Raw genomic sequence first — 142228 nt, 5'->3', positions numbered from 1 at the left:
TGCAAAGATCCTGATACATGAAGGCGTAGCATTAGAGCAAAAGGAATAAGGACAGCTTCACTCAAACTGTTAACTCATAATCCTTCCAAATGTAGGTTTCCCAGTATTTAACACTCTGATAAACAGCAAATTCATCAAATTCGGGTCAGGTCACTATTTTTCAAGTCATTGTAGCTGTCTATTCTGTCAAAACGTTCATTTCTTATGGAAGCAGGCATGGTTTCACCTCAGCTAGGTTGAAAAAACAGTAGACATGGGATTTTCTTTTCTCTGAACAGTGCCAGCTCCTTGCTCTACTGGTCCAAATCAGTTTTACTCCACAGTTCACTGAGATATGTAGTGCAAAAGTGAGAAAAACACAGAACTTGTCACATACTGATATAGGGTGTGCAAATTGTGTCCTTGACCTCACGTTTTGAGATACCGGTACGTGAATGTGTTTTGCACCATATTCCCTGCAGCAACTGTAGCAAAAAATGTGAGTATGTTTCTTAATTTGTGATTCATATAATAGAATCTATGCACCTGCAATGAAGACTTTGAGATGATGTAACCGTTGTGTATGTAGAGTATATTTATAAGTGTGACTTCAAGTTTACTGGCTATTTACTCCAATTACAAATTCCACTAATTTTTTTGAAGTACATATTTTTAAAACATAAAATTCATATATATTTTATAAATTTTTACAGAGGTCCTTTTAGATTTGTGACCTCATAGATGGCTACTGCCATGGCTGCACTGCCTATAATTCCACCACTGGGCTGGTGCCTATGTATTGGAGGAGACGTATGACTGTCCACATTTTCCTCAAATAAACAGTGATGATGTTTTTTAAATTATGTAAAAGTATACTAGTTGATACTACTACCACCACTACTTCCCTGTAATGTGGTAAGTGGTTAGATCAGTGGTTCTCAACCTTTTTTGGGCCAGTGTCCCCTATCCATTATCCAGGTCCCTTACCGCCCCCCATCAAAAAAGATGTTGGCTATTTGCCCTGAATGTTGTTGATTTTTTGTTGTTGTTGTTGTTACTAGTGTTATTAAAGGAAAAAGAACATTATTGAATGACAAAAAACATATTAATTATTTTCCCAGGTAACAAAAAAGCCATGTGAATAGTAATTATATTTAACTAATAAGTGAATGTTCCTCCCAAAAACTGTGTGTGAAGCCAGAGACTGTTTTCTTGGATGGGCACCTAATAAGTGGGGGGTATAATTTCCTGCATTCTGGTGAAGATTTCTGCTCCAATTTCTGCCTTTTCTGCACCAATTTATGGTGGAAATGTCTTATTATATAAAGGGAAACACAAAATTCAAGTGGTAGGTGTCAAAATAAAATATGGAATATAATGTCTCTCAGGCATTCTTCATTGCTTTTAAATATTTTTCTCCTGTAGATCAACTTAATTAATATCATCCCTGCTGAGTCAACACACAACTAAATCTACTCTTTTGTGGGAAAGTAACCTATTTAAATATGTTTGTGGCCCCTTTTCATCTCAGTGATAAATTAATCCGTTTTAATTCAGTTATTGACTGGACTTTATTAGCTCACCTGTTAATAACTTATATCATAACTTGGTGTTTCCCACTGAATGACCGTGTAACTGTGGCGCAGCTATATACAGCGTGCTAGCCTTGAAAACCCAGCTGTATTCTAACGTTAACTTAGCTCTCCTTATTAGCTAGGCTCCTTAAATGCTTGCTAATAACTTTTTTTTAAAGCTGGGTCTCCGACATTGAAAGCGTTGTGTTGGACTGATTTGTGCAGCGGTGTTCATGAGGGAGAGAGAGTGTGGGGCAGATGAACGAGAGAGAATGTGCTGCGCGAATACACTATGGTGCTCTGCAATCAATTCCTATTTTAATCAATAAAATCAATATGTGGCAGTCAGCGTTGATATTACGGCGTGCCGCCACAAATAAATGAACGTTTGGGAAACACTGTAACTTATCTGCTCATGATCAAAACTTTCTGCACATTCAGAATCTCTCCCATGTAGCCTGTCTGTGTTCTCTGACATGTAAAGCAAAAAAATAATATTATAATATAATATTATAATATCGTAATATTAGGAAACTAACGTTATTAGCCTATTTAAAGAGAATTCATAATATTGTACTAAATGCCCTATACTGCATTACGTTAGTGATTCGCTGGATCCCCAGTGTATCCCCTCGACCGTCTGACAGACACAGAACTAGATGAGACAAGGAGGTGCTCATACCGGGGGAAAATGAAACTAACCGACAACACCTGCGATCAGGCAGAAATCTCACGAACAAAAACACAACATGTTAACTGCAGCACCTCTGATAATGTGCCGCTTACAATCCCCATTAAATTGAATGATCTAAAGATCTCAATTGAATTAATAAAAACAAAATCATAAGCATTGTTGTGTTAACATCCTTATTAATTTCTGGTTGTTCTGCAGTGCAAATAAGTGCTGACAATCAGCCGAGCTTTTCATGGAATAAGCACTTATTCCCATCAAAATCCAGTATAATCTGGATGTCATTAATTCCCATTAAGACACATCTCCTGTTTAGACTCTCCCTGTCGCTTTGTGGCATTAATCACCTCTCATACATACATACTTCGCACGATGACTCCATGTCTGTGTATGAGGGAGGATGCTCAGAGTGAACCCAACCTTCCCAGACACCAGTAAGAAGTGATCAGTCTGTGCGTTGTTCTCCTCTGCTCTGGATGGTGGGCTACTGGGATGTATTTTGGAAGGGGGGTCGGGCAGCAGCGACCCACCAGCATCACCGCCACTGAGCCTGACATGAATGACAAGTAAAAGAGGTCTTTCACGCGAGCAAATAGCACAGGAATGTGCACAAGTCTGCTGGGCTCCACTCGGGCTTCTCTAATCGACATTTTGGACCTTTTGGACCTACCCCGGTTTGTTTGTAAACACCACGCTGAGAATTAAGAGAGCCCTTGATTTGTATTTTGTTGCACAGATTTTTAATTGCATTCTTTGTTTATTTTTTCTTTTCTTTTTAATTTCTGAGGGGCGAGTGGGTTTGTTGGGAGGTTTTTTTTTTTCTTTTGTCAAGCCTGAACAAGACAAACTTCTCCCATGGCACTGGTTATGGAGCCCGTGAGCAAGTGGAGCTCCAGTCAAGTGGTTGACTGGATGAAAGGTAAGGCTGAATTCAGGCACGATGATAGCCAAACCGAAACTGGTATCACCAAACTGCTATGTTGCAATGAACATAGTGTCGCGCTGCGAGTCGAAATGCAACAAAGATTCACTCGAGATGCCAAAAGAGAACAAAAACACCTGCTGAGCCTCGAGATTTTTGACTCATCTGGTTCTAAAGGCTTTTAATTACCTCCTTACATCATTTGATCGATTTTTTCCCGGCACTTAATGTGGAGACTACTTGCCCCTTCAGATCAAGATGTTCCCCAGAGCCTAACGTATTCAAACAGCACAAAACGCTTTAAAAGCTCCATTGTGTCCCGAGATGGTTATTGTTAACGTGGGGCTGCCTTGCAGGAAGCTGGGAAACACAGCGGAGATCCTGGAAATAACACACGATTAATTACCCTTCTCAGTGGATCTGGGGTCAGAATTTAAGAGATAAAAAGCTCCAAGCTATCGACCAAGGTTTATATGTGCAATTTTTAAAATAAGAGGCAGGCTACAGCTCTATAGCAGAGCTTGTGCAGCCATCTGTGCGAAATGTTGATCCACAGATGTTTTAAGTCATTAAGAAGTCACAGCTGACTTGGAAGAGCATCGTGTAACTAGCTTAAACACTTTAAAAACCTCATAGTGTACTGAAACCTAAGGTGATGCTCATCCGTTAGCATTTAAGAGCTATCAGCTCTCACTTCAAGTTGGACATGTATTCAGGCGAAGAGCATTTTAGTGTAAAATACAACATCTCTTTAAATTTGGGAAACATCCAGCAGTGAAATGAGTTTCAAGTAGGCTACACCTGCACAGATAGGATCCAGTTTGGTGATGAAGCACTCTTAAGGCCAGCTGCCATCTAAGAGAGAAAGTGTTGTTTTGACTAAACTGGAGAGATTAATATACAGTTAAAATGTTTTTATCATTTATGAGATTTGGGAGCAGTGTTGGAGGAGAGGCTCCTCAGAGGAGAATTGTTTGTCTCCAAAGACCTAAGAATGGCCCACACAAGCCTATCAGGAGATTCTCACACATTACTCATTAGATTTGCTCCCTTTTGTCTGTTTGCATTACAAAGTGTTTACCACTGGTGGTCTGTTACTATCAAATATGTACCCAGAGATATATGTGTATGTGTCTGTTAGTACAGTAATTGTTTCGCTTTTGTGTATTGTTTTGCAGAGCCACGTGCTCACGTGTAAGGCCTTCAGAGACGCTCCAGATGAAACATACACATACATCTTTACTGCCTCAACACACCACACACACACACACACACACACACACACACACACACACACACACAAACACACATGGCCTGAGTCATAATTCTAGGCCTGAAGGCCTTTCTCTGCTGGCTCAGACATATATGATTGCAAAGATCAGACCTCTCTTTTTATGAGGTGTGTGTTACAAATTGTACCTGGATCTGATGCTGCCTTTTAAGCGGGGTGTTTTTGTTTGCTGGCCCAGTAAAGACACAAAATGCAACTGTATAGGGTTTAAAGGGGACACAGGGATGAGACAGAAGAGTTCACATGAGATCTAAGATGATCTGCAAATAAGCAGGTAGCACAAGTGAGAAATAGGGAGCGAGAAGCGTGGCTTCTATATAAGAGAGGGTTCTTCAGTGTCCCACATCTGACAAGTGGAGCAGAGACGATTCAGTGCCCAGAGCCCGGTAATGGTAATTTAAAGTGAGGGACAGAGTGGCACAGAGAGACACTGAGGGAGAGAGGGGGTTTCATTCTTGTCTCACATCCATTCTCGGCTCCTGAGGACTGGCAGGATTTTGTCGTTAGCATTCACAGGTTCCATTATTAGCATACCACTCCGTGATGTCACTGGGGGCCAAATAGGGGCACCCTGTGACCTTCCCACAATCCCACTCTCCACCCCCCAGTTAGTGTTTTGTGTGAGCAAGACGCTCTATTCCCAGCTGTGACAAAGCCGCTTTGAAGAAGAGATTCTCATCACAAAAGGGAAAAGAATTCCAGCTTTGACTGAAAATTTGTTCTTGACAAGTGCATGGCAGCGGTGCAAACACATATGATATGTGCATTTTGCACGTGTGTGTTTGAGGCACAGACCTAATGCAGGCTCAGTATAATCTCTTTACTCTTCCTGACAGTGTGCATTAACATAATTAGGTTTTGTAAAGTAAATCAGTTTTATTTTTCTTCTCTGTCTGTCTTTCTTGCTTCTTCACTCTCTCCTCACACTGGCGGTGGTCAATGACAAGTCAGATTAACATAAATCCATTATAACAACACACTAACAGCCTTAAATGTCTCTCTTACCTCACATTACTAGTGGATTATCTAGAATGGAGATAAGTATGTGTCAGTGCTGTGTTTTTAATTTCTCCTCAGCGTGCTTGATAATCTGACCCGGATGGGATATTGAGAGTAAAATTGATGTAGTGGAGATTACATAGCGCAATCAGCGAAGTGTACTCCATCTAGAAGAGAGCTTTCTATTACATGATGACAGCTAGAAAAGGAGTCATTAAGATATGGCATTTTATTTCCAAAGGGGAAAACAACCAAACTTTCGCATTCATGAACAGCATGTTAGTCTTAACTCTCCAATTTCAATTATGGTAATAACTTTTTATTTATACAGCACCCATCAACAGATAGTGCTATACACACTTGCTTTCCAATAGCATTTAAAAATGTAAAATCCTATGAGAGGTTTTTATTATTATTATAATTATTGCTAATGAAATCAGCAGATGCTACCACGTAGTCACTTTTTGGAAAGCATCATGTCTTCTCTTCACTTATTTCTTTATTGGTTCTGCGGTCAGGGAGAATCCCTGCCAAAACCCTGCTTTGTGGTATCTATGGCAACATGGGGAATACTTCACTGACATAATGAGTCTCAATTAACTTGGTAAAGAGGCTGATTAGTTGAGCCTTTAAATTTTATGCAAAACCATGAAACTCCCTATGTTTCCTCTCCACCGTTTAGCTGCCAGCTAAACCCGATGTGAATGCTTGATCAGATTTAGGCACAGCACTGAGTCACATGTACATGATTGGTCCGCAGCGATGAAAAGACGAGATGAGCAAAGAGTTGTCAGTGTGTGTGTATGTAACTCTCTCACTGAGAAGATGGAAACAGACCGAGTGTATAGAAAAAGCCTTTCAAAGGCTTCTCTCTCTGTCTCCAGTGGTAAAGGGATAGCCATTTAGCATGCAGGGCACCATCTAGTGACATTCAGCTATGAAAAATATACATATATAAATGAGTTAGAGCTGAAATGATTAGACAATTAATTGATTAGTCGATTGATAGAAAATTAATCTGCAACTATTTTAATAATCGTTTAAGTGATTCTTAGCAAAAAATGCCGAGAATTTACTGCTTCCAGCCTCTCATACGGCAGTATTTGCTGGATTTCATCGCCTTCTATGATAGTAAAATGAAAACATTCAGGTTTTTGGACTGTTTGTTGGATAAAACAAGTAATTTGAAGACATACCTTGGGCTCTACAAAATTAAAATGGACATTTTTCTAATCTTGACATTTTGTAGACCAAATGATTGATTGATAAATCGAGAATCTTTTTTATTGACAACGAAAAAAATGGTTAGCAGCCTTAAAATGAGTAATGAGGCTTTGAGCTAAATAGTGTGATAGCTTGATATGAAAGTAAATAAAACTGCAAATAAAATTGTAGAGTCTAGAAACCCTCATTCAGAAACTTCAACTAACAAATCAAAATGTATGTATTTATATTTCAAATTTCTTTAATTTGAGTAATTTTTTTTGTAACAGCACACAATGTTGACGGTTTCAACATAATTTTACATCATTAGGGCAGTAAAGAGTACTGAGGGTGGACACTATATCATTAACCTGACATATGTATAACGTATGTAGAAATGTGCAGTCCAATACAATTCCTCTGAAATAATTCTTTCATAAGAGTTCCTGATTTTATGTCTGCCTCCCCCTGTATATACTGTACTGATGCATGCGTTAGCGCAGTTTCCAGTTTTAAACCTCAGCTGATAAAATGAAAACCTTTGATGAAGGCAGGAGTGGCAGAATCAGTCAGTTTGTTTTAGTCTGCTGCATTTCATCGACTGCTTCAACAAAAGACTTCACACCTGCTGCAGCAGTGAAAGATCTAAAACAAGCTGAGCACAGACACATAGCCCTTATTAGTTGAAAGCTTTTTCTAGTTTAAAGCTGAAAATGCAGCTCAGGACTGTTGACGAGGAGGAATCTGTCAGATTTCTTGCCTGACAAGGACTGTTTCACACTTAAGACACAACAAAATACAACCTGTGCTCACACATTACAGATTTACAGCACAAATTCTGGCAAGGAAAGCGATAGCAAGCCCTATTAGAACACATTATGCAAATACAGGTTTCATAAGAAATCAGAAAGTCTGAAATCACCAGCATACAAAATTTTCACTTTGTTGTGCTGAACTGAAAGTTTGCCTGTCGTCATGTGTGGGTCTCTCAGGCCTGGACGACTGCCTGCAGCAGTACATCAAGACCTTCGAGAGGGAGAAAGTAGGGGGGGACCAGCTGCTGCGTATCACCCACCAAGAGCTGGAGGATTTGGGAGTGTCCAGAATCGGCCACCAGGAGCTCATACTGGAGGCTGTGGACTTACTCTGTGCTCTGGTGAGTCCAAGCTTCCCACGCTGTCTTCCCACTGTACTGTCACGTCAAAGAGTCCTAGTCCACTGCTGTTGGATAAAGTTTCAGTAGCACATTAAGTGATTTCTCAGTTTATTAAGTACTTCCAAAACTCACTGGATTAACCCCAAAAATGTGGCATCATTAAGCCAGAAAAAAGGGTTGTTTTTTAGTCTTGAAAATCTTTGAAAATGTAACATTTCAACCAGTAGTGATCATGTGTTGGCATACATGAAGTCTGCTAATCAGTTTACAATGTCAATCATGAATATTCAGGAATAAGTTAATTTTTATTGTTTTGTCAAAAGTCAACAAATTTTACTCTTACAAATTTCACTGAGGCTTTAAAACTTCAAACATCATAGCAAATAATAATAATAATAATAATAATATATAATAATAATAATAATAATAATAATAATAATAATAATAATAATAATAAATAATAATAAATAATAAATAATAATAAATAATAAATAATAATAAAATATCTGGACAAAATGTCCTCTACAGGCAAATCTTACTGCTACCATCCGTACTGACATGAATTTACAGCCTGCTATTCAAGTGATTTCTGCTGTTAGTCCCAGAAACACAAGCTATTTGTGTCAGCACAAAAGACTGCTGCTCTGCTGATTGGGCTAATATGCTGCTGAAACAATGAAAGCCTAATTTTTATATGACAAGTAACACTCTACATGCCACTGCCGCAACATTAGACGGTGTAACTTCCTGAGCATCTCTTTTTCCAGTTTGAAACCCAATAGTTTTTGATGATGTAAATGTATTCACTTTTACAAACTCTACTACGTCTATGAATATGCACTTTCCAAACCTTAAATTAAATAAATCAGTATCAGTATAATTTGCAGTCTCAGGTGAGAGATCTTAACTGTGTGTAATGTTTCTTTGTTTGTTTATAGTTTGGGATCTTTGTTAGATGATTTAGGCTAGGTCTGTTAACTCACAGAAGCTCATGAAGTTTACGTCATCTAATTAGGCCTGCAACCAACAATTAATTTTGTTACGGACTTATTTTGTCAATTAATGTTTTGTTACATAAAATGTCAGAAAAGAAAGATTTTCAGATGCTTATTTCTTGTTATTTATTCCCACTGGGGGAATAGCCAGGCAATCAGAATGTATACCCTGATGGTTTCTCTCAGAGTCTTAATATTGCTGCTGATTTACTGCTCTTATACCAAAATACACATGTATTGTGGTGTTAAGGGTGAACAGCTACACTGAGGAAATGTAAAAGTAGAAGGTGGTAAAGGATGAAAGAGAAGATGTTTCCCAAAGAGACACATAGATAGACTGGATGGAGATTTGGTGGACTGAGGTCACAGATGCAATCTGAATCTAAAGTCCTCTCATCGCTGCATGGGAGGCCTTGCTTCAGCCCCAAAGCTCCTTACGTAACTGGGATTTAGTTTTAAGTCTCTAAGGCACTGCTGTATTAAATATGATTAGTGGCCCTCCTGCCGCTCTCTCCCCTCCCAAGAAACTCTGACGTGACAGACGCCCACAGGCCTGCACGTGCAGTTCGCCGTTCAGGGTAATGAGAGTTCTGCTATCCCTAGACATGCAAAGTGACAGCTGGAGTGGAGCGGGGCTGGGTGGAGGGGTCAGTGGTTTCTCATGTTTGTCATATGTGCAGCATCTTCTGTGGTGCGACAAGTTGGGCTTGTTTGCCAGTGGTCATTTTATTCACACAGCGTCTCATGACAACAATTGGTTTCAGTATCCACACAGGAGAAATTCTTGGAAGGCATCACAATACAAACACTCGACAAACTAGTCAAACAGAGTGAATTTACTTTCCTCTCTCCTCCAGAATTACGGGCTGGAGACTGAGAATCTGAAGACTCTTTCTCATAAGCTCAATGCATCTGCCAAGAACCTACAGAACTTCATCACAGGCAGGCGGCGCAGCGGCCATTACGATGGCCGAGCCACCCGCAAGCTGCCCAATGATTTTCTTACCTCTGTGGTGGACCTGATCGCTGCTGCCAAAAGCCTTCTGGCGTGGCTGGACAGGTGAGATTTGCAAAAAGGTGCACCTGTAACACATTTAAACATGTTAAAAGGCATGTGTGAACACTTTGATACACACATAAATACACACTCATGTACGATGTTTGCCCTTTAGTTTTTTAAGTTTGGTGCTACAGGAGCAGCACTGGTTTTGACTAATATAGTCTCACCCACTTTCATTGAAACTTTGGTCCATTTTGGCAAGCCCTGAAGTTAATCTTAGATACTTATGAGTGTTAATTGTAGTTTCCAGCAAAAATTGATTAGACTGGATTTCATATGATGGATTATTTGAATTTGACATTTTCTTTACATTGGTCGAAAAATAACCTGCAGTAGATTAAATAGTAGGGCTGTCCCTGACTAAGGATTTACATGGTATCATAAATGTAAAAACTAGCCTATAGTCGACTGATAGTCGAATCATATGCTTGTGCGGCAGCCGTGGCCGGGATTACGCACAGCTTTAATCTTGAGAAGCTGCAGTCTCTGTTCTCACTTACTTCCTGTAACTTACACTGTACATTTCAGGCTAAATTGAGGCTTGTGCCCATTTTCTCTCTGCTTGCCAGTCTTGTGCAGAGCTGCCGTGCGGCCGACAACTGCATGCATTTTTGCGGTTCCTCGTGGGTCTGTTCCATGTAACTATTGAAAAACGATATAATATTCTTCATGTGGTTCATCAATGGCGATAAATGATCCGAACGTCCCGCGAGGTGCGGACGACACAGCAGAACACCGGCACAGCTGATGGTCTCTCTTTCTCGTCCGTCACACATACACACAAACGCTGAAGCGCACTGATGCCCCCTACCTTAAGGGTTAGTGTTACAATTTGAGTTTTTGGCACTTCAAAAAGATTAAAAGCTTCTTTCTTTTCACATTTTAATTTACAGCATTATATGTTGAAATTTATATCACAATAGGCTGTATATGAACTTAGTGGGAGAAAACCGGTAGTTCTATGTAAATTGAGACTTTGAGCACCCCCATATAGCCAAAATGGTATGATGCTACTTTCAAAACGGAGTTGCTATGATTTGACAGTGAGATTGGCAGTCAAATCAGGGTCTGCACATTGAAACATTGAATCTTCGACTTCGTCAGCCCTATTAAATATATAAGATAAAATATATAAAGTGGCTTCGAAAAGGAATGAAACAACCTTGTTTATCTGGCATCATTGATTGCTGCATGTAATGTTTTTGGGGGGTTCTGGTGTGTTTTTACCACATACAGACCAGTTTTGTTTTTTTATGTTATGTCCATGACCAATCAGCTGACAAGAAAAGATGAGTAAAGGCCTTATATAAGTAGACTTTGACAGAGTGGCCAAAAAGGCACTGAGCAAGTCTATTTATATGTGGCTTCATCCCTTCCTTCTCTGAGGGATTGTGCCAATGTGTTTGCCTCTGTTTGTGTGTGTGTGTGTGTGAGTGTGTGTGTGTGTGTGTGTGTGTGTGTGTGTGTTTGATGAATTTGGAAGTTCGAAGCACACAGCATTCAGCCGAAATAACAAAGTGAATTGCTTTTTCTTTTCCCATATAATCCTCTACAGCATCTTTAAAAAAAAATTCAACATTCAATGTTTGATTTTTAATGTCTGAATGCATCATTGTTGACAAAATTACACTTTGTAGTTTAAATATAACTCTGACGTCATGTTTAATGTGCTCAGAAGTACAGAGAATAAATGAGCATTAATATTGTTTCCTTTAAAACATGGATAGAACTAAGGGAATCCTAGTGTGTGTGGACGTGTATGCGCGCGGATGTACTCCATTGTGTGTTGGAAATGTTCCCACAGATTTACCAATGATTTAGTCTCAAAGGAAGAATGATCTAATGGTTCATTCCAGGTGCTCTTTCTTTTTCAGGTCTCCATTTGCTGCAGTGGCAGATTACTCCGTGACGAGAAACAGCGTGATCCAGCTGTGTCTGGAGCTCACTACAATTGTACAGCAGGTAAGTAAATTGTATAATATGATATCATAATATACAGCTGAAGCCCAGGTAACCTGTTTTTGTGTATAAAAGTTTTTACATATTTAATAGTTTTAAATAATTTAACATCTGTACGTTATACATATACATTATATGCATATGTTTTTTGAAAAGCTGGAGTTAGTTATTTAATTTGTGTTATGCTTGATACGTATAAAACTGAAGCAGCACATAACTCCTTGTATAAACAATAAACATCCAACCTAGAGCCTCTAATACAGTGGTTCTCAACCTTTTTTGGGCCAGCACCCCCTATCCATTATCCAGGTCCCTTACTGCCCCCCATCAAAAAATATATATGAATATTGTTGATTATTATTATTATTGTTGTTGTTGTTACTATTGTTACTAAAACATTTTTAAAAAGCACATTATTAAATGACAAACATCCATTTTATTGCTTTTCCAGGGAACAAAAAACCATGTGAATAGTAATTATATTTAACAATTGAATGTTCCTCCGAGAAACAGTGTGTGAACCCAGAGTTTTCTTGGATGGAGCATTTAATAAGTAGGGGGTCTGGGGGTCCACCCCAGAAGATTTTGAACATTAAAAACTTAATTTCCTGTATTCTGGTGAAAATTTCTGCCTTTTCTGCACCAATTTATGGTGAAAATGTTTTAATTTATATAAAGGAAAACACATAATTTAGAGGGCAGGTGACAATTCAAATAGAATAAAATGTAGCTAGGTATTCTTTTTTGCTGTAAAATTTGTTTCTCCTGTATATCAACTTATTTAAAATCATCCCTGCTGAATTCAACACACATGATTTAGTCTTTCCTCCTCTTTTGTGTCTTATGTTTGGGGAAGTAATCTCTTTAAATGTGATTGTGGCACCTTTTAATCAAAACAGATCTAACCAACAACATCTCAGGCAGAAATCTCACCACAATTCCACATACGTTAACTTCAGCACCTCTGATAAAATGCTACTCACAGTCCCAAACAGAGCAAGTTTGCGCATCAGTTTTTAATGTTACATTTTTATATTGAAACTCTACATGTCACACATAGTTGCTTTCAGGGGAAGTCCGACAGCGGAATATCCCCCTTGTAAATGTTTAAACACTTTGATAACAAAGCGTTACGGTGTATTCCTCAGAGAAAATATGCCTTTTAAAAAAATATGTTTTGTTACGGTAATACCAAGAAAGAGAGTGTCCTTTACACAGTAAGCGCCATGTGGGTGAAATTTAACAGATAATACTCTGACTTCCCACTCCCATGAAGGCATCACGGATCTGCGCCACAAGAAGCTGACAGACACACAGAAGAGAAGAAAAGTTACGATACACACCGTCTCGTCCAGTGGCAGTGGAGTAGACAGATTTTAATGTTGCACAGTTTTTTGCAAGTAGTTGAAAGTTTAATCTCATATTGTTGTGAATCTTTGGTGTAAACTCACCTTAAAACTTTCACCTCGACAAACGTGCCCCAAGAGTAGATCAGGGCCCCCTTTTCCAAAATATTGCTTCCACCACCCCCTGTTGTACTCACGTAACACTAGCTCTAATACCCTAACACAGCTCTTGTTTTCTGCATGCATTGCATTTACATATTCAAATATTCTAACATGAGTAAAAACAAAAGGTTTATAAACAAGCTACAACAAAGTTCTGCTGTCTAATCAGTGTCATTACCTTATACTCCAGGTTTACTGACATGCGAATGAATAAACTTCATTCTGTTTATGAACAAATGTTTGTAGTTTGTCTGTCACTGCTTACAAGACAGAAGTGTTTTAGTTGGACTAGGCTGTCAGATACACTGTCATATAAAGCATCACCTCTTTCAGCTACAGTTGAAATACATGTAAAGATATTTCAAAAAGACACTGCAGATCAGATGTGATGATGATCAAATGGGAGAAACTCATCACAGATTAGATTTTAATATGTATATACTGTATAAATGCTGACATTCAAAATCAGCCCTGTGCGACCCTGAAAGATCAGTAAATGATGAGAGAAGTGATGCTTAATAGATTTTAGGACGGTCTCTCAGGAGAATAATGTTGATATGGTGTTTAGAGAAACATGTAAGTAGGAAAAATTAAAGGTGGGCGTGAAAGAGGGTGATAGGTAGAGAGTTGAAGGCCGAGAGAGGAAGACTGGCAGAGATAGAGAGAGAGAGAGAGAGACATGCCTCCGCATTGGTGATTCATTTGTTTTGTGTTTGTGCATGCCTGTGTGGGAGTGTTGGGGGTTATAGGTGCCAAGCTGCTCGGTTTTTGCTTATATCCACCTACAGCAGAAATGCCAATAATAACTCCATTTTGACACATTCTCTTGAGGTAACAGTGCTCTCTGAATGTTCCCCAGGACTGCTCTGTGTACGAAACAGAAAACAAAATCCTGCATGTGGTGAGTTACAGACTTTATTACACTGGAGCGAATGTAAGTGAAGCTATAATGCACAGACTTTAAGATTGTATTCATCCATGTATGTCCTTCCCAGTGTAAAACTCTCTCTGGAGTGTGTGACCACATTATCTCTCTGTCCTCGGATCCCATGGTGTCCCAGGCTGCACATTTGGAGGTTGTGCAACTAGCCAACATAAAATCCACTGAAGGACTGGTAAGACCATCTCTCAGTCAGACTTAAAGGATCACACTCATTGGTCATTCTACGTGGTATGCCATTGGAGAATGCTCGGTGTGTTTCTGTGGTGTTACTGAAGCAGTAACCTTTTAAATAACAGGCTGCTTAATTTCAAGAAATAACTAAACAATTACCTGGTGATATTGACGTAATGGATGGAAATGGTTGTAGCTCAACCAAGCTTTACTGTAGTGTTTGTATGAAATGTACTGCATAACCTTTTACTGTACACGGCTTGAAAAATGTAGAGGGCCCTGTTTCATATTTCATAAATATACTGGTAGGTCCAATATAAAACAAATTAAGACATCAATTCTGCGTAATTTCATTTCAGATGCCCTCTTACGGAATGTAGCAGCGAAATTTAGCAGCCTGTAAATTAAAAGGTTACCCAAAGTAAGCTGCATAGCTAATTAACTGATTATAATGATGAAGACTGACATTTTGAGGGGCAATAGATAAAGAGGAGTCAGTCATCCAGTCACAAGCTGATTAGCTACTGTGGACCAAACTTTCAAAATGTTGGTGCTGTTTTTTTCTTTACTCAACAGCATCACAATGCGCAAACTCTCTTTCAAAATATTTTTCATCACACTTGAGTACGGTGTAATATACTTAAAAAAAAAATAAAAATAAAGTTATAGAAGAACATAGGCTGTGAATGACGACTCAGCACACCCAAATATCATGTTAAATTTTTTTTCAGGTTTGATGAAATGAAAACAGGAAAAAGCTACGAACAAACGTAAAGTACAAACTACTAATAATGCTGAATGATGGTGAAACTTACTAATTACAGAAAGTGCAACAGCATGAGTTTGGACAGCATATTTACTTCTGTTTGAATCAAATATGGCATGTGCAAATCTTGCAGCATGTATCTCACTCACTGCAAAAAAAGTTTATTCAGTTTCTCAATCACTAATACTAACTGCCTGATATATTTCTTCCAGTTATATGTCAGTTTGTTAACTTTTTCTTCTCTGATATAACACCACACACATAGGTGTTTAGGAATGACAGAAAGGCCAATACACAGGCTATTTACTTAAAGGCCTTGTTGACCCAAATATAAAAAAGTTGCTCATTTACCTGTATGGCCGTGCAGCTACTTTTGGTTTAGAAGACTTCAGTCAATGTATGAAACAAATTTTATTTGTGGTGCTCACAGCATTGAAAAATTACATTGTAAAATCAGAAAAATCTCTTGGCCCCTTCCCCTGTTACTGGGGGTTTATACAAACACCTTGCTGTAAACAGTTTTCATCAGAGTACCTAGGACATTTGAGTTGTGGTATCATTTCACATTTCAAAATAATATGAATATTGAATTAAAAGACTGTGTGCTGCTGTACTGTCCTGTATCTAATGGAGTTTGCTGCAGCTGTCCCAAAACTGGGTTTTGCTGAGCTTGTGGGCATATGATTCAGCTGACACAAAGCAACACGAAAAGAACGTGTTGCCCATGTTGAAATGAGAAAAATACAAAATGCTTGATTTTGCAGATTGCAATGCAACAGATTACTGTTAAAGCACTGTTAAAGACAAACTGTACATACTCTGGTTAGTAGCAGTTTGTCTTTAACAGTGCTTTAACAGTAATCTGTTCAATCATATGCCCACAAGCAAGACACTTATTCTTGTCGCCGCTGTATAACCATCTGTACTTTGTTGGACTTAAATCTTCGCACTGACCTACACATAGGCACGAGTGCCCTGCTTGGGGCTACAGTAAAAGCCCCACCCCCACACACAAATGCTAGCAGGGGGCATGGATGTTCTCTCATCTGTTCAGAGAAACCTGAACACAACAGTGGGCCAAGTGGCCTAAAAATAAACCTCTTACACTCATCTTGAAGACTGGCATGCTGCTGTGTATCTGTGTGAGTGTGAACATGTATTACTCATGTTGTGGAGACATAAATGTGTATACACAGTCAATTTGTGCAGAGATGACAGAACGCGAGTTCCCCTTATGTAAAACATAACATTTTAAGACAGGTTAGGGTAAATAAAAAAGGGTCTCCAGGAAATGAATGTAGGTCAGTGTAATGTCCGCTGAGGTGATGGAAATGCCACTGTGTGTGTGTGTGTGTGTGTGTGTGTGTGTGTGTGTGTGTGTGTGTGTGTGTGTACGTGTGTGTGTCCGAGTGAGTGTACATGTGTGCTGGGTTGTGTGTTTGTGTGTATGCGTCTGCACTTCAGAACCATTTAGTGAAACTTTGAGTTATAGCTTTTCTGCAACAGTTAAAAGGTATTTGCAGATAAATCCTCCATGTTTGATTCAATCTCCTTAAAGGAGCATTTGAGTGTGACTCAGTTCATGATAAAAAATAAATAAAGATAATGATAGAAATAATACATCTAAAGTTCAACTCATTTTGCGCTGTAAGCAGATTAAAACAAATGCTAAGATTTGCAAGTATGCATTGACCCTGGTCTGTTGTGCGAACGGCTGTGTGGCTAAGCCGAGATGCATTGTGTTAAATTTGCCTTATGTTAGAGTTTGCATTCAGATGTAATCATTTATACTCCCGCTATCTTCCCACAGGGCATGTATATCAAATCAACATATGACGGTTTGCATGTAATCACCGGGACAACAGAAGGAGTAAGTACAAGCCTCTTTATGTTCACCTATATAGATTTTTCACATTCACATTTAGTGTAATATAGTGTATCAAGTATAATATAGTGAGTGAAGTGGCTGTATCACAGTAAGCTCTGTCCTGACAGTGAAATGGAGCAGAAATTAATGACTCTGCCTTTCTGTCCATCCATCAGTCCCTGGCTGACCGCTGTAAGAAAATCCATGCTGGAGACGAAGTCATTCAGGTCAATCTTCAGACAGTGGTAAGACCACATTGGCTTATTTAATGTGTTTTTCATATTTGCTCAGTTTGCACGTGATCTTTATTTTGCATTTTCAGATTGTTTATGTAACTGTCTGTTTAATTAATTCATGCTTGTTTGTATGCAGTTCCTTTATAGTTGCAATTCATTTCCTTTATATACATTTGTGTTGCACTGTCTTGCAGTTCATCCACAGTGGGCCACCGCAGCACTACTTGTTATTGTATAAGTGGCCGGCTGTAGTGCCTCTTATAGGTAGTTGGGCTGGATGGATATGTTACTTTGCTCGTCACAGGGTCAGTCGGATGGTCAGCTTAAATCACTGAAATCATGCTCACAAGAGCACTTCAGTCGATCAGGAGGTACCTGCTTAGGGCCCTTAACAGTCTGAATAAAAAACACCACTTTCAATGTGATTTCTGCTAGTAGCATTTAAACTCTGAGACACCCATGATGCACCCACACAGGTGTTTTTCCTTATTAGATAGACCTCTCCTGTGGACTGTGTGGCCATCAATGAACTGTGCTTGATTGATATCTCCCTCATATTCAAGTTGTGTTGAACCTGTTAGAGCGAGACCACTTACAAACGGAGTGTTTTTGGGCCACTTTTTATGCATTTATTAAAGATACACAATAGAGAGATAACAGGAAACAAAGAAAAGAGAGATGGGGAATGACATGCAGGCCCTTGGCTGGACCCAGCCACCAGGGCACTCCAAGTTTATCTTTCATATTTTGATGAAGGGGTTTGTTCACCAGCGGCGCAGTAGCCCAGTGGATAGCACTGTGGCCTCACAGCTAGAAGGTCCTTGGTTGTCCCAGGCCTTTCTGTGTGGAGTTTGCATTTTCTCCCTATGTGATCTCTCCGGATCTCTCCTCCAACCATAAAAAGACATGCAGGTACATTAATTGATGACTCTCACTGAGGTGTGAATGTGAGTGTGTATGGTTGTTTGTCTCTATGTGGCAGCCCTGTGATGAACTGGCTGCCTGTCTAGGGTCCACCACGTCCCCTCCCAGTGTCAGCTGGGATTAGCTCCAGCCCCACTGTGGTTTTAGATAATGGATGGTTTGGTGACCTCACATTATCCTCGTTTCTGCCCATCTTCAACCTGAGCAGAGCACAAATCAGAAAAAATAAACTGGCCTTTCACAGGTTTTTGCCGAGAGACAAAACCGCACAAATGGCCTGTTGCATGTACAGTGTACAAAACATAGTATAAATTCAGTGGAAATGAAAGCAAAAACTTCCAGTGGTGCACAATTTAAATATAGCACCCTTTTGTCTAAAATAATTGCTACTTGTGTGTGCAACAGCAAGACGTATGATAATTACACAGCTCAAGTCAGGTTCATTTCAGTCAGTCAACTCACCCGCTGAATGTAGCCATTTTTTCTGGAGAATAAGCACAAATACAGAGTTGATTTTGTTGTCAAGACTCTTTCATCTCACTGTGACGAGTAGTTTAAAGGCTGAGCAGGGAGGTGTCAGTGCATGCTCCTCATGGGGAACCAAAAGAAAAATACACTGCATCCCAACAGACATTTTGTTTGTGGCAGATGTTTTAACCTGTCATAGCAGGAATAGCACTGGTGTATTTAATTACATTAATGATGGCTCAGTAAGCCATGCATGCACAACATCAGGGTCCTGGAACTGAAACACCATGATATATGTTATTAATTACACCTATGCATTTCATAAAGCATTTTGCTTTCTTTTATAGTTTGACTGGTGCCCTCTTTTCAAAGTTGCAGCTTGATTGATGTCTGTCGGAACATGTCTTGTATCATCAAATGTTAGTACAAAACAGTAATGGGCATTAAACTCTTGTATACTAGTTGGATAAACTGTATAAAGTGAAGAGTATTGTGTTGTTACAAAGTTCACAAGTGGATGCTGGGGAAGTGGTGGTGAAGGAAAGATGCCAAAATGAGCAGCAGCTGAATGACAGCTTAAGTGGGTGATGGCAATATGTAAAGTCACTTGTCATGTCTGCTGAGCCAAAACTGCACTGTCACTCATAATGACTGCCAAGGCAAGGTTAAATACTGTTAATACATTTAATTTAGTTTATCAAAGAACAAATTTGTGGTGGTTGGTTGTTCGTGAACATCCTGAGCATCCTGTGTGTGTGTGAGGTGGGGGGGTACTGCAGTGAAACTGAACTACATGTGTCTGTGGTGACCCAGGATTTCTTTCACCATCTCTTCTCACAAGAAGATAAGCAACCAGAGGGGAAAGGTAATGAAAGGGTCTTAACAGAAAAGTAAGGGGAAAAAAATTCGGCCCTAAAGGCAATAGAACAAATGACAAAGCTTTAAAAAAACAAGACTAAGGAAAGAAGAGACGCTTGAAACATTTCACGGATTTATAATTAAGGCAGCTGTGAGAGGTCCAGCAGTATCACACAGACCAAAGTTCACTGGATTTGAGCGTCCTTTTCCATGAAAGCAGATGTAAGAATGGCTGCTTAGGCAAATGAGTTACATCAACCAAAGTAAATGAATGAAGGAAATATCCACAGCAAAATCTGCCTTGTGATTAACTTTGACACACACATGTAGAATAAGCAAAAGAAATCTCATATAATGTGGTGCTATTGAGCACAAGATTGAAAGGCTATAAAAACAACAGCATGCAGAAATAAATAACTCCAGGGACCAGTGATAGATTCAATTTCAGGTGCAGGAATGGTCAATAAATAGGGAAGCCTTCAAACACATAAACAAGGTGCATGCAGGACAGTAAATTTTTACACTGGAGAGTTACAAGAATCCCCTAAAGGAAACAAAACAAAAAGAAGAAACCGGTGGCAAGATATTTTTTAAGAAACACCTTGAAGCAGAAAGGCAGAGCAGTAGATATTTAAAAAAAAGCTAAAAATGTGGGGTTTCACTGCTTTAAATGAACAATTCTTTTGGCCAGACACAGCAAAACAATCTTTTTTATCATGGAATAAAGCAGGTTTGAATGATAAAAGTTTCTGTTTCAGCCTGTCTGTCTCTTTAATGTACTTTCTGTGTGAAGAATGTCTGTGTAGTGGCAGTCAATGTGAAAAAATGGGTTGGAAAGGAACAAAGTGATTGCTAGGTCAGTGCTTGAAAAATGCACGGTTTCTCAGGCTGCTTGGAATACGCACAATGTACTGAAATTCTGTGCAGCCAGCCAAGCAAGCGGGGATATTTTCTCCCCAAACTGGACCTGGCATATTTGGTTCAGCTGCAGACAGTGTTTCTCTGGGCAGGATGTTCTTTGTGCCAAATGTCATCAAAACTGGGTTAAAGTATTTACGAGGCATGCAGCTGTTTGCAGCACAAAACATCGGGGCTCACCACATCATGACAGCGTCCGCAGATTGATATCACGGGAGGAGTACAAGATGTCCTTTGACATCCAACTTTGCGTTAACATTCTCATCAACTTGAACCTCATAGGCTGCAGGCTGTGCTGCAGTTTCCAACCATCAGGATGCACGTGTATAATTAAAAAAATGACCATAACATCACCTTGAATAGCATGCTTGCGTGGCAAGCTGAACTTTGTCATAAAGGAAACACATAACCTGGATGTACGTTGAGTCATGTGACTACCTGTGTGTTGAGGAAACGCATATCATGCTGTTGTTTGCTAGGTGGGCTGGCAACTGAAGAACTTGGTGAACTTGCTGCGGGGGGACCCTGCTGGTGTCACCCTGACTCTGAAGAAACGCCCACAGAGTACGCTCACCTCCACCCCTGCACTGCTCAAGAACATGCGATGGAAACCGTTGGCTCTGCAAGTACGATGACTGCTTTCATCCTCCACAGATATGTTTGTGCATGGCCGTTTGTGCGTAGATATCTATTTGTTTGTGTATATCTCTGTGCTTCTGTCTGCACTGACTGCACAGACTCCGGACACTAAAACGAACACCAAAATCCCTGTATCAGCCCATAAATAACCAAGTGAGGTTGAATTAAAGTATCACTTTTACAGCAGGATGTAGTTTAATACAAGAGCAATGAAAGAAACAACAGCTTTGAATGACTTCTAATGTTTAAGCTTTACCAAATGTATTGTGCAAGTATTGCTTTTATTGCATCCACCTTCTTTCTGTACCACAACTTGCTACAAATTTGTCGAAGGTTCCAGCATCATTCATTCACAAGTTAATATTTCAGCCCTTAGTGGCATCTGTTGTCCTAGTTCGGCCAAACCATTATTAGGATTGTGTGCCTGAGCCAGAATGGGTGGAAATAAGAGGGATGCTTATTAATGTAGCCCAGCCTTTCTTTGAGTACCAGGCCAGAGAAAAGAATGCCCCCCCCCCTCCCCCGAGGCCCTGAAGCGCAGTCCTGCTCAGCCTCCTCCCTCTTCACATTGCATCCTCATACTTCTTCTTCTCCTCCTAAATCGAATTTTCTCTCCTGCTGGCATTTTTAAGGAAAGAAAAAGGAACATGTTACGTTAAAAGGAAACTGTTATGTTTTCTACTAAAATTAAGAGTGTCAAGGTAGTCAGCTAAGTTATTGAAGAGCACATTGTGCTGTGGAAGCCCTGCAGTAGTTCTGACACACATAATGGTTTTGGACACATCTCCCGATAATACATCTCTGATATTAGTCAGCTGCGAGTTATGCAACATATTAGCATAGTTTGAGCAGTGACAAATTAGTATTCTGTTGTTGAAAGGATTTCAGTTCAGCACTCCGAAGAGTTTTTTGGAAGTCTGTTTTATCACTGCAAAACAGGACTCAACTGTGATTGGATTGCATGATGTTGATGATGTCATGTTGATGATTTTGCAGCCTCTTATTTTTTAGACAGTAAATGTGACAAGTGGGTAATTAAAATGATACTACACACATCTTGTTATAAAGTTAATAGATAAACAAGGAGCAATCTAGCTCCCATGTACTTACTGTGTTTAACAGACTATGTAGGCTATGACCAGAATTTCCTTGACCTGAATGAGAGAGATGACTAGACTGCACACCGACCCGTCTTCCTCTGTGCGCCACTTAGAACTGGAGCATCAGAGACATAACAGTATAGCTGCTCATTTCACGGTTGAGATGCTCAGCAGCGTAGTCTGAACCGAACAAATGGTCCCTGACTGACTAACTGACTGAACTGCTGCAAACTCCAAATTTTCAATGTGTCAATCCCTGTAACTGTTCCTCTCTCTCTCTTGCTCTCTGTCCACCTGTCTCTCTCTCTCTCTTTCACACACGCCACATTACACACACGCTCACTCACACACAGCCAATCTTCCCTCAGAGCCCCACCAGCAGTGTCGCCACGCCCACCAGCACTTTAAGTACGCCATCTAGGAGGAGTAGCTGTGCCCTGCAGGACCTCTACATCCCCCCTCCTCCACCAGAACCCTACACCCCCAGGTGAACACACACATGAAAACACATAGAAGTTTACACATAGTGCTTGCTTTACCAAATATTTTTTTATTTAAACTTATAAAAGAAACATACAAGGTTGATGTGATAGTAAGAAAATAAATGCATATATATAAATAAATAATATGATAATCCAAATATATATAAAAGCAAATATTATATATATATATATATATATATATATATATATATATATATATATATATATATATATGGCTTTTCAAGTGTTTTATGAGGAGGGAAGCCCATTCAGCACATTTGTTACGCATGGCTGTAGAGTCTTAGTCACCGTAAAGTAAAAGACTAAAACTATAACTTCCAGTCTTGTAATATTCTGTATTTTTCTTATTTATAAGACTTACTAATATATTTACCAACTGGCAATAAGTATTTTCTAAGTAGCCAGGGCCTGATATAGCTTATTCCTCTGTGCCATAGAGCTCCATTATTGTCGAAATACATCAGTGAGTCACAGACTGGCTGAAGTGAGAGAGTATTGAGAGACGGACTTATGCATTGTTGGTCTTTTCATGGAACAAATTTTTTTTTCCTTCTCGTTTTTGACAGTTTACATGCTGATGAAGTTTTCACTCTACAATACACTCTGATGGTGGCAACTCTTCTTCTTTTCTCTCATACTAGTCCAGTTCTTAACTGGCATTAAAATTACTACCTGCTTTCCGTTACTGCAGAGATGACAAGGGAAGTCTGCCGGGTGACGATCCTCAAGCGGACGTCCATGTTGCCGAGGGATCCGAGTCACCAAACTCCTACCTGGACCAGGAGTGTCGGGGGCGATTTCCTCTGGTGGAGGAAGATTCTATACTATACTGTTACGAGTATGACCAGAACCAAGAGGTGTCCTCAGTCCGCAGGGGGAGCACTCCCACCTATGGTAAGACCTTGGCCTCCTCTGAAGACTTGCTGCTGCAGTCGTGAGAGCCAGGAGCTCAAAGCCCTGCGAGTGTGACGTATGTGTGGTCTTGAATTGTTTTTGTGATGTCTGTAGCTGTTTGATGTACGCTCGTGTGTATGTTTGGAGGGGGGCGGGGGGCTGTGTAATATTGACGTTCCCCGTGCCTCCTCGCTTCAGGCAGGCTCAGGCCCATCTCAATGCCGGTGGAATACAACTGGGTGGGAGACAACGAAGACCTGGCCAAGCTGAAGAGAGAGAGCAGGAGAGGTGAGTGGGAGGCAGTGGGAGAGAGAAAAAGAAAGGGAGGCAGAGAAAGGAGGGAGACAGAGAGGGACAGAGGGAGCTGAGGTGAGTGGGCGGATATCTCATAATATCCTCACCCTCTCAGATCTCCGAGCCAAGAAATAGAAGGATGAGCTGGCCTGTCAAAACTGATAACATGCTCGATATCAGTTTATGCCTCTATCTCCTCCATATGTTCATAATATATCACTGCTCCTTTTTTCCCCTCCATTCCGCTCTCCCTGTTCCTCTCTTCCTCTCTCTGTGCTTGCTCTGTCTGGATATAAACAGTGCTCTGTTGCTTTGGCAACTGTAGAAATATATCCAGAGATTTTCACATTTTGTTGGTGACTGTTGAGCTAGGTGGCAAATGGAGTGGGAGGAGACTGAATTACTTTATTTCAGTCTCAAAGAAAGATTTGAGTGATGTGTTTGTTTCCTCTGGGGATGGTGGTGATATGTTGCTCCTTTGGGCTTATCATAAAAAAAAGTGATGGTGCTATATTTATCTACAAGAGACAGTATTTGGAGAAGTATTTGGAGTTTTGATCGCTTCCTGCCTGACAACAGCCCTCCTCTGTAGATTTTTAATGCCTTTAAAATAGGTAGTCTTTTGAAATGCCAGCATTCACTGATTACAGAGAAAGAGATAGCTAAATCACAGGCAACTGGCTGGTCTTACAGTAGAATACAAAAAAGTTTGATCAGTGTTGAGACATTAACTGTTAGCAACTAATATGTGGTCCATAGTCTTACTTGACTAAGTTAAATGAGCTTACTGAAATTGTGCAGAATCTTAATATTCAGAACTGTACAGAGCATTGGGATGTAAATTATAGATTTTTAAAGTTTAATTTCGTAAAGTATGTGCAGTACTGAATTTGCCTCTGTTGTGTCCCGGCAGAGAATTCCCTGCTGCGCTTTGCGAGTGAAGATAAAGCCCCGGGGGAGGACTTCCTGCTAGGACGCAGCCTGAGTCAGAACAGGAGGAAAACTGAGCGAGGAGGCAGCCCCACTCATTACACACTCGTCCCCGCCCTCCAGATGGAAGTCTCCCTGTCCACATCCAGCTCTGACTCTGCCTCCCTGTACCATGTTAGTCCTTTGTGTCTGTGTAAATTCAAATATTATACACTGTAGAAGCAGGAGCATTTAGCTGCACTGGAATCCTCTGCATGTTGTCATTCTTTTTTACTTTGTAGGTGTTTGAACGATCCTCACTGCTGTCAAGGTCAAAGAAGAAGAGCAAAGGTAAGAGCATTTGTTTTTGGCGTTTACTTAAGCGCACACATGTACTCAAACCCAAACATGAGCAGGTGTTTCACCAGGAGTGTTTCTGACCCCCCCTGGTCTCTTCTGCTCCCCTGCTGGTGCCTGTAGCTGGAAGTCCCATGTCTTCAATCAGCAAGCGGCGGATTTCCTGCAGGGACTTGGGTCAGGGGGACTGTGAGGGCTGGCTGTGGAAAAAGAAGGATGCTAAAACCTATTTCTCACAGAAGTGGAAGAAGTACTGGTTCATCCTGAAAGACACGTGCCTCTATTGGTACATGAATGAGGAGGTGAATTTGGTGATTTTTACAGCATTAAGCCTCTATTTATTATGTGCCACTTTGATTTAAATCTCCTTTGGCTTCTTTACAGGATGAGAAGGCTGAGGGCTTTGTCAGCCTCCCAGAGTTCAAGATTGATCGTGCCACTGAATGCAGAAGGAAGTTGTGAGTATTGATTTTCACCTGAACACCAAGGATCAAGCTTCTTATTGCAGATTTGCATTACTTCCATAAAATCTGACAAAACAATATAGACATTTGTTGAATACAATCCACAAAGCCAACAGCAGAGACTTCATGTTGCATATTAAGATACAATCCTACAAATGTATTATCATGCAAAGGTTATCTTGAGCAAACTGATTCTTGGCAGAAAAAGAGGCATATATATTGAATAACAATTTACAGAGGATGCCTGACTTAAGAACAATATGCACTTCCAATTTCAACCAACAACATTTTAGTATGCTGTCAGGAGGACAGCGGATGCATACATGTATGGCTTAGTGTGTAGATCACATTTTATCAGTGCTATTTGAGCAGTATCTAGAGGGAGGGCAGATCATTTGTTGTGTATGAGGATGGAGAAGGTGTAGTAGGATGGTTGTAATTACCATAGATGAAAGAGTGAGACACTTCACTTGTGCTACATTTTAGGAAAAAGGTCTAAGATAAAGAGAGTGAAAGAACTTTTAAACAGGAGTAGTACATAACTACTTTCCCTGGCTGTATAGTTGTGGCCTGAAGGAGTTAATGGTGCCCTGTGGAGTTTTCTTCTAAACAAACTAAAGTTAGACATTTCCTTCCTTGTAAAACATTTGCAAAGCTGATTTTAAAAAAGTATTTTAAATCCAGCTTTGTTTACATCCTCTAGTCTTCTTTTTTTCTTGTTTTGCTGGTGCATTGCTGCATATCACGGCTTGTGGTGGTGTATCTTGCACGATACAAACAAACGCTACTAGAGGTAAAAAAAAAGTTAGAACATGGAAGGATGGTTAAAGGAAGCCTAATCTTTATGCTTTTAAACATTCAGTTTCAAGGAACCAGAGAACCTTCTTGCAAGTCCCACATAGGCAGTTCAATACAGTTCAAATAATGAATGTGCTACTTTATACTTTACGAATGTGTACTTTGTGGCAAATAGCTGTTAGCATTTGTGACAAGTCTGTTGTTCACTAATGATGCCAGCAAATTAGGACGTTTTGAAAAGTAATATGAGTTCACTGTGTTTCCTACTTATGGCTTACCTTCATATATGTTCCTTACTCATGTTAATCAACTTCTGGAGGCAGGATTGTGTTTGCACACACGCTTAATGAAACAGACTCAGACTTTTGTACAGCTCCCAAAAATTAGCAGAACAGTTTATCTTGTGATGAAAAGTCATGCTGTTTTTGTGTCATTCTGAATTACTGTATCTCTGCCAGTTTATCTCAGCAGTCTTCAGCATTCATATGTTTAGGTGTGCTATATGTCCCCTTTCCCGTGCTTACATGTGATTAGATATACTCTCGGCTCCCTTTCAGTGCTTTCAAGGCTTGCCATCCGAAGATAAAGACCTTCTACTTTGCCGCGGAAAATGTAGACGACATGTCCCGGTGAGTTAATGATGCTGTGATAGTCATGCTGTAAACTCCCTAAATCCCCCCCGCTGGCCGGAAATTGAATCCCCTATACTGGACTGCCCACTCTCCTTGAAACAGAGCAGTTTTTTAAGGGAAAAGCACAAGGTGTTTTACTGGATGTCAAGCTGCTGTGCGTCATGACTGTTATTCTCCCCCACAGGTGGCTGAGTCGTCTCAGCATGGCAGTGGCAGGCTACTCTGAGCAAGAGAAAATTCGCCGTGACCAAGGTGTGATTAGTCACAGACTCTGTTCATGGTGCTGAAAAGGATTCTTCATCTGTTGTTATAGGTCACTGGGCAGTTACATAAAACTGTTGACATTAAGCAGTAGCACATCACCTTACTTTTACACTGACAAATCATGTAGCAATGACCAATGCAGGGATAATTATTTTCCCTTGTGGTCACTAGTTTCAAAGCAGTCATTTTCCATCACAGTGTTATTTAGGGATAGGAAATAAATATGCAATTGAATTGCTTAAATTATATCCTTGGATCATCTTGTGTGATTTGATGCAATAACCTGGAAAAACCTGATGGAGAGAATTTTATAAATGGATCTTATTTCTAGATCAGTGGCAGAGGCTTTTTTAACACCTCTTCCCGGTTTCACTTCACATCTGATTCAAGCATCTCTGCTTTGGCAGAAATGCTAATTTTAGGGGCTGAAGGCGTGCTTGTTATTTTCATATTCTGGTATTCTTTGGCTTCTTAAAAATGGACAGGAAATAATGTAACTAACCTTTGTGCTATTTAGAGGAGCCTATGTAGAAGCCTTGCAAAGGTGGGTGGGTGAGATTAAGTTTGTCCTTGGTTTTATGAAGAGGGGGCTTCAGCCGTCACAGACAAGTTGCTAAATCAGATCCTTAACACCTCCAGAAGACTTAACAGGAAGCTCTCACATCTTAGATGCATACTTCTGCACACTCAACAGTAGTCAGACCTGGACTTGCATCGCACCTACACCACGCAGACACTGCAGCTACACCTTTCAAAACACTCATCCAAAGGCATAGATCTTTCTGACCTGATGCAGTTCTGAAGATAAATCTATTTTAAACTGTACATGTTGATGACCAGGTTTAAAGTCTCATAAACAATGGTGAGCCTCAATTTAAACTGGTCTAAATGCTTTTTTTCTCTTAAATATAAATATATGACAGATTACTGGAGTGAGAGCGATCATGAGGACATGGAAATGCCCCCGAGGCCCAAACAAGACAGTCCACCACCACCTTATGACACCTTTCCCAGAGCGTCCTCCGTGAGTCTGTCAGCCTGTAGTTTAATAGAAAGACACCACTCCAAGTAGAAAACGTTTTTACTCGCTAACTATCTGTTTTTGTTTAGGTGAGTCCCTACCTGGAACCGAAACGTGGCCATCTCTCCTCCTCCGACACATTCCAGTCCCGCTCCTCTCATGAGGAGTTCCACTCTGAGCCTCAGGACGGCAGCAGCAGCAACAACGGCGTCTCCTCCGGAAAGACGACCAGCCACCGAAATTCATGGCATGATCAGATGGAGAGCAGCACGAGGATGCACTATCTCCAGACATTTCCCGTGGAGGAGACCCTGCTGTCTGCGGACAGAGACCACCTGGCGATGGAGTACCGGAGGCAGTCTACCCTGCCTGCACAGCGCAGCCTGCTGCAAGAACAGTACAGAGCCCTGCCTCTGCCCCTCAGGGCCAGTATTGAGTCAGAAGGGGGAGGGAAACCACGCAGCTTCACGCTACCCAGAGACAGCGGGCTACATGCTATCCTGGCCGCCACCGCTGCTGATCAGAGAGAGCCCCAGCACTACCAGCTGGACCGGGCCGGAGACACTGGTCAGATACACAGAATCTGTGTTTTGCATCTTTTCACATCTACCACAAGTATAGCCATTTCAGGCATACAGTGCAATACATTGGATCACACTAGAACTTAAACAATCAGTTAACTAATCAAATAGTAACTATTTGATTAGTTAACTGATTGTTTAAGCTGATAGTAAATTAATTGACAACAATTTTGATGATAAATTATACATTTTAGTTGTTTACCCAAAAAATCTGGTCATGGGGATTTTTTCTGACTATAGGAGACATTGATAACCATCAGAAAATGTATACAAATGATTTGCAACACACATAATGATGGGAGCTTTTATTTCTATTTTAGGCCAGAAATACGCTCACACTGCAAATTTTTGGGAGCTGTACGAAAGTTTCTGAGAAAACAAAGTCTAAACTTGGACAACTCTACTATCACTATGCCTTGTATTGAAACATAAGTGTGTAATATCCACTTTTATATAATCAACCTTGTTAAATAACATCTAGTTAAAAATCTATTCAGATGAACACATTTGAAACGCGATGTGTGGTGTCGGCGAAGGGGTGCTTGAGCTAATCTGACAGGGTTGTGAGGGAACCACTGCAGCAGCACATTAGAGATCACAGGTATCACACACTCAGCAATATAACTGAGGTCATCCTGGAGTCACCAAATGTAGGCACCTCTCCTATTACATGCAGGTCAGTCTTTTCATCTGCATAGCATTGAGCAAGTGTGCTTACTTGTCGCCAGTTATTATTAAAGCTGTTAACAGGCAGTCAGAGCCAGCAAATGTCAGAGGTAGAATACTCTCTATTATTGCTTTATTGGACTGGATTTGAAGCCAGCCCATTTGCCGTCCCTCAAAGACCTCCAGGGCAATTGTCTAAGTGAGATGAAATTTAGTGTCTTATTTGATAGTGATTTATCTTGGCAGTCCATTCTCTCTCACACACACTCACACTCACGCTCACTCTTTCTCTTTTCTTTTCTCTCTTTGGCCCGATCGAGATGTCATTTTACCTCTCGGCAGTGTTTGAACGATGAAGCGAGGAGGAATCCTTTCAGCCCATGTTAATGTTGAATTCTGAAGAGGATAAAGAAACACGCCTAAGGGTCGCCTTCTTGTCCTCATTTATCTATCGCTGTACTGTTCACTCTCTCCACCACTGCCCGGAAAGACAAGAAAGAAACACAAAACAGGCGGCAAATAAAGCACGATACATTTCAAAGCACAGCCCCAAAGCTTCAGAAAGCACCACCCCACTTTCAAAACACAAAATAGAGTGATGACTAACAGATTCAGAGCTCTAATGTAGTGTTAGCATCATGCCAACAGAGGGCAGTGTATGTAAACAGTAGACATGGAGGTCCTGGTAGTTTATTAGAATGATTTGTTAGCTGTGCACCCAGCAGTGCAGGGCTGAGGCCAATTTACCTTAAAGACAATATCATAAAGAAGAGATATACCACAGAATGATGTATTAAAAAGAAGAACCAGCAACATGCTGTCTGGTAGTCTGTGAATAAAACCATATAAACATTATCTGAGTAAACAGGAGAGCACACAGATTACTTTCGTATACTGCAAAAAATGTGTTATAACAACACAAATAGTAGAAGGAAATATAGGGAAATGGGAATTATACTTCAGGCGCAAATTGAGCTTCCATGACTAAAACATGGGGAACTTTAATATAATGTTTATGTATAATTTAACCTTACCGAGGAACCTAAAATTCATCTTCTTTTAATTTTCTAACTAAAGGGTAACATAAATTACAAAAACACTTCCATTTGCAGTTAGTTTTGATTTTATTTGCTGAGGCTTTGAGATATCTTCAAGCTTTTGCAATAAGACTTGTATATAACTAAATATTTCATTCCCATCTGTGTCACCTTAGCAAGCAGTGATATGCCACCAGTTGTAGAAGGTATATTTACTCAAGTACCGTACTTGTACATTGTACAAATGTACAAAAAATTTACAAATGTTTACAAAAGATTGTTTTTAACAGTTAAGATTTTGCACACAAAACATAAGAGCTTAAAAAACATGATCCATTGTTATAGATGAAACTACCAAACAGTGTATGAAATTAGAGTTTAAATGATTAAAATTGATTATTGTTTGACAGAAATGTTCGACTATTTCAATAACTGGGTAATCAAATTAAGCTAAGAATTTCATGGTTCCAGCTTCTCAAAAGGGAGGATTATCTAAATTTGTGGTTTGACTGTTGGTCAGACGGAACAAGCAATTTGAAGGTGTCACTTTGGTTCTTGGTAGCTGTGATGGCATTTCTCATTATTTTTTGTTAAATTTTAAAAACCAAACAATTAATCGATATGTAGAGAAATTAAACAGAATAATCCATGTAATCATATCAACCATATAATAATAATCTAATGATTTATGCCATTGCCATTTTTTGGCATTGATTATACTTTTATACAATAAACTAACCATTTCCTGGTTATAGTTACATACTTCTACTTAAGTAACGTTTGTCAGTGCTGGACTTTTACTTTTACTTGAGTATTTTTACAGTGCGTTAGACAATCTGGATACTCCATCCACAACAGTATGAAACACACGGACTTCATCTCAGTCTTTGCATGTGGCCCTGAAATCACTAAAACTGGGGCCCCAGGGGTAAATGCATTTGTCTTTGTGGTGCTCATAGCATGAGCAGCGACATTTCTTTCCAGAAAAAATGTCTGACCTCGCTGTCAACTTGCTATATTTTTAAGTCCCTTTAGCTTCAGCTCTGTGCCATTTCATGCTGGGCAGGTAGCATTCAATCGGCTTGTGTGAATGCATGTGGGCGGAGAGAGGCTGCCTGCAGTTTCATATGGTAGAGTGGCGAAAGATTCACTGCTAAAATGATTTAGCTAAAGTTTATATCTCTGAAGGGTGTTCAGTAAAAAAAAAAGAGAGAATATAGAAGAATTCCCTGTATGCTATGTTTACACCTTAAATCTCAGTTCAATTTAATGTAAAATCTTTCTTGATGATTGCTTGTCCTTCTTGCCAGGCCATGGACGGGACTGCAGGATGCAGGCAGACTCTCTGGGAGATTTGTACCGGGCTCTGGAGCAGACCAGTCTGTCCACCTCAGCTGATCACAGATCAGCCAGCCGCCTGGAGTACAAGCGCTCATTTGTCCGCCGAGTGAATGACCCGCTGCTCAATGACAAGCTTCATCGTCTCCGGATCCTCCATAGTTCACTTAAGGTATAACAACATGTTTTGAGCATGCATGTCTTTCTAACAATGTGTGGTTTATTGGCTAACTACTAATCCATACCTTCCCCTCCTTACAGAATGTCCCTTTTCAAGACACAAACCGGTCATTGGGTTTTTTAGGGTGAAGATTGGTGTGTTGATTAAATCTCAAATGTATTGCCTATGCCTGTGCTTCACACAGCCGGCATCCCTCTGCTAGAGATAAAAGGCACCAAAAACCTTCTTTTACCTGCTCAGCTCTACACCTTCTTCCCTGCTGCTGCTCCTTCAACCTCGCTCACCGTCCAGGAGCACAAAGACTTGGTGTCCGTTCCCGTCCAGTCTCTCTCTTTACAAGATGAGGGTTGTTTCAAATGGTGAATAAAGATGCTTGGCTTGATATAATAACTCGTAGACTCACAGGGTTTACGACATGTAAGCACTTTGCATCTGTGTCCAAAACTTGTCAGAGAGCTTTGTAGTTCATCGCTCACATGCATGGCCACCTCCCCTTGCTTCTGTTTAATCGTTTTGAACATTACCACTGGAGTTGTGTACAGCCGCTCAGTAAGGATGACTGAGGCATTAAAAGCAAAGCTATTTTGGATGTACACAACATTTTATTATGCATGTGTGTATGATTAAAGGGTATGTTTGTTCTACGAGTGTACAGGGTGTTAAGTATATATACATATATATATTTAATATTACGTTACTTCAATAACAGTGACTACACAATGTTTTGGGGTACTTATACAAATTGTAAATCAAGTGCTGTGCCTCAGTGATTGTGAATGTACATTGTACTTTTCCAAGAGAGACGAGAGAAGATATAGAAAGCTATTCCTCAAAACAGGGGCACAAGAATTTAACGCTTGGCAATAATGAACTAGTATTGTAAATTACAAAGGAATGATCAGAGTAGTTGTCTATTTTTGTATGCATGCTGTCAACCTAATTGTTTGTAAAACAGTTTTGTATTTCTAAGTGCGTTTGACAGAGTCCCGGTGTCGACCCTCCCACCGCTAAGTTGTGTTTTTAAGACTTATTTTTTGCCCCAGAATACTGCAGACATTGCAGGTGTTACCACAAAAAGAGGAATAACTGTATTTATTAAGTGTTTAATGTACAAGCATGCTTTGCATCACTAAAACACATTACCATGCCATTGGAAATTGACTGACATTGCACAAGTGTGCCACATTGTAGCTAAAGTACTTTTTTATTGAATAAAGGATGGCATGGGAACATGTAAAAGCCATTGTTATATGTTTTATTCTCATTATCACATTTTAGATGTCTATCTGATGTTGACACTCATACCAGGGAGCCCAACACAGGTTGACTCAGAGGATGATAATAATATGCAAATAAAACACACATATACACACAGTGTATATGCAGCCTCACATTTTTATTATGTAGGATATGGTAAAATAAATAATTAACAAAGAATAACACAGAAGATACAGTGTATACACATATTTAATATGTCCAAAAACACAGAGTAAACCTGTCAGGGTGAAAAAGGAATAACTCCATACTGGTTTAAGCTACTGACAGCTGTAGATAACTTTCTGCAGTCCTGTAAGGTAAGGTTCACTCCAGATACAAAAAGGCAAAGGTCTGAAGAGTATAAACTGAAGAAAGTTATGTGACCAGGAAGGAAGGCATTTCAAAGCTGGAGAAACCTCCGATATTTGAAATTTGGGGGGCAGAGTTTCTGAGGGACCACTGGAAGGGGGGGAGCTGCTATATGTTTTAGCAGTTTAGCACACAATCTGTGTGCAGAATCAATTACTTTCCCTCTGATTTCAAACTTTCAATAGACCAAGAGGAGGCAAAACGAAGAATGGAATAATGAGTGTAAAATCTCAAGCAGTGACTGGAATGTTTATTCTTTGTTAATTGAAGCGAATGATACAAAAAACTTCTGCATACAATTATATTGTAATTGTTATACCTTATATTGGATTACGTATGAATGGTTCATTTGCAAAGATAGACAGCTCAGTTTTTAGTGTGCACACAAACTGTTGTTGGGATATCAAAAACACATTACTTATTACAATACGTTATTTCATGTAGAGTGTATGTCAAAAGTCAAGGAGGATAACATACACTGTATTACAAATGTATTATTCATGATCTAAAGTTTAAACATAAACATTGCCATAACCAAAACAACTGCATTAATCATTTTTGAATTTATTTGAAACAGAAAACATTGGATGAACCATTACAAAATAATGGTCACATTAGAGTTTGCACAGCAGGTGACATGTGAAACAAATGTGTGTTTTAAAGCTCCAATGAATTTTCTTCAAACCAAAAAGAAAAAAAAATAGTAAACACTCTAAAATGTCTTTACATTCCTGTGTTATAATCCGACTGAATCTGATTGGAATTCACTACATTATGTGCAGAAAGCCTGAGCATTAGCCTGCTAATGCTTCAGAAATTCAACACTGCAATGTCACTTTGAATGTGCAATAAAAACAGCCCTCTTGGCTACATTATTTGTTACTTGCCTGCTTTTTCTGTTGAAAAGCCTAAACAGTTGTACCCTTATGACTTTAATGCTCAAACCATAGACTGCTGGATTAAGAATGGGTGGGAAAATCAAAAAGTATAGAGATAAAAACAACTTGGTTGGGTAGGGCAAGTGACTAATGTTGAATCGACTTTGTGCTATTTCAAAAAAGCACCCGATGGAGTAGTTTATTACTGCTAGTAGGTGAGGGGTGCAGGTCCGGAGGGCTTTGGCCTTGGATTTGCTGAATGACCTTACACATATCCTCAGGATATGTGCGTATGAATAACAGATCATGGCCAGCTGTGGAAGTGTATATATAGCTACAGATAGTAGGCCAACTATGTTAACAATAGATGTATCTGTACAGGCAAGTTTCACCAGAATGTAACTGAAACAGTATACCTTTTCAATAGTTCTTTCGCAAAACTGAAGCTGAAGAGTGAAAATGAAAACAATGAGAAATGCCAGCATGGGGTAAAGCCACGTAAAGACAATAAGTTTTACAACTTTCTGTGACATGATTTCATAATAAAGCAGTGGATGACAAATGGCTACATACCTATCATAACTCATCGCTGCTAGAATTGTGAATTCAATGAAGGCATATGTGTGTAAAGCATAGATCTGTGTCTGACAAAACGGTAGAGATATCTCAAATGATTGTGACAGCAGGTTGCTCAGTACTGCTGGCATTAAAGCAGTGCTTCCATACAGACCATTCACAGCCAGGTTACATAGTAACAAATACATGGGCTCATGCAGAGTTTTTTCACAATATACCACTCCTATTAACAGAACATTTTCAGCAACAATGGTTATATAAATAATCAGGAAGATGCAAAAATAAATTGGCTTCAGGTCTTTCATTCCATAGTAATCAGATAGATAAAAAGATGTCACATAAGAGAAATTTGTCATGCTGACAAATGAATCATAAAGCATCTAAATACTCCAGAACATACATTACAATATTGCACTCAACAATCTGAGATGAAAAGTTTTACCTTAGCTTGCAGTCCCCCTCCTCCACCCGCACTTAACTGCACTGAATCGCTTTTATACTCTTTATATTTCTTCTCCTGTGAAATGAAGTCATGTGGTCTTACCTATGTGCCAATGATTTCTTTTGTTAAATCCTGTAATTCAAACACATGGGGTGAGGGCGTGGTAGCATGAATTGGTTTAGTTTATGCATATAAACAAATAAAAATAATTGATAAACTAAAAGCATAGGTTTTCTATTCTCCTGTATTTTTTCAGGTATGTACTACAGGTCAATTGAACTTGACAGTGTATGGAAATATTAACGTATCAACACGAACACTTCCAACTGACAGGAAATCTCAGTGTTCATTAAGGCATATATCCAGAGGTACCCTGACATTGCTATTTAACAGTGGTAAAGTTCGATGATAATTTATATAGTCGTTTCCTCATCACTCATTAACAGTTGATGTTACCTAATCCACAGGAGAGCTGAGAGTGTTGCCATGGGCGCCGTATAGGGGGGAAAAGTTAGGACAATTCCTATTATAATTCCTTATATTATACATTATATAAACCATCATCATTGAGCATAAATATATTTCAAATATAATAATAAAATTAATGACCTCAAATCTGGTTTTCAAAAAAGGAAAGGATGTCAATCTGTGACCCAGTTTTTCACCTAGAAAGGTGGGCGGCCTTTAGTCTGTGAGTGGTGTTAACCTGTTGGCTTAATGTCCACAGTGAAATAAGCTAGCTAGCTACAGACTAGTGTTAGCCTACATTTTAATATTGATATTCATATTAAATCATTGTCCCTGCCCCTGTTAGCAGACTAACAACAGATGAGTCAGCAGCAGCCCAGTCTCCCCATAACTGTAGCCTCTTTGTCCCAGTGAAGAAGGTGAGCAGCACTGTGTTAATGAGTTAGCATCATTCCAGGGAGGCTGTGGGGATTTCTCTGACTCTCTTGCTCTTTTTACCATAACAAAAAAAGACAATGAAATATTTCTTAAAGACAGAAATTCAAACGCAAATTATTTTCTCACATAATGATCATTATGAAATAAATACAACTTAAAAAAAATCTTCCTGTCTGTACTGGATGCTGGACAGCAGCTTACCTCAGCCTGCATTGTAGTTATAGACTATATAAAATATATAAAATAATCCAGTTTGATATGTTCATTTAGATTGAGTTATGGCCACTAATGATACCTATAGAAACAGACTTTATTATCCCATCATGAAGGGCAGTTTATTTGAGAAGCAAATAGTGAACTGCATCCTGTATGCACACTTGCATGTACAAATCACCAGCAGTAAATATTGTGCTAGTACTAATATTGAACTACAAGAAGCCAGACACTTGTAAGCCTATAATTAGAGTTATGTAAAGCTTTTGATGGGACAGTTAAGTAAAGGAGAAGTGTTGATAACAGCTGGGCAGAGGGGGTCCAATTAGATTTGTTTTGTCATGGGGCCCAAATTTCCTGGCGGCCCCCCTGCACACAATGATCAGTTAACATGGCCTTATCTGGGACTTGGTATTTGCCCTCTGCTACCATCAGAAAATAGTTACAGACCCCAGTAATGGCTGTGACTGAAATTCAGCCCGGGACTTTGAGACAGAGAAGCCTTTTATGTGAGTGGTGCAGAGAAAGATTTTTTGCAGTTATTTTAATACATATAGTGTTATTTACAGTGAATCAGATTATGCTGAAGACTTTCAAGAAACTTTAGGATGACACAGGTCTGAGTAGGCCTATCCCTGGCTCAGCTTCCCCTGTGCTGGACCCCCTGCTTGTATTGATTGTACTGCTACATATGCATGAGAAGAACATCAGTAATAAATTTGACTAACAATAATCCATTTTCTAATTCTATTTATGCATAATTTGATTACCTAACCAGCCCTGCACAATAAAAATAATCTCAGTTCATCTAAACACCCATGTTACCCAGAAAATCAAAGGAAGCTTTTTTTACATTTATTTTGCAGGCTGTCTTCAAGAACCCCTTTAGCTGCTTCTTAAAACCAGTGGTATCAAGGCCTAAACCTCTGTACCTTTGCTGTACTTTGGGAGAAGCCAGGAATAAATACTTGCTCATGGTGATAATTTCAAATAATATTAAAAAGAGTTCTTCTGGACCTGCTCTGTATGAAAAGTGCAATGAGATAACTTCTGTTATGAATTGGTGCTATATAAATAACTGGCACCATGATAATCATACAATAAGAAGAGGAATGCACACAGAAAAAAATTGGCAAATATCTAATAATATATATATATATGAAGCCTAAGCCCAGGTGAGTAACTATGTATAGCACTTTAAATTGTGACAAAGTACACAACGCCAGACCCAATAATGGTTAAATAGAGGCTTGGTTTAATTTATTGTTAGTTTAATTTAGTTTGTCTCATCTTATCATAACTAATCTTGTAATTTTTTTGTTTAGTTGATGTAAATCAATTCCACGCATCATATTGTGCTCAGTTTAAATTAAAACATTGTTTTAACACAGTCTATCACGAATTAGCAAAGGAAACCGGGAGGCAGCTGAATGGATCAACATGCTCATTAGCTGTCAGAGTTTTGCATCCCCTTGGAAGCAATTAGAAACTGCTACATAATGAGAATGAGACCATACCTGACATTTGAACATTAGCCTACCTGGAGAAAATGTGACCTTGGTGTAACTGTGATGAAATGAGTTTAACCACAGTTTGTTATCAATATTGTTGACCGATATCATTGATCAAAAAAAGGATCTATTAAAAAAAGGTACTCATTTTCAATAGGAGTGATCAACACAGGATTTTATTCTGCTAATCAGATATTATAACATTAAAATAATAGAACTTTTAATCAATTTACAGACAAACCTTCAATGTCAAACTCATTTTGATATATGGTCCTTTAGAGGGGTTCAGGTGTGTATCGGAAGTAGACAAGGGACTCAGGAAATACAAACATTAACAGTAGATATGTGAGCAAAACATGGTTAAATACTAAAACAGTCTATCTTTGTACAGATACAAAGAGATCTAAAAATCCTTTAAAATGATACCAAGACCATGTTTATAGGTTCAATTGTCACAAAACGCCGGTCATTTGAAAGCCATCACTTTATTTTGTCCTCTGTTTTCCATTGAAATCAAAGCAAATGTGTCCCCCACAGCTATAACACACTCTGCTGGCTGCTTCTTACGTTCTTGGTCAATGGAAGCAGATTTTGGGGGCAATAAAACTCCCTAGGTCGTCATTCAAATTCATTGAAATTTCATTCACTTGTAGTTTAGCAGTTTGATTTTTTCCCCTTAATAATAAAAACCTTCATTTAAAAACTGCATTTTGTGTTTACTTGTGTTATCTTCAGAATCAGAATCAGTTTTAATGCCAGGTATGTGTACACATACGAGGAATTTGACTCAGAATTGTACATTGCTCACGATGTGCTTACTCATACAATAATACCATAACACAATAATAAAATAATAATAAAATAAAATCAGACACAAACTACAGAATAGACAACACTAATATACACACTATGAACAAAACAATGTGTAGAGTGCAAAGGATGCAAGAGTAAACTATTCTCATTATGCACATGTTGAAGGTGGATATGATATACAGGTACACGTACACATACATGCATACATGTACACAGTGTGATGGAGCATAGTGCAAAGGATGCTGGAAAAAATAATTAAGACCTATGACTTTATGACCTGAGGTAGGTGTATTGGTATACAGTATATACAATATGACATAGTATGAACAGCACTGAAATAGAGAATGGTGAATAAATAAATAATAAGTGGAAACCAGTAAACAGGTGGCTGATTACTGTGTTATTGCACAGGAATTGTTCCTGACACCGTGAGTCAGAAATCAGCTGTTCATCAGAGTGATGGTTTGTGGGTAGAAACTGCTTCTGTGTCTGTTGGTTTTGGCATACAGTGCTCTGTAGCACCTACCAGAGGGGAGTAGCTGGAACAGGTTGTGTCCGGGGTGAGATGGATCTGCAGTGATGTTTCCTGCCCGCTTCCTGACTCTGGAAATGTGTAAGTCCTGAATGGAGGGCAGGTTGGCACCAATTATTTTTTCTGCAGTCCTGACTGTACGTTGTAGTCTGTCCCTGTCCTTTTTGGTGGCATATCCAAACCAGACAGTGATGGAGGTGCAGAGAACAGACTGGATGATGGCTGTGTAGAACTGGATCAGCAGCTCCTTAGGCAGCTTGAGCTTCCTGAGCTGACGCAGGAAGTACATCCTCTGCTGGGCCTTCTTGATGATCGTGTCAGTGTTGGGCTCCCACTTCAGGTCCTGGGAAATAGTGGGACCCAGAAACCTGAAGGATTCCACAGCAGACAAAGGGCTGTTGAGTATGGTTATAAGGGCAGAGTGGGGGGGCTCCTCCTGAAGTCCACGGTCATCTCCACAGTTTTGAGCATGTTAAACTCCAGGTTGTTCTGACCGCACGAGAGAGCCAGCTGATCAACTTCCCCTACTGTAGGCTGACTCGTCACCGTCCCGGATCGTTAGCGAACTTCAGGAGTTTGACAGATGGGTCCCCTGAGGTGCAGTCGTTGGTGTAGAGGGAGAAGAGCAGTGGGGAGAGCACACACCCCTGGGGGGCGCCAGTGCTAATAGTCTGGGTGCTAGATATGATGTTCCCCAGTCTCACCTGCTGACTCCTGTCAGTCAGGAAGTTTATGATCCACTGACAGGTGGAGGCTGGCACTGTGAGCTGGGTGAGTTTGGTGCTGAGGATGTCTGGGATGATGGTGTTGAACGCCGAGCTGAAGTCCACAAACAGGATGTCCCTGGAGAGTCGAGGTGTTGCAGGATGTGATGCAGACCCAAGTTGACTGCATCATCCACTGACCTGTTAGCCCTGTAGGCAAACTGCATGGGTTCCACCTGTAATGTCCTTCAGGTGGGCCAACACCAGTCTTTCAAAGGACTTCATGACTACAGATGTCAGGGCGACGGGCCTGTAGCCATTTAGTCCAGAGATGGAGGGTTTTTTGGGACCGGGATGACTGTGGAGCATTTGAAGCAGGAGGGAACTTCACACAGCTCCAGTGATTTGTTGAAGATCTGAGTGAAGATGGGGGCCAGCTGGTCCGCACAGATTTTCAGGCACGATGGTGAGGCACCGTCAGGTCCAGGAGCCTTCCTGATCTTCTGCCTTTGGAAGAGGTGGCTCACGTCCTCTTCACAGATCTTGAGTGCAGGTGAGAGGTCAGAGGGGAAAGGTGACTGTTTGAAGATGGTGTTGGAGTGAGGGAGAGGTGTGACTCTGGGCTTTTCAAACCTACAGTAGAAACCATTCAGCTCGTCTGCCAGTCGTTGAGTACCAGCAGTGTTCGGGGATGGTCTAAATGGTATAAAGCAAACCTGTACACACTCATCATTAGCTTTTTTCTATTCAGCAGGCGCTCTGTATGTTGTTTGAAGAAAGCTCCAGTCCTACAAGCAGTAAGTCTTACCCGAAGAAGAAGTCTACCAGCATGTCCGGCAACCAGATGTACAGAAGGTGTGTTTTTTCTTGCCCTCGGTACATCACGGTTGGAGATTCTCATGAGATGTGTGTCTCATGTTTGGAGATGGAGCACACCTGGGCAGCTCTCGAGGGGGCTGCCTGCGCCCGTTGCGAAGCCCTTTCTGTGCGGGTACTGAGGTACAGCATGGCTCTCTTTTCTTCTCCCCGTGGCTTGGGCCCTGTGGCCGCTGAGGAGGCCCGGTGGCTTCACTCATGGGGTTTACAGCGTGATCTGTCGGAGGATTTCGGCACGGCTGAGGCTATTTCCCGACCTTCATCCGCTGGCTCCGACGCTTCCTTTCTTTGTTCGGGAGCCCGTTCTCAGCTTCTCCCGCTCGCGGTTTGGATCCGGAGACGCTGCAGCAATCCCACTCCGAGGAGGACGTGCTCAGCGTAGTGGACGATGACTTCCGGGTGTTGGGGCAGCGTCATCAGGCGGCGCCCGACTATGACGTGCTGCTGGAGGTGGTGACTAGAGCCATGGCTAAGCTCAACATCAACTGGCCACAGGAGGAGCAGACACCACAGGCTAGTGGTAAGCTTGATGAAAGGTTTCTTAAGCACCACGCGCCACCTCCACGCCGGTCTCTGCCATTCTTTCCTGATTTACATGATGAACTGAGTAATCATGGGGCAGACCCTTCTCTACACGTCTTTCCACACCCCTATCACTGAACTACAGTAATGTGATGGGGGTTAGGGACCGTGGTTATGGCAGGATGCCTCGGGTGGAGGATGCGCTTGCGAGCTATCTCTCCCCTCGACTTGCGTCCTCCCTGGAGAAGCCGGCGTTACCCTCCAAGCCATGTCGCACCACATCTATGCTCGTGGGGAAGGCGTACATGGCAGGGCTGGTGCCGCTGGCAGACTTTGCAGAGGCTTGGTGGAGCCTGACGAACATTTCTCCGTGGGTCCTGCGCACTGCCATAGATGGGTTTCGACTACAGTTCAAAACCCGCCCTCCAAAATTCAACGGGGTGGTTTGGACTGTGGTCCACCCAGAGCAAGGTCCGGTGTTGGGACAGGAAGTTCTTACTCTGCTGAGGAAAAGGGCCGTGGAATGTGTCTCCCCCCCAGACAGAGATGCCGGTTCTACAGCCGGTACTTCATAGTCCCCAAGCGCCCTATTTTGGATCTGCGGGTTCTAACCAGTCTCTGAGGAGATTCAGGTTCAAGATGCTCATCATCCCCGCCATCGTGACGCACATCCAATCCGAGGATTGGTTTGTCACGATAGATCTAAAGGACGCCTATTTCCACGTCTCCATCTGTCCTTCTCACAGGAAGTTCCTGAGGTTCGCCTTCGGGGGTGTGCCTTACCAGTATCGGGTTCTTCCATTCGGCCTGGCACTGTCCCCTCGCACATTCACCAAGTGTATGGATGCAGCATTGACGACTGGCTCATCCTAGCCTAGTCTCGAGAGTTGGCGGTTTGGCATGGAGATGTCATTCTGGCTCATCTGCTGCGTTTAGGGCTGAGGCTCAACGCAAAGAAGAGTGTGCGTGCGCCCACCCAACGGACTACGTTCCTAGGGGTAGTATGGGATTCGACAACGATGTGGGCACAATTGTCTCCAGCACGTGTCGACACCATATTGGCTGCCGTGAAAGGGTTAGGCCACGGCATCACTATAAAACACTTTCAATGGGTGTTGGGTCTCCTGGCGGCTGCATCCAGCGTAATACCATCAGGACTGCTGCACATGAGACCCCTGCAGTGGTGGCTAAGGACCAAGGGTATTTCCCCGAAGGGAAATCCTTTCCAACTGATTTGGGTTACGCGCAAGTGTCTTCGTTCCCTATCAGTTTGGTAGGAAACTTGGTTCCTGTCCCAGGGGCCCGTGCTGGGAGGGTCTTGTCGCCGGCTGGACATTTCGACAGACGCCTCCCTCACGGGCTGGGACGCGGTCATGGGCGGCCGCTTTGCAAGGGGATCCTGGCAGGTGCATCAGTCCGAGTGGCATATCAACTGTCTCGAGATGTTGGCGGTGTTCCAGGCTCTAAGGAGTTTCCTGCCCGAACTCCAAGGCCACCACGTCTTGGTTCGTTCCGACAACACAGCGGTGGTGGCCGAATCACCAGGGCGGTCTGCATTCGCGCCCTCTGTACAGACTGGCACGTCAGATCCTCTTGTGGACCCAGCAGAGGTTACTATCGCTCAGGGAGATGTATCTCCCGGGGACGCAGAATCAGGGAGCAGACCTGCTGTCGAGGCAGGGGCTGAGGCGCGGGGAATGGAGACTTCACCCCGAAGTGGTGGAGCTCTTGTGCGGAGAGCTCGGCCCCATAGACGTGGATCTGTTTGCGTCTCAAGAGACTACGCACCACCCGCTATGGTTTTCTCTCATTCCTCCAGCCCCGTTGGGTCTGGACGCCATGGTACATTCGTGGCCGAGGCTACGTCTGTATGCTTTTCTGGAGCGGGTCCGCCAGGACAATGTCGGCCTACTGCTCGTAGCCCCGTTCTGGCCAACCCAGTTGTGGTTCTCGGACATCATGTCGCTCCTGGATGGCCCGCCGTGGCAGGTCCCTCTGAGGAGAGACCTGCTGTTCCAGGCACAGGGCCGGGTTCTTCACCCTTGCCCCGCCATATGGTGGCTGTGGGTCAGGCCTCTGAGGGAGCACAGTACCTAGAGGCGGGTCTAACAGCCGGAGCAGTCGAGACCCTCCTCAGCTCCAGGGCCCCGTCCACACGGATCCTACGTGGTGCCCGGAGGATGAGACCTGCAACTCGGTCCAAGGTTCCCACTTGGGATCTGGCGGTGGTTCTTGGGGCGTTGGCTGAGGCACCCTTCGAACCCCTGGAGTCAGCTGAGGCTAAGCACTTGACCCTTAAGATGGCCTTTCTCCTTGCTATCACCTCTCTGAGGAGGATGGGGGATCTCCAAGCGCTTTCGGTTTCCCCACAAAGCCTGGAGTTTGCCCCGGGGAATATTAGGGCTATCCTGCACCCTCGTCCAGGATACATCCCTAAAGTGCCTTCTTGTGCGGCAGGGTCCACAGTGCTGCAGGCATTTCATCCTCCACCTGATGTGCTTTTGTCAGAGCACTGAGTATTTACACTCTGAAGTCCTCCCCTTGGAGGAAGGCTGACCAGCTGCTAGTGTGTTTTGGGTCCCCCAGGACTGGGCTCCCTGCATCCAAACATAATATTAGCAACTGGATTGTTTAGACTATTTCCCTGGCCTATCAGGTGCGCGGTTTGCCTTCACCTGTGGCTGTGAGGGCTCATTGTACCAGAGGCCTCTCGAGCCCTCCTTTCCCGGGCCTCTTTGTAGGATGTTTGTTTAGCGGCTGGCTGGGCAACTCCGCACAAATTCATTCGGTTTTACAGTCTTGACCTTCCTTCGGCACCTGGCACTCGTGCACTCTCCTCTTAGTCGTGCCACTTTATTGCACACTGGGGCAGGCGGGTTTTCGGCACGGTTTAGTGGGTATCTCGTTCCCATAGTGTCGTAACCGACGCAGTTCGAGTTCCCTCGAAGGGGAACGTCTCGGGTTACGTATGTAACCCTGGTTCCCCGAGAAGGGGAACGAGACACTGCGTCGGCCCGCCGCACCTCTCTCCCCGCCTGAAGCGTCCGCTTCATAGTTTAAGCTAATGATGAGTGTGTACAGGTGTGCTTTATACTTCTCCGGTTATTCCGTCACACCTTACCGTTCTAGCAACAAACCAATAGGATTGGAGTGATTTCATTCACGTTCAGACCTGCTACACCTAGAGGCATTCCCATAGTGTCGTAACCGACGCAGTGTCTCGTTCCCCTTCTTGGGGAACCAGGGTTACATATGTAACCCGAGACGTTCATCCAGGTCAGTGGCTGCAGCCTCAAAAACACTCCAGTCAGTACAGTCAAAGCAGGCCTGTAACTCCAGCTTTGACTCGTTGGTCCATCTTTTCACAGTCTTTACAACATGTTTATCTCATCTAATATTTCAATTTGTTTGATGATCTGAAACATTTCAGTGTGACAAACGTGCATAAAAATTAATAAAGAAAGAAAGAAATCAGGAAGGGGCGCAAACTCTTTTTCATACCACTGTAAAAACCACTGTGACAAACCAGCCGCTCCTCCTTCTACAAAGTAACATTACTTGCAGGCAGTGAATAACAGCAGAGAGAGGAGGAGGAGGCGGCTTACTGATGTCGGAGTTCTTCATTCTTTCTGAACGTCACTCAGTATTGTCATGTCCCATATTGGCTTTATATAGTGACATTGCTGTTGTAAACATTACTGGTGCTGCCCTAGAAACATTCAGTTGTATTTAATACATTAAATTATATCCCTATTATTAATTTTAAAAACAACGAGGCAACTAATATGCACACTATTTGTTTATGCATATATACATGTTGCAAGTGATATGTCATCTCAAAATAAATATTTTCCTCATACCGTGCAGGCCTACCTCATGTCCGCTGGGTCTCGTCTTACCAAATAATAGTAAAGTATCGATAGTGGTATGCATAAAACTCATTAAGCAGTCTCAATAATAGTATCAATATCAATAAAAACTGGAAAAGCAAATCCTGAAGAAATTGCGGTGTGGAAGGTTTTAATGATTGTAGAAAAGCTGACACTAAACTGCATTGCAGGCTTTAATTTGCAGTAAGTAGCTGAAGGACAATGAAAACTTGGAAACATGGGAAATGTTCTATAGAAAATGAATAAGATTTTAAAATTGAATAAACTTGAAATTGCACTGAGAAATGTAGAACATTTTAAGGTTTGAATATAGTTTTTATCTGTAGCTGAAAGACTAGAAGAAGTTGAAGAAATGTGAAAAAGTCCCTAGTGTTGTGAAGACATGACCTGAAATATTTAGAAAGGAGTATGAAGACTTGGAAAAGGTTAAAATGGTGTAATTAGTATGAAGGTCACATAACTCCCACTGGAGGTCCTGGGTGAGTGTTGAGTTTAGAGTTGCACAGATTGATGGGGGTGGGTGGGGCAGGACTCTTCCTGGAATCTCCACTGTCTTCAGATCATTGAGGTCCAGATTGTTCTGGCTGCTACTGGACCCCAGATGGGGCAGACGTTGTTCCCGCAAGAGATGAGCCCAGTCAGGGTGGTGTCATCTGCACACTTGAGGAGCTTGGTGTTCTGATGACTGGAGGTGCAGTTGTTGGTGTTTAAGGAGAAGAGCAGAGGGGAAAGAACACAGCCTTGAGGGGAACCAGTGCTGACGGTCCTGGAGTCAGAAACATGTTTTCCCAGCTTCACGTGCCGCTTGCTGTTGGATAGTCTTGCAGGCATGCTCAGCTGGGAGAACTTGTCCTGCAACAGAGCTGCAATAATGTTGTTGAGGGCATAGTCCACAAACGGTTTTCAAAGAGTGTTTTTAAATAGCTGGTTACTTGAAATAGACATGCAGTTGTCAGCAGCAAGGCATGCACGCAAAACTCTGCACAAGACCTGTGAAGAGAGGGAGTGAGGGAGGGGGAGAGAGAGAGACACACACACACACACATACGCTTACTGTTTTATTTATTTATTTATTTTATTTTATTTTATTTTATTTTTTTAACACAAACACACATTCGCTTTGATTACTTTACGCTTTAATTACTTGTTTAATGAAATGTATGGGGTCGTTTGTTCGTATGTAGTATGTATGATGCTTTGGCAACATTGTTGTTAAGCATTCATACCAATAAAGCTAAGAGAGAGAGAGAGAGAGAGAGAGAGATAAGCTCTGCAGCTTCTCAAGATTAAAGTGGAACGACTTTAGTCCCCTAAATCTGCATTCGAATGAATGCAGCAGGGGGCGACTCTTCTGGTTGCAAAAAGAAGTCCAGTTCCATTAGAAATAATGGTAAAATTACCCTACTTCTCACCTGAATAATTACTTAAGAAAACACTTTCCTAATGAGTTTATGGTCTCAATGTGTCTTCTTTAATACAACATGATGTTGATTTAGTAACTTATAGTCCCATTTAGAGGAAAATAGACCATAAAGCAGAGTCAAGACAGTTGTTCGCTAGACAAAATTGTCAACCCTGTTAAAACGACAGTTAACATGAATTACAGATGTTACAGATGTACTTGCTAGATAGTAATGTTATCAGATTCATAAGGCCCATTCAAACTGACTACCCCAGAGTTTTAATACATTTTCAAATGTAAATTATTTATTGTTTATAGGATAAAACGAAGTAAATTAAACTTCTCTTATCAGAACTGCCACCCCATTTGGAAATGAAAGTCTATGAGCTAGAGTCCAGGTCAAGTCTCAAGTCTCTGAGCAAGAGTCCAAGTCAAGTCTCTCGTGGTTATTACCAATGTTGTATCACCTGCTGCATTCAATCCAGGTTGCTAATAAAACTGCATAGCTATAAGGAATACTGTTAACCTGTTTTTCATTTAGCCTTTTCAAATGTTACCGACCGAATGGATCACATTCTGATAGCGAAACGAGTCATTTCACTCGGGTTGCGACGGTCAAATATATTGATTCACTGTGTTACAGCCGCCGTTTTGGCCGCTAGTAAATGTTACTTGAAAGCGCAGGGTACTTCCGGTTGGCTCGGAGGCATTGCGAGGCTACCCATCCGACCAATCACAGAGCTTACGGTCCGCGTCGACTCGATGTGTAGTTACATTTTTGAGGAGGTGCACGTCAGGCACTTTGACACATACCACCTGCCTAATGGTGCTTTCAGACCAAAAGCGGAGCGAGCGTTTGGGGCGGTGAGTTTATATACAGAGTCAATGCAAAGAACAATGCAACGAAGGGGGCGGTGCCACACAAGCGAAGATAAAGTGAAGGAATTCGAATGAGTTGAATATTTTCAACTCAAGCGAGAAAGTCGCATGATGCTGAATCGCGACTGCCTATCAGCGTTGAGATTGTCCGTACATCATCGACGGCTTCAGAGCGTTGTGTGGAGAGGGCCAGGCAGAGAGCTTCTAAACTTGGGGGAGAGGACCAGGGAGCAGCACTCCAGCTTTTGGACAAATAAACACCCGTAGTTTGACTGGATTATGTTCTGACAACTATGCTATTTGCTCGCGGGAGGAGCTCGGAGTAAACTACTTTTATTAAATTAGCTTTTTACTTTAGTTTTTGGGATTACAACGTTGATTTATCTTCACTCGAGCTTCTCAGCAGCTAGCTTCCGTGCACATCCGGTTCCAGTGTTGTTAGCGTCGTTTGGCACGCAGAGTACTGTTGTACTACTACTTCATATAAAAAACGGACAAAACTGGACATTGCTGGGAGAAAAGAAAGCGAGGAGGTTGAACTACCTGGTGAGTTCAGAAAACATGTGTCTGGAACTTTATTCCAGCTATCGTTGTACTTTACAGTGACCAAGTTAGCATAGCATAGCCCTGATCGATCTGAACTCCATTCAGAAAACAATCATTTTAGAAGTTGTTGTCCTGCTGTCTTTCTGACAGACCTGACAAAGTATGAATTCATATGTTTAACAAATCTGCATTCAGAGGTCTAGTGGAGTCCATGCCTCGATGGGTCAGGGCTGGTTTAGTGGCAGAAGGGCAACCAACACAATATTAGGCAAGTGGTCATAATGTTACATCTGATCAGTGTATATCTGAGAATTACGAATATTTAAGTAAACTAGAAGGCCCCACTATGTGGAAGAGATTCAGCCTCTCAGACTTAAAGGACAAAGGTCTCGTGCCACACTCAGGGGGGGCCGCCAGGAATTTTGTGCCCCATGACAAAAAAATCTAATTGGACCCCCTCTGCACAGCTGTTGTCACCACTTTTCTATGACTTAACTGGCCCATCAAAAGCTTTAGAATTAGGTCTACTTACATCTGAAGGACAGAGGACACTCGTTTGAGGACCACCAGGTGCACATTTTAGACAGAGAAGATGGATGGTTTGAAAGAGGTGTCAAGGAAGCCATCTACACCAGGGTTGAGAAGCCGTCATTGAACAGGGGAGGGGGTCTACGCCACCACTTATCCCCCACTTACAATGCTGTCCTTTCATCACTTCCCAGGAAACTCAACAAACGTAACCTATTGGCCTCAGGTGAAGATACCAACGATGGTCCTTCAGTCTTGGCCACAGGTAGTCTCAACGACTGTAACGACTGTCGTCACAGCAACAAGGAACACTAACGAACCAGCGGTATCGATGACCCGAGACAACGACCCCACTGAGGTTAAATAGCTGAGTTTCCCTGCCAGTCAGTCAGAACTGAAGAAGTCCTTTGGATGAGGGACGAAACGTCTTCCAGTAGCTTCAACCAAGTCCAGTTGCCCTTCATTTTAACCTTCGTTGGATCTTGCTAAATGTTTCCCTGCACTGATTAAATGTTGAAGAAATGTAAGCTAACACTAGTCTGTAGCTAGCTAGCTTATTTCACTGTGGACATTAAGCCAACAGGTTAACACCACTCACAGACTACAGGCCGCCCACCTTTCTAAGTGAAAAACTGGGACACAGATTGACATCCTTTCCTTTGTTTTTCCTTTTTTGAAAACCAGATTTGATTTCTTGGCTACATTGCGATCACTGTATTTCTGCTGCATCAACTAACTTAAACACCGTCACCGATGTGTGCGCTGAGGCAGGACCAAACCATTTCATGCAGATACAGGGGGGTGGTCGGTCAAAATGGAGGTTTACTTTTTTGTCAATGGGGATTTTTAACTTTTACTTCCAAAAACAAGTAAAAACAAATAGATCATTAATTTTATTATTATATTTGAAATATATTAAACTCAATGATGATGGTTTGTATAATGTATAATATAATATCAGTTTATCAGAATCGGGTTTATTGCCAGGTACATTTTCACATACGAGGAATTTGCCTTGGTATGAATTGGTGCCTACAGTACACATAACATAAATAGTAATATAAATATATAAAAAGTAAGGAGATCAGAAAAAAATTACAAGTGTACAAAAAATATAAAAAGATACTATAATACTATAATACAATGCTGACAAGTATACGCAAAAGTTGGCAACATGAGCATAAAGCACAGCTGAGCATTGTTGTGTAAAGTGTGGGGTCAGGAGAGTGTATGAGTGTGTGTGAGTTTGGGGAGGGGGGCATGAGAGTCACTGACAGTGGGGACCCGGGCCTTGTTGAGGAAGCCCACTGCCATCGGAAAGAAACTGTTCTTGTGGCGAGAGGTTTTGGTCCTGATGGACCGCAGAGGGGAGAGTCTGAAACATTTTGAGTCCGGGGTGGGAGGGGTCAGCTGCAATCTTTCCTGCTCGCCTCAGAGTCCTCGAAGCGTAGAGATCCAGAAGAGAAGGAAGATTGCAGCCAATCACCTTCTCTGCAGAGCGAATGATACACTGCAGCCTGCCTTTGTCCCTGGCAGTGACAGCAGCGTACCAGAAGGTGATGGAGGAGGTGAGGATGGACTCAATGATGGCGGTGTAGAAGTGCACCATCATTGTCTTTGGCAGGCTGAACTTCTTCAGCTGCTGCAGGAAGTACATCCTCTGCTGGGCCTTTTTGATGATGTAGGTGAAATTCGGTGAAATTCAGTGCAATAAGTGCTTGCTCATATCCCCATTCTCTAAACCGCCCAGCCATTTCTTTAACCTTTATATGATAATCCTGTTCTTCACTACATAATCTTCTTAATCTCACAAACTAACCCATATGGTATATTACTAATCACATGACTAGGATGGCAACTAGTAGCGTGTATATACAATAGTTTAATAGTATTTTTGTTTCTTTTCGATAGATAGATGTCTCCAGTAGTCTGTTTTCATTAACTGTATTCGAAAGATCCAGAAATTGAACTTTTGTCGGGCTGTGTACCATAGTGAAATGCTGTGTACCGTAGTGAAGTGTTATTGATGTATCCCCTAAGTTCATCCTCAGAACCTTTAAACTCCATGCGAATATCATCAATATATATTTTAAAGAACAAGATGTTGTTTGCAAAGGGGTTATTATTGAAAATATGTCTGTCTTCCCACAAGCCCATGAACAAATTAGCATAATTAGGAGCAAATGGTGAACCCATGCTTGTACCTTGAGATTGCAAATACTATTTGTTATCAAACTAAATATATATACAGTATATATAAACTCAGTGAGTGTCATAAGCAATTCCCCTGGAAGTGTATCTTTTTGGGCTTCAAGATAAAATTTCATAGCTTCTCACCCTCATGTGGAATATTAGTGTACAAGCTTTCCACATCAAATGTTACCAGAAGAGAATTGTCAGACAAAGAGATATCTGTTACCAATTTTAAAACATCTCTAGTGTCAGCCGGGGAGGGCAGTATCTTAACAATGCCAGCAGCGGATAACTTACATACCCAAGTTCAATCAACACATATATCTGACAAAAGTTTAGATTTCAAAAACTCATACAGTTGATTTCAAAATCCCAAACATGTCAGAGCTTTTGGTGTTAAAAAGAAGTAAGTGGACATAACTACATGGGGCTGTAATAATTTACCGTGTACGAATCACATAAATCAGTAAGTAATGCACCGCAAATTTAAATGCCACAAAATGCCTTGAAATGTATTCCTATGTCAAGGCACAGTTAAAGCAAAAGTACAACATTTTCAGCAACGATGATGCAAGCCATAAATGGATACACACACTCATTAGAGGTAATTAGTCCACTTTGTGTTTCCATTCCTCTAGAAAGCAATTAGACACCACTGTTTTTTCCACAGGTGAGACCTCTTTGGACAGCACCTTGAGAATAGGGACAAGGGCTGAGAGGAAAACAGTAATGACTTGCCTTGGAGAGCAATGATGTAACACTGATGAAACTGTGTCCGAAGGGTCGTGACCTTGTTCACACATTAATTTCTGTGCATCTCATTAAATGTTTTTATACCCACCACCCACCAATCATATGTTAAACATGTCTTGCCAACTGTTTTAATTTGTTTTATATACAATGTAAGAGTACAACTGAACTTGATACTGTGGCAAACTTTGGGTCCATCCCTCACAAATGACTTGTTGACTATTCAACAGCATGCATTAGGGTTGAACAGTTTAGTTTATTTGACACAAGTTCAAATACAGCATTAAATAAAAGAGACCTTGTCAGGGATGAGGCCCTTCAAAGGGGGCCCCATCTAACACCTGGCCAAAAGCAACAGTCCTCAAGTTGACAGACTCAAGAAGCCAATGTTGAGGACTGCTCTGTTGTCCCCACTTACTCAAAATGCTAATGGATAGTGGGCTCACCCTTACGTGCACTACCAGTACTTGAAATAATCCACAGAGCAGGCTTTGTGATGGCTGGCAGGAGTCTCGGAATGAGTCAGTTGAAACCCTAATCTGAACGTCTGAAATTTGAATATTTCATTTCATTTGGGTTAACTTAAGCAAAAATCTTCTTCAGCGATGAGGGCAAACAATTATTGTCCATCGCAGTCTCAGTGCAGACTTTTCAGCTAACTGTCTAGGATTTTTTCCCCCCTTCTTCCTCCATGTCTTCCTCTGACAGGCTCGCATTAGATAAGGCACTCCTTGACATTTGGTAACCGCTCAATGAGAAAATGACAATCTTATGACAGTGATCTGTCAGAGCAGTCACGGAGATGAAACTGGCAATGCAGCAGTCACAAGTCTCCCTCTCTAACCACAGTTAAAAATATATAAAATCTGTGTAGAGAATTCCATCAATGTCTCTTTGAAGAAGGAACACTACCACCCCATGGCAACTCTATTAGTTTCACTCCTCATTTTTTTGGCCTGTCACTGGAGACCATTTTGCCTTGGTTGCCCCTGACAACACTGCTTTCTGTGTCACTGACACCACTACAACAACAAAAACACTGTAATAAAACACATCACATAGTACTAAACAAAATAATGAACCATACAGCATACAATGCAGTAATGTGATATTGTGATGTGAATGTAATAGTGAGGAAAAAAGGGGCTTTTTCTGTGATTCAAGAAGCTCCTCACAAAACATTGCTAAAATAAATACAAGAATAACCATTCAAATCAAATATTTAAATCTATAATCATTTGTTTTAAAATGTATAGTCTTGATTTATTCTTTGTGGGAAAGGTTCATATGCTGAACGTGGAATTTTAATACTAATGCTGTTTACAAAATGCCCCCCTCTGCAAATGTGCTCTACTCAACAGGGATAGGTGCATTAGTGACAATTCATGACAAAAACCTTTCTGATGTTTAACATGGAAAATGCTGGCATTTGTGCTTATGTCCTCAATCAGGTGTTGTCAATCTCTGAAAGCAATGAGGGTAAAGTTTTAAATCAGCTGAAATACAAGCAGCTTCTTGGGAATGTTTGTCTGTTGTCTCATGACAGCACTTTGTCACGAGTTGGGCACAGTGATGTAGGTTTCTTAAATATGATTAAGAAAAGCATGTTCTCTTAAGGATACTTATAATTCTATTATACAAAACCTGACCAGTGTGCTGCTTCATATTATCTTCACTCCTCCCCTCTGACCAAAATACAAACAGACCCGGTCCTAATCCTGATTTTAGAACACCAGTATCAGACGCAAGAATGGCTTCTTATCGTGTGGTTGTTTTTGCCCTCTTGGTTGTCTTACTGCTTAATGGTAAGTCTTTCTAGAATTTCTCTACACATTTTTGCACATTTGCACACTTCCAGAGATAATAGAGAACAGGTTTTGTAATTTTTACAGCAAACATATTTGACATTTAACATAGTTACAATATTTTCCATCATTACAGTTGTGAACAATGAGGCTGCATCGTTTCCTTGGTCCTGTCCCAGTTTAAGTGGAGTGTGTAGAAAGGTTTGCCTCCCAACAGAACTGTTCTTTGGACCTCTGGGTTGTGGAAAAGGCTTCTTGTAAGTTTTATTGTTCCAACAAAGCATGTGAAAATAGTGTGCATATTTATTTGCCAATATAATGCAATACATTTTTTTCTTCTACATTCCTAGGTGCTGTGTGTCTCATTTTCTATGAGAGCTGGTGCCATGAGATAGGAAAGCATGTCTGGTCCGTCATTGCAGTCCTGAAAATTGGCATCCAGTTAAGACTTGCCAAGTGTCACAGAAGATGACACAGACAAATGACACAGTTGTTGAGGATCATGTTTGGCTTCACTCGGATGTAACATGGTGGATTTTGGATTGTGAAATTAACTGCATGCAGTTTATTGCTGATTTTAATGCAGTTGAAATGGCTGAGATGGAGTAAATAAATTACAGCAAACATCCCTGCTTAGTTGTTTTTTTGTTTTTTTTTACATGTAGCTTTGGATTACTTACTTACTTTTTATCTATCATAGATCCTCTACTTGGTTGCCCTTCATCTTACATTTACTAAGTACTAAACAGGGCAAAAAGACACTTGAATGACGAATGTCTTCTATTCTCATCACAGTGGTTCTAATTTAATTAGCTGTTAGCATGTTTTCCTTGGAAAAAGAATGCAAGGACCCTGCACTTTATGAAGTACAATAAAAAAATAAGTGGAGAGTTAGAGCTGCATGTGTTACAGGCTCATGGCACAGACTACTCTAAAATCCCTACTGTGATAAAGGACCAGTGTTTGTTCCTTGAGATACACCATCAGATAGCCATCAGATAGCCTAGTGATTTTACGTTTTAAATTAAAGATATAATTATTAAATTGGTCTAATTTCAGTTGAGTTTGCTTGGGTTTCAACTCGAAATCTGTCCACTTATTTTCCATTTTACAAGCTGGAAATCAGAATGGACTCATGAAACAGTTTTGCATCTTCAGTTAAAGAGTTATATAGTAAAAATGTAAAATTGGAAGGTAAAGAAAACTCACATGGATTTTATTTAAGTCTGTCTTAGAACTGCATATATTGTAGGTACACGGTATTACCATGTACCTATAATGTATGTTTGTATGTGGCTATTTTGGCCAGGTCTCTCTTGAAAAAGAGGTTTTAAATCTCAATGAGATCATCTGGTTAAATAAAGGTTAAATAAAAAATGTTTGTTACAAAGGGCACCATTCATATTTTCCAGTTGTACTTGAATTCCAGACTTTTAAAAATGCAAATGAGTAAAAACAACCAAACATGTCTATGTGATTTGTTGAGTCTGTTGAGTCATATTGTTAGAGATGGCTGTTGCTGAAGGATAGAAAATGACTGCAGACATGCTCAAAGGGGAGAAAGAAAAATAACTGTGATTTTGTCTTTTAAACAAAAGACTGTGCTGAGAATCATACAGTATAGGACACTGACTCATCTTGCACCTAATAAAAATATAACTACAGCAGCAGGCATCACAGATGCCTTGCAGTAAGGGTTAGGTTTTGACATTGGCAGTAGAGGGGTTAGGGCTACTCCACAGGCTACTTGGCACCTATTACAAGAGAGTGACTCAGTGTGTGGTAGCATCACAGGAAATAATTTCTATTTGCTTTACTCAGAAATGTCATTGCCCTTCATCTGCATCATCTTACTGAAGTGGCTCTGACTTAACTTACTCATCCAGCTGTGGTTTCTTGATGACTGGCTATAGTTTATTTTATATTTTCCTTGCTATTGCATGACCAACACAAATTACCATAATCTGTTGACCAGCCTGACACTAGTGCTGTTACCTTTTTATGTCCTCCCCCCTCATATGCCTCACAGTGGTTCTGTCCGCTGCCTACATTTTCAGACCCTCAGTGACTTTATTTCTAAAAATCTCCTGCTGGAAGATGTTTTTATTGTCCCAACCAACAGTGACATGACATATCTTACTGATGTTGAATGAGATACCTACTGTCAATTTGCATAATATGTATATTATATCTAAAATTGTACGCTTGTATCAGCTTTGCATCTGCCAACTTTAGTTCTCTCACTGAAGAACCCTTCAGTTTCCTACATTTAAAGTATCAACTAATTCCAGTACACAGCTCAATATTTATTCATTTATTTCTACTGTAACTATGATTTGTTGAACTCAATGTCATGACTGACAACAGGAACGTGACAGTACACTGAACCTACCACTTGAAGGCAGTGTTGAAGAAGCTATGGCCTGGTGACAGAAGACCTGAGGCTTCCTTTCTTTTCAGACAGCATGTTGTCCACCCATCATATGTTTAGCTGCATCTCCCTAAAAGCTGTTAAATCTTTTCTAGGAGGCCATTGCATTTCAGCTGACATACTTGAGTAAACAAAAATGAATTCATGTGACCTGATGATGCTGGTCTGTAGATGGGGCCTGCCTGATTTAAATCAGTTTAAATGCACTGCACAAATTACATTATAAATATGTATACATATATATCTGTGTGTCTATTTCTCTATCCATATTTACATGTCCATTTCTAAGTCTGCACAAGCGCATGATCAGTGATCACGGATTTGGTTTTGTTTCAGCCAGTGTTTAACCTTTTCATTAAATATTTTCAGATTAGTTTGTGTTTTTATTTCAGTTGATAGGGCATTCCAAAAATATAGCCCTTTTACAGAGAAAGATGAGGGACCGACAGTGGTTTTGCGCTGTGCCACCTTGCAGTTGCCATTTGCAGATCCCCTCGTGGTGATTCTATTAGTATTTTTTTTGACTGTGAAGATTCTCAGTCATCCAGGTCATAGTTATCCAATGAAGGTTAAAGTCAAGGGCAACTGGACTTGGTTGAAGATACTGGAAGACGTTTTGTCCCTCATCCAAAGGACTTCTTCAATTCTGGTAGGGAAACTCAGCTAGGAAAATTGCAGACCACAGAAACCATCTACGATTTAACCTGAGATGTGATGACAACACAAAATTATTCCCAACAGCCTACACTTAGGCTCCACGGTGAGAGGACACAGAGACGGAATAATCCTGGAGAAAGGAAAACACCAGCTACTGAATGAGAGAGTGAGACGGATACATTTAACCATTGAAGCCCTGAACAAAGAATTGGACAACTTACACCACAAACTAGAAACATATCTGCCAAGTACAGTACAGGAAAAGGTCATGGATTTCATCAAGAAAGAACAACTATCTCAGCGCAACAAGAGCAAAGAAAGACAGACCCGAAAATTCCAAAACCTACAGTCCAGAGCAAGCTGCACTAACAAAACAGGAGAATTGTCTTGGACCTCACCATTGAAGAAAGGAAGGCTGTGACATCACTGAGCAAGGATAAAAACATCACTATCCTACCTGCTGACAAAGGAAGATGCACGGTAGTCCTTAACACAGCGGACTACCAGAACAAGGTCAACACACTACTACTGGACACAAACACATATGAGACACTGAGACGAGACCCAACCCATTCCATGCATTTATGGACTACCCAAGATACACAAAGAAGGAGCCCCACTCAGGCCGATTATCAGCAGCATTAACTCGGTCACCTACAACATTGCCAAAAACATTTCTACCATCTTAGCTCCTTTGGTGGGAAACACGCCTCACCACATCCAAAACTCCATTGACATTGTAAACAAAATTCGAGGACTAAAACTGGACCCCGATGAAACCATGGTATCCTATGACGTGACTTCTTTGTTCACCTGCATCCCCACCATAGAGGCAGTAGAAACCGTAAGGAAACGGCTAACACAAGACAACAGAACTAGCCTCATGCCTGACCAGATCTGTAAATTACTCGACCTCTGTCTAAACACCACCTACTTCCAGTACAACGGAGGATTCTACAGACAGAAGCATGGCTGTGCCATGGGCTCACCGGTATCCCCGATTGTGGCCAACATCTACCTGGAAGAAGTGGAGAATAAAGCCCTCAACTCCTTCAGAGGAATAGCACCGAGCCACTGGTACAGATATGTGGACGACACCTGGGTCAAAATTAAAAGCCAGGAAGTGCAAGCCTTCACAGAACACATCAATTCTGTGGACAGTAATATCAAGTTCACACGAGAAGATGTTCACAACAACAGTTTGGCCTTCCTGGACTGCGCTGTACACATTGAAGAGGACAGGAGCCTGCAGATTGGTGTTTACAGAAAACCCACACATTACAGACCAATACCTACTCTTCGATTCACACCACCCACTGGAGCACAAGCTAGGGGTCATGAGAACACTGCACCACAGAGCGGAAAACATACCAACAAGCGCCCAAGCCAGAGAGAAGAAACAGAAACACCTGAAGGGGGCACTTACAGCCTGTGGATACCCTAAATGGACCTTTGTGAAAACAACCACAAGATCCAAGAAGAACAAAACTACAGGGGAGGAGGAAAAGAAGGTCAAACGCAACAACATTGTGATTCCGTACGTGTCTGGAGTATCAGAGAAACTCAGGAGGATTTTCAACAAACACAACATCCCTGTATTTTTAAACCCAAGAACACACTAAGACAGATGCTGGTACACCCCAAAGACCGCACACCAAAACACAAGAAAAGCAATCTAGTGTATGCGGTCCAATGCAGTGAGGAATGCACAGACCTGTATATTGGGGAGACTAAACAACCACTACACAAACGCATGGCTCAACACAGAAGGGCCAACTTCTCAGGTCAAGACTGTACATGTTAGACAGAGAAGATGGATGGTTTGAAAGAGGTGTCAAGGAACCCATCTACACCAGGGTTGAGAAGCCATCGCTGAACAGAGGAGGGGGTCTACGCCACCACTTATCCCCCACTTACAATGCGGTCCTTTCATCACTTCCCAGGAAACTCAACAAATGTAACCTATTGGCCTCAGTTGAGGATGCCAACAATGGTCGTTCAGTCTTGGCCTCGGGTAGTCCTAATGACCATAATGACTGTTGTTATGCCAGCCAGGAACACTAAGGAACCAGCAGCATCAACGATCCTGGCAAACAACCCCACTGAGGTTAAATAGCTGAGTTTCCCTACCAGTCAGTCAGAACTGAAGAAGTCCTTTGGATGAGGGACTAAACATCTTCCAGTATCTTCAACCAAGTATTATACAATGATGCCATTTCATTTGTTTTTGAACTATTATTTTCTGTGATTGTTTATATAGTGATACAATGGGTTTGTATCAGAACAGTTGACTGTGAAGCCTGGCTCCATACAGTAAAATAAGAAAGATGTGAAAATATCAAGACATGCATTAACAGTTGAGCTGCCTTGGGGGGTATGTCATATCTAATCATTCTAAAACAGTTCAAAGTCTTTACAGTTTTACATAGTTTTTTAACATATTTATCAAATTTAAGTCCATAGTCCAAAATGACACCTAGGAATTTAAAATCATTAACGTCCTCTATTTCCTCTTGATTTATTTTATTTAGTAGCTTACCTTTTGCTTTCTTTCTTATGGAAAAAACACATCGACACCGTCAGTTAATTTGAGAATGTCTGAGATATGATCTGAAAAACTTAATGTCTAAGTATGAAAACAGGGAAAAGTTTGTGAGAAGAGGTTGAAGATGAGTGTTTGAAGGATTTTCTAATTGACTTCCATTATAATGATGTTTCAAGTAATGCTGAATATTTAAAATATTTTAATGGGATTTGTAAGTAGGAAAGATGTGGAACATTTTGATATTTGATTGGAGGTTCTAGCTGAAAGTATGAATGAATGGATAACAGTTTGAATAGCATGAAAGTGTTAAAATTGAGAAATTTTTAACATTCCGTCCATGGAAAAATAGAAGCAATAATGTCCTAACTGGGCTGAATATTTTAATATTTAAAAGAAGTTTTTACTTGAAAAAAAGTGGGACTAGACAAGTGGGTGGAATAATAAAAATAAAGAATTCTGTGCACAGAAGAACATATGTTGTGAGTATTCAGACCAATTTCATACTTTCAAATGTTCCCTCATCTTTTCATTTGGGTCCATTGGATTTGCATTAGCCATTTGAGATGAATTTAAACTACGTGTGGTCGTTCTTGAGCCACGGAAGGCCACGACTGTACACTGTTTCTGTGGAGAACATGCCAGGGCGCTCAGGAACTCAGTTTATTGCTTGTCCTTCTGGACGCAAGTGGCGCTGTGGGAAAGGATGCTGGTGAAATCACAACACGAAGAAGAACCGGGGAGCAAGAAGCAATAACAAACATCGGCAGCAAGCTAACGCAACTTTAGGAGACAGAGCATACAGGAAAAGTGTCTCCTTAACAGTAGACAAACCTAGTATCGCTCTTTATACGACTAACCGTGTATGAGACGATGTACACAAACTACAAAGAAAACATCTAGTAATCTGTCACGGAGAAGAGTTGACGTAACTGGTATGTAAGAGGCAACACTAGCCAAACGTTAGCTAACGTTAATCCGCCCTGTCTTTGTTGTTTTCTTGTGGAATAATGTGATTGTCGAGAAAGTAGGTGGACGTTGTAAATAAGAAGTATCCGTGTTTAACTTACACGGTGACATGTGAGAAACCTAAGTGAATTTTAGATGAACAACTTTCACGGTGCCAATATTAGCCTGGATACTAAGGTATGTCGCAATTAAGTTAGCTAACGTTACCCCGATTACTTTTGTTGTCTTTCTTTACTTTTTGTTGCATTGAACATAAAGGGTAAACGGGGTTAACGTTATAGCAAACCTAGTTAAATGCCAATGTAAATCCAGCGTGTCAGATTACTTTAACGTAACGTTACTTGAAAATGAATCGCCTGCTAGGATTAGGAGTAGCTAAGTAACGAAACCTTAATGTTTGTCAGGGCGTGGTAAGAAAAAATAATTAACGGGTAACGTTATAGCATCAAGTAGGTCTATCTGTGGGTCCACAGTACTACAGGGTACGCATACTAACGTTAAATGGCACACACCCTCAAACGGTCGCAGTTTGAACAGCAGACTGATGAAAATTTTGACTCAAGTAAAAGTGCAATTACTGCCATAAAAAAATTACTCAAGTTATAGTAAAAATTAACAGTTAGTGAATGCGGGCTAGAGATATTTACAAGTAGTTTTATACGTCCAAGTCTAAAGTCTTTGTTCAGGAGTCTGAGTCAAGTCTTTGGAATAATAAGTGTGACACCTGTGCATAAAGTGAGAAGTAGCCTCTGTGCAACATGGTAGGGACTAGAGAGTGCACTTTACTTGTTGATTATCTCCAATTTAGCTATTTCTGTTTAAACACAATTATTTGACTTTTAAAAGAAATCTACATAAAGTAATTGATAAATAAATAAAAAATATCACACTTGTTTGCTGCATAGCCTACTATTAATGCCTGTATCTGTTATTATTGTGATATGGACTTTTAACCAACCAACCTACATGCTTTCATATGAAGGGTGCTGCATATGATTTGCTTTCTTCAATAGCTCAGGGACCCAATTCAATATGATTATTCCTAAAGCATCCATGCGCATAGTTTTTACAGCGTAAGGAATTACTGTGGCAATAACATGCGAGCAGCCCATTGTTAAATGAAGTAGGGTAAGCCTACATATGGAGCAAGACTTCACACGTAAAGCCAAGCAGGATTTCTTTATCCACTTATTACAGTTGCTGGAAGAAGTAGGTGAACCCTTTGGAATTACCTGGATTTTTGCATAAATTGGTCATAAAATGTGATCTGGTTTTCATCTATGTCACAACAATAGACAAACACAGTCTGCTTAAACTAATACTACACAGTTATATGTTGTTATTGAACACACCGTGTAAACATTCACATTGCATGCTGGAAAACGTATGAAGCCTTGGATTAATAACTGGTTGACCTACTCCTTTGGCAGCAATAACTTCAAACAAACATTTCCTGTAGTTGCAGATCAAACCTGTGGCCTGTATTACGAAGCGGGGCGAAATGGCTTTTCCAGTTAATATCAGGAGTAACTTCGTGACGTCGGGTGTAACTTCCCGATTAAACCAAGGTGGATAGGTGTTACCCGAGGTCTGTTGCCATGGCAATTTACGCTGCATCTCTAAACTGCTCCGAGCAGGTTTTGTTCGTGGTTAACTCGAGGTTACCCTGAAAATGGACTACACACCACATCTGTACAGTGTTAATGATGAGAAGTAGGATATTATTACACACCACTTCATAAAATATGTTTAGATTTCATGATGATTTGTTCCACTGCGGTTGCAATGAAGTTCTGAACACAACAGCATTACGTTCAGACAGCGAGCCCAGCAGCCTCTGTAATTTTAGAGACGAATCTTAATTAATTAACGGGATAGTTTCTTAGATGTAGCCCATCTCTAGGCTATAATTGAATGAAATTAATGTTATAAAAAAATCACTCTGGTGTTTTCTTTTGAATACGCTCAATCCAAGGCAGTTTCTAAGGTGCATGACAGTGATTGTGGGCTAAACTCTCGAGTATTTCCTCACTGCTAAATCCGATTGCAAAGTTTAAAATAACTTTCCAATGCATGCATACTACACAGAAGAGGTGTGTGTGTGTGAGATGTTGCAGCCTTGCAAAATGATGTCTCTCATAAATATGTGATTATAATGAGAATATTTAAGTTTTTTACTTGTAGATTAATCTTGGAAATTAAATTTTCCCTGCTCTTTTTTTTTTTTTTCTGTTACAATGGACCTTATGTGCAGTTGTACCTTTACATCTTAATCATATTATACATTAAAGAGCCCATAAAATACATAAAAGAGATTTGAACTACAATAAGAACAGTACAAATTTACTTGCGCCATTGCGAAAAAACTCTGCTTACACGGCTGAACACACCCCTTTTATGCAAACGCACACCAACTCCAATTAAGTTAACACCGGGTTAACACAGTCTCAACTAACCAACATCTTATTCACCTTTGTAGTAACGTTTAACTCCAGTGTAGGCGGTCAGAGTTTTCCAACCCTGAGTTTGCCTGATAACCCAGAGTTAACTCTGAGTAGGTTGGACTCCTTTCGCAGTACAGGCCACTGAACAATGGTCAGGAAGAATTTTGGACCATTTCTCTTTATAAAACTGTATAAGACCTTCTGTTTCTGTGTTTTGGGTCATTGTCTTGTTGCATCACCTATCTTCTCTTGAGCTTCAATTGGCAGAAAGATGGCCGTACATGCTCCAGCAAAATTTCCATCTTTCCATGATGCCCCCTCCACCATACTTGGTACAGTTGGGATGAGGTTTTTGATGTTGGTGTGGTGTGCCTTTTTCCTCCACACATGGATGTGTGTTCCTTCCAAACAACTCAACTTTGGTTTTGTCTGTCCACAGAATATGTTGCCAGTAGCGGTGTGGAACATCCAGGTGCTCTTTTGCAAACTTCAGACATGTAGCAATGTTTTTTTTTTTTGGACAGCAGTGGCTTCCTCTGTTCTTTGGTGTCCTCTCATTAACTCCATTCTTGTTTTGTGTTGAGTCGCCAACAGAAACATGTTCTAGAGATTTCTGTAAGTCTTCAGCTGACACTCTGGGATTCTTCTTAACCTCACTGAGCCTTTTGCCCTGTGCTCGTGCAGTCATCTTTGCAGGACGGCCACTCCTAGGGAGAGTAGAAACAGTGCTGAGCTTTCTCTATTTATAGACAGTTTGTCTTCTGTGGACTGAAGGACATCAAGGCTTTTAGAGATACTTTCCCTTTCCAGCTTCATGCAAGTCAACAATTCTTAATCTTAGGTCTTTTGTGGGAGGCATGGTTCACATCAGGCAATGATTCATGAGAATAGCAAAATAAAAATTGGTGTGTGATTTTTATAGGGCAGGGTGTCTCCAACCAACACCTCTAATCATGTCTCATTGATTGGACTCCAGGTTGGCTGACTCCTGACTCCAATAAGCCTTTTAAAAAGTCATTAGCATAGGGGTTCACATACTTTTCCCACCCTACACTGTGAATGTTTACACAGTGTGTTCAATAAAAACATATAATTGTTAAGTTTAAGCAGACTGTAGATTGTAGATTGTCTATTGTTGTGACTTACTGTAGAGGAAGGTCAGATCACATTTTATGCAGAAATCCAGGTAATTCCTGTAAGGGAAAATAATTCCTTCTAAAAGAATACAGAGTCAAATAGATGTGTTGAATCATTTCTTTATGTAACGTGGCCACAGAGAGAGTGCACAGTTACTCAGCATTTCCTCTTCTTAAATACAGAACAAGTACAGAACACAACAGCCAATAGTAAACTACCAAGACAAGGGAAAACAAATGGCAGACTATTAGCATACACTCTAAAGCTTCTTCCTGGGCTGACAAAAGAATGCAAATGTATGTGGCATCAGAGTTGTGTCCCTACTTCTTGATTAGTCTATGTTAAAACTCTCACCTACGTGTCAGCAGACGTTTATTGTAAGTCAGACAACCCTTTGATTAGGAATAAAAACCCTGTGACCAGTGCTAATTTCTCACAAGTTAATTAGTGAAATCCTAAAAATCAGCAACTTATAATATATTTCTCATATTCGTAAGGGTTCACATACTTTTTCCAGCGACTGTATACTCTCTCCCTATGTTTCTCAAAAATGATTGTCCCTGAATAAATAACAACTAGCAGCCTACTGAGTGAAAGCCAAGGTCGGATATGAATGGCAAACGTAAAAAATTTAAAGTAGATTACTGGCCCAAAGAAATACATGAATAAAAAAAGAGTTGAGTAACAAAAAAATGGTAGTACTTGTTACAAGTAAAGCAGATGAGTAAAAAAAGTAGTTTTTTTTACTCATGTGCTTTACTTGTAACAAGTCTTATGCACCTAAACCACTTGGTTAGGTGTTTGCACCAAAACCACTTGGATAGCTTTAGGCACCAAAACTAAGTGGTTAGGGTTTGTGTTAAAATAGGTACATTATTTCAGGGACATGTAGTAAAGTGGGTGTAGTGTAGTGCAGATAAACCATTCTCTTTAACATTGTGACAGCAGCAACGCAGCAGCAGCAGATTCATTCTCCGCTTACTTATTATAGGCAGCTACTACAACAAATGTTGCTACATTAATTGCAGACAGTGGATTTCAGCATGTTTTTATGATGGTACACAAGGTAGTACATTGGTTCAGTTGCTAACTAGTGCAAGAAGCCTATAAAGTCCTCAGGGCATGCAAATATGTGCCACATCCATGATGTCCAAAACATTTTCCTTGAGGTTGCAACTGATTTCTCAATCTTAATTATGATGTGCTACTGTCATATCTTTTTTTTTTTTCTTCACAGTTTTGTGCCACTGCAAAGGATGATTTGCCTGGGTGTGTGGTGCGTGGGAGCTCGATGGAGTGTCCTTATAATGGTTTTCTGCAGCATACTGGTTCCATCACCCACACATGCCTATATCTATGCTGTAAGTAATCTTGGAGCTTTGGCTCATAGACTTTGATAAGACTTTAAGCTTTCCTCAATTCCTTCTGGAGATAATATCTTTTCTTATGAATGTATTGTTTTGGCAGCATTATAGCAATATGACCTCCATGTTGTTTGAGGACCTGCCTGCCTTGTTTGGCAACCCACTTCCTAAGGATGGACTAATGGTGAGAGCAGAGTGTTGGATACAGAGTGCATACAGAAAAACATAGGCAATAGTTCTTTTATAATGAAGTTTTTTTCGTTTTGTGAAAGGGTGTCTTGGTGGTGTCCCGTCCACTTAATGGCTGTACAACAATAGACTCTCCTCCTCCATTGCCAACATCTTATGATGCAAACACGACCAAATTCATCGCTCTCATCAGGCGCTATGATTGCAATTTTGACATAAAGGTCAGTAATGTTTGAGTGATATTGAACGCGCGGTAGTGTCTATGAAGCAAACTGTTCTAATGTGAAGAACTGGTTTTCAGATCTTGCATGCTCAGCAAGCTGGATACAGTGCTGCAATCGTTCACAACATGTATTCAGACACTCTGCTCAATATGAACTACAGCAACGGTAATGTTCTTTTTTGTTTTTTATGTGCGCGATATCAAACTTTACACACTTACACCATCTTACTAAATGCCTCAAATTTAAATCTTGTTGTTTTGGGTTTTTCCTTCAGACACTATCGCAGATGAGATTGAGATCCCCTCTGTGTTTACCAGCTACTATGCTTCCCGGATTCTCAAGAATTTCATAATTACAGAACAAGGGTAATTAAAAAGAAATTTATGAAGTCATTTTTACAAACTAAACAATAATTAAGACAAAACCAACCTTTAACAGTCCGCTTTAGAGTTACCCAGACCAATACATACTGACTTTTTCAGTGCTAGTGTTTATAATAATGAGTCCTCTTTTCTTGGCGTACAGGGCTTATGTGATCCTCAAGCCAGAGTTCGCTTTTCCACTCTCGTACTACCTTATTCCCTTCACCGGAGTAGTTGGCATGATCATTCTTGTGATGTGTGTCGTCTTCGTAAGTATGCATATGATGTAATGCCTCCTTGGGTGTTCATTCAGTATGTAGCACATTCTTTAATATACCCTTGAAATATTATATTTTTTTGAAATATACAAATTGTGCAATAATTATTTCCATACAATGTATCATCCAGGTCCCAAAGATAAGAGTATTTGGACAATTGGTGGAAATGCGAGGCTTGTAAAATGTGACCGTATGGTATTTTAAAGCTAGAGCCAGCTAATTTCCTGCATCTTTTTATCACCTGTTTTCCAAATCAGCTTCTTACTTACTTACTATGAGTGGCGGGGTCCTACATGAATACAAAACACAAACTCATCCAAGCAAGTTGAGTGTAGTGTAATTCTCATGGCATCGGTAATGTTTTATTTTTGTATTGTTCAGATTGTACGATGTGTACAGTACAGAAAACGGATAAGGAAAAATCGATTGTCCAAAGAACAACTGAAGCGAATTCCAACCCACAAGTTCCGTAAAGGTAACAAGATTATATTGTTTTTATTGGTACTATAATATGTTGTTTTTAATAATAATGATAATAAATTACAATGATAATGTTGCATGTGAATTTGAAGTCTATAAAGTTTTTTCTATCATCTGTGGAGCTTTTTACTTAAAGAACAGGTTCTTACGCTAAAACGTTAATAATTTGAAGGCAAGAAAATAGTTGAATCATTTAAATAGATAATATTTCTCTTCAGTTTGAATGGTTTATATTATTAACTTTTCTCCTCTGTTTCAGGTGATCACTATGATGTGTGTGCAATCTGTCTGGATGAGTATGAAGAAGGAGACAAGCTGCGAGTTTTACCTTGTTCACATGGTAAATATTTGATATGTGATTATTATGAAATTACCTATTTTTACCTATTAACTATTTGATAAAGAAGCTAAATAAATCTACACTTTCTTGCAAGTCAATATTTATACCTTTCTTCGAAAGTGATTAAACTGTGCATGAAACAACATTTTCCTTCTTCGTCTAAACTTGAAATGGCCAGGTCCTCCTGCGCTGCAGTGCCCGTTGCTAACTCACAAAAAGTCTTTGTCTGGGTCAGTGTAGACGTATTGAGGCAGTCAGTCATTAGTGCAAAGACATGATCCCTCACCAGCTACCAAATTCATGGTGGGTGATGACCCAGCCAAGCTAAAAGTTGCACAGTTGGATATGTCTACTGCCATGCCACCGGGACACCTCAAATCGGTGTGTGTTAAGCCTAGTTCACACTCAGTGCTCGCCAGTCGTTTGAGCTAATCAACGACCAGTGTTGGGCAAGTTACTCTGGAATTGTAATATGTTATTGTTGTCTAATTACTCCTTTAAAAAAGTAATACTATTACTTTACTTATTACTGGGTATTAAAAGTAACTAGTTACGTTACTTGTTACGTTACTATATTACTTTCACTACCCCTTGCCCCACCCCTTCCTAAAAAGTGACGGACAACATACAGTGGATCTAAAAAGTTAAAATGCCTGTTTTTGTGTGATTTTAAAAAATGGGACATTTTCCGCCTTTAATGTGTGAACATAGACTGTGACAAACTCACAGTAATAGCTAACAGTACTAACAGCTGTCGAAAGAACGCCTCTCTCCCTCGTTCTCCATTCATCCTTTAGCTTTTTGGCTAACCGCTGACTTGAACGACATAAGGTCCGGCTTCTCCACTTTAACTGCCCCTGACTTGCCGTGCAGTCATGCATTCACATAAAGGATTGTGTGTTCAGGTAAATCAGAAATGCAGCGTTACTTGGATTAGTAACTGTAATATTACTGTTTTGGAAATAGTGATCCTTTACACTACTAGTTACTGGGAAAATAATATAACTGTAACATGTTACTGCCCAACACTGTCAACGATGTCAAAGACACTCGTGGTCACATCACAGAGCCATCGGCGACGCCAGACAGATATCTAGCATGCTAATTATGAAACATGTTTTACTCACCTCCAACTCGGCCTGTAACACTCCCTACTGCCCATGTGTGCTAATCCATGCTTTCACCAATATACTTTCTTTTTAAAATGTTTATTTTTAAAATAATAAAACAACTCCTGTTTGGTTGGCGTGGTTTCATGTCATTTCCCGTGTCACATCTCGTATGTTTTTTGTTGTTTTGATGACAAAACATGGTTTGGAAAGCAGAAAGAGTCGTTGGGTGATAGAATTGCTTTCAGCTTGTTTACTGTGTGATGCCCTGTCGCCAACCAGTCATGTATAGTGAACGCCACAAAGACTTGAACACCCCTGTTACAAGACAGCACTTTGTGTAGTCTGAACAGCACAGTGACCTGCTGACATTGAAAGCCAACTGTAGGAACTGCACCTTTTAGTTTAGGCGGGATTAATACAGATAAATGTTTGCTCTAAACTATCAAACAGTTTTTATTCTCATGTAACAAACTTTATACTAGTGAGGTGTGCAGTGTAAGTACATGAAGTGAATATAATCACTAATGAAAGTCTTTCTGTTTGTTGCATATGATGTACCATGTTTTTTAATTCCCAATACATTACAGCCAAATGTCTTTAAATGCTATTTTCCTTTCAGCCTACCACTGTAAGTGTGTAGACCCGTGGCTCACACAGACCAAGAAGACATGTCCCGTTTGCAAACAACGTGTCAATCGGAACAACCAAGAGCACTCTGAGTCCGAGTCTGAAGAGGAAACTCGGGGACGTGGGGAGGAAGAAGGGACAGAGGGTGAGGCAGACTCGGAGCGCACGCCTCTGCTTCGGCCCTCCAACCCAGGGTCTCCCTCTGGGAGCCCAAGGGCCTATTCAGCCACCACCACCACTACTACTGCCCAGTGCCTCGCCTCCCCTGCACACTGCGACTCACCCATCCTGGTTTACGAAGGCTACAACTCCCCCCAGGAGGACACGGACTCAGAAAGCGATGATGCAGCAGAGGACAGGTACCACTCTGGCGATGACACTACTCAGCTTATTGGTAGGGATACGGTGGAGATCTGATGGCAAGAATTCTGCAGCAATAGAGAGAGAACGCAGTTTTAAATTAGTTTACAGAGTTGTGGTTAGCTAGACATTTATAGTAACAGAATCTTTACCCAGTAACCAGAGGAGGTCTACGTGTTGGTGTCAAAGCACATGCTGCACTTGGATCAGTTTTACCAAAATCCAGCCGTGAGCATTAACACACTTCTACACACACATTCGCTCCAGTACTCCCATATTTGTCTGTAGACCTCCTTTGTTTTTGAATGCATGTTGTAATTCATAACCTGACCACACCACATGACCTAACCACTAGTGCTGCACAAAATGAATGGGCCACTTTAATGTTTCTGTAATCTGATGTGGTGTACAAGAAAGAATGACTTCTGCGCATACACTTGTAGTGGATCTCCTAAGTTCCTGTGCAGTTTAAGTAAAATTAGTGCAGTTTTTGAAGACTGTTTGTCTTGATCATACTACTTCCCCCAGCTTTGAATTGTTTCCTAACAAGGATATGCAGGTGGAGGGGAAATCTTTGTCTTTATTTTACTTTTTAATCCCCCTCTCCAAGCTATATTTCAGTTCTTTGAAATGTCAGATTTTTCTGAGATTAAGCAGTAAATTGCGCTATAATAGAATATTGCAAAATGTTATACATTTCTACTGCTTTTACATTGTTATTGATAAGACTGTGTGGTCAGTTTAAGACAGTTATTTTTACTTTATGCAGTTTGTCAAGTTGAACAAACTCAGGATAATAGCAACTAATGAAAGGTCAGTTTGGTATTGTCAATAAATGGAGATTTGGTTTTATCAGTTGTTTAAGTTTTTTCTTTTTTTCTTTAAATCAACAAAATATAGATTGAATGAATATTTAATGTTTTTCCTTTTTTTGTCTTTTCTTTTTTTTCCTACACAACAGAATGATAACATGTTGAATTGTAGGATCTTGGAGGTGTTTTTAGGAAAAGGAGCGTTGCCTTACATTGGCCTTGATGTACATGTGTATGTAAAATTAAATTTTAGGACACTGAAGGGATAGGATTCACACTCCTTTAGGTTTCCTCTTGTCTAGCTGTATGTAATACTGCTGGTCAGAAAGCTTTGATCTTGTTCACTTGTCTAAAAATGCGCTCCACATTTGTTTTTATAGCAACAGACAAGAAAAAGAAATCCTGTTTAGTGCTAATAATGATGCAGACATGCTTGATTTGCACCTGAACTCTTGGAGAAGCTCAGCAGCTGTCAAACATGAAATGTTTTGTTTCTCTACTTTAGAAAATGAGCTGGGCGGGGTCCACGCTGTTGATTTCTATATAGAGCAGTACAAATGGACACCTTAAACTTTTGTTTCAGCCAAACTGCTCCAAATAAATTTACCTTGATCTGAGATCATAAATCTACAACTGGAATTTTTGTTTTTAATGTACAATAATAACCTTACAGGGTGTGGAACTTTGAAGTTCGGTCATCTGTAATAGAAATGAGTGCTCCTCCACATGTTTTAAGAAAGTATTGTATCAATTAAAACAACATGTCCTACTTAATAACAAACCTAACTTTTATCTATACTACATCAACACCACAACTGCATGATAACAGAGGAAATGCTATACACAATGCATACTGTGAGGAATTGTTTTCAGTAAGATGCATTTTGATGTGTATGAGTGTTAAAGATGGGAATCCGTAGGAGTGAACTCAAAACATTCCATCTTGATATTTTACTGATTACTGTTTAAAATGATTAAAAGGCTCCACTCCAATGTTTGTTTGGGACTTGATGGTAATATAGTCTGCATTGTAAAGTATAACAGCTGTTTTCCTAATTGCAGTATGCTTCAAATGTCTTTTTGTATTTAGAGACTGTTATGAAACAAAAGGTACAATATAATCCCCAAATTATTCATTTTTCCTTCTTTCCTTTTAGAATGTTCCTAGTTTATCACATTTGAGTTATACATATACAGTGTCAAGTATAATTTCCATGTATAAAGCAGGTTTGAGAATCTTTAGGATGTGTGAACACAGTCTGTGGAAAGCTGCTTTTACTTTGTGATTTGTGGAAGATTAAATGATATTGAAATGGGACTATTGTGACACTTTTTTTTTGTTAAGATGAGAAATGTAACACTTTTTCCTTACAATGGTTTATTGTCATACATGATCATTATTTTTAATAAACCAATATAAAGCAAATTGTTACCAAATGGGTAAATGTTATTAGCATAATGTTCTGTTATTTTTGTATATTCATAAATATAAAAGGGGTAGCGCGGTGGCCTCAGCAAGAAGGTCCTGGGTTTGAACCTTGGTCGTCCCAGGCCTTTCTGTGTGGAGTTTGCATGCTCTCTCTGGATGCTCTGGCTTCCTCCCACAGTCCAAAGACATGCTGGTGGGTTTATTGGTGACCCTGCATGGACAAGCGGTTATTGATAATGGATGGATAAATATTAAAGATGACATGACATAATGTTACAATTATAGAATAAAAAAACAAATAAATATATTTAATATTACACACTTGCCAAAGTAAACACCAAAACTAGGTGCATGTGTGTCACAGTGGACAGAAGTAAGCCATTTCCCGTTGGGTGCTGTAACAATATTAAGTGTGTCTTAAATGACTTCTTTAAACCCATGGATGGTCAGTACAACTGAGGTCAACAGCTACAGAACTGGAGCTCTTTCACCTGTTGAAGGGCTTTTTGACAGTATGAGCTGATGAGTGAATGGGCTCTCCAGTTTTGACAACTTGCCATGGAGAGGAAAAAAAATGTATTTTAAGTTTTCAGATGTAGTTTCACTCTCTTCTTCACCTTCTGGTTCCAGTGGGCTGAGCCATAACAGTGTAGGGGTGGTTTCATTAATAATAGCGAAAGGACTAAGCTTCTGTGAACGCATGGCTCCCCTAGGAAAGTGTTCTTTAATTAATGTATGGCCTTTGATCCTATTGACATGAGCTTCATAGTAACCAATTAGCCCAGAGCAGGGACACCCTGCTGAAGGTTCTTTTATTCTCAATGAATACGCCATTGGGGAAACAATGACAGCAAGCGAGCGCGCTCTCTCTCTCTCTCTCTCTCTCTCTCTCTCTCTCTCTCTCTCTCTCTCTCTCTCTCTCTCTCTCTCTCTCTCTCTCTCTCTCTCTCTGCGCGTGTGTGTGCGCGTGCAAAATATAATATAAGTAATATCTACTTTGGTTTAAACCAATACATTTAAATGTTACTGGTACAATGGCAGCATTTATAGATTGCAGTAAAATATCCGCATTGTTTTCCCCATTTTCATGAGTTTTTTGTAGTTGTTTGTCAATAAAATGTAAATAAATGGAGAACAAGAGCTTAGGCTATACGGCAATCTGTTTTAACATGTATTCCTATTATATCTATTAAAAAGTAGCCTACTTATTTAGTTGTTACTTGTAGCGATTTTTTAGTTACTGGTGACTAATTGCACTTTTATTCATTAAAATGTATGGGGCTCTGCAGTTCAGATTTCACATTTTCAATAGTTAACTAACTAGTCACCATTTCCATTTTTCTAGTCACTATTATTTAGCTATAGTAACTATTCCATTCTTATCAAAAAGACTGTTCAAATAGTTACTAGTAACGAATGAATGGATTATGTCTGAACTGCAGAGTCCCATAGAAGTTCTAAGGAATACATGTTAAAATGGTTCGCCATACTTATCAATACTTTCCGGAGCTGTTTAGCTGACATGATCTATGGTGGTTGCTGCCTTTCGGTGTAATGGTGACTCATTTAGGCTTTCCACAGGTGATGAATATAGTCCTATTTAATCCTTCCTAACAAGCTCCATGTCTTTTCACTGTTACCACTCCATGTGTCTTTAATTACATCACCTGCGGCTTGGAAGAAAAGACAATTCATATGTAAGCTGAATAAACCTTTTAAAACTCCAGATAGAAGACAGATGTGCGTAGGTTATAGACATTGGCGGGATTAAGGCATGTGTGGGACTATTGTGTGTTTCTTTAAGTTTGTTCCACACAAGCTGAGAAATAAATATAGTGGCTCTGAGCTATATGGACATGAATTGTAGTAGACGTGACATGAAATTACATAAATGAATGCTTGAAGCTAAAGAACATGTAACGGGTTATTCTTAATACTGAACCTCAAGTTTGCTTTCACTGTGCTGCGTTTGAAACCATTAGGGACTTTTGAACTGTCTCTGGATGCTGACCAGTGCAGCTGTAAGAAATGATGCCTGGATCACTGCTGCCATACTCTGCGCTGAGATTGTCTTTCTTGCTTTTCTTGACTGGATCTTTATTTGTGCTGTTGAATTTAAGAGAAACTCCTGAAGACCACAATGAGGTAAGGAACAGAATTTCTATATATACATGTAGATTTGAAAAATGGCTATTGGATTTTGCATCTGCTACCTGACATTCATCACTGAAAATTCGATCATAATGATCTATTAAATGTGCCATAACAACAATTTATCTTTTCACATGTATTGCTGAATATTTAAAATTGAGAAATATAATTTGTCTAAATCAAAATTAATCAAATAGAATAGAATAACGTTTAAAAGGTTGATAAAGGAGAAGTGAAAATTTATCTAAAGTACTTTCTCCACATTAATAATAAAATCTAGTTTAAGGAGGTTCATTTTATTCTTTCTGCTGTTAACCTCAATGGAAAATCAATATGCAATGTATCATAATCAATCAGTGACTCAATCAAACTGTGTGTGCATGTTTGTAGGGTTTTTGGGGAGGTTCTTACACGCCACACCTTATCTCCAGTCCTTTGGAAGCCAACGGTGGACCTGGAGAAGACTTTGCATTTGGATCCAGGGATGGCCATACCTTCCCGCAACAACTGGAATCTTCATTTATCATGGATGAAGAGCAGCCGACTCAAGTGTGGCCACGCGTAATCCTGGATTATATGAGGCACCAGTTAAGGTTCAGAGGAAGAACAAAGAAGAGTGTAAAAAAAGAATATACCTAGCGGTTAATTGGATAATGAAAGCTAAATAAAATAGCATAAGAGTTTAATAAAATATTGCTGGAATATCAAACCCTTTCACTGTCTTTTTTTTGCACTTCACCACAATACCACTCATCTGCTGTTAACAAGGCATTAGGAAGACATGATCAAAATAACCTGAATAACTCCAAACCAGTTGTTATAAATAATACAAGTCATACAATTGAAACCTGTTGGTAGAAATTTGTTTTGAAATTTGGCCCAGTCTACCACAATGGGAAAGAAATGTCAGCGATGAACACCTTAAAGAACATCTAAATTAAACAAAAGCTATGGACGTGCTGTTTTTTTTGTGTGTGTGTGACTTTAATTGAAGTGAATGTATCCTTTAACCTGACCTGTAAATATGGAAATAAATGGAAATGCTAAATTAAAACTAATTCTGGCTTGATTGACTAAGTGGAGTAAAAAATAATAATGCATTGTGATGACCATTTATTTTATGTCAGAAAAGTATCCGTCTTGCCTCCATGGTTGCTACAGAGTGGGCTTATGAATCCCATGGGTTGGTGCATGATATTTGTCTAAAATTAGCTTTTAACTGTCACGTAAAGCAACGTCCATTTCTGATGATGTAAATGCTCCGTATTTGTATAGCGCCTTTCTAGTCTTTTCGACCACTCAAAGCGCTTTTACACCACATCTGCATTCTCCAGTCACACACATTCATACACTGAGCCTAAGTGCTCAAACGGAAACTAACGTTCACACTCACTCATACACTGGCGGAATAGCCGCCAGGGGCAAATCGGGGTTCAGTATCTTGCCCAAGGACACTTCGACACGCAACCAGGGGGAGCCAGGGATTGAACCGCCGACCTTCCGATTAACGTCCAACCCGCTGTACCACCACAGCTGCCCTTATTGGCGCAGACAAAACGTATCAAAACGTTTTTTTCAACGGAAACGGTGCTCCCCTGAACACCCTGTTGTGTACGCAAGCGCACTGCATTTTCCTGCCTTTTTAACACCGTTGTGTTTACAAACTTTACACAGCTGACACGCCCACCAAGCAGGAGCAAACACACCTCGAAGCCCGTTGCAGAACGTTGCGCAACGTTTCAGGGAAACATACCGTTCAATCTGAAAACGTTGCAAACCGGTGCAAAACGTTTTGAGATTGAATTTGCCCCTGTTGAGATACTTTTGATGGAGTTTGTGTCTACATACATGTGGTTGGTTCTAATAAAGTCTCACAGTTATCAGTGCAGAGCAGCATGATTCTCTGTTACCTGTTTAACAAACACCTGCACATGAAAAATTATTTAGCCTACTGTATGTCCTGCAACACTAATATTATCTGCATTTATATTTATTGATTCTGATTGTAAATTCGTTATTGAATAACCCAGAATATGATCATGGTGTGGGGAAATTGAAATGATGTAGGCCTAACTTGTATCAAGGTTGACGCTTTCCGTTTATTTCCTGTTGTGATATCCTTTAACACTACTGGATACATTTTATTTGCAAGTCACATCACTCTTCACCAATCGATCACTACGTTCCATTATATCAATCAGACGCTTTTTTTTTTGCTTTCATGCATACTTTCATCAGCTGATTTTACTCGCGGAGCCGCCGGCTGCTTTCATCAGATGCTTTGTCCAACGAAGGTTAAAATGAAGGGCACCTGGACTTGGTTGAAAAAACTGGAAGACGTTTCGTCCCTCATCCAAAGGACTTCTTCAGTTCTGACTGACTGGCAGGGAAACTCAGCTATTTAACCTCAGTGGGGTCGTTGGCCCGGGTCATCGATACCGCTGGTTCGTTAGTGTTCCTTGTTGCTGTGACGACAGTCGTTACAGTCGTTAAGACTACCTGTGGCCAAGACTGAAGGACCATCGTTGGTATCTTCACCTGAGGCCAATAGGTTACGTTTGTTGAGTTTCCTGGGAAGTGATGAAAGGACAGCATTGTAAGTGGGGGATAAGTGGTGGCGTAGACCCCCTCCCCTGTTCAATGACGGCTTCTCGACCCTGGTGTAGATGGCTTCCTTGACACCTCTTTCAAACCATCCACCTTCTCTAAAATGTGCACCTGGTGGTCCTCAAACGAGTGTCCTCTGTCCTTCAGATGTAAGTAGACTGCAGAGTCTTGACCTGAGGAGTTGGCCCTTCTGTGTTGAGCCATGCGTTTGTGTAGTGGTTGTTTAGTCTCCCCAATATACAGGTCTGTGCATTCCTCACTGCATTGGACCGCATACACTAGATTGCTTTTCTTCTGTTTGGGTGTGCGGTCTTTGGGGTGGACCAGCATCTGTCTTAGTGTGTTCTTGGGTTTAAAAATACAGGGATGTTGTGTTTGTTGAAAATCCACGTACGGAATCACAATGTTGTTGCGTTTGACCTTCTTTTCCTCCTCCCCTGTAGTTTTGTTCTTCTTGGATCTTGTGGTTGTTTTCACAAAGGTCCATTTAGAGTATCCACAGGCTGTAAGTGCCCCCCTTCAGGTGGTTCTGTTCCTTCTCTCTGGCTTGGGCGCTTGTTGGTATGTTTTCCGCTCTGTGGTGCAGTGTTCTCATGACCCCTAGCTTGTGCTCCAGTGGGTGGTGTGGACCACCAGGTGCACATTTTAGACAGAGAAGATGGATGGTTTGAAAGAGGTGTCAAGGAAGCCATCTACACCAGGGTCGAGAAGCCGTCATTGAACAGGGGAGGGGGTCTACGCCACCACTTATCCCCCACTTACAATGCTGTCCTTTCATCACTTCCCAGGAAACTCAACAAACGTAACCTATTGGCCTCAGGTGAAGATACCAACGATGGTCCTTCAGTCTTGGCCACAGGTAGTCTCAACGACTGTAACGACTGTCGTCACAGCAACAAGGAACACTAACGAACCAGCGGTATCGATGACCCGGGCCAACGACCCCACTGAGGTTAAATAGCTGAGTTTCCCTGCCAGTCAGTCAGAACTGAAGAAGTCCTTTGGATGAGGGACGAAACGTCTTCCAGTATCTTCAACCAAGTCCAGTTGCCCTTCATTTTAACCCTCGTTGGATAACTATGACCTGGATGACTGAAAATAGACATTAGATACTTTGCAGTTTAGTGACTCGTCCTACTCCTCAGTGTACTATGTTTTATCGTCGTCTATTTGGACTAAACACAGGAATGAGCAGCCTCACATGTGACTGAATAGGAATGACGATAAATTATGTAAAACATGTTTCTTGCTGACAGACTCTCCGACTCCCAATGACTTCAATTGTCTCCATAAAAAAAGCTGATGGGAGAAATAAAAGAAAGAAAACTCTTTCTAATAAATAAATAAAGTTGTGTGTGGGTCTTTTGTTGTTCATACCTACAATGAACTCAAGATTTTAACTAGAAAGTGAATCGTAAAACAAATCAAATATAGCCTAACACTTTATAGTAATGCACTTGAGTCCTGATGTATCAGATCAGTCCGATCAGCTGCAGCTTCCAATCATTATAACGGCTACCCAATAAGGGGGCGTGTCGGTCAGTAAAAGACTTCCGCGAAGGATGCACTGATGTATCCTCGCTCATAGCTCCTCAGAGATCGATCCTCGCTCCTCAGGGCGCAAATAAGTGCTTTGGGGACGGCCTGCAAAATGGCGGAGCGGAACAACTTCCGGTTCAAGCGAGGATCGAGGAAACTACAATTTTTTTGTTATCCTTTTATTTAGGATAACACATACAAACAAATCAGGCGTCTTATCACATCTATCCTTACATCCTTTACATCAGGTTAAGCAAAGAACAAAGCGGACATCAAACGATAAAGCAAATAATACAGTATGAATAACAGAGCTAATAAATAAATAAATAAATAAATAATAATAAATAATTTTTAAAAAAGGTAGGGCTTTCTCAAATTAACCTAAATCTGCTTAGTAATGAAACCAATTTAAGTGCTTTCTTGTTTTTTTTACAAGTTTCAGTGACTTATTCAAACATTTTATCTCATTCTTCCAATGGTTCAAGCAGGGTTTAGTCGTATAGAACCTACATTTATGTATAAAGGATTTCCCCAATAGCATCACAAAATTAAGGACAAAATCTAAATCCTAATTTAACTAACTCAATTTAACTAACTATCAATGGTGAAGACACAATCTCCTTGGACTGTAGCCAGCTCCACATGTCACACCAGAAGGACTGCACAAATTCACAATAAAAAAAAACAGGTGTTCCAAGCTCTCAACTTCCCTTTCATAAAAAACACATTTATTTACATCAAAATTAAATCTCACTCTCAAAAATGCGTTTGTTGAGGAAACGACAAATAAGAGACTCGAGAAGCACCCACTGTCAGTACCAAAGATCCGCACTTCACACCACTTGGTGGCGGTAATGCACTCTTTTGTTGTTTGACTACCGCCGCATAAAAAACATTAAGAAGAAGAAGAGAACGAGGTGGAAGGAGAAGAAGACAACGAACATCAGCCGGACAAATATTTTAAAGGGTATCAGTGCTCGTTTATGTACCATATCAATAGTAGTTACATTAAGATAGGGGTCGTTTTCTAAATCAGAAAACAACACCTTTCTTGCATAAGACGGACTGGAGCGTTCAAATTCTGGCTAGCTTAGCTTATGTTAGCTAGCTAGCATAGCTAGCAGCCTCGCTAACATTAGCTAACCCTCATCACAACAATAACATAACGTTACCCCCTGTGTTTAGACTTGAGACGCCACACCTTCATACTCACACATGTTACAGTTGTTAATCTTAACATCTTAGGATATAACTTTACAAGTCCTACGATATCAATAACTGTAAGACCTAAAGTTACCATATTACCACGCTTACGCTAGACGTCTTTCTGCAGGCCATCTATCCTTGTATCCTCAGTGTCCTTATCTTTTAGCTTTCTATAACTTAATTCCCCCACAACCATTTTAATTATCAGATCAAGGAGTACAAATAACTTTAACTAAAATTCTATTTGAGTTTGCATCAGAAATCGCTAACCAATTGATGCCTGCTGGGCTCCTTGCAACAGCACTATGCCAGTAATATCACTAGCAGATTTATTGAAGACTAAGCTCTCTGTTATGTTATGTATAATCCTTGCGTCCCACATAGTGACTTCAGTTTGCTTTTCTCTCTTAGCGAAGATGGGAGACAGTGATGATGAGTACGATCGCAGGAGAAGGGACAAATTCAGACGGGAGAGAAGTGACTATGACCGTTCAAGAGAGAGAGAAGAGAGACGCAGAGATGACTGGAATGACAGGTGAGAGAGTCGTGGGGAAAAGCTCAGCTGTCAAAAACAGGATTCAGTTCAACCCCATGCAGCCACCTCATCACCAACAAACCTATAATATGCAACTAAATGGTTACTCACAGATCTCCTCACCCTGAGTTTGGAGATTAGTCAAAAAGTTGTTTAATATGTGTTTGAATTCCTATTTCATGTTTTCTGTTGTTTCCTGAAATCAATTTTCCAGGGAGTGGGACAGGGGCAGGGAACGGCGTAGCCGCGGAGAGTACCGGGATTATGACAGAGGTCGTAGGGAGAGATTCTCCCCTCCCAGACACGACATGAGTCCACAGCAGAAACGGATGAGAAGAGACTGGTGAGATTGACAGCAACACTAATTGCACAATACTGTATTTGCTACTAGTATCTGCTGTTGGTTAAGATTTCTTACATGTCTCTGTCAGGGATGACCATGGTGGAGACCCTTACCGTGGGGGATACGACTTGGGTTATGGTGGAGGAGGAGGCCCCAGCTATGGCCCACCGCAGCATTGGGGCCATCCTGACTTGCACCTCATGCAGCCTCATCATGGCATCCCCATTCAGGCAAGGTGAGGAACCTGAGACGAGTGAGCCTGAGTTGTTAAGCTAAATGTTGTTTTAACAATTCAATAATATTAATGATTCCTGCAACTATTAGATATGTCTTTTCTTTAATATTAATGTAAATAATAAATAAACAATGACCCAAAGAAAATGCACATTTGACAGTAGAATGAAGTTTCTGTACAGAAGTTAAAATTTCAAGAAAGAAAGCGGTAGAGAACATACACACAGCAACATCACAATACGGTTGGTTCTCTCATCGCACAACTAATGCATAGAACAAAAAGTGACTAGTTTTGCTGGCCTGTCTAAATCTCCATCCAACTTGTCTCTCTCCTATTAGGCTTGGCAACATCCATGACATGGATTTGGGTCCGCCCCCTCCTATAATGAAGAGCTTTAAGGAGTTCCTGCTGTCCTTGGATGATTCTGTGGATGAGACTGAGGCTGTCAAACGCTACAATGAGTACAAGATCGACTTCCGCCGACAGCAGATGCAGGAATTCTTTTTGGCTCATAAAGATGAAGAGTGGTACGATCTCAGTTGCCTTTACTACTGAAGTCTTGATTATGAATATTAGTAGGTTTGAATGTAGATGTACTGTAGTCATTCTTTTCATTTAACTATTATAGTTATTTAATCTGTGACTACATTTTTACATTATTGTTTTAGATTGCTTTTTTAATCTAATTAGTTGGGCCTGGTCCTATGGTGGGTGTATCATGGGATAGTCATATTTATTTGATAGCTAATAAATCAAGTATTTGCAGTAAGTAACACCTAACAAGAGAATATAATTCGTCCACTTAAAGCCTTTTAACACTTTTCAGGTTCATGCAAAATAAGGACAGTTCTACCCATGTACTAGGACCAGGCCAACCATCAGAGATTGCTACTAATGGCTTCTGTTACAGTACCTGTAGTTTGTAAGAGAAGGAAAATAAACCCAAATTCAACTATAGTACACACTAACTTTCTATTTATTTTGACTTTGCCTATCTCTGACGAAGTGACAGTGTCAGGCATAAAGTATACCATAGCAGTTTAACAACCCTGCCTCCTTCTTTATGTTGTGCAGTAAATCAGTAAAAGCACTGAAGTCATCCTCATTGTTTGGGTTGATTTTCCTTTTCTTATTCAGTGTTTAACTTTTCCTGTTGTATAATGCATGTTAATGCTTATTGCACTTATTTCACAGGTATCGTGCAAAATTGTTCTGTTTTGACATAACCCAATTTTCTTCCCTTCATTCCCACTACCACGTTGACGACGTTTTTTTGAAGATGAGAAAAAGTGGAACTCAGCAACAATCGGTCTTAGACAGCAAGGGCATGCACTGCGCACAATGCAGTTGCTCTTAGACACAGTACCAGGGATTTTAGATAGACAGTCAAATAGTCTTCCGCGTATGGAGATTTTTTTTCTTGTTTTATGCTTTTTCTGCACTATTTTCTTTTTATATTCGGATCAAATCGAATCCCAAAACCGAATTTGTGTGTAAACAGACACACCATTGGGGTGAAGTGGAGCGCATTTTCACAGAAGAGACCCCCCTCTCTGTATTTATTTGTTAATAAACTGGCAGAACAAAAGGTAACTGTAGTCCACTCTGATCAACATTTTTAATGTGAAATTCTGAATATGTGAATGCTTAATTTTATAATCTCTGTGTTTTTTCCAAATTTTTTGGTGAGGTAATCTCAAACTTTCAAATAATGTGCAATAATTAGCTGCAACAATCACAAAGTCAAAACCTGCATACACTGACAGACCTAATTTAAGACTAGGCTATACAAAATACAGAAAACACAATCTTAATTATGATAGTCTGCATAGATACATCAATTCCACTGACATTAATTTGGCATTTTTAACATTTCCCAACAAATAACTCCACCATCTGGATTTGAAACATGTGTTATTTATTGAAAATATGGTAAAAAGAAACTGTAGTATGCAAATAAATCACATTTCTCAGTGCCATTGTATGACACCACAGATATATAATATGCATTTATTCTCTAACTTTTGCATCCCGTTCATCCCAACCCCCGTCATTTCCTCCCCACTTTTGTTGTGGACCCCAAATCTGGAAACAGGTTCAGGTCCAAGTATCACCCAGATGAGGCTAGCCGACTTAAGTCAGAGGCCCAGAGTGCCCTGCACAACCGTCTGAATGTCTTCATGTTCCTGATGGAGAACTGCTGGTTTGATGATGTCTCTCTGGACATTGAACAGACCCCAGCCATCATCAAAGTTCTGGATGCAGGTGACACCTAAAAATACTTTAAAGAGTACAGTTGATATGTGGAGTTCGTCTTTTTGTTGAACCATATGCCCACTTGCTTCCTTCAGCTGTGATAAAGATGGAGGGAGGGACGGATCACGATCTTCGCATCTTGGACCTGCCATGTGAAGAGGAGGAAGAAAGGGAGAAGTTAGCATCTGCTTCAGGGGGTGCAGAACCTCTAAAGAGAGAAGACCTCAAAACCTTTGACGGGGACCGCAAGTCTTCAGTAGAGAAAGACAAAAATGAGAAGGTGTGTTTTGTTCTCTGTCTGTCTTCACCGGGCGGTAGAGGTTTCACAGTGCTGTGTTAGTGACAGGAATCTGTGCCACAGGAGGAGAGCAACTCCGCCAGCACAGAAAGAGCTGCTGCAACAGAAGGGAAGGATGTGAAAGAAGAGGCAGAGAGAGAAGCTGCCAAAGAAGAAATGCCTGAACCCAAGAAAGTAAGTGCTGTTCTATTTATGGAATTTGTTTGCTAACAAGAGACAGACATTAACCAAACAGCCCTTCTCATTTTCATTCACCAGCCAAGAAGAAAGAGGAAGCGCAGTGGAGACAGTGACGATGAAGGCAGCGCCTCAGAGAGTGACTCTGACTCGGATTCAGACTCAAATTCCAACTGCTCTGATAAACCTGTGAAGAAGCAAGAGATGGAAGACAAAGATGAGGAGGAAGAGGAGGGTGAAGGTAGGGATAAAATTCATTGCATCTAATTTTTATCTTCAGAAAGACCATACCGTGTCCCCGGTATTGTATGTGTTCCCCATATTCGTAACTCACAATTTGCTCTCTTCCATCTAATGATGAAGAGGAGAAACCAAAGGAGAATGCTGAAGATGACAAAAAAGAGGAAAAGAAGACCAAAGATGACTCTCCAAGACCGCGGCCTCTCCACAGGACCTGCTCTCTGTTCATGAGGAGCATCGCTCCCACCATCTCCAAGGCTGAGATTATTGCTGTGAGTTGAACACAGGTGGCAGTGGTAATGACCCAGAAGACATAGAATCTGAAACTGAGGGCACTGAATAATGTGTGTTTTTTGTTTCAACTCACTATCCTTGTCTGTGTTTCTCTCTCAGCTTTGCCGCCGATACCCTGGCTTTCTGCGTGTTTGCTTGTCCGACCCCCATCCGGAGCGCAGGTTGGTTTAGAAAACCCCACATTCTTTTTAATTTGTTACTCTGAAAATGATGTTCGCTGGATTCATTTAGTCACACATTGTGTGAAGCAAAAGACTCCACAGGATTAGACTATAATGTTTAAATGAACCCTGTGCTGTTGCAGATTTTACAGGCGTTGCTGGGTGACGTTTGACCGTAGCATCAACATCAAAGAGGTCTGCTGGAACCTTCAGAATATTCGAGTAAGTGTGCCAGTCTCAGCTGTTTACACTCTTTACACACTTTCTTTATTGTAATGTGCAGCAAAGATATGTGTCACAGAGCTTTCCAAAGAGTGTCAAGATGATGCAGCCTATTATAACTTGCAGTAGGTAATGTGTTTTATAATTCATGTATTGAATTGTTACCATTGCAGTATTAAAACTCTTGTTTTACACTGTAACCTTCACAGCTGCGAGACTGTGAACTGGCACCGGGAGTGAACAGAGACCTGGCCCGGAGGGTGCGTAATGTTAATGGCATCACTCAGCACAAGCAGGTGCTCCGCAATGACATCAAGCTGGCGGCCAAGCTCATTCACGCCTTGGACGAGAAAGGAGAACTTTGGAACATGAAGTTCCGGGAAGAGGCGGCGAACACAGAGGTACAGCGTTGATCGTCAAGTTCATGCGTTTGCATGCGTGTGTACAGATTAAACAGATTGTTCTCACATGATCTTGCTATAACTGAATTATTTATTTATATCCGGTTTATGATTTCAAAAGTTGCCTGCTCAGAATCCCATCTTGAAGAACATCACAGATTACCTGATAGAGGAGGTGAGTGCTGAGGAGGAGGAGCTCCTGGGCTCCGGGAGTGGGATGGAGGAGGAGTGCGCCAAGGAAGGAAACCCTGCAGAGACGACCGTGGAGAGGGACGACAAACTAGCCAAGGTTTGACTTATGCAGTTAAGAGTATAATCACAAATTCACATACTGCCAGTTCATTATCAAAGAAATGCATTATACTTCATCTGTGTATTCTCTGCCCTCGTTTGAAAGCAGATATGATTTTGTTACTTTTATACATGATGTACTACGTTTGTCACCCTGATGGCCGACTAATTAAGTAAATTAAATCTTAACGTTCTGTCTCTTTAAGTTCCTCTGCCATGTGCTTTGTTCCAGGTTTTGGATCGTCTGATCTTGTATCTGCGGATTGTGCATTCAATTGACTACTACAACACATGTGAATATCCGAGTGAGGATGAAATGCCCAATCGCTGTGGCATGATCCATGTACGTGGACCCATCCCTCCTAACCGCATCACACATGGGGAAGGTCAGTGTGTCTCCTTTGTTTGTGTTATAGTACATGTAGGAATGCGCTGCAAAGAGAGAAAGTAAATATGTTGTGTACAGTTGTAGCTTGATGCAAACATATGTTCCTGCTTTAACTTTCGACTATTGTACCTCTTTACTGGTTAAATATTACCTGTGTTTCAAAGAAGAGTTTGAAGTTGTAGTGTTGTGTAATTGCTGTACATCTATATTTGTGGAATATGTGTGGAAAAATACATTTTGTATAATGAAACACTGGTGGCTTGATGAGTTATTGAATGCTTCAACAACTATGGTTTTAATCAATCACCTTTTCACACCTGTCACATTTGTCTGGTAACGTTACAGTGCAACAATGGCAGAAGATGATGGAGGAGAAGCTGAGTCCTTTATATAGTTTAAAAGAAATCCTGTCTGAGGACGAAGCAGCAAAGATGGGCCGCAAGGATCCTGAGGAGGAGGTGGAGAAGTTTGTGTCTGCCAACACTCAAGAGCTGGGAAAGGACAAATGGCTCTGCCCTCTGAGTGGCAAGAAATTTAAGGTGAGTAAAACCGTATTCAGGACTGTACAACACGTTGACTTTATTGCTGTATTGTCATTCACTGTTTTGTTGCTTGATTCTTATTGTGATGCCAAGACCTTCTGCATTTCAATTTAATTTCAAGGGCCCAGAGTTTGTGCGGAAGCACATCCTCAACAAACACGGGGACAAAATTGAAGAAGTTAAAAAGGAAGTGGCGTTCTTTAACAATTTCCTTATGGATGCCAAAAGGCCGTCGCTGCCAGAGATGAAGCTTCCTCCTCTTCCAGGCCCAGGTCAAGGTCGACACAGCCTCTCTGTCTTATAAACGGATACCTATTTTAATGGAATAAATCATGTTTTGTCCACTGTAACATAAGCTTTTTTTTTTATAATCCTGAAGGTTTGCTGTCTCCAAGTATGCCATTTCCTCCCCAAGGTCCTCAGGGTCCAATGGGCTTTGGACAGCCTCGGCCACCACTGATGGGCTACAGCGGTATGTTCACTGACTGTACTTAAATTAATTTTTTCTTACTGACAGTTGAATTGGGTTTTGTCAATCAAACTGCTGCTTTTGTGTTGATTTTGAATCCTCCTTTTCAACAGGTGGACCTCCTTATCCCCCCAACCAATACGGAGGTGGTAGAGGCAACTATGACAACTTCCGTGGACAAGGTGGCTACCTGGGGAAGCCACGCAACATTAGGTGAGACCACTGTACGTGTGATCTTTAATCTGCTTTGAGCCATCTATTTTTTGTTAATGGAGAATCTTGAACCATTTTTTAATGACTGTTGGTTTTTGTCTTGCACCCTCAACCACCTCAGGATGTCACGAGGTGACCCACGCAACATCATTGAATATCGTGACCTGGATGCACCAGATGATATGGATTTCTTTTAGATGGTTCACTTGGTCCTTTCAGTCTTCACTCTTCAACAGTGTTGCTTTCTGCTTACTTTCTGTAGTAATTACATTATTTCTTTTCCTAAATATTGTTTTTGTAATTATTGTGCAAATAGAACAAACTTCTGTTGTGAAATGTTTCCTGAATAAAGTTGCGATTTACTACATTAATAGGTATCTATGTGTGACTTAAAGCAGATTAGAGCAGCCAAATCAAACAGATCAAGGTTAGCATTAAACACAGTGGCCATCAAGAGCAACTGATAATGTTTGGACAGTTAAGTTTTTGTTCATTGGTAGAAAACACAGTTAATTTTAAATAAGTTTATTGCTGTGTGTTTTGCGCTCATATGTTAGGAGAGCCCCAACCCTTCTGATAAAGCAATTGAAGAAGATCTGAAGAATGGTTGCCCTCTACCGGTTAAACCATTGAATTACATGTCTGTCTGCTGGCCATTTCATTTGACACAGCTGCCTACTGGAAAGCTGCCTCGCAGTGGTGCAACAAATATTCATTCATTTTGAATACCACCATGTACAAATACTCCAATTCTAAATGAAATGTAGTTCTCACACATGACATTAGCAATAACTTGTATGTTACTGTGTAATCACATCAAATACAGTGTCACATCTTAATTATTTAATGCACATTCCTATTAAATATATTCATATACAGTCAGATCTTACAGTAAGAACAAAGGTCGATAAAAACACAGTGACACGTCTTAAATGATCTGAAGCTTGTGACTTTCAGCAATGCCACAGCTGACCTTGTGTTCATGGAACAACTTGGCCAGGGCCTCCATGTAAAGTCTATGATAGTGGTCGACCTCCTCCTCAGTAGGCGTGACACGCTTTGGCACTGAGATTGGACTTCCCACTGGAAGAAGCAGAGTGTTAGAATAAAATTGGCCCCCGTACAACAAGTTGGGTTCATCTGCAGAATAATGAAATACGCACCAACAGTGGTGACCGGAGTCTTGTAGGGCAGGAATGCCAGGCGCTCGCCCACAAATAGACATGGGGCGAAACCCATTATCTTTTTAAACAGATCCTGTAACTTCCGACCTAGACTGCCATCTGAGAAGATAACCTGCTTAAAGAGCTCATTCTCCCCAAACGAGTAAACGGGTACCAGATCAGCCCTGTGAAAGATCAGAGATGATATCAGTGTGTCCAGTAGTGAACTGCTGGCTACATGTGAGTACAACGATACCCACTCATGACTGTCGTTTCCTGGGTGTTGTTAAGTATGTTCTCACCCAAACTCAAGGGCCACCCTGACAAATCCCTTTCTCTGCTTCATGACCACTGTGTTGACTCCAGGAGAGGATGCCAGAGACTCAGCGGCGCCCCCTATTACAATCACCACTGCATTTCCCTTGCCACTTTTCGAAAGGAGGTGGGCAAGGCTTGGCTTGCTGACTGGATAAAGACCTGATCAGGCAAAGAAAGTAAGACAGTCACAACAGTTTAGTTCAACTGCCATTAGCACTTAAATTATCTCTAGCAAATGATTAAAAAAGGCTTAAGTGTTAGATTTGGTTGATGTCAATAGGTGAACGTGTTAGAAATACCTGCACACATTAGGTACTCCCTTAAGAGTGGTATCCTGAACAGTCCTGCCAGTACCGCCAGGTGGCATCTCAGCCCAGGAAACACCTCAGTGAAGCCACAGCTGTCAGTGCTGAAGCAGGTAAAGGCTCCAACACTGAGGATACCATGCGGATGACAACCTAAGATGTAGTTTTTGTTTGGATTCAGCTCAGCTGTCTTCATCAGCTGAGCAAGAGAATTAACACAAAAGGATTACTCCAAGAGTTGATCACAGTTTCTCTCTTTTGTTTAACTGGGAGAACTGATGAAATTGTGCTGATTAAAGGCATACAAAGTAAAATGCTCATTACAAAGATTTGTATCTAACATGTGAATCTGCCTTACTAATCACTGCAATACCAGGATTTTATACTTCCCAGTACCTGTGGAGTACACAGGAGTCAATGTTTAAAATGCCTATTTGCACTTGTTTCCAAAAGTGAAATAGCCTTTCACTCACGCACATTTTTAGATTTTAGAATACATTTGTGAGGATAGGAGTTTTTTTCTGGGGGGTAAATGGGTCTTGTTTTAAGTATAAACTGTATGTGAGCTCTTGTAACATTCCCTGAGCCTGTATCTGACACACACACACTCCAACCAAATGTCATCGGTTGACGAGAAAGTGTGATGCAGGTGTTGAAAGATACAAAGTCAAACTTACTTTGACTGGAAAGAAATCTCTGAAGTGCTCCCATACTCTCCACCTCCTTACAAATGTTGTTTTCCTGCCCCCTGATGGAGACATTATAAATCTTAGAGGTAGTGTGTCCCAATGTCATACTCTACTCACTGTACGCAGCATGTTTTATAATTGTCGTAGGACTGTTTTTGTAGTTCGTATACAAAAAAAATAAAAAAAAATAAAAAAAAGTGGACTGTGTCTCAATTCCAAACTACACAGCTAATTCTAAGAAAACTTTGAGTATGTAGTGTGTTACCACTAGAAAAGTGACAAAATAAAAGTAAACTCAAAACAGTATGAAATTTATGTTTTTTTTGGAAACATTTGACGTTTGAATTCTGAAGTTTCAGTTTGACGTCCGACGGCACAGAAAGTGTATTTCCTGTTAGTATAAAATAGTTAGGTATTTTTATTTCTTGTATATTAACGGCATAAAGATAAGCATATTCTATGTACTGTATAGGATTAGTATGGAACAGGATTTTATGTTTATAGGAAATTAAACTGTCAAACAAGATGTTTTACAATCTACAATTTGTTGTTTTAATTAAGTAATGTATTTAGTAGACATTATGGAATTGAGACAAAGTTACCATATAGGATTCTATTATTTTCATGGATACTTGAATGATATCAGTTCCTTTACCTCTTTCAGGGGTTTCCCAGTCCAACAGCAGCCACATGAAGTACAGAGTGGAGAAAGGCCACAGCGAGGTAAACATAAGATACACCATCAAGATAATACAAGCCACTCCTGAAGTTGGATGCGTATTGTGCCGTGTTGGACAAGACAAGAGTCCATATATTGGGGGGTTACAAAAGATGTCTTAAATTAGCTCAGGTACAAATGAGTACAGAGTTGTTTTATAGATGCAGTGAAAAGCTTGTGAACAAACAGGTGAGCTAATGTTACTAACAAACATTATTTGAGATACTTTCTAGTGTTGTGTGATACAAGTTCATAAAGGGTGAGCGTAGTGGGAGCTTACCTAAGAAGAGAAAGGTTAGTACCCATTGCAGAACACTTATTGCCTCTAAAAATTCCTTCCACTGAGATTTTTGTTTAGTCATTCCTGCAACCTGGAGGCCATACCATCATTTTTCAGCAGTCAATAAAATTTTAAACAGTGCTTCCATTCAACAAAAGTCATGGTTATATTAATTATATTCTTAATGTCTGTCCTTTATAACAAAAGTTGCTTTATCTGAGATAATGAAATTTATGATAGAGAGAGATCTGGTTGCATCAATAATCAGCACTTCAGCTTGTGATCTTAATATTTCTTTAGGGAAGTCATAGACTTAAAAAACCTGTGAGGCATGCAGCAGCCTGATGAAATGACTTGCTTGTAAACAAGCTGGCAGGCAAACATAGACAGTAGGATTTTTATTTTGCTCACAAATACAACTTATCAGCTACACTTGTGTGACCACAAAACACCTTTGGCTAAAAGTCATTAAGAGAAAATAAAACTTTTATTATCATACTGCAAAGCATAAAACATGATACTTTACCTTATTAAGAGTTTGTTCCAAAGTTAATTTGAATGAATGCACATTCACCAGTTCAGGGAAAGCATGAAATGCAGGATGCACTTTGACCACCATGTAAAACTCCTGATAAGGAATCCACTCCCCCAATACTTTGACACACGGGCAAGCAAGATAAATATGTCAAAGTTTTATAGTCGGAAATTTTAGTCTTTGGATCTGTGTAGTCTCACAGAGACTTAATGGAATGGAGCCTTTGTTTAATTTATTGTAGGTACATCTGTGCTTTTCCTGCTTTGACGAGTCATAATGTCTCCCATTAAAAGGGTCTACTATGTTAAAGGACCTGCACAGGTGACTTCAATTATCTTTGCTGATTAGATCTTATAGTCAGGTTGAAGTTAGATGGAGCTTTGCTGGGAGTGATGTCACCAAACTCTGTGAAGCACGGAGGCCTGGTAACAGTGAAAGTTGTCCCGCCCTAACAGGTGCAACAAAACTAACAACAGGGTGAGAGAGATGCCAATCAAGTGCAGTTTGCACAGGCCCGCACAGTCCTGATAAGAAACCTAATGTTTTAGCTTTTCAGAAAGACAAGTGGAAGAAACTAGTATAACACAGTTTTAGAGAATAAGCCTGTATATTAATTTGGTTTATGTTTTACACATTTAATCAACATTTCTACATTTTTTGACCAAGAAAGAAAGTTGAATCACTGAAAAATTTAGATGTGGCCTTTGGTCTCTCACATATAGCTGCATACTTTGACCTCTGCACATTGTTGTCAGCTCTACTTGTTGCAGTAACAGTCCAAAGATTCCACTGATAGGCCTACAGACCTACATGACCAGACACCTGTGTTCTTCGAGAGGGATCACTCCTAATAGCTCACTTGGGTGTTAACTCAAGGTTTCCCTTTCTCACCTGTCCTCAGCAGCGTCCCAAAGGGGGCGTGTCAGCTCCCCCCCACCCCTATTTGTTTAGGCTACCTGAGTTTGGTTTTAATTGCCCACAGCCGAAAAGTAAATACATAATTAAGACACTGTTTTCCTTTTATATGGACTCAACAGTGATCATCTCCGCACATTCTAAGTCAAACCACATTTTAATTCCTCTTGGCTTCAATAGCCGTAACTGGTAATCTGTCCCCACAAAATGTAACAGCAATATTCCTATGACGGCTTAGCCTACTTTATGTGTGTGGTATTCACATGCGCATTTGACACTTAATAGCATTTTATCTCTTATTATTCGTTTCTATAACGTCCCCATAGGCTATATCAGTGTTGCTATGTTTTTGTGTGTCCTTGGATTCTCGTAAAATAATTATAGTCTATGTTTATTGAAGTTCAAAAACAAAATCGCCCCCTTTACTTTACCAAGAATCAATCCGGACATTTAGTGAGTCTGCTGCTGAATCTTATGCTAAATATGAAATTTAACTACTGATTAAGAGGCAAAAGATGCCTTTCGGGGCAGTTGGACTCAAAGCCTCATCGGATGCTTTTTTTCCTTTACTAAAAACAACCACTGATCTGCTCTCAGGGAGTACTGTATGAATTTTAATATGGATGCAAACACACAGAGAGGATGCCCAGCGCGTGAACCGACACAGCGCGCTGGTATCTGCGCATTTTTGTTTTGACGTTTTTTTTCTGTGCATGCCTGAACTGAAAGCGTGTTTCTTCTGCGGAGGTCTCGTAGCCCCTTTTTTTGAGAAAACACACAAGGATGGCGTTTTACCTGAGTGTTTGTAGAGGAACATTTTGTATGCTAACGTCGCATTGAATTGCATCATGGTTTTCAATCAGATCTCGCACCGGCCAGGCTCCGCCGAGCCTCGGCAGTAGCAGGACAGTGAGCTGTTTATCATAAAAATGGAAGACCTTTCACGTCAAGAAAAGGCGTCATTTCGGTGATATGCGTCTGAATAACTGATTTTTCATTTCCACGTCAATTGACACATCTGGGAAAGCGTTTCTCTTTCCCTCCTGTCTAGCAAGACAGCTGTGTCATCAACAACCGGCGTGGTGTTGTTGTTGTCTGATTTTTACGAGCCTCGGCAACTGGATCTCGGCACAGTCTGCCTCTGCGCCAGCCATAGGCTACCCGGTTAATAAGGTAGGTATCACACCTTTATTAATATTAGGTTTTGCTCCGTAAATCAAGCATCACTTGCTTACATCTTCTAGCCTATAGAGCCAGCTGTCATTGTCAAAATGGACTGTCTGCCTAATTAGCAGCAGCAAATATGATGCTGTATTGCGGAGGAGACATCGGGCCTGGTGGCGTTTTACGCGTAAATTTCAAGAAACACAAGGTTGACAGTGAGCCGCCGTGTGTTCACAAGCCAAATTATTCAACCTTGAAGCCTCGCAGCCCACGACGGTGAATATAAGGCCTGTGTTTTAGCCCAAAACACAAAAGAGATGCAAAGACATGGCAAGACCGCCGCGCAGGAGGTAACACACAGCCCGCGTTTAAGTTCAGTCGTGACAAGACCTTATAAATATTTCACCAAAAAACAAGCCTCCAACAGCTGACTGGTGAAGCTGGAGCATGCACGGCGTTATTAATCAAATACCTAGGCTACACCACAGCAGTGTCACTGTTCGGGGCATCATTCTGCAAGGCCATGACGGGAAACATCTGCATCTTTACGGGTAATAATAGTCTAGCAGGGTGGTATAGTGTGTGTGTGTGTGTAGGGGCGGTAGTTTCTCTGATTGTGAATACCCTGGTGATGTGTGTGTTTGTGCGCAGCCAGGTGAGGATGTGTTGGCGCGTCTTTGAGGTGTGGGAGAGGCAGGCGTCTGGATGAGGGGAGCCAGTTCATAAAACGTGTCTTTAAAGGGGAAAAAACAAACAAACAGATGATGCCTGAGAAACTGCCGCAATATCCCACCTCAGATCCTTTATGAGACCATCCAAAAGGGCCAAGGGGTTGTGACTTAAAACGTGAAATCAAGGTTAGTCAACACTGTTTTTTCCCCCTTTTTTCAGGGCGTGACAGACACTCACACCAAGAGATTTCTTCTTCACCACTCTACCACAATCATTTCAGTAGTCATGAGGTTGCTAAAATAAAAACGGATGTGTAAGAATCAGGGAAGGCTGCTTGACTGGGCAGGACATGTTAGATCTATACTGTATAGACATTTGATTTTGACTTATGCAGTCAGGTCAGTTAGTTGGTTATCTGTTACAAAACAAATACAATATGAGAATGTAAAGGCGTTGGGTGCAAATATCACAAAACTGCAAATCCTCCTTAATATTACAGACATTCCTGTTTGAGTCTAGAGATATTATGATGATTTGTCTTTAGGGATGATGCACCGGGATGTTGGATGCTTCACTATCTGCCTGAAATTCAACTTAAATGTAACATAAAACTAATTACCAGTCAGTCTGGCTTGACTTTGGAGCTGAATATGACAGAATATGATTTTAAGTCTTGGTTATTCTGACAGATACAGATGTACAGGATCACATATGTGGTTTATGTTGGTACAGATAGAGGAGTGCAGGGATGGGTGAGAGCAGCTGTGACTGTGGGGTCATTGAGTGCAGGCTGTGAGCCACACATACTGTGCAGTGTGTCTTGAATGCATAAGAAAACCGGGGCTCACAATAGCTGTCGCTAGCTGTCGTTGCTCACCTGGTAATCCCAAATTCAGTCCAGAAATGTGATTAAATGGGGAAACAGCAACTATATGTGGCCGCTTAGTCCGTTTGTGCAGTGCGGAAATAAATGGAATATGTTCTGTTGGAGGATTTATCCTGCTAAATCAGGATGAAGAGCTTTTAAAATATATGAAAAAAACCCACAGACTTTGGTTTAGAGTTAATGAAATTAAGTAGAGCTTGTGGTTTTGATGTATTTATGGAAATAATAAAAAGTGACTAGTGTTTTCAGTGAAGGACAATGGATTCCGACTGCTTTTCTCCATGTATTGGATTATCCAGTTGCTCTGACTCTGGCAGTGTGCATCATGTCTGGTTCCAAAAATGATGAGAAATTCAGTTTAGATGATTAAATACACAAATATACTGGACCAAGAGATGGCAGGAGGAGGGGGACCAATGGGGAGGGGAGTCAGGGAGCGAAGGACTGATGTATGTGCAACAGACGTGGCAGATGCTGACATTTTAAGCCATTTCTCTAGTCGAGAGGATACCCCTGTCTGGATAAGCAGTAATGGATTTTCTTTTTTTTTTGCTGTGGAATTCCTGGAGCACCCAAACAGATTGTTTGAGCAGAGAGTTTGAGCAGCAGCAGGTCAATAGTTTGGTAAAAGTAACGTAAATGGATACTACTGGCCAGTTGTGTAGGTATTTGAAAATCAAGACCTTTGTAGTTATGTTTTGCTGGCTTATGTGTGCCTTGCTGTTTTCTTAAGGGGACAGCAGGTGCGTCATCCATCTGTGGTTTCACCATCTTGAGTTTCTCAGTTCTGCCAGAGAGCGCTGGCATCGGACATGAGGACTGTTTCTACTGCAGCCTGTGAGCAATGTGAGGGACTGCTTTCAGATGAAAAATTAAGGATTTATAAATTCTGCTTCTGGCTTTGTGGATATTTACTTTTCATCTGGCCCATGATCAGCACAGTGGAGAAATGTGAGGTTATTTGGTCTAAGAAGTAATTCACTTTGTTTACTATGAGTAGAAAAGATGACTGTTTTTAGCTCAGAGCTGGTTAAACTTTGCCCCTAGTGGTTTCGGATTGAATCTTGCCACAGTTTTCTCTCCCATCACTGTGCTTCACTTCCCCCCTGTACTTTCATGCTGAGTAAATAACACTCTAGTAAAAGTGAACAGCCCACTAGAGCTGAAACGATTAGTACATTAACCTATTTGTTCATTGACAGAAAAATAATCGGCAACTATTTTGATAATCAAATAATCTTTTCAGTTATTTTTCAAGCAAACATTTTGAAACAGTACCACACCTTCTCATGTTCCAGCTTCATATATAAAAGTAAACTGCATAATTATGGGTTTTGGACTTTTGGTCAGACAAAACAAGGCATTTGAAGCCGTCAGGTGGGCGTATTTTTTGACATTTCATAGACGCAACGATTAATTGAAGGGGAAAAAAATCGATAAAGAAATTAATTGTTTGTTGCAGCCCACACTCTTTAAAAAATAGACAACATGACTTGTTTGGGTTTAGAGATCTGTACTGGCATCAGTGTAATACCTTCATATGCCTGTTTACATCTTTGACACAAGATGATGGGAAGCTGTAAAAATGAGACTCTGTCATTGAGTAAAGATTGTATTATTCCTTTTAATGTGTGTAGAATTTGGCTGGTATCTTGAAATTGTGTATTTTATGGAGGTGTTGGTTGAGTGCCATGACATTGTTATTATTTTTTTAATCTGCAGGCTTGTTATGATATTGATTAATATCGCTGTTGATAAAGCGTTAGACGTTTTTTTGTTTTATGTTGCCTTTAAAATGCCTCGAATACAAAATGTACAACACTTACAGAAAGTGTTTCAAAGAACTGGAAACGTCTCAAAGTGGAAATTGTTAATCCAGCAGGGGGGTTTTTACTTCTCTTTCACAACATTGGGAGACTTCCAAGATACAAATTACAAAAGACTGGTGTAAATTGAAACAGCAGACGCATATCCTGACTTTCAGTCACTTGTATTGCTCGATTCCACAGTTCCCATAATGCACCTCAATAGCATCTCTTTGTTAGACACTCCCTCCTTTGTAAACCTCCTTCAACCCACTTTGCAGCACAGGTTGTATATTATGGGTTTGTAATGTCCAAGACCAAGTTTAGGTAACCCTGATGATATCAGTATGGCGTCATCAGGGTTCTTTTTTCAGACTTGACAAAGCTCAAAAGTCCACAGATGACATCATACAATTATTTTCATAAACTGAGAAACAGTGGAAATTAATTAATTACCTAAGCTGACTTTTTTAGTGTTGTATTTCTATTGTATATCAACATCAATTCAACATAATGAAATGTAAGGGAGTCAGTTTCAAATCAATAACATATCCCCAGTCCCTATTAACATCAACATTAAACTCTGTGTTTCTTATGGATCAAATTATCTTTTTCATGCACTTGAGTCAGCCACAGTGTTGCGTTATAAATAGGTCTAAAGGTGTAAAGGTTCTCTCTGGTGGCTCCTTGATTGAAGGGCATGCCATTTACCAGCGATGTCCTGCCTTGGACATTGTTAGATGTCATCCCCCTTTGAGAGGAGGAGTTAAAAAAACTGAACTGAATCCCATTAGACCTTTTCTGCTTTGTGTCACACTAAGTAGATACAGATAAAGACATACAGAATGCCTCCTCTCCATTGGAAATGGTTGCCATTTTTTGTCTCATAGCTTTCTATTTTTTTATGTAACGTGCTGGATGCAGATGCTGAAGGGAAAAAAGTCATTACAAAATTTAAATGGACAGACATCCCCTGCACCGACTGAGGGAAGAGGAGATTATTTTATTCTATGACCACTGACTTCTTGGTGCTTTATTTGTGAGCTCCCTCTGCAGCCACGTTGTTGGTTATTGTTGGCTCGCTGTGTGCTCCACACTTTGGAGTGGACATGCGTATCCCTTGTCTGGGATGTACAACAGAGGATGTTCATGGCCAAATTAGCCAGCAGAAATTCAAGTTAAATGCCCCCTTTAATGCCGTTTTAAGGCTTTCTTTCTGGATTGTTAGCATCGTACAGCATCCAGTCTTCATTGCAGTGTGTAGTCAAGAGTAATGATGTGTGGTAATGATTTCCTTGAGGCAACTCATCTTTGTTCATTTCCCTTCTGTTTTCTTCTCATTAAACCTTTCAAACTCATTTGCATGGTACCATGCAAAATAAATAAAGTTAGGAGCCAACAGTTACTCTCCTCTTGTTGGCACAGAGGTCCCATTCTCAAGCCATGTTAATCACCACCTATTTATCTGCATCCATGCGGTATCTTCCACATGGATAAACATGCAAGTATTTTGGACAGAAAGCAAATATGTTTACATATGTTTGTGTGCCATTTATTCCAGGAAGCCCTTAGCAAAGTCATTTTAGTGTCATTATGTGAGAGCATTAATTGGCAATATCTGGAATTACTAGAAGAGCACATTGTATCTCTATTTTGAATTAAATGTTGGCATGTCGGTATGCATAAATGGACCAAAGGGGTCCAAAATCTTGTGGTGTTGTCCCTATTCTCATTAATGTGCCACATTTATGCCAAAGACCTTCAAAAGACCTTGAATAATGTCCACATAATCATTAGGAGGCACTAACATGTTGTTCTGGCAGCTGTGTTCTGCAAACAGTATTTTATTTTCCACAAACATTGCTATTGTAACATGTCACTGTGTCATCTGAAGAAATGGGTCTGAGACGGATGTGATGCATAATGGTTGTAGATGAGTCTCACCATGACATTGTCTGCAACATTCCTAAAGGCCTCAGTAAACCAGCAAAACGGCAGGGTTCAGAAACAGCATGTAAAATGTGGCAGAAATGCAAATTTGAATGCAGGATAACATAATATGTGTTATAAATGTTCATTTAGTACTGAAAAGAATCCCAGCTGAATCCCAGACTCTTTTGTGGGATATTTGGGTGGAAGGCTAATGCAGCTCATGTAGATCAGAAGGTGATTTTTAAGTCTTTCTTCTATATAGCATCCTCTCTATAGGTCCATCTATCAAATTTCTATTGAGCAAGTGTTTGTATGACATTTTTTAGTAGCCCTTTAATAAGTCTCAATATTGCGTAAATTAAGTTGAAAATCTGACTGATACATATGAAAATTACCATTTTTTACACAATTACTGGCAAATTAACACTTTCAGAGCAATGTGCCGAGAACAAACCATGGGTTCATCAAAAACAATTACACGGTTGCAGCTGATACAGCGGAGGTGAGACTTTGTTATTGTACACTCTCATTTCTGGATGGGAGCCTCTCGGTGCCAAAGGAAGTCACTCATCATCATCTTGTTAAAGTCAGTGATATTTCTCCATCTGCTACTTTGGCCATGTGTCCCACCCAACCACAGGAGTACAATATAAGAAAACACCGCCTCAATCAGACACCCTGCAGTGCGTAATCTGCTATCACCTGCCATTTGCCCCAGTTAGTGCCTTTTTATTTCATAACTGTCTGTGCAGTGAACAGCAGGAATGACAGGAATAGGAATTGCTCAAGTGAGACCCCGAGCTGAAAACCTGCCAATCACACATGTAAGGCCAACAAACCTGCACATTTTACCACTCCTCCTGCCTTTCAGCCTGCAGAACAAGATTAAATGCTCTTAGACATGTCTGACTTACTGATTTTCAACAACTCTCAAAAGTGCCTGATGTGATTTTATCCATATATTTTTTAAAAAAGCTCTAGAGGTGGCGGCGTGTATGCTTTACCAGCCATTAGCTTTGTCACACAAACTATATTTTTATACTTCTGAGTTACTGTCATGCTGGTGAACACTGTGGGGATGCGCGCAACCGGGCCATAAGAGACATGATTTGTATGTAATGAGATGAATGAGTGGGAGAGCTGTGTGTGGGCATGTGTGTGTGTGTGTGTGTGTATGCGCTTATCCTGTGCAACCCACGCTATGACTCGCTTATCGGGGGATTTTGAACACAAGGAGTAGGATGATTCAAATGTTGGAAGAGCACTTGTGGCCCACCTGGCTTTGCTAATCACTCCGACGCGTCTCTTTCAATCAGAAGAAAGGCTGCTCAGCAAGTGCACCAGCAGGTTTATTATAAAAATAATAATATCAACATGAATTATTGGGACAGCTCTCATGTTTTGTTGTGTGTGGTTATGTTTGGATTGATGTTGTTGATGTTTGATAAATACACGCTACCTGAGTCTCTATGTCCATTTTTCCTTTCTTTTTTTTAGCCTACATCACTAAATATTGCACTGCAAACAAGGTGTTCCAATCAAAATGTAATCACTCTGGGAAGATATGAGTCAAGTCCACTACAAGCAGTTCTGAGGCAAATCATGTGTCTAGTTTACAGTGATGTTCAGCTGATCCCTGTTTTGCTTTGGGCTAGTGGGCTTTGCTTAATTGTTGCTGAATAGTTTATGAGGTTTGTCATGTTGAGGCAGGGACAGCCTACAGTGCTGCAGGCTATGATTTTTTAGATAGCTTTTTTTATATAGGTGAATCAATTGAATGAAAACTGTGGAATCAGTAGTCAGTAAGCACGTGTAGTTAAGTCTGGCTGTTCTGGATCATAAATTACCTTTGGTTCAAGCGGGTTTGACTTGGCTCAGAGAGATCATCCACGTCAACAATCTGTGCAGAGCATGGTCACAGCAGACAAGATAAGAACGTCATGTACTGTGGAAAGATTTACTGTGGAACATGCACCCCTACCCACAGACACTCTGGATTTTTTAATGACCCATTTAAAAGAAAAATATCTAATAAAAAATGACAAACTTATAGGGAGGAAGGAAATATTGCTGGGTAATCCACATCTAAAATAAGTCGGATCCTGGTTAGAGAGGGATGCTGGCTCAGTGAAGCGTGTGCAGCTGCGGAGTGGAGCTCTTCCCCTCATGCACGAGCACGAGCATGGAGGGGTTTTTCAATTTTCACTCTTTTCCCTGCAGCGCTATACCTCACAGTCTGGGTTTCAGCAGCCAAATACAAAGAGGAGACAAAAAAAGAGACTTTCTCTCTGCATATGATGTGATCTCGCTATCTTTTTTTTGTAATGTGATGGACTACAGAGTTTACTTATGTACTGTGCTGAATAATGTTTCTGAAAGGCAGACTATCTTGAGGGAACCCTGCAGAAAAATGTGAACACAGTGATTTTGCACTCTTTCATCATACCACATCAAGCAGCACTCATACTACACACATTGTGAGCATCCCAACACACAGCTTTGTACCGATGTCAGTGTTAATTCTTCATTTCTTTTCCTTGTCTCTCTCCACGTGTTATTCCCAGGGTAATGTCTGCTCTGGGTGCTTCTATTCCCTGAGATGTGATGTGGTATTCCCACAGAGGTCAACAACATAAGGGCTTGTGGATCTGTAAGCCCGCTAAGCGTTCTCGTATGCTAAGTGCAGTAGGTCACCTTGGTTTCTGCAGATTCCAGCAGAAGATGATGAAGGCAAGGGCAAGCTAAGGTGGGAAATGGGGATTGGGAGGTCATTCACTGGGCGTTTCTTTTTGACCACAGAGCTAAGTGTTGTGTTATATTTTTTAAGCCTCCCCCTGAGGCAGTACGTTTTCGGGTTGTCCATCTGTCCGTTTTTTATGAATGCGTTATTTCAGGAACACTTTGAATTTCTTCACGGTTTGCATCAACATCCATCTTTATCCTTGGACTCAAGGATATTTCAGGAAGACTTGGACTCAAGGATAAAGTGATTAGAATTTGGTGGTCAAAGGTAAAGGTCTCTGTGACCTCACAAAACAAATTAGGCCAAAATTCAAGAAGTCATACGCAAAGTATGACAACATTTCACACAAATAGGATAAAATGATGAAATTATGTCATTGTGTATCCAAAAGGTCAAAGGTCAACTTTACTGTGACATCATAATGTCCTGGAAAAACACTTGTTTGGCTGTTATTCAACACCATAACTCAGGAGGAGGAGTAATTTTGACCAGATTTCACAGAATAGGTCACACTTTTGATGGTCAAAAGTCATTGTTACCTCAATATAGGTTTTTTTTTATTTATTAAAGAATTAAAGAATTCTTTTTTTCTTTCTTCTTTTTCAAAGGCTTGGGCTACATTCACACTGCAGGCCTTAATGCTCAATTCCGGTTTAAAGCCCAAAATGTTTTTACAGTTCCTATGTAGCCTATATCAGACTGAGGTGTGAACTGACCACGGCCTACAAGTGGCCTGCATGCGCAGAAGAATAAAAAAACGTTGCACGCTGTTTTACAAAAGTAAACAAGGAGGCCATTGCTTACCTTCCCGATTTTCACGGGAGAATACACTATTTCATTGCCCTCTTCCAGTTTTCTCCCAGAGTCACATTTTTCCTGATTTATGTTCACAAAAATCTTTTGAATTGGGCCAGTCAAGATTTCACACACGTGTACACTGGGATGACAGAATGAGTGAACAGTAACTAACACAGTACGGGCTTTCCTGCACCTTGTCCGTTCTGCCTTTCCCTTGCAGCTTCATTGTGAATTTCGAGCATCATCGGAATCACGTGGCTGCTAAAACGTATTGGAGCGCACCTAGCAAATTGTGATCCTGTGAGTGAGTTTCAATCACAGCTCATAGAGAGCCTTTGCTTCTAAAATGCCAGGAGAAAACAAAAGCACCACCTTGTAGACCACACCACAGTGTAGCTTAATTCTATAAGAACCCATCTGTACAGTAATCAAGTACATGTGTGCCTGTTTTATCCAATACATATATTATAAGTCTGGACAGACTTGGATGTAAACTGCAAAGTGACAGTATTTGTAGTTTTATTTACTTGGAGGCAGTTACTCTTTGTAACTGCAGCTCTTCTCATTTTGAACTGCTCATTTTCCACACACTGTACAGATGTCGGCGACTATAATAGAATCATTTGTTGGTAGAAAAGGTGCATAGGTGACACAAACATTGATCATCTCTGCAAGTTTGTTATGGCTCAAGGCTGTGCCCTGGTAGCCGGGGCAAGGGGGAACAAGGAAAGCTTTTTTTGTAGGATATTTTTGGTTGCAGTCCATTAAAAATTTAGTGGTCACTCAGTTTGTACAACGTTAAGGCGGAGAATCCAAAGAGGGCAAAGTGTCTTGTGGATGTATATTTTTGTGTGTGGGGTGTATTTAGTCTATGTGATCATGCTTAAAAAATAATGAAAAAAATATTTTCTGTTTTGATGTTTTGGACATATTATTAAAAAATAATGTCCAAAACATCAGAAAGAGGTCAAGAGAAAAAAGCAACAAAATTCCTCCACGCCTCTCATGTGCCTTCCATGCCTGGCCTGGAGTGATACATCAGCCTCAATATCTTCCTCCTCCTCTTCCTCCTCCTCTTCCTCCTCCACCTCCTCCTCCTGTCCATTCTCATCAGCCACAGGCATTTCACTGCACAATGCAATATTGTAGAGCATGCAGCACACAACAGCAGTACATGAAAAGAAGTGGAGGTATGCTCTAGCAGCAAAATGCCCCAATATAACCCAAAGGTGACAATAAGGAGTTCTGGTTACGTGATGCACGATGAGAGATTTGAATAATCTCCTTTTCCTCTTACGACAGACACACTTTAAAATACATATTAATTAGCCTCGATGTGCAAAAAAAGAATGTGCTTAAATTCACACAGTGCCTTTGAGCCTGGAGAGCAGATCAGAATGTCCAGCATATTAACCATTTTTGGGAGATGGAAGGAGTGGCTTGGAGCAGGCGAATGTGATGAAAACAAGACACACGAGGGACAGGAGGACTCCCATAGCAACAGTTACAAACAGAAGACAGGTCAAACTAGCAGTAGCATCTGTTTGGTTGCTTGTCAAGCACACTGCGGTGTGATGTGCTCGCTAGTTTTGTTGCTAGGGAGTGTTAGATTGAGTTTGCTTTTGTCCTGTGTAGTGTGTAAAAGCCCACAAAGCAATAGCTGTTGCTTGAAAGGGTTTCTGGCCTGCAGAAAAGAGGAAGAAAAATAGGTTTTATTAGGACATAAACATTAAAGATTTAGAGTAAGAAAAGTGGAGATCCAAATAATGAACAGGGTGATTGATTATAATATGCCCGGCTACTCTCTAAGCGATCCTGCTCTTTTCTAATAGCATTTAACGTTATAGCTTATTTTTATAATAACCTCATAAACTAAGCTTTTTATTTCTGCCTGGAGTAGCGGGGTGTCTCTTCTTCTACAACAATGAAGTTAAAAGGACCATCTCCTTGTTTGATAATCTGCGGGGATGGGCTTCTCTCCTGCCTGTGTGTCTGCTTGTCTCTGTCACACAACAACAAACAACAGTGATACTATTTTTTAATAATTATAGCGAATGAACTTTGAATCTTTTAAACTATAATTCTGTCGAAGTCTTAAACATTGTAATAGTTGTGCATTTGATGTAAAAAAGTAGATTTCAACCAGATGTTCATAAGAGGGAAGTAAATGAGTCCTCTGCAGCGGTCGGTATTTATCTTTTGAAAGCTGGTTGTGCTTTGCTTAACTGTTTAAAGGTGATGAAATGACGCATCTTGTCACGTCACACAAACCTCTGCTCTTCAGATACGTAGTCGTCTCATTCACACAAATGACACGGGTCTGCCTGAAACAAGCAATGAGCCATTTTCGCAGCTAAAAATCATGGTTTTGATCAGACCATCCAGCACATGTGGAAGTTTGTGTTTGACAAGAAACACATGAGTATTTGTGAGTAAATCAATGATTCATGACTAGTTTCATGAGAGGAACCAGGTGTGGTTTCATTGGGCTCCTGTTTCAGTATTCTATTCTTGGTATTATCAGCCTGTGCATGCCGATATCTATTCCACTTTGATGCTCCCTTCCCCACTGTGACAAGTGATGAAGTTTTACTTTACTGCAAACATCTACACCTTAATATTTGTAATATATAATATGTATTTCTTTCCGTAGATGTTTCTAGAGAGTATGCTGTGTGTAGCTCCGTACGTCATGACTGTTAACAGCCAGGTGGTATGGTTGCTACTGGAAACAGATGCAATCGCTGTTTAAGATGCACAAAGGTATATTGTTGCTGGAGGATCAGGTACACATGAAGCAGCAGTGAGGTTTAACCCTGGCATCATCACGTATGACGGGGCTGACGTCCTGCTTTGTGCATATTCGGTGGCTAAGAGAGAGATGCATGGCTGACAGTGTTGCTAGGAGACCACACACAGCGACTAGTGTGAGAGGCTTGATTTCACCTCCCTCCCCCATTCTTGTAGTCTGGCTGCGTTTCACTGTTTTTCGATCCTCTCCTCCTCGCACATGCCTCCATTTGCTCATTCCCTTCACTCTCATATTCCCTGCCTCGATATCTCCTTCCATCAGTCTGTCTCGAGTTTTATGTTTTCCGCCTAATCATATTTATCTTCAGCCCCGCTGATCCCTCAGTGACTCTCCATTTATCGGCTTCCCCCATTTTTTGCCGTGCCCCCTCCCCATCTCTCTCCCGCTGCCTCGATCTCTTCTCCTCTCTAGCTGTGTGCATCTCAAGCTGCTCATTCTTCTCCTGAGCGTTTCACTCTGTCCTCTTGCTGCTTCCTCTCTGTCACTCTCATCTTCTCTCCGCTTGATTCTGAACAGCATCCCTGTGTCTGGCTCAAGTGCAGCTGTGGGGTCAAGTTATGATACTGTACGGTGGTGGGCCGAAATGGCTGCGGTATTAAGGAGAAACTGAATAAACTCAAGCATATGTGCAGTATCTTAAATATGGAACCTACATCAGTGATAAAATGAGACTTAAATCCAGCTTTCACTTACTGTCACATACTGCGTTATAAAGTAAAAAAGTGATAATTTGCTATTTAATTTAGGCCCAAAGGGATGCAAACCTGAACATCTTCGTACTGGATGTGCAGAAGTAAGAAGATGATGTCTATAGTGAAGAAGATATTCTGTACTATCTGCCCTTTGCAAAGCAAACATATCTTATGAATGCTTTTTCTGCAGTCAAAAAGGGTGGCAGGTTGGTACTTGTTGATATTTACAATATCTTGTTTGCATTTATTGTCTGCAAAACAGGAGGGTTAATATACTGCTGTGTGTAGACAAATGTGTGTTTTGAGTATGTTTTGAAGCTATTGGCCATAACCCAAGTCCAGACCAGTGCAGCGACATGTCCCTCCACTCTGCAGCAGTACTGCCTCACTCACAGTGAGGTGCAGCAACACTACAGGACCTCAAGCTGAGGTGGAGCTGGAGGGCAGAGGGCTGCAGCACAAAACATTCCAGAAGGGTTAAAAAGGTGGCGGTGAAAGACAGATTTTAGTCGGAGGATACAGAAATTGTACGGTTATAGCTAATTATTTGGATGTATTATATTTTGCTCATAACTTAGCTCTTTCTCACACCTATACTCCACATGTTTAGCATTTCCAAATTATTAATAATGATAATGATCAAAATTTCCTATCATTAATAACCCCACACTCAAATCAGCTGCTGAGCATTTACAATTACCCCTTCACATCCCTGCGTGCATGTGTGTTTAGCATGTATGGCGGATTCCAGTATATGCGTGTGATCTGTTTTCTTATGTGCATGAGTGAGTAGTCTGCAGCGATGCATGCGCATACGGTTACACGAACCATGGCTCCATCTGCCTCTGTGTTCTAATGACAGGAATTCAAGAGACTCCTGACACTACATTTTCCAAAATTTATTTGGGATTTAAAGTCACTCTAGGGATCAATGCCAACCAACCAGTATGAGTATACCACATGTTTTGTGTCAGTCTGTAAAATTCATGTGTGCAGCCCAGTTTGATAAACCTGTAAGATGAGGTTATCCTGGTTCTTTAAGCTTGGCTAATTGCACACCAACCCACAGCATGTAATGTGGCAATTGCAGGGCTGCTTGCTCAGCTGCCAGATCCTAGAAACCAAAATCAAAGCTCCAGTTAACAAAAGCCCCGCCTACAGTCGCAGCTCCCTAACCTAATTAACATTGAGTCAGCAAGCATGGCGGCAGCAGCAGCAGCAGCCGAGGTTGTGGTCAGGGCTTCGGGATACAAGAATAGCAGTAGCCACGCTGACATACTGGATGACACACTGGGCCGTGACAAAAGAATCACACTTAGCTACACCACTCAGCATGCTGCCTGGCCCAGGTGACAGTGACTGACGCTATGTGGATTTTTGGTCCCTATAGTGAGATATGGTTGAGGTATTGACATTTATAATATATATATACACATTTATAAATGTATATATATATATATAAATGTGTGTGTATATATATATATATATATATATATAAATGTATCTATGTATATGTATGTATGTATATATATATGTATATATGTATATGTATATGTATGTATATGTATATGTATATATATATGTATGTATATATGTATATATATATAAATGTATATGTATATATATATGTATGTGTATATATGTATAGATATGTATATATATATAAATGTATATATGTATATGTATATATATATATGTATGTGTATATATGTATAGATATGTATATGTGTCTATATATGTGTATATATATTTATATAATATATATATTATATTATAAATATTCTATAAATATTTTCATGTTGCTTGAATCATCAGTCAAGAAGTGCAACAGCATAATTCAGAGCTCATTAAACAAGATTCAGATGCACTTTCATTGTAACGTGTTGCACAATGCATGCACAGAGAGATTTTAAAAAGTTTTGTTTTATAGTATAACTTTGTTTCTGTTTTCTGCTTTGTAAGACTGTAGACCCGGAAATAAAATTACTAACCAACAATGTTGCAAATACTATGAAGCTCAGCTTAATGCATCTCACATGAAGCGACTGATTCAGTTTCCTTCAGCAAAAAAGGCTGTTGAACAGAAAACAAACGGATGCCAGAAGCCCCAATCATAATGCTCCAGTGTCCATCAATTAAAAAAAAACATTCAAACTGTTTCTATTTAGGATGAAAAATCACTGGAAACATGCATCAGCTGACAGCTGCACTTTTCTTAGCCAATCGCGTTGCGCACTCACATTCTCCAACTTGAAAACAGTTGATTCTGCCCCACAACAAGCCTGACTTCTCATGGGGTGAGCGTGAGTAGGAAGCTGTGCATGCACTACATATGACAAACCACATTACTGTCTGGCTAGCAAACTGACTTAGCTAGGCCATCCCAGGGCCTGCAGCCAGAGACGCTCTGCAGCTGAGTTACCATGCTTACTCAAATATTCATAACTGGATAATGAAAATATAAATAGTTTCCATGTGATACACTAGACGTTGGGGTAAACAAACTGCAACCTCCATCATCATGCATCACTGTGCCTCTGCTTTGAAGGCTGCAAATGGGCAGGATTGTTCGCTATGACACAGTGAGCATGATAAGCTATGACTCCCCTTAAATTCTGCCAGTAATTTGGGTTTGATTATGTGGGTTTCATAGTGCACCTCCACATCAAAAAGTAATCTCTGTTATCATGTTCACTGCAAGTAGGCCGGGAAAGTATTGAACATGTTTTTTAATGATTAATGAGCTCAAACAATGACCTTGTTTCTTCTTGTTCAGGTGAGTTGGAGGAGAGTCCCTGTGACAAACGTCCACTTCTCCCGAGTCTTCTTCTATACCATGAGCTCTGGCTCTGCCCAGGATGTGGCAGTCGAGCATTTCCTGCGTGACATAGAGAGGCGAAGCAAGCGGCTGCACTGCGCTGTGATAGGCTGCGAGGAGGAGCGACCCTGCAGCGACATGAACCTGCTGTATCGTAAGAGCCGTTTGGACTGGAGGCAGAAGGACCAAGAGGGAAGTAAAAAGAGGTGAGAGGATCTAGCTCACAGGAACTCTGCATATGTGGGATTACATTAGAGTTCAGTTCAGTGGGGATATAAACCTCTTAGCCGGCATGACTGAGTTTAATTTAAAAATCTTAATTCCAAGCACAGTTCATGAATTCAGTCGTGTTCGCCTGTAAAGTCTTGGACAAATTTGCATAGTGGAGCTTCATAATAAAGTTAATATGTTCTGTAGATGAGATACGCTACTATAATGTCAGCCAAAATGTCAGAGGGCAAAAGGGGGCCAAAACCAATGAAAAAGAACATTAAATAGAGTCGTTTCCTCATTTGTCTCAATACACATGTGATTATTTTGTCTTTTCATCAGAGGTTCTAACCTTTAAGGTTTATTAAGGCCATTTGTTTTAATTCACAGCAATGTATCATGTGAAGGTGGATCATTATACCCAACTTTGACCAGCAACAACAATATTAACAATCTAACAATGTCATAAATGATCATATAACACTCATGGTGGTCATTTTTCTGCAGAATGAGTACTTTTACTTTATATTCTTTAAATAAATTTTGCTGATAATATGTGGTGCTAATTAGCAGAGTTTCAGGAGCGGGACCACACGTCAAGCGCGTCATCGCCAACATTTCCATAAATACCCACATGTCCTAAGTCCTCCCCTTTACCCTCGTATCCTGCATCCCTCCCTCCCATCCCTTTCTCTCTCCTGCCTCCTGATCTCCTTCCTCCTCTCCATAGGTTTATAGGGGGTCCGTCGTGTACAGGTGCTACTGCGGATTTCCCTATCGTAGCTTCCCCACAACGCTTTCTAATGTCTATTCAGCTACTGCAAGCTTCATACATCTTCTGTTCGTTACTCAATAAATCATACCCGTTGATTGTGGTCCTTGCTAGTGAATCACTTTTTTTTACGTAGAATTAACTTTTACCCATGTAGTATTTTGAACATATGCCTTTCACTTGTAATAAATTGTTGTATTTTTACTTTTGCTTAGGGACTTTTATTTGAGAATCTGAATACTTGGCCTGCCAGCAATGTTTCAATAGGAGAGAAGAGTGTTGTTAAATGAGGTGCAGTGTGTGTTCAGGGCTCTAATTTCTCCACCATTACAACACAGTTAGCTGCTGATGTATCAGGTCCAGCCTCTCTCTTTGGACATCTTCCAGCAGAAGTGAAAAGTAATCATAATAAAGCACAACAGAGACTAGGTGCTGGTCTTGTCAATAATGTTAATGATAATAATAATATTTAAATCATTTTTATGTGATTTTAGGGTCAAATGAAATCAAACGCATTTAAACTGCGTTTTATACAGACACACTGAAAGACGCCCAAGCATCAGAACAAACCAATTCAGTTATAATAGAACAAATTCAAGCTCTCTACAAAAGCGGACAAAACGGATCTCAGCAACAGAAAATCATCTCACTCTAAATCACAGTTTGGTCGTGACAGTATTGTCTTGAAAAGTGTGTGCATGCCCATGAGTGAGGGATCTTGTGTATCTGAGCGTTTGTTTCGGGGACCGAGGGGTGATGTACTATTCATATTTGAGTCACCTATAATTCACTAAATTTCACATTGTGTACGGGCGCTATTTGTGAAGCAGAGGAGAGGGAGCACATCAGTTTGTTTAGAAGTGGCGTCCAGTGCTTTCTGACTCATGGCGGTTATTGGAGGCCCTCGTGTTGGCAGCAGAGATCAACGTCATGGCAGCATGAAGCCAGTGGAGGTGTAAGGCAGCAAGTGGGACAGCGGGACATGATGAGCGATGAAAGCAGAGCCGAGCTGGGCCAAAGCAGCAGCAGAGGTGAGAAGCAGGACATGACCAGGGATGATTACGAGCAGGGCATGGTCAGGGATGAAACCGCACTGGGACAAAGGGATGGAAACCAAATGGACTCGAGGCAGGGCTGGCAACGACTGGTGGAAGTGAGGGACGTGGTGGGGGGGAGCAGTATGAAAGGCACCGGTAGACCGTTTGAGATCTCAAGGCCCTCAGCAGAAAAATCACATTTATAAAGCAGAGACGTCTGTGCAGATACAGAATGGTAAATAGGTGAGTTTCAATATGAGTTTTAAAAATAGAGACTGTTTCTTATGGCACAAATACAGGCAGACAGACTGTTCCCAGTAGTGATGACTGGTGAAGGAAAGCCTTGCTGCCAGCTGAGGTTTTATTAATTCTTGCACAGAATTATTAGACCAGTGTGAACGAGCTGGCATGGGTGTAGCCTGGCACCCCCAGTGTGTATGCAGGATATGGAGGACTTATGCCGCTTTCCAGACTGGTCGGAACTGGGAAATTTCCAAGTTGAAATATCCGATTTCCGACCTCAAAGTGTTTCAGTTGCATGGTGGTGCATGACGCCAAATGTAAACAATAAACATGGCTGACCATGACAAACTTATGTTCCTTTGTCAAGTTTTTGCACAGTTAAACCTTCAGGGTGTACCCCGCCTTTAGTCAGCTGGGATTGGCTCCAGCCCCCCTTGACCCTGTACACAGGATAAGCGGTTGACGATGGATGGATGGATGGACTTTACTGTGCCTTTTAGTTTATGGTTTACCATTTACAATGTATGCTTCCATGGGAGTTGCCATTGTTGTGAAATGTAATTCAGCTGCTACTTGTGAAGTCGCGGGACATATTTTTTCTCCGAGTTCACAAGTAGGAAATCCGACAGGTAGCGGTCCATAGTACTTTTTCTAGTTGAAAGTCAGAAATTCCCCAGTTCCGAGTTGCCTGGAACACAGCATAAACAAGCCTTGGTTATCCTTTGAAAGCAATTTAGTAAGTGATTTTCACTTAGACAGTTAGACAAGAGGCGTGAATAAGATACAAATCAAAACAATCAATTAATGAATGCAAATTTCATTGGATTTATTAATATCTATAATGGATAAATGGATTATTTCTTTTACATAGGAATTATTTTAAGCATGAACGCTTTTGAAAATGTAGTTGACTGAACAGCTAATTAAAGGTAAATATATGGTAACTTAATAATAGAACTGTATAAGGGAAGATAAAAGGGAATTCTTTTCAGTTTGCAGGAACTAGTTTCTTTAGTTACATTTCAACTCTTGTATAACTTACTTCAAGGTCTTTGGCAAAATAATCTAACAAAGCTTCCACAATCCAATTTATAAACAGAAACAAAAAACATTGGAAATGTTTCTAATGGAAGGAAACTATGTGACTTCTTAGGGCAACACTCCCGTCATCTTCATAAAGTGTGTCTTTGGACAGTTTTCTTTACCGGGAAAATAACATTTTTCCAGTATGGATACATGAATTTATTAATTGGGTCTCACTGTCTGAATATGACTGAGCTCAACAGACGTGGGTACAAATGAGGCAAAATAAAATTAAGTTGATGAATATGTTTTTGTTGTTGTTTTAAAACAATTTAAGTTTAAAACACATCTACATCTTAAGTGTGAACGCTGAATATAGTTTAGTTCTATCATGCAACATACAAATTCAGATCAAAGCACAAATGGATCTTATTGTTTCAAACCATTGACCTGATACTGAATCCTGAATAACTATTAAAATGCCAATTAGGAATTGAGATGAAGAGAGAATCAGTCCAAGATTCACATTCCTATTGTGTCCCTTTTATACATACAGAAGAGAGTTATTTGTTATCACATTCTTAACATCTTAATCACATGGTTCAAAGCACTTTCAGAGCTTCGAATCGTGTTCTGAATGATTTGAATTTATTCACTTTTGTTATGAATAAGATTCAGATATTTGTTTGCAAGTGAATGTGAATGTTCTCCTCATCTCGACAGCCTGGCCTCATAAACAATGATACACAGTCCTTGTCACATAAATAAAAAACTTAAATGGTAGCGTCTAAAATTACTGTTGAGTTTCAGGCATACAAAGACAAGTATTTGTTTGTTGTGGAATCTTAAAGAAGTTATTATCTGTGCAGTTATTTGTTGCAGAGATGTAGTGATAAATGGAAAATTTATTTTTGTCGTTGGTCGCTTTAGGGGCACCTACAACTGTGTGTCACAAGCTGGCAAAAAATACTACAATAGTGCTGGTAGAAGAATCAATAGGCAAAGCTTCTGCTTCATTGCTTTGAGTCAAACCTCCAGGCAGTTTTACTTTTTATATAATTTTCTTCCTGTGACAGAAGAAGAATCAGATCAGTTTAAAGCCGTGCTAGAGACAACCCATAACTTAAGGCAATCAATTAAAGAGTCGTGTATTGTGTCACATATGTCAGTAAGGTCCAACAGAATGAGGACAGCTACACACTCGCTGTCAGATACTCAACCTTAACCCATCTAAAACTTAAACAGGAGGATGACTTAACTGCTCTGATTTGCCCTTAAACCAGATAGGATGTTCTCAAAGATAATATTTTTTTTTTACAGATAGTCTCATTGAGCGGTTCAAACATAACCCGCTCTTAAACTTTGCCCCAAAAAGGTAAATTAGAAATAGGACGTTAGCTGCTAGGGGCAGAATTATCTAAACTGGATTTCTTCTGCAGAAGCTTTATCACCACAGTCTTAAAAGCTTTTGGGAATATCTCTCACTCTGAGGAGGAGGTGGTATTCAAGAGTCTGTTCAAGGATAAATCTACCAAAGGTGTTGTTCAAAAGGTCTAAAGAGAAGCATCATGGAGACCTCACACGGGTTGATTGGCAGGGACAATTATGTATGTTTCTCTGTGCTTCTTTCTGGTGCTTGTTGGGATGAAAATGTAACCTTCATCCCGTTCTGTGATTTTGAATATACAAAGACAGGAAATGAAATTACAGCACAAAGGTTTTTTTTGTTCTTGAGGGTACTGTAAAATTTGCGAGATATGATTTGGAGATACCTCAAATGTCTGCATACAGTCAAATTCTTGATTTGGACTTTGGAAAGAGTAAGACAGGAGGAGAGGATCTTGAAATGTTTTGGACTGATTAATCGTTACTGACTGAGCTCTATTCACAATTCATGAAACAGAACATCGCATCATGTGAAAATAGACATTTGCACAGCAATCAGATCAAACCTTTAATTAACAACAGCTACTACACTATCCTGAATTATCAAGGTTCACCTAATTCGCTAGAAAAGATTTTCATTTAGACTCCCCTTAGTCTTTTTCCTTCAAAGACAAAGAGGATTTTTTTTTTCACAGCACTTCACAACAACAAAAACAGCACACAGGAACAACATACAATGATGGACAATAGCACACACTCAGGCCAGTTCAGCAAGTCCTATTATTTAAGGCTGCTATGGCTACAGGGATTAGGCTTTTCCCAAAGCGAGCTTTCCTGCACCTTAGTGCTCTGTACCTTCACCCTGAGGGGAATAGGGTAAGGTGATGATTGAGTGGGTGTGTGATGTCCTGTGCTATTCAGGTTGCAGTGTGTGCAATGGCCTTATTGTTTAGCTCTGCGTGGTTGGGTGTGGGGAGACCAACTATCCTGGCATAGTTGTCCTGATTAGCAAAGTCTTACATGTTAAAGAAGAAAGTGGAACGGTACAGTATGATGGGCTGAATAATGCTCCGATACAACAAAAGGAGGAGATGGCGGGCCTAGAGGTTGTGCCTGATTGATCTTTGATGGCTCCAGTGCACAAGAGCCGAAAACACTTTCAGAAAATGCAGAATTAAAGGAATGGTTCAACATTTTGGGAAAACGAGATACAGTGTCTTAATTAGAGAGCTTTAAAGAAGCTGATTTGCAGATTTTCTTACCTGCAGGCAGCTAGGCTAGCAGTTGCCAGTTATGCTCAGCTAAGCTAACCGGATGCTGGCTCTAGTTTCATATTAAGCTGACTGATATTAAGCGGTAACATCATCCGGCTAACTGTTGGGAAGAAAGTGACAAGCTCTTTCCCCAAAATGTCAAACTGCTGCTGTAAATGCTAGTTGCTATAGATTAGGTACACAATGGAAAGCAGCAATAACGATAAGCAGATAAAGAGCTGAGAGTCCAGATACTTTTTGATCAGCTGAGTCTTTGGTCTCTGTTTGAAGAAGAGAGATTTTTGCACTTCAGGCTACCAGAAGGAGCTGCTCAGCCTCTGTTCTGGGCTAAATTTGGCCCTGTAGTATCTACAGTATGTCGATTGAGAGGAGTCACAAGTGCATTCAAGGGCACAAACATACTCGTACAGATGTAAACACAAATTGTTGCTATACCACACATACCAAAACACATATTCAGGCACTTAAACACACACGCACACTGCCTCACACACAGTGATCTGACAAAGAAGAAAATAGGAGCCTCTGTGTTCTCCATGATGAGCAGCCTGAGCTCTGCCTCTGCTGTTTACAATGTTGACTGCAAATTGTAAGCTCCAATTGTTTTCTTCTGTGCTTCACTGCCTCACAGGGATCACAACTGATCTAAAAGAGAGCACTGCGTGACCCATAGTCATATGTCGCCATTGTGTACTATGATGAATCACTTATACACAGAATAATCGTGAATTTAAGCTATTTAATTACACACCCAGGAACACAATTTCTTGCAGCCTCAAACCTATAGACACAGATGTGGATATCCAGATGTGCTCCCTGTGTCTCTGTAGCTGAGATGCGATCAACACAAATGTGGAATAAGAATCAGCCTGAGGAAGCTGTGATTTCTTCCTACATTGCTGCAGTAAATTCTAATATCTTTTTACTCCTTTTCATGGTATTTCCCCCACAGATGTGATTTTTTCCCCCGTTTGACATTTTGTGTAAATACAGTAACAGTCTTGTTAATGTAAAGTATGTTGAATGGGCTTGCAAGTCAGCCTTGTTTGATCAAAGTTAGTTTAAAAGCCAGGGACTTGTGTTGCTGTTGGGTGAAGCATAACACCCCTGGAGAGGACACCACACCATTGCATCGCATATCTATGAAGCAGAGAAGCAAGCAGAGGGTTATCAGAAGCCATTTTGTAGGCTTTTGGTGAACTTCAGGTTTACAAATTATTTTTACCTAGTTTGAGGATGTGGAGTGTAATTATAATGCCCTTCAAAATGAATTTGCCAACATGTTTTCAAGCTATTTTCCTTTTGTAATCTGCAAACAAGGCCATAGAGTGCCTATACATGCTGGTATAATAATAAGCGCTTGTATCCATTAGAATTACATGTATAGTGCATTTTACATGCCCAGCAAGTCATAATTAGCCAAAGAAAGTAATGCAAATTGAACTACTGTTCAGTTTGGTAAACCACTGCAATCTTTTGTCAGATTTTTCTCGTTGTCAGTTTTATTTATTGTTGTGGGAGCTTGTATCAGTGATAATTTCAAAAACCAGCTATCAAATACACGAAAATCAAAACAGTTCCCATGGTAACAGATTAAAGGCTTCTGGTGATCATGAGAGCAGGCTACAGATGTGGGTTGAGAATATAAAACTGTAAAGAATAAGGGAATTCCAGCAGCACTGTGTACACTAAGAGTGTTTTTGACAGGGGAAGTGATTTCCTAATTGAATGTGTTTGAGGAAGCAGATGTGGAGGAATTCAGATGGAAAGATATGTGAATGTGAAAGATGGAGGAGCCTCCAGGGCTTTCCCTTTTGCAGTGGAAGCCCTGCAGGCATTTCTTTAACACAGAGGCAATGTTTGAAGACAAAATATAGAGTGAGGAAAGAGGGAGGTCAGTATAAAGGGTAATAAATGTACATGTTTTGCACTTCATACCTTCATTCATGCCTTTATATTTTTCTTTAATCCACACCTCCCGACCCCAAACTGCAGCTCCACCCAAAACGACCCCTCAGCCACTGTTGGTAAAGTCAGAGACTTGGCTTCTTTCCGCCGGCACTTCCGGATGGGTTTCATGACCATGCCAGCCTCCCAGGACCTCTCCCCTCACTCTTGTGCCTCAGCCATGGCGCCACGCTCGCAGTCCTGCCATGCTGTAGGTGCCGGGGATACGAGTCTGGAGAACGGAGATTATTCCGACACCCAATCCCAACATGGAGGCCGCTGCCCTCCGGCCAAACCCAAACGTCATCCCAGCACTCGCCTCAGCTCCTCATCCACTGACAGCAGAGGACTTCTTGAGACGCCGCCACCTCCTCCGTCCAAACACTCAGAGAAGAAAAATGGTAAGAAATGTGTTTTCAGGTGCATATTCTACAGAGACATTGATCTCCTTGACATGTATATTTTTTTCCCCCTACAGCCATGAAAAAGTCTGACTCTGGAGATATTGGATCAAAGAAGGTCCCTCCTTTAAAGCCCAAGAGAAGTCCCAGCACCCAGCTTTCCTTTGACCCCCTTCCTCCACGTGTGCCTCCTTCTGCCACATCCTTGCCTTTCCAGGCAGCAGACTCTCAGATTCAGACTGGAGACGGGGAGGATGAGCCAGTCTATATAGAAATGGTGGGCCAAGTGTTCACCAGAGAAAACCAGACGGCCACCCCTCACCCTGTCACCCCTGTGGCCACCACCCCTGACTCTGACTCAGACCAGAGTGAGGCCATCTATGAGGAGATGAAATACCCGCTGCAAGAGGACAGAGAGTCCCAGAGACACCTCCCTCCAAAACATGAGAAACTGAGAAACTCTAAACACTTTCATGTCACACCCTCCTCCTCCAGCAGCTCCTCCTCTCTGCCACGCCCCTCCTCTTCCTCTCCTTCCTACTCCAAACCCAAAGCCACCGTGTCAATATCCCATTCATCTCCTCTGCCTTCCTCAGCATCCTCCACCCCTGTCCCCCAGGTCCTCTCTGCCAGTCCACACACCCCAAGAGCTCCTACTCCCTACCTGCTGCAAGGGAGTAAATCCGAGCCTGAGTCCAACACGAAGATCCCAGCCCCTTTCCCCAATCTTCTCCAGCACCGGCCCCCACTGCTTGCCTTCCCTCAGCCGGCAGCAGCCTCCAGTGGGGTTGGGGTGCAAAACAAGGTGTCCGCTTCTGCTAAAATGGGAACTCAAACATCCAGCGTGACAACTCAAGCCAGCACCTCCTCTTCAACTTCTTCTAATGTTCCAGTATCCAAGGAGTCAACAGGAGGAAGTGCCACCCAGCAGGACAAACACAGCAGAGATGCCCAGTTAGGCCCTGCTCCGGGTCTGAGAGCCAGGAGCCACTCCACACCTCTGCCTCCCTCCTCCAAATCCACCTCCCCTTTCTCCCATCACCACCACCACCCTCACCATCGCCCCTCTCACTACCATCACTATCGCAAGCCAGAGAGAGGAGACTCCCCTGTTCCAAACAAGAGCAGCTCTCAGACTTCCACAGTCCAGACACAAACCTCAAGTACAGGCAAGGAAGGCAAGTCTGTGAGCTTCCTCCTGAAGTCGGATAAAGGAGAGAGGGATAAGGATAGGGACAGAGACAAGGATAGGGACAGGGACCGAGATAGAGAGAGGGATAGGGATAGGGGTAGAGACAGGGACAGGGACAGGGAGAGAGACAAAGATAAAGATAAGGACAGAGATAGAGACAGGGACAGAGATAGGGATAAGGACAGGGACAGAGAAAGAGACAGAGAAAGGGATAGAGATGGAGGGCCGTACTGCTTACAGTTGGATCTCGCTCACTCCACTAGCAGCCAAACATCTCAAAGCAGTACCAGCTCAACCCCTACGCCATTGTCCTCATCCCAACGTCCTCATTCTCGCCCCCATCTTCGCTCACACACTCCTCACGGGCTGCCAGCTTACAAGCCTCCCTCCTCGGACAGCCCCCTGCTGTGGACCTACCCCTCCGGTGGCTTCCGGAGACCGCCGGCCTATGAGAGCCTGAGAGGAAGCTCTCAGACGCCGTCTCTACAACAGCCTTCTAGTCTTACTGGTGTAGGTGAGGGGGCATCCAAAAGTAATGGAGGGTCTGCGTCCCTCCAGTCGAAGGTTGGCTTCATGCCCTGGGACAGCAGCGCCAGCTTAGCTGCAGATGAGGGATCTTACTGGCCTATGCAAAGGAAATTGTCCTTCAGCCATGGGAGCAGAGAGACAGAGAGTAAGTCAGAGGTCATTTTAGATGCAGAGTGCAGATATAATAATGCTATATTGAAAAAAAATCCCACTTTTTCTTTTTGAAATATTTATTCTGTTTCTTGTCTCAGAGGATGAAGGGCGTGCGTGGAATGGCAGCGCAGATGCTCTGTTAAGGATGGACAAGGAGGACATCTGCATGGGGTCTCGGGGAGGCCACTCAGGCATCCCAGTGCACTTCAGTGGTGTCACCAGCAGGGCCCTTGGTCACAGTGAGTCCTTGGCCGGTGTAGATAGCAGTCCAGGTTTCAGAGCCCTGCCCAGAGTCGGCCTGCCTCTTCCCTGCCAGACGTTTCCTGCCTGTCGCAATGGAGGTAAGTAAACACTTGTGTGTTTGTAATCTTTTAGTCATAGCCTCTAACCATAATATCTGATTTAGAAAGGAACTATAGCAGCGGATTTACATGGGATTCTTCCGCTGGCTCTGTGGGGTGTCTTACACTGGGACATCTTACATGTTTTTTTGCGCTTGTTTGACATCAAATGCAACTTGAAACCCTCAGACTTTAGGAAAAGATAGATATTCCCCACCCAAGTTACTTTTCTAGAATGGAGTATTATGGCTATATATATATATATGTATACATACAGTGAGCCATGGAAAGGGGATATTCTGAGAAAATAAGTTGTAAATTTATGAGACAGAACTTTGATTTCCTCTGAGATTAAAGTCAGAAAGAAATTCTGAGTTTTTTTCAGTCAATAACAAGACAAGACAAGAGTCAGTGCATGCATAAGGGGAGCTTTCAGACAGGCAGATATGAGGGACTGCAACAGGCCACTTGAAAGCATGTGTCACATCTTAGTCACTTCTGCAGTGTCTGCACTTCATCCCCAGTTTTTTCTTCCCTAATCAGTTTCTCTGAAAGTCACTTCTGTGTTGAACTTATTTTTTAACTGTGCAAGTATTTCTGTAGAAAATTATAGTATTGTGGTCTGGTTGTATAATAATAGTTGAATAGCGTACATTACAGATTAAGATTGATCCCCAAATTTAATTATTATATATGTTCAATAAATTTAATGTAAATCTGTTTATAATATAATAGTAAAATGAGTGATACAGGTACAAATCCCTGTGTAAGCATACCTGTATTATTAAAAATGTGTTCCCCCATATCCATTATTCACAAGTATAAGGTTATTTTATAATTGTCTAGTAGCTTAAAATATAACGAGCACACAATGTACCAAAGCCCTGTCTCAACTCACAGGAGTGTAGTTAGATATCCATAGCTCTGTGTGTTAAAATTATTAAATTATTATTAAAGTTATTTTCCAGTGATCTCATTAGCAGGCACACAGTGTAATGTTTGTTTCTTTACAGAAGTGGGGCGGCTGGGCCGCTCCTCCTCTGCTGCTGGGGTGAGACAGGTGGGTGGAGACGTCCAGAGACAGAGCAGCCTACCAGCACGAGAAGCCCTGAATCAGGTTAATATATAACACCCAGCCTTATAACTATAAACTCTATAAACTTCATTCATGGTAGATTTGCGAGTTAACATTAATATTGTTCTCATTATTACTTCCCCTTCTGCTGGAGACAGTCCTCCTGCAGATCTATTTATAGCTGGTAGATATGCACACTGAGCAGAATAAGATGCTGGCCTCCCTCAAAAGGATAACAGCCGCAAAGAAGTGACGTAGGTTAATATGTAATCTGGAACAGAGAGAATAGTGGATGAGAGAACATGCTGGACTATGTTTTAGAGTGATGAGCTGCAGTCTTTTAGCTGCACATTTTGCCCAGATTCTGGGTGCATAGCAAGTGCTGACGCAGTTTGAGTGTGCTGCAGTCTGTCTTCATGCGGCTGGTTGACCCTCCCTCTGCCTGCAATAGATGAAACAGCGCTGCATCCTGGTGGCTTTCTAGAAGAATTGCAGTTTTATTTAACACGTGCAAGGGTTGGCTGTCGATCATGCAGTTTATTTAGAAATTTAAATTCTGTTATATCATATATCACTATATCAATTCACTGAATTGACTTTTTCCAATGTGTTCAGCTGCATGGTCTGGGCCAACCTCCAGCGCCCTGCAGTCCCAGCAGTCCCAGTGTGTCTCGGCAGCAGCAGCAGCTTCAGCTACACCAGCAGCAGCTCCAGTTAAAGCAGCAGCTCCAGCAGCTTCAGCAACAGCACCACCTACAGCTGCAGTTCCAGCAGCTCGCCCAGCTGGCACAAGGACAGGCTCCTGTCAGCGGGGGCACCACCCAGTCCACAACGCAGACCCAGAGAGACGGCAAGCTGCTGGAAGTCATCGAGCGTAAACGCTGCCTGTGCAAAGAGATCAAGGCCCACAGGCGCCCTGACAAAAGCCTGTGCAAGCAGGACAGCATGCCCATCCTCCCTAGCTGGAGACGGACACCTGAGCCTCGTAAGACTGGCACGCCACCCTGCCAGAGGCCACAGGCCGTCGTGTGGGACACGGCTATCTGAGGTGGAGAGACAGGGCAGCAAGTACAGCACTGAAGAGAGACTAAACACACATATGAGTTGAAAATATTTGAACAATGGATAAGAAACAAGAGTAAAAATGGTTTCAGTAACTGGAAAATTCTTCAAATGGTTGTGGTGAGATAATTACCACAGAGGAGAGAGAGAAAGTTGCTCTTATTGTGTGATAAACTGATCTGAGAGCGGTAATTAAGGTTATTGGAGACTTTGAACTCGTTTCGGGGAAAAACAAAAAAAAAGAGGTGAAGAAAAAGAAGTGTTACAATCAAACTAAATTAATCTCTTACCCGGGTAATTTGTACTTGCTCTGTCCTTTTTGATGTGTTCTAATTGCCAATGATTTTTTGCCACAAAATGCCAGTATTATTGCTACTAAATGAAGACACCGACTTAACAATAATGGGTGGGATGTTTTCTGAGATTGGTGTTGCCAAATTTCCTCCTGACTACTTGAGACATAAAGGAATCATGTATTTTCTCCAACACGCAGTTACACATAGAAACTACTCTGTGGGTGAGAAAAGGCAGACTTATTGATAAGTTATTGAAGTGTTTCTTGAAATCGTGAATGCATATGAGATGTCTTGGTATCAATAGATTGTACTTGTGGATGCAAATAATCATCATCGAGGAGTAAAAGCTACCTACTGTACCTGTTTGCATATTTGTAATGTAAATCTATTTACTTTCTCAACATTTCTGCAATTTTATAGCAATATGCTCCCAATGCTGGAGCAACATAATTAAAACTTGTGTCAACTAGCCTAACATACATATCTAAGACTTGAATAAGTCACATTTACTGTGTCATTCTCTGCATGTCACAATAGACATACAGTATTGTAAAAGAATATGTGTAGAGATGATCATGTCCGACTTTTACATACAGCAGATCTTCACTATGATAACATGTGGTTGTAGAAAAAGATGAATATATTGCTTGGAGTATCATTAGAAAAGGTGACGTGACAGATGGCACATGCTGTGCAGTCCAGCCAAATATAGATACAGATCAATGGTACAAAAACTTCATCACTCATGCTTATCCACAGTTGCACATTAGTGATAGTTCCACCACACAGAAGCACTGACACCCATCAACACAGACTGTCCAATATGGTGCAACTGATAAGACTGTGAGTATTGATCACCTCAAACAGAATGCTGGAACAATCTGCACAAATATGGTAAACGCTTAGGAGAAATTAAATGCTAATGCTCTGTAAATAGATATGTACAACTGTATTGAAAATGTAGCAATTATTTCCATTTTCATACTTGTAATCAATACATATTATGTAGCATATACTGTATAAACATAACTTTGTTCACTTGTTTTTTCTAAAAGAATTAAGTACTTTATCTGCTGCAGCCAGTCCATGCATTACTCATAGTTCTACTAATAAACAGTAAGCCCTCTAAAGAAAGGCACAGTCCAACAGTTGTTTATTTATTTATGCAAGACTCCCTTTAAGCTGTGTCATTGTTTTATTTATGCCTTTTTTCTACATTCATTTTTATTTGTGTACAGATTTCAACAGCTCTTTGTCTTGACATTTTGAATACTTTGCTGCTATCTTGAACTACTGGTGTTGTTCATTCAACTACATGGTGTTACCATGAGAAACATTATTAATATAGTGGTTATTGTTACATATTTGTTTTATTTCTGAAAGCCACGTGAAATGAAGTTTGTACCTTGAAGAGTGAGCCCTTCTGTAATAGTATTGCAGCACTTGAATGTCTCTTGGTTGTTGTTGTTTTATGATAGTTAGCACCAAGCTGTACAGTACAGTACACCCAGTGAAAAGAAGACCTATTTAAATGTTTGAGAGTCACTGCTTGGCCTTTTGTTTTTAGTTCCACCTGCTCGTGTTTAAGGGTCACAGTTTTTTCAAACTTGCTGAGTCCATTTTCAAACAAACACAGGTCAGGTTGAAGTAAATGGGCAAGTGCAATGCATGCAGAGATTCCTTACACTGAAAATGTTCCAATGATACTGACTATTGTGCCCAGACTAATTTCAGATACCAAGAAGTCACCTTTTCACAGAATGATATGGAACCCTAGGTATCATTTCCAAAATAGTTTACAGAAGCTGTTGGTTTGTGTGTCTTCTAAAACAGTGGCCATTATATGAGTGCCATACTATATTGATATGGTAAGATACGGTGTACCTTGGAAATCACTGTAGTGCTATATTTGCATTGATATTGTCATTATAAATAAATTTTATATAATGAACTTTACACAACAAACAGAAGTGTTGCATGTTTTCATGCCTCATGTTTTACAGTGGAGATGGTAGGGAAGTGAACATTATGTTCCCACTGCATTTCTGCAGCAGGTGTTGCAGCAACCTCTGTGTACAGGTGAGGGCGCTACCTTCACTCTTCACTGCCGCTGGTGTGGCCCCATGCATGATACTGGACCACACACACTGCTTCAGTGTAGCACTCAGAAACAGTTGTACTGACTCAGAGTAATCCATCACACCTTAACCTATCTTCATAGTTACATTTTTATATAGTTACTTTACTATGATTAGTTACTTTTCTGGCCAAAAGTTCAGTTTATTGTTTAACAAGGGATCCCACTTACGGCAAGCACCATAGCCCATTTTACTTTTCAATAGCATCCAACGCTGAAATGTCACATATAGCTACATGAGGCACATATACAGACAATTTGTTTCACCATTTCCCAAATGTTTGTGTAAAAAACGCTGAGGTGAAAGCTTTCATTATCTACATTATCATCTGAATATTCAATTTGTCATTATTGGTGCTACAAAATAAAGGAGGGGAAAAAAGGAAACCCTATGCAAGGCTCCTACGTCTATGGCAAACTAGACAGGCAATATGACACAAATAATGACGTCCCTGAATTATTATAATATGAATATGTTGCTGGGTCCAGGATGGATAATTAAACACAACAGTGGGGAGTACAATTCATCAGTCACAGACACTTCAGGGTCCTTTAGGAAGGGGTATTATGCTGGTTTTTCTTTGGGGACGTGACGACACGGGCCTCAGAGCCAATAAAAGGATGCCCTCAGCCATAACACGGTTTGCTGTAAGGGTTGTCTTTCATGCGTGGGCCTGTGAGGAAGGAGGATGCGGTGCAGGTGATTGGCCAGGCGGGAGGAGGAGGGAGCATCTCTGTCGGGTATGACGGATGAGGTGGGGGGAGGGGGGTTGCTTGTAGAGAGAGGCGGAGGGAGTCCTTTACCGCAGTATCACTAGATTTCTGCACCACTCATCAAAACTCTGCGGCATGCAGATAAGAGCTGGGGGGGTAGGGCAGATACTTGGTCTGTGCTGAGTGTAAGACAGCTACCTCGTATTGTTTCTACCTGTTGCTGTTACTAGGCTATAGGAGGGATTTTACTTCATTTTCCATTCACTTGTGCGTTTGAGTAGAACTGTAATTGCCTTTCTTTTTCCCATTGCCACGGCGGTACAGTAGAGCTCTCTCTCTCTCTCTCTCTCTCTCTCTCTATCTATCTCTCTCTCTCTCTGCTCTCTGGCTAATTGTTGAAACGCGGCGCGTATTGTCACATAGAGGTTTGGGGTCCGAACTTGTATGACAAAATGGCAAAGGATGGAGAAAAAGGCGAGTGGAAGGACTTTATATGGAACCCGAGGACGAGGGAGTTCCTGGGCAGAACGGCGAGCAGCTGGGGTAAGTACTGTCCAGCTACAGCAATGCAGTAAACATGGTCCCTAGGCTCTGTAACAGGTCTCCATCATAGTCTCTTAAACCTTTTATAAAGATTCAACATGGTGCTTCATGAGAGGACTCCTTCAGCAATGAACGTGCGTAACTATGATATAGATTTTGCAAAGATAGAAGTTGGGTTGATTATTCTCCCTCAGCGTTCGTTGCCGTCGCTGTCCACTACAATCTGGTGCTGAAAACTGAATGCGGCACAGCTCCCGTAGAAGCCGGCGGATTTTTTTTTATCCTTCGTAGTTTCTTTTTATTTATTTATTTGTGGCACTGCTTTTACTGCGCAGTGCGCTCAAGATAAGGCTGGAGGCATATGGTCTTATTTTACATTTAAATTAGCCAGATTGCTGCAGCACTGCTGAAACAGGTTCCACTCCGTTGCAAAGTGCATGTCATCAGCTCCTCTCTGTGGCAGCAGTGAGAGAGCCTTAGCTAGCTTTACCATCAATTCTGCTGCAGAAAAGACTTTTTAAAGAGAGATGGGTCACTGAAGTTTGGTAGATATATGTTTTGTATGCTTTATCTAATGCGCCTACAACATGATGTCATTTTCAGCCCCCCCCCCATCCCCACTCCCCCAAGATTTTGAAGTCAGATCCCAGCCTCGGTGTGCAGCAGTATTGCCACATATTGTCCTATTTTTTGCCACACAAAGAGCCTGCAACTATTTCAAATATTCATGAAATGATAGGGCGCATATGGCTCTGTTGTAATGACATTGGAGCGTTTTAATCTGGGTAAAGCCGAGGGCCAAATGCTATTTGTATCACCTCCAACCCGGCCCCTCCCAGTGAGTGTAAATCAGTGAGGGATTTAATCTTAATCTAATGACTTCATTGGCTGACAGGGAAGGTATCAATTCAGGAAGTAGAATCTAGCAAAGTCAACCACTTTCAGGAATTTAGATTATTTTTGATCTTTTCACTGGGGACATGATCTCAGTTGCAACGCTGACATTTAGTATTGCAAGTTGTAAGTTTCGTGTGATTGGAATAATGCTGAAAGTGATTTTACTTGCAGTGGTATTCTGGTGATTATGTTTCCTGCAAAGACATACAATTGCAGAGTTGGGAATCAATGACTGCAGCTTCGTTTGCTGGACTCCTCCTGCAGTGTACGACTTAATCCAGCTCAGTCTGTCCCAGGTGCCTTAAGGTCTGGTGGCCTTTTTAAGCTGTGCTCTCTAAGGCTTGTTAATTAGGCTATTTCTGTAGTTAGCCATTACATGTAGGTCTAAGCTTTCGTTTCACCATAGCACTGCCTCATTCTTCTACTTTACATTGCATGCACTGTACCTCTACTCCACTTGTTTGACTGGGTGGCTTACAGCCCATCCATCCATTTTCTACACCCAAGTATCTCAACACGCATGCAGAAAAAGGCAAGAAAACACCCTGGTTAGGTTGCCAGAATCCTTAAAAGGCAAATCTGTCATTCACACTTTTAATAATTATGCAGTATAATGTTTGGTGTTCAGAGCATTAGATCAAAGACTTCTTTGAGGATGAAACAGAACACTTCCATGTGTGTTCTGCTTGGTGTAAACAGCTGTAATGATATGGAAATAACCTTTGTAAAGTAGAACAGTCCTGCAAATTGACATTACATTGCCAGCAGCTGACACCACACAAACATGGCCAAACAACCATCTATTCAAAATAGGACTAATTAAGGGTTCTGCACATCCCACTTCCAAAAACAACAAAAGGCTCTTACTGTAACATAAGAAAAGAGCCTTAAGGGGCCTAATGATTCTGGCTTTAGCATAAGATTGCAGACCATACACGATATAATAAATGGTTTGACATTAAAGGAACCACAGCTCAAAGCTATTAATTCTTTCCCCAGAACATTTCATTTTTAGTTCAGAGATCTGTTTGATCACCAATTTACAAAGTAATTGAGCAGCATGTCCACCTAATTAATTCTGAAAGAAAAGAGACACCTCTTGCCATTATTATTGAAGAAAGCACAGGATGCTGAACCATCCCGCCCTGGCCTTTTGTTCTTTGCTTTCAGCTGCCGTCTGCAAACAAAACCAGGGTGAAAGAGAGATGCTTTACTGTCTATCATCAGTGTGGACTGAGAGGGCAGACTGTAAACCTAACACCCTCTTTGCCAGGGGGGAAAGCCACCCTGCCTGCATGCTTGACCCTGTATGCACGTGTGTGCATCCAGTCTCCCCAGGGTGGTGTCATATTTGTGGTCAGCACAACATCCCCTCTGGATGACAGAGAAAAACACTACCACACTACCTCTGATGCCTCTCTCGCTGTAGTGCCTCCAGCCTGGTCCGGGGCCCGGAGAAATGACTATATATTTAATGACTCAGCTTGGGTCTTTTCCATGCGACAGATGGGATGCTCGCTGCCATCTTACTCAGCCATTCATTCATTTCACCTTGGATTCCAATAATTGTTGGAGCAAAACAAAACACACACTTGAAGATTAAAGAGATCACCCTCTGTAATTGCCCCTCGTGGAGCAGCTTCCCCTTGACATTTTGTTATGGATTCCTGTAAGCCTGACTGAGTGGGGAGGCAGATGCAGCACTGAGCCTGCTGACAGAGCGAGTGAGCTCCACACCGGGGGCCATGCAGCAGAGGCACAGGGTTAGGACACTCAGTTGCTACCCAACGCTGGCCTCAGGTGTTGATGCTTAAAATAAGATAGAAAATGCTATTTTTGTTTTCTTGCTCTCTGTGTGGACAGAAATGCATGAGATGGGATCAAACAGCTGCTTCAAAAGTATTTAACATCACATCATTAGGTTATTGGGGTTGACTGACAACCTTTTCACAGAGGGTTCATCTAACCTCTGTGCATTGATTATAATACAGCATTGGCAGAGTGGTACAATGTTACATATTCCTCTGTAATGTTTTAGACAGTAAATCGATTAGTTAATCATATACTGCACTGCTCACAGTACTTTAATGTACATGTTATTTGTACTATTCATATTTTTGCGCAGACTGACTCCCTGCACTGTTTAATATTTGTTATTGTACATATAACCAACTGTATATATAACCAACTCTGCATACTTATCGAATGCATAGATGCCGGTCATACTGTACGTACAATGTTACATTTGCACTCTCCATTCTCTAACTCTGTCTACTTATTACTGTATAATATCTGTATATTGTAACTCCATTTTACATTTTGTCAGATATAGCATGACTATAACTGTGTATATATTTCTGCACTTCTGGTTAGATACTAACTGCATTTCATTAACTCTGTACCCATACACATAAAGTTGACTCTAATCTAATCTAATCTAATCTAATCTGATATGAATAAGCAACAATTTTGATTTTGATGAATTCTTAGCCATTTATTGAGCAAATGTTCCAGACATTCACTGGCTCCAGCTTCTCAAATATGAAGGTTTCCTGCTTTTCTGATTTACATCATGTCAATTTAATATTTTGGACTGCTGATTGGACAGAAAATGCAATGAGAAGAGTTCTGGGAAATTATGATATCACTGTTTCCTGATGAACCACTAAAGGGGCAAATCAGTAAGAATAATTAACACATTTATTGGCATGACAAACTTAGCTTTTATGTTGCAAATCTATTTTCTTTGTAATGTAACATGAACACTATGGTCTGCTTACACTGTTAATGAAATAGGCCCAGTCTGTGATGGCCTGTAATCTCCTGACCCTGTAACCCAGACTCCAGGGGGTCCTTGTTCTCCTCCTGTATCTCCACCTGTCATAGTTCCACCCCCTCCATGAAAAAGGCAACTCTTTAATGAAATTAGTCAGATACCAGCCATTCAATCGTGGTTTAATTCACAGTTTCAGGCCCGGGGATGGATAACAGTTTTGTCTCAGTTAGGTGAACGCATGCAAGAAAGGCATGAACATACAGTTTGTGTTTTGACCATTAATTGATGAAAGTAACTTTTTGTTATTTTAGACCATGTTGTGGAATTAATGACATTTGAAATATCTAAAGGTCGGTGGATTGTGCGTGAGTGAGAGTGAGAGAGGTAGCTGTAGCAGATGGAATGAACCTCTAGTTTAATGAGGATTAACTGGCCTCATGTGAACATGTTTTGTCAGAAAATGACCACACAGACACAAGACAACACAGCTGCGACATATTATTAAAATGATTCCATTATCAATTTAGATGTCAGATTATTCATTTTTTTTAATATGTTTGCGCATTATGGTAATTATGAAATGGACTGCACTTACCTAAAGTTGCAGATGTTAGTCCAATAATCAAAAACTTTCCATTGGAATGCAAAGCCACTAGCTCAACAAGTGTATTGTCAGACATAGAAGTCTTAAATACAGCAATCATTGCAAACAAAAACACTGGTGTGTTTTTTGTGTAATGCTTATCCATTTTTTAGGTTTAATTGTATTCTTAATGAATAATTGCAGTACATGGTAGTTACTACAAAGGCCAATTTATATGTTTAAAAATTGAATTAATTTGGAGTTAAAGTGAAGGGAAGATTTTGGCTATAGATACGAATAATATGCATCACAAAAAAAAATATTAAGGCAACAAGTGCAAAATCATACAATTATACAGTATATATATATAACCATAACTGAATTTAGCAGGGTAACTAGTTAGCCTGTTTAGTAAACTCGCCATATAAGCTTAGTTAGATATTACTTTAAAATATGAATGTAGGATTTATGTGACAGGTTTAATTTCTAATATCTTTTTCAGGAGGGTATCTACATGCTTGATTAAGTGCATTTGTATGATTTACCTTTTGAAGTAAGATGTAGGCCTACTTATTTTCTCCTGAATAAGATAAAAGTTTAAAATTCTATTAAACTGAATAGTCGGATCGATTCCTTCTGTGCATTGATATTGCACACAGTTGATCCAACTCTCTTCTTTTCTTGGCTGCAGGTCTTATTATTCTCTTCTATATAGTTTTCTACATCTTCCTGGCCGGCTTGTTTACACTCACCATGTATGTCATGCTGCAGACCTTGGACGACCACAAGCCGACCTGGCAGGACAGGCTCGCCACTCCAGGTGCAGTAACTAATGACACAAACCGCATGACCACAGCTCACAGTCCATGCCGCGTTGTTGTGAACTCCCTGCTGTCTCTCTCTGTGACTCACAGGCATGGTGATTAGACCCAAAGCAGACGAGACCTTTGAGATCGTCTATAACATCAAGAACACTGAGAGCTGGGACATGTACGCTCAGGCCCTGGACAAGTTCCTGGCACGTAAGTCTGGCTCTCGGCCTCTCGTACAGTGACTCAAAAAGCTTACTGCTGTGGATTATCCAAAGATCTGGAATGAATTGTTTTTTACCTAATAAGAGATAATTCCTTTACAGTCAGCGGATAGGAGATTGCTTTGCATCAGGGTTTTAGCTGAGTCATAAGCCCTTACAAACAATATAAACCCCACTCCCGCTCTCTCCCCTGCAGCCTACAACTCCTCCATCCAGGCCCAGAAAAATGACGAGTGCACCCCAGACAAGTACTTCATGCAGGAGGACAGCGGTGATGTAAAGAACAACCCGAAGCGCTCCTGTCAGTTCAGCCGCAATGTCCTGGAGGAATGCTCTGGACTCACAGACCGTTACTATGGATACCAGGAGGGCAAGCCATGCATCATCATCAAGCTGAATCGGGTATGAAAGACATCAAGTGAAGGGAAACGAATAGTGTTGCTAGGAGACATTGAGTGACTGAGATAATGAAACTAGTTGGGAATGAGGAAAAGATTATCCCGGGGAAAAAAAGAAGACCAGATTATAGCTACTGGTTATTGCAGTTATTGTTGATTTCTAGCATATTTCAGAAATTTCAAGCATGATTTTCCATTCCTGTGTGTTTGACTAAGAAATGGTATTGGTGCTGGAGATCTGTTGCCTTTTCTTCTCGCCAGGTGATTGGGATGCTGCCAGGAAAAAATGGACAGGCTCCATATGTCACCTGTGGTGCAAAGGTAATCCCTTTTTGTCTTTCACAATTTGGATTTCAGCCCATTCATAGCTATTGTGCCTCACTCTCATCTGCAATATGCCACCTGTCGCTCATCTCCATTCTCTTTAATGTCTGTGTTTATATTGTTTCAACTGCATTGCACGTCACTTACAACACCTGTGTATGTTGCTGGTCTCCACTTTTTTTCTTTTCTTTCTTCATTTGTTGCATTAATTTGCCTACTCTCAGAAATACAAAGTTGGCAAAGATGAATGGGTAAGAAATGCACAGAACCAGTGTTTTAGACATGCATAGTAGTAGTGTAGATTGTAGTAATATTTATATGTATGCAATCAAGATGAGGTTGTTTTGCATTAGATAGACTGCTGAAGTAGAGTAGAGAAAGAAGGAGCTTAATGATTCTGTAAAACTTCAATTAAAAACCTAGTCCTAATTAGACTGCTGTCCCTTTTACTGAAACTGGTGTGGCTACATGTCCTGACAAGTAAACGCAGGTCTCAATTAGTCAACTGTTTTGGTTTTTATAGAAGCTTTTTGACTGTAAAAAGTCTCTTGAGCTAGTTCTTAGATTACACATACAAATATAAATGTTTAAACTATTGTCAATAAAAATCATTAGATCAGTTTGATTTTCCACAATTCAATTGAAACAGTTCAGATGTTGCATGGTCGGTCGCTCTCTCTCTCTCTCTCTCTCTCTCCCTCTCTCTCTCTCTCTGGTTGGATGCGCTGTCTCTTAGCGCTAGATCAAATGAATGATTCCTAATTAGTATGTTATCTGAGTAATATTCATACTGGTTGAAATAAATAATTTCATAGTAGCCTATTTCCAGGCAAGTTGTTTGTGAAAGGTTTTAAAGGCCTATATAGACGTCAATCCCAACTATAGGCCGGGTGAGTTCAGTGAATAAAGCCAATAAAAGCCTGGGGCTATTAATTGAAGTTTTACGGTAAAAGAAATTATCTTTCAGGCCATAACTAATGAAGTTGTTTGTAACCTCACCTCACCTCAGAGAGAAGACAGTGATAAAATTGGGGAATTGCTGTACTTCCCTCCAAATGGCACATTCAACCTTATGTACTACCCTTACTATGGCAAGAAAGCTCAGGTAAGTTTGTGTCTTCAATCCAAATATTACTTAATGCGATCAACATTGCTGTTAATAACTGAGCAGCTTGTTTGAGTGACTCATATGCATGTCTAGACAGTTTATTAAAGATATACCATACAGAATACATTGGTTCCCGTGTTTCAAGTGTCCTTGGATCTGTTTTTGCAGGTGAACTACTCTCAGCCTTTGGTTGCTGTCAAGTTCCTTAACGTTACTGTCAATGAAGATGTCAACGTCGAGTGCAAGATCAACGCTAACAACATTCCCATGGGCAGTGAAAGAGACAAGTTTGCTGGAAGAGTGTCTTTCAAGCTGAGGATCAACACTGATAAATAGGTTTCCCTTTTCCTCTCCTGAAAACTACTTTCTTCATTCTCTGCAACATTGCACATGCACAGAAACAAATCTCAGCATTCACACCCTTTTTAGGATTTGTTTACAACCCCCACATTTGTTTTGGGCAACTGTTTGTCCAGTTGTGTGACAAGATGAGGCAAGAATAAAAGGGTGATAATCCTGTCATCGTTTCTGTCTGTGAGCTTTGGGACAAATTCTTTTCTGTAAATTAGTTTGAGGTGACGTCTATTTATACTGCATGACAAACTAGGGGATATAAAGGATGTGAACTATGTGTTTTCAAAGTTTGCAAGGATCAGCAACATTAACACTTTTGCTGCTCCCCTCCTGCTGCCTCATATAGAGTATCCCTCTATATATGAATATACACAAATTACAAAACAAAAGGTGTATACCTACAGTATTTATATGGTATCATAACCTTATATCGGTACGTCTTTTTTGTCGCACTTACAAGAATAATCCAACAGACTCACATATATCTTGGTGGATGGATGCAGAGGTGAAGCCATTTTGCATGTGTGTATTGTCTTTACTGTTCTATGAGGGCAGGAGGCCCCTGTGTCCCACCTCTCTGCTAAGTGTGAAATAAGGTTATGTTAAACCACTGACCACCAGGGGGGACCACACTGTAATTTACTAAACCTCACGCACAGCAAGTGTGTGTTTCAACATACAGTAACATAGGCATCTCCCAAAAAAATGGGAGTTACAGTAGAGGTCAAAACCTTTAAGAGTGTGTGTGTGTGTGTGTGTGTGTGTGTGTGTGTGTGTGTGTGTTTGCTTGTGTGTTCCATTAACAGGTCCCATTTCATATTGTAGGTCGGGAAGTTGCATGCAATGTGCAATATTCATTAAATGGCATACATTATGAATGCTTGAGTCCAAATGAGAAGGTTTCCGTTAAATGATAATTGTTTTAGATCATTTGATATTTACACGGGCTGTTCGACCTGAGAGTAGCTTGTAAAACACATATGCCATTCATATTTGGGTCACTGGAAACAGTCATATCAACACCACTGACGCCAAATGAAATCTGATAGCAGACAGTACATCAGTTATGTTTTGGACGTCTTACAACATCAGATTGACAAAAAACACGATTTTGTTTTGCCCCTATAACTCCCAGTCAGTTAGTGGCTAACCAGAAACTTCCAGTCTCCCAGACAACCATCTGAATATCAAATGAAAACAGCAAAAATGATCCTCCTGCTTCACAGTGACGTTACACTTTCTGTTACTGTGTATATCATTTAATTCCCAATGTGAAACCAGCAGCCATTTTCTTGTGTCTAAATTTTTCATCATTTAAACATTAATATTTAGAGTTGTTTTTTTGCGTGTATTGCATCTATATTATATGTATCACAAATAGATGCCATTATCATATTTTGTATTGATTTGCACTTGAAGTGTGTGTTTTCTTTGTTTTTTGTTTGTGAAGCTGAGTTGAATTAATTAATGTACAGTTTTGGAGGAGAAGAATGTAGTAAGTTTGTGTTTGTTTCCTTTGTTTGATTCATACTCATTATCATCCTCTACAATATTCATCCAGGGTATCAAAATTAATAGTTTACATATAATTTTAAACGTGACTAGAGTTTTGGATATGTGAGTTGTTTGAGTTTTGTTTTATAGGCCTGTAGGAAATGAACAAAACTGGAAATTTGATCACATAGAAACTCAAATTGTTTTTTGTTGTTGTAGTGTTCACTACTGTTGTATGAATCAGTCTAAAGGCTAAGCCATCAGGATAACTAGACTACCAGTTTGAACAACCAGCCTTTTGAAAAAGCATAGATAAGGCCTGAGTTTGCTGCTGGAGCTGTTTACTTAACGCGTATTCATTACCTATTGGCACGGCTACAAAATTGTACCAATGTGACTGTGATCCTGCAATGTCATCGCAGCAAATGTAGAACACGAGCATCTGTTCACTCACATTAAGGTCTGGCTTGACTCCAACACTTAATTTCTCTCAGAGCAATGTGTTTGTCAGTATGCTCGCAAATATCTCACAGTGGTCTAAAAAGGACCTCATTATCTGATCCATTCTTGACAAAGAAAGAATAGAATAGATCTAATGTGATTGTCTGATCTATATCGGAGGGATATTCAGAATGAACAGTCATCTGAGGCTCTTTTGTTTCCATTTTTTGAGACAGTCCACTGACCAGTTCACGTGCATTTCTCCTCTGCATTTCTGCAACACTTACTTAATTTCACTGTAATCTCTTAATCTGGTCGGCTAATCCAGAGCAGGCCCGCTGAACTTCTTTACCCTACTTTGTCACTCCTCCTCCTTGTGTCAAACGCCTGATTCACTGTCAACGTCTTCAAAATAGATGAAACAAGGTTTATTCATGTCTTGCATTCTGTCCTATTTTCCCTTAAACATTAGTAAATTAATTAAAGCCCTTTTAATTCACAACACGGCAAATTCAATGCTTGGACATTCTTGTTTTATTCATGTGCATGTGAAGATTAGTTCTTCAACCAAAGATCTTCATGACAGTTAAATTTTTATTTATTTGTGCTGCACTGACAGATCCGTAGCAGCAGATCTGAGTAAGGATTTCATGCAGTGATACTGTAGGATGCAGGTTGAGGGCTAAACACCCTGAGTTATTAAAAGGCCTAGTCTTATATAATAATAATACGCACAAAAGGAACATGTCTCACTACAACATAACAGTGCCTCCTGGTGGACACAGTGTTGTTCCCCAGTGTCACAGAATGTTATTTCCAGTTATCTCCATTTATCTGGGGTGGGTTTCTTTAATAATTTGGAGATGTCCTCAAAAAGCAATATATTTCTTTCTTGTGTGGCTGTGTAATGTATTTATTGGAAAGGCAGTAACAAAATCAGTGCAACAGGTATCATCAAGTGCAGTGAATCAAAAATGGAAAGAACATGCAGATATTGCATTCAGGCAAGTTTGCCAGTTTGCATTATCATAATGGAACAATATAATGTTTTTCTTTATAAAAGAGTATTTTTATTGCTATTTTGTTTAAAAGAGGAGAAAATGTATAAGCTTGGATTGTATCATGGTATGGGAGCTACCTGGCAGGTTTTCATCATTTAATTAATCGGATGGCAAAATGTTAACAGCTTAGTTGGAAATGTTTTTTTGTCATTGTTTGAGTCCTTTATACTTTCTTAAATGGAGCTCTTAAAGCTTGCAATGAAAGTTCTCTGGACACTGCAGTCTTTTGCATCAGAATTAAGACATTAAAGGCAAATTGATAGTTTGGTGAATACATCAGAATGAGCAGTGCTTTGTGAGAACTTTCAAGTGCAAAGCATACAGAAACATTTCATAAAAACACAAAACTACAACAAGGCCTGAAACAAATGTCAGAGAGTCAACTACTCATGTTTCAAATAAGGAATAATTTCAACAAACCTCAGACCCCCCTCGTCTTAAATCATACTGTTGCCTAAGACTGTGGTGCAAGGATAGTTCAAGAAAGAAATCAATTAAATTTGTTGAGATACTCTCGTCCCAAAAGGATGATAATTATATTCTGGATCTTTATTTTTTGCTCTTACTGTATGTATATTTTTGCTCATGTTTACTGCAAACCAAGATAGAGAAATAAATAAATGTCATTTAAGGGAACTCAGACTCACACTTCATTTTTGCCTCTTGTCATCTTTCCTTTAGTGTTTGGTGTTATCAGAGGATGAGGGAGGGAATTAATCAATCATGGACAGACACCAACATTAATGTGGTATGGCCATAATGCCAATACGGATCCTTTCATCATAGTTTATTATGAGTCAGAATTTAGTCAAATACTGTATGGACTTTATGGGGGACAGATAAAGAAGGCAGCTAGTGTCAGGAGTAATGTCAGATGGATATAATCTAATGTAATCTCATTCACTGTAATCCTCATGGCATGCAGCACCAGTGGACACCAGTGTTATCCTGTGCACACATCCTGGTACATGGTGCAAAAAAGAATACCCACCTTGCCACGTGACACGACAGTCACGTGTGAAGTGAACTAGTGAGAATCTACATTTTGTTTTCACAAAGAGTATCTAGAGGAGTTAGATACATAGTAGAAATGCCAGCAGCAATCAGTCATCCTCCTACACACATCACACGTCAAAGGCCCCAGATTTAAGACTCAGAAATATGTAGATCCTGTTTTAAATCTGACGTTTTTTTTCCTTTGGGAGTTACTCTTATATAGTCTGCCACCAATTGCTTGACAAGATTACAGCCGAAGTATATTTCCTCTTACTGACCTTCAACCAGCTCCTGTGTCCTGTTCACTCCGACGCTTTAGGCTCTATACTTATCTCTCCTTTCTTTCTCCTCCTCAGAAAGAGAGGACACAGAGCAGGAAAAGGGTGAAAGCCAGGATTACGTAGCATTAGAGGCATTTGTAGGTTTAAAATAGTCTGATCAGGAGTAGTGTCGGTGTCTGATACTTGTACATGCTATTCTCTCTGTTACACACACAATTTTATATTGTTCAGATCAGGACTTTTTCTAATATTTAGTCTATAACATCTAATATTTTCTCACAGACAAAGATGTGTTACTGAGGGAATGGCCTTTGCATTTGAGTTAGGGTTATATCCACCAAGATGTTAGAAAAGTGAAGATTAGTCTGTAGCAAAGCACTGGAACCTCTGCCGGATGGTGGATTCAGTGGCATTCAAATGTCAGAGTTCTAATGGACCAGACTACGTCACAAAATGAGCAACTGGATTACAGATATTTAATTATTCTGAACATGATACAAAATCTTAAGGGAGAAATTATTACTCCAGTTACTGTGAAGCACCATATTGTCCTTTGTTCAGCACACATAGATTTGTTTTGTATCCTTTAATCAGGATAGATTAGTTCCAGATTATAGGGCTACAAGGGATCTAGATGTTGGCTGTTCTGAGATAGCAGAATAAATCATTAACCATTAACTACAATTAAAACAGCAGCATCCTAATTGTACATGTACATTAAACATGTACAATCTGATGCAAGCTATTACAAAATCACCTCCTCTGTTGCACAGTCTTAAGAACCGTATGAGCTTCACTAATGTTGTATTTAGCAGGGTTGCTGTGGTGTTCATGTTATTGTGTCCACTTGCTTAAATAATCCAAATACCTCTCAGATGAGGTCATGTCCAGACTTGATCTCATAAAATTTGATGAAGAATGTCCACAGACTGAAAGCAAACTGACTTTCTGTATTAGTTGATTGTTGACACAGCGCTTTGTTTGGGAGGGAAAACATGGCACATGTGAATTTTAGCTGAAAATATCCATTCATGTTTCAACTCATTTGTAGCAAGATGTTTATGTGTGATGCCCACAAGGACAGTGCAAAGTCTGATAGTCTCCTTTTCTATGGCAAGTCCAGCATGCCATTTTCCTCCAGTGCTTTCTGTGTCCTGTTGTAAACCTCTACAATGGCCCGAACCACTCTTTTCAGTATTGTGCTCAGTTCCTGTTGGTTCTGCACACACACCAGTCTGAAGAAGAAACCCCGCTCTGGCATGGCAATGAAGGCTAGCTCGGCAGCCCTGCGGACGAACCAGGTATGGTGGTTTGCGAGGGTGTTCTGGTAGGCCTCGCGACACAGCTCTGAGGGGCTCTTGAACCGTCCAGCCACCGGTGTCTCAGCCAGCTTCTCCAGGAAGAGCTTCAGCCAAAGCAGAGCGCGATGCAGACGCAGAAGTGTCCGGCATCCAGAGTCTGTCTGTTGGTGGAAGTTCACCACTCCTTGATTCAGCTCCACCAAGATCATGGAGCGCACAGAGTGGTAAGCACCACTGTGTTGTGAGGCCTCCAGATTATTCTCTGCGTTCAGTGAGTGCACATCTGGGCCAAGCTCTGCTTCAGGGTTTTCTTCTGCCAACAGGGCCAGTTGGCGGATTATAGAGGTTTTGCTTTCTATCTCTTTAGATATCAGTCCCACCATCGGGCCCAGCGCTTCCATAAACCTAGAGGAGTGACACAGAATATTTTAGAGTCCAGATTATGTCATGAACCTAAATCTCTCTCACCGTACTCTTAATTTATCTGATGATCTTACCTCACAAGCTCGTCCCAGCTGGACAGATACGGCTGCAGCAGCACATCGGAGGTGTAGGCCGGTGCAGCCCGCAGGTGGGAAAGCAGCAGTGACACCTGGAAGGTCTGACCAGGGCACTCCTCCAGAACCTGCGGGCCCTCAACCCCATGGGCCCCACTGCTGTTATACAGCTGGTGAAACTAAAAGTGGGGGGAAGGGGAGGCGTGTGGAAGCGATATATAGGACAAAGAGAGAGAACATGGAAGTGATTCATCACATTCAAATGAACCATCTGCTTCACAAAAATCTACAATGTGGAGGAAATGGAATAAGTAATGAAATGCTATGTAAGTAGCTTCTGCTCCTACCTTATTCCCCTGATTATAACCTTTCAAACAAGACTCCCAATGGTAATCCAAACCTCCCTCTGCAGTGAGACATTGTGAAGAGAAACAAGAGAACAGTTCGTATTACTTGTGGAAACTTTCCCACTGAAACAGAGGCTTTCTGTTTCTGATAACACTGCAACTTTACTGCAGCTCTGTGTCAAACATGTTCTGAGCTGTATGCGAGCATTTGACACATCAATATAGTTTTGCATTTCCATGTAAATTATAAATTATAAAGAATGTTGGGTCAATGGGACACGCATTTTCCTTTCAAAAGTTGACAAAGTGCTTTACATAAAAGATAAAAGCAACATAGGGAAATATTTTAAGGTGGTATGGTGAATTTGACAGCAAACTGTTGCTCATTTACACATCCAGCAGTTACAGAGCAACATTATCTTTCATTTGGAGTTGTGTTTCTGGCCACCTGGTGAATGCAAGTTCAATATTAACTCTCTTTTAGCTCAGCTTTTGGTCTCTACCACCTCCTGAGGGAAATATCTGGCTCTTCAGCTGCTCAATGCTCCACCACCTTCACTAGCTGGTTGCTGACTATGTCTGTCTGCCTTTTGGTTCTGAGCAGGTAGCATACAGTGGGTTTTCTCTGAAAACAGCTGCCCTCTGCTGAAAACAATGCTATGAGAGCAGTGAAAGTGAAACAAAACAGTACAATTGTGGGTTGCATAGCTTAACAAGGAGCTGAAACTTACTATAAAGCCTATAAGGCCTTGAGTGATAACTGTATGTAGGGTCATCACTACGAGCTTCCCCTTTCACATCGTCTTTCATACATGGGGATTATAAAAATATTGCGGTTTATATTAAATGAGAGAATCCTTAGTTTTATAATGGCTCAGTAACAAGCATCACTGTCATGTTAGATATCTGGTGTCCTGTTAACACGAGAAACTGGCTGACTATTTGTTCTACACTTGATTAATTCCAGTCCAGTTTTAGATCATACTGTACATCATGTAGCACAAAGACAAGCATTCCTAAGACAGGAAATAAGTTTTGTTGAGTTTTAATCCTTTTTGAGCTCAGTCCAGCCTGAGACAAAGCAAATCCTTTGATTTTAATTGACTGTCTCAAACAATGACTTCCTCAGCAAAATGCAAGCACGTAGCTGGGATCAATATCAGGCCAAATTTAATTCTCTAACTACATGACTCTATTGGGCCACAAAATGCACACACTATACTATATAGCAGAATAAGTTGCAGTTATGAAAATAACCATTACATGAATTTGAAGACTGCTATACAGTACATATTTCATATTCAAATTAAGACATTTATTGGTGACAAATTTGTGGGTTCATTCCAGTATTTCCCAGCATGCAGTTGCTAGTTCAACTGTGGTACATTTATTTGGGAACTTCTGGCATTCCCTCAGAGGCCCCTGCAGGTATTCAGACCACACATTAGGGACAGACGTATCCAACCACCTTACAACAAAAGCCACAAAAGTTGCCTGTAATGTCGCACACAAACGTGGTGCGACCTCGAAGCTAACCCTGGAAGACTGTCCTGACCAGAGAGCCTGGCTAGTTAGCCTTACTGAGCTACCACACTGCCTCAGTTTGAATTTAACACAGAGATCGTCTCACAGCTGTCAGAAATGTATTTCTAACTTGACAGTGAACTACGGAAGATGCTGCCAAAAAATGTCAAGAGGAAAGTGAAGATGACTAACTAAGAGCTGTATCTAAATTTAAGTTTCCTAATTGAGTTACTATAAGGATACTGAGCTGGCTGTTCATGCATAAAATCTGAAAACCTTTCGGCTGAGTTTGCACTCTGACTCACGTCTCTCTTAAATCTTTGAATTTAATCCAAGCTCAAGAAGAAGATCATGTGGTCACAATTGAACATTGTTACACAGCTTACCAGTCATCCCCCCCCCCCCTTGAAATGACAAACAAAGATACAGTACAATATTTTTGGTGACATATTCAAATAAACAAAGGTTCCTACAAGAAAATAGAGAGAGTTTGGTGATGATTTGCATTATTGCCCTATAGATCATTATGTCCCAAAAATCTTTGTCTACAAAATAACATGTGTAAAAGTCTATATTTAGGGAATAGTTTATCTAATGTGACTGAAATAGTTATTTTGTCATTTCATTCCAATAACATTTCAAATCATAGAAATATTCTGTCAAGTTGTTAAAATAATTTTTGGGCATAAAGAGTGAACAAAAGTGGTGTGACCACCATGCTTGATTCTGCAGCCACCTCAACATGTGACACATTCCTGATCTGGAGCACAGACATTTCAAACAAGAGAGGCATTGTATAGGTAACACAGAAATACTCACGGATCCACAGGGAGCCCAGGACCAGCAGCAGGACTACAATAGCTGCAGCAGCCCTGCTCTTTATACCCATACTGAAGTCCAGTTTCAGTCTGCCCAGTCCTTCCCTGTTACTTCTCGTTTTCCTTGTCTTTTAATTCCTCTGTGTCTCAGATGTATCCCTGTCCCTTTGCACAGACTGTCACCACAATTACTCCCTACAGCACCACCACCTCTGACCCCCCCCCCCCCAAATCTTTCATACTTTCCCCCGAAACCCTAAATAAATGGTTCTTTCAACCATTCTACCTGAAAGTGACAATCACTGTTTAACTCTATTTTACAAATGCTGTTTTCCCTCGTCAGAGTATTACAACTCAGCCTGTTGTTGCTCTTTATTTGTTTTATTTTCTGTGACTTTCCTTGATTCCCGTCTTTCCTCTATCCAGCCTTTGTTTCTCACTGATCTGGAGACTGCCTCTCTCATGATGTGTTACTCAATCTGAGGGTCCAGAGATCAGCCGAGCTCAGGCACTGGCTGATAAAGCAGAGCCAACGTAGATTGTCCGCCAGTAACCCTCTTCCTTCAGATTCATCTTCTTCATATGTGCTATATTCCTGGTAGCTTTGAGTAAACACTTGCTCCCTCTCCTCTCCTCCCACCACCACCTCCCTCCCTCCCCTTCTCCCTTCTCTCTCTCTCTCTCTTACTCTTACTCATTCACACACACTGCGGAGAGCACCACCATGACCATCACACATTACAACAGTGCTGACACACATTTCTGAAAACATGTTGCTTTAAAGGACAATATAACATGAAACATGTGAATCTCTAAATGTAAACAAATGCATTATAAAACCACTCTTTATGTTAATCTTTATTACTTTGTTAAAGTCATATAGTCATAGCAACCTACTTTTAAACTCTGTATTGATTCATTTGTGGGACAACACAATCTCCTTTTGGTGGCTGATCAGAGAGCGATGTCATACCAAAAGCATGTTTGTCAATGAATAACAAAGTCTAACCAAGCTTATCTGAGCTGAGATGGCAGAAAGGATTGCTCCTTTTTGTCCATCCATGCTAATCTAATTCTACATATGAAAAAGACATCTGCATAGTGGGAGCAAACAAAATAGATCACTTTGAGATAAAATATTTTACACACATTGATTCATACTCCATAACTAATATCATTTAGATTTCTAAATGCCAATTATTTAATGATGTCATTTGATTACTCAAGTCTAAAGTCTGAGACAAGTCAGTAAAACAGGAGGACTGCTGTGGCACATGCAGGGTGTTCCCATGATTATCACTATCAGGGGAAACCCACTGATTGCTCCCTGTCACTGGGTTTGTTGCTGCTGTTGCTGTTGCTATGGTGGGAGAAGACATTGAACTCCACACTCAAGCCAAACCACGTGTGTGCTCATGAAGACGGACTAAACAATGGTGTTTTGCGGAGGAGCGGGAAAAAAGCAAAAGCAGGGGCTTAAATGACTTGGCTGGGAGGGGCCAGTCATGGGGCCTTCACTCACACAGTGCAACCAATGAATGATCTTATCTGAAATAGCAGGCAGCAAATCACAAGGGGAGACTGAATCCCTGTGAAAACATGTGACCTTTTCAGAAGATTTGTTCTCATGAAATAGCAAATAATTCAAAATATGTAGTCCTTACAAATGTATGTTTGTGGTAAAACACACACACACACACACACACACACACACACACACACACACACACACATGAATTCACACTTTGTGAGTATATTTATGGAAGTTTAGTAGACAGGGAAAGAGGTGTTTTCACTGTCCAATACAACCATGCTGAATGAAGAAACAATTCTATAAGGTCAGAACATTTAACATTAGCATTATGATTATCAATGCAATCCAGTTTGTTTGCTTGTCAAAAGCTGCCCAGGCTTCAACAAAATTATATGGTTCAAAGTAGAACAGACATCTCTGAAGCTGGACAATTGAGTGTGCTGGCAATAGTGCAGACGTTCAAAAGCAAATGACAAAAGGTGTCCGTGATTGTTATTGATTCTTGTGTCCCATATTGCCTTGCAGGATGAGGTACAATCTTGTTTCAAACTTCTATTTACAATGAGTATTCAACATTCAATGTAAATGCCTTAACAGAAGTTTATGTTGAGAGTGAATATGCTTTTATAGATTCAACATTTTGAGACCTTTTCCTGATGTGAGTATCTCCATCCATGGATGCATAACAGGCACTACTGATTTAAAATTATTATTGCACACTCAGATACAGTCCAACCACATTAACTCTACAATGGTTTGAACCCCCTACTTCACAGAATGTGGCTATATTTGCAGCAAT

General features: G+C 40.7%; 8 protein-coding genes across 17 annotated transcripts; 5 read left to right on the top strand and 3 right to left on the bottom strand.

Moving 5' to 3' along the window:
• Positions 1-2664: 2664 nt before the first annotated feature.
• On the top strand, positions 2665-33405 carry LOC119895950 (connector enhancer of kinase suppressor of ras 2-like). 6 transcript variants are annotated; one of them, XM_038709378.1, is made up of 22 exons: positions 2665-3163; positions 7652-7815; positions 9668-9870; positions 11745-11832; positions 14197-14238; positions 14333-14452; positions 17028-17087; positions 17261-17329; positions 20968-21114; positions 22596-22714; positions 23422-23624; positions 23823-23912; positions 24832-25022; positions 25130-25178; positions 25308-25486; positions 25569-25642; positions 27004-27075; positions 27263-27330; positions 28266-28366; positions 28453-28930; positions 31958-32157; positions 32247-33405. In XM_038709378.1, the coding sequence occupies exons 1-22, from the start codon at positions 3100-3102 to the stop codon at positions 32292-32294; spliced, it is 2829 nt and encodes a 942-aa protein (XP_038565306.1). In that variant the 5' UTR covers positions 2665-3099; the 3' UTR covers positions 32295-33405. The 6 variants fall into 6 exon arrangements, with proteins under 6 accessions (XP_038565306.1, XP_038565305.1, XP_038565304.1 ...); XM_038709377.1 differs by having other exon boundaries at positions 22581-22714; XM_038709376.1 differs by having other exon boundaries at positions 11727-11832.
• A 1219-nt stretch (positions 33406-34624) lies between these two features.
• LOC119896162 (olfactory receptor 142-like) lies at positions 34625-35602 on the bottom strand. Its single transcript, XM_038709653.1, has one exon. It carries the CDS (start codon positions 35600-35602, stop codon positions 34625-34627), a length of 978 nt encoding a protein of 325 aa, XP_038565581.1.
• Positions 35603-60106: 24504 nt separating this feature from the next.
• Positions 60107-71404, top strand: rnf167 (ring finger protein 167). The gene is made up of 10 exons (XM_038708345.1): positions 60107-60323; positions 65176-65299; positions 65406-65486; positions 65575-65712; positions 65793-65880; positions 65990-66080; positions 66241-66346; positions 66737-66830; positions 67095-67175; positions 68907-71404. Exons 2-10 carry the CDS (start codon positions 65195-65197, stop codon positions 69329-69331), a joined length of 1209 nt encoding a protein of 402 aa, XP_038564273.1. The 5' UTR covers positions 60107-60323; positions 65176-65194; the 3' UTR covers positions 69332-71404.
• Positions 71405-78667: 7263 nt separating this feature from the next.
• srrt (serrate RNA effector molecule homolog (Arabidopsis)) lies at positions 78668-86454 on the top strand. Of its 4 annotated transcripts, none has more exons than XM_038707842.1 (20): positions 78668-78779; positions 79430-79553; positions 79768-79896; positions 79985-80131; positions 80470-80658; positions 82227-82396; positions 82483-82667; positions 82749-82859; positions 82944-83103; positions 83226-83374; positions 83496-83557; positions 83701-83779; positions 83989-84180; positions 84302-84469; positions 84704-84857; positions 85205-85398; positions 85523-85679; positions 85781-85873; positions 85984-86083; positions 86205-86454. In XM_038707842.1, the coding sequence occupies exons 2-20, from the start codon at positions 79435-79437 to the stop codon at positions 86278-86280; spliced, it is 2634 nt and encodes an 877-aa protein (XP_038563770.1). In that variant the 5' UTR covers positions 78668-78779; positions 79430-79434; the 3' UTR covers positions 86281-86454. The 4 variants fall into 4 exon arrangements, with proteins under 4 accessions (XP_038563770.1, XP_038563771.1, XP_038563769.1 ...); XM_038707843.1 differs by having other exon boundaries at positions 78685-78779; positions 79435-79553; positions 85523-85673; XM_038707841.1 differs by having other exon boundaries at positions 78685-78779; positions 79435-79553.
• Positions 86455-86904: 450 nt separating this feature from the next.
• Positions 86905-90321, bottom strand: mogat3b (monoacylglycerol O-acyltransferase 3b). 2 transcript variants are annotated; one of them, XM_038707845.1, is made up of 8 exons: positions 90083-90320; positions 89557-89647; positions 89214-89321; positions 88547-88617; positions 87864-88068; positions 87549-87723; positions 87247-87431; positions 86905-87166 (listed from the first exon to the last, which is right to left on the bottom strand). In XM_038707845.1, the coding sequence occupies exons 1-8, from the start codon at positions 90173-90175 to the stop codon at positions 87012-87014; spliced, it is 1083 nt and encodes a 360-aa protein (XP_038563773.1). In that variant the 5' UTR covers positions 90176-90320; the 3' UTR covers positions 86905-87011. The 2 variants fall into 2 exon arrangements, with proteins under 2 accessions (XP_038563773.1, XP_038563774.1); XM_038707846.1 differs by lacking the exon at positions 89214-89321 and having other exon boundaries at positions 88547-88619; positions 90083-90321.
• Positions 90322-91451: 1130 nt separating this feature from the next.
• Positions 91452-122221, top strand: LOC119895047 (neuronal tyrosine-phosphorylated phosphoinositide-3-kinase adapter 1). The gene is made up of 7 exons (XM_038707840.1): positions 91452-92179; positions 107287-107534; positions 115269-115621; positions 115699-117486; positions 117593-117835; positions 118849-118952; positions 119526-122221. The coding sequence occupies exons 2-7, from the start codon at positions 107347-107349 to the stop codon at positions 119955-119957; spliced, it is 3108 nt and encodes a 1035-aa protein (XP_038563768.1). The 5' UTR covers positions 91452-92179; positions 107287-107346; the 3' UTR covers positions 119958-122221.
• Positions 122222-123194: 973 nt separating this feature from the next.
• atp1b2b (ATPase Na+/K+ transporting subunit beta 2b) lies at positions 123195-134767 on the top strand. Its single transcript, XM_038708424.1, has 7 exons — positions 123195-123662; positions 128610-128738; positions 128833-128940; positions 129148-129353; positions 129611-129670; positions 130683-130778; positions 130950-134767. Exons 1-7 carry the CDS (start codon positions 123572-123574, stop codon positions 131115-131117), a joined length of 858 nt encoding a protein of 285 aa, XP_038564352.1. The 5' UTR covers positions 123195-123571; the 3' UTR covers positions 131118-134767.
• A 1098-nt stretch (positions 134768-135865) lies between these two features.
• On the bottom strand, positions 135866-140508 carry gltpd2 (glycolipid transfer protein domain containing 2). Its single transcript, XM_038708423.1, has 4 exons — positions 139897-140508; positions 137554-137612; positions 137207-137385; positions 135866-137114 (listed from the first exon to the last, which is right to left on the bottom strand). The coding sequence occupies exons 1-4, from the start codon at positions 139964-139966 to the stop codon at positions 136517-136519; spliced, it is 906 nt and encodes a 301-aa protein (XP_038564351.1). The 5' UTR covers positions 139967-140508; the 3' UTR covers positions 135866-136516.
• Between the last annotated feature and the right edge of the window lie 1720 nt (positions 140509-142228).

This window comes from Micropterus salmoides, unplaced genomic scaffold, assembly GCF_014851395.1.
Source record: "Micropterus salmoides isolate LMB-PRFRI ecotype aquatic unplaced genomic scaffold, ASM1485139v1 Ms_hic_scaffold_9, whole genome shotgun sequence".
NCBI lineage: Eukaryota > Metazoa > Chordata > Actinopteri > Centrarchiformes > Centrarchidae > Micropterus > Micropterus salmoides.
This window is presented reverse-complemented; position numbering and strand designations above follow the sequence as displayed.

Bases quoted from the DNA above. Each gene is read 5' to 3' on its own strand.
- LOC119895950 (XM_038709375.1), top strand. From the start codon at position 3,100: ATGGCACTGGTTATGGAGCCCGTGAGCAAGTGGAGCTCCAGTCAAGTG. The intron at 11,833-14,196 runs GTAAGTAAATTG...AATGTTCCCCAG, and splicing joins TCACTACAATTGTACAGCAG to GACTGCTCTGTGTACGAAAC. The intron at 25,487-25,568 runs GTGAATTTGGTG...GCTTCTTTACAG, and splicing joins ATTGGTACATGAATGAGGAG to GATGAGAAGGCTGAGGGCTT.
- LOC119896162 (XM_038709653.1), bottom strand. From the start codon at position 35,602: ATGACAAATTTCTCTTATGTGACATCTTTTTATCTATCTGATTACTAT.
- rnf167 (XM_038708345.1), top strand. From the start codon at position 65,195: ATGATTTGCCTGGGTGTGTGGTGCGTGGGAGCTCGATGGAGTGTCCTT. The intron at 65,300-65,405 runs GTAAGTAATCTT...TTGTTTTGGCAG, and splicing joins CACATGCCTATATCTATGCT to CATTATAGCAATATGACCTC. The intron at 65,713-65,792 runs GTCAGTAATGTT...ACTGGTTTTCAG, and splicing joins ATTGCAATTTTGACATAAAG to ATCTTGCATGCTCAGCAAGC.
- srrt (XM_038707842.1), top strand. From the start codon at position 79,435: ATGGGAGACAGTGATGATGAGTACGATCGCAGGAGAAGGGACAAATTC. The intron at 82,397-82,482 runs GTGACACCTAAA...TGCTTCCTTCAG, and splicing joins CATCAAAGTTCTGGATGCAG to CTGTGATAAAGATGGAGGGA. The intron at 84,858-85,204 runs GTCAGTGTGTCT...GTAACGTTACAG, and splicing joins CCGCATCACACATGGGGAAG to TGCAACAATGGCAGAAGATG.
- mogat3b (XM_038707845.1), bottom strand. From the start codon at position 90,175: ATGGTGGTCAAAGTGCATCCTGCATTTCATGCTTTCCCTGAACTGGTG. The intron at 89,648-90,082 runs GTAAAGTATCAT...TATGGCCTCCAG, and splicing joins TGGAACAAACTCTTAATAAG to GTTGCAGGAATGACTAAACA. The intron at 89,322-89,556 runs GTAAGCTCCCAC...ATCCAACTTCAG, and splicing joins ACTAACCTTTCTCTTCTTAG to GAGTGGCTTGTATTATCTTG.
- LOC119895047 (XM_038707840.1), top strand. From the start codon at position 107,347: ATGAGCTCTGGCTCTGCCCAGGATGTGGCAGTCGAGCATTTCCTGCGT. The intron at 107,535-115,268 runs GTGAGAGGATCT...CCCAAACTGCAG, and splicing joins CAAGAGGGAAGTAAAAAGAG to CTCCACCCAAAACGACCCCT. The intron at 117,487-117,592 runs GTAAGTCAGAGG...TTCTTGTCTCAG, and splicing joins TGGGAGCAGAGAGACAGAGA to AGGATGAAGGGCGTGCGTGG.
- atp1b2b (XM_038708424.1), top strand. From the start codon at position 123,572: ATGGCAAAGGATGGAGAAAAAGGCGAGTGGAAGGACTTTATATGGAAC. The intron at 128,739-128,832 runs GTGCAGTAACTA...TGTGACTCACAG, and splicing joins GGACAGGCTCGCCACTCCAG to GCATGGTGATTAGACCCAAA. The intron at 129,354-129,610 runs GTATGAAAGACA...TCTTCTCGCCAG, and splicing joins TCATCATCAAGCTGAATCGG to GTGATTGGGATGCTGCCAGG.
- gltpd2 (XM_038708423.1), bottom strand. From the start codon at position 139,966: ATGGGTATAAAGAGCAGGGCTGCTGCAGCTATTGTAGTCCTGCTGCTG. The intron at 137,386-137,553 runs GTAGGAGCAGAA...CCCCACTTTTAG, and splicing joins GTTATAATCAGGGGAATAAG to TTTCACCAGCTGTATAACAG. The intron at 137,115-137,206 runs GTAAGATCATCA...TCACTCCTCTAG, and splicing joins AGCTGGGACGAGCTTGTGAG to GTTTATGGAAGCGCTGGGCC.